The sequence below is a fragment of the Culex pipiens genome, chromosome 2, assembly GCF_016801865.2.
Source record: "Culex pipiens pallens isolate TS chromosome 2, TS_CPP_V2, whole genome shotgun sequence".
Taxonomy (NCBI): Eukaryota; Metazoa; Arthropoda; class Insecta; order Diptera; family Culicidae; genus Culex; species Culex pipiens.
The window spans coordinates 124,768,066-124,912,244 of record NC_068938.1 but is presented as its reverse complement, the minus strand read 5'-3'; the positions used below and the strand labels follow the sequence as shown (position 1 = coordinate 124,912,244).

General features: G+C 39.3%; 3 protein-coding genes across 10 annotated transcripts in view; 1 reads left to right on the top strand and 2 right to left on the bottom strand.

Moving 5' to 3' along the window:
* The window catches only part of LOC120415011 (sortilin-related receptor-like), a 53,833-nt gene extending 15,341 nt beyond the window's left edge, over positions 1 to 38,492 (bottom strand). Inside the window, exons 1-3 of the mRNA XM_039576376.2 lie at positions 37,639 to 38,492; positions 397 to 663; positions 173 to 334 (exon numbers count right to left, since the gene is read on the bottom strand). Coding sequence (XP_039432310.1) covers positions 173 to 334; positions 397 to 663; positions 37,639 to 37,950 — 741 coding nt within the window. The 5' untranslated portion in view covers positions 37,951 to 38,492. The remainder of the gene's footprint in view (positions 1 to 172; positions 335 to 396; positions 664 to 37,638) is intronic.
* Positions 38,493 to 53,091: 14,599 nt separating this feature from the next.
* Positions 53,092 to 123,629, bottom strand: LOC120414981 (spectrin beta chain). Of its 8 annotated transcripts, none has more exons than XM_039576325.2 (12): positions 123,341 to 123,629; positions 71,261 to 71,469; positions 70,868 to 71,193; positions 65,215 to 70,801; positions 64,955 to 65,151; positions 64,710 to 64,899; positions 63,387 to 63,476; positions 62,892 to 63,086; positions 62,326 to 62,435; positions 59,633 to 59,799; positions 59,375 to 59,557; positions 53,092 to 55,846 (listed from the first exon to the last, which is right to left on the bottom strand). In XM_039576325.2, exons 2-12 carry the CDS (start codon positions 71,394 to 71,396, stop codon positions 55,843 to 55,845), a joined length of 7,185 nt encoding a protein of 2,394 aa, XP_039432259.1. In that variant the 5' UTR covers positions 71,397 to 71,469; positions 123,341 to 123,629; the 3' UTR covers positions 53,092 to 55,842. The 8 variants fall into 8 exon arrangements, with proteins under 8 accessions (XP_039432259.1, XP_039432262.1, XP_039432260.1 ...); XM_039576328.2 differs by having other exon boundaries at positions 59,497 to 59,557; XM_039576326.2 differs by lacking the exon at positions 123,341 to 123,629 and adding an exon at positions 109,933 to 110,227.
* Positions 123,630 to 124,906: 1,277 nt separating this feature from the next.
* LOC120414985 (uncharacterized protein K02A2.6-like) lies at positions 124,907 to 129,191 on the top strand. Its single transcript, XM_039576338.2, has 4 exons — positions 124,907 to 126,187; positions 126,247 to 127,148; positions 127,204 to 128,872; positions 128,930 to 129,191. Exons 1-4 carry the CDS (start codon positions 124,907 to 124,909, stop codon positions 129,074 to 129,076), a joined length of 3,999 nt encoding a protein of 1,332 aa, XP_039432272.2. The 3' UTR covers positions 129,077 to 129,191.
* The last annotated feature ends 14,988 nt before the right edge of the window (positions 129,192 to 144,179 follow it).

Sequence of the window (144,179 nt, the reverse complement as noted above, 5' to 3'; positions counted from 1 at the left end):
ATTGCGGTTACGTTTAAAAACATTTTCTTATCACCATGATTTGCATTTCACATGAATCATCGAACGCAATCGCCTTCGTTCATAGAACTCTATCAACTCTAAGTTTATTATTTTCTTCCCCAAACATTCTTAGCAGTGAATGAATCAGCCGGCCAAGGGTCACCCCGCTTACCTTCCGCTCCGGATCCTTCTTGTCCAGAATCAGAATCATCTTGGTGTCCGCCTCGTAGAACGTCACATCCGAAGGGGTAAAGTTAAGCATCCGCACCTTAACCGTTGCGCCGTAATCTTCCGATGTGAAGATCGCCTTGTTTCGCGGGTCGGTAAAAACGATCTACAAAAAAGAATGAATTAGTTTTCGAACGGGTCAGTTCGAATTCAGCGGATCTCTCTCACCGTGTTAAACTTTGGATGGGTGAAGAACTGCTCGACCGTAGAGTTGATCTTGGTGCCGTTCACCTCCAGCTCGAACATGTTCGTCTGGTCGACGAACGTGTCGCCGTAGTCCTTGGACACGAAGATCCGCGAGGGCTGCGGCGGGGGCGCTTTCGCGACGGCATCGTTGTCGGCCGGCGGTTCCCGGGCCAGGCAGATCATGACGGAGGTGCCCTCGCCCAGCCAGTGCACGATCAGCTGTGCGTGCGAGTCGTTCAGCTTGTTGACCTGGAATGTTGGAGGAGAAGAAGTTTTTATTAGTTTTCAGTTTGATTGAAAATTTGACAATTTGTCAGCCGGAATAAATTTTTAGTAGATTTTTTTTACTGAGATTAAATACCTTCGGTAAAGTTATCATACGCAGATCATCGCATTTTGATTCAAACGCAAATATTTCTCCAGAGACCATACGATACTAATTTATGCAATGTCAATGACATAATAATTGCGATACCGTTACCAGACCTTCACATCTTTCTCCCCAGACGAGTAAATAAATCTCAAGTTAAACCATATGGTGAAGCCCCGTAAAAGTGTTGTCTTTCATGGTCACCCCGCAAACATACAGAAGATTAAAGAAAAAGCTGAGCAAAATCAAAAGGAAAAAAAGAGTTCGCAAAGATCTTCCAGAAGTGATACAAAAGTCGTCAACATCGAAAAAGAGAAGAGAAGAAAGGAGAAGGTAAGAAAGCGCCACTAATAAAGCCACCAGGCCAATCCGGTCATGTGGAAGGCAATGGGATTCCCCGGACCAGAGTAGTGCGGAGTGAATGAACGAAAAACTCACGCGACAACATTATATTATGATATCAAAGACACGTATCGTATCGTATGGCTGCGCTTTGGAAGAGAGTTTGGACGGGTTGTAGGTGGAAGCAGCATGTAAACAAGTTTTGTCGTCGTGTGGAGCAGCCAGCCACCTTTGCCAGCGTGGATATCATGTTCCTCCAGTGTGCAATGTAAACAAACGATAAAGTGTGTGTTTTATGTGGCCGATATAGCTACCGGCGTTGAGCTTGGGCTAATGGGATTGGTTTGTGGGACGTAAATTTACCTGTCTCATTATATTTAATTACTTAGGCGTTTAATTAAGAAACAAAAGTTATCAATTTCAATTAAAATACTATTAATTGAATGCATCCAGCGAACAAATTACCATGCGTCTCCATGGAATCATTCTATCAATATCGATTTGATGGAGCCGCATGGTAGTTCAATCTCTTTTTCAAACAGCTGTATTACTAGGTCAAAAGTGACTCGATTGAGAGCACGAAACAATCCAATTCAGCGAATCAACTGTCTTTGTTCAAGAAATCTCGCACTTGTTGCAGCGACGCTGGAGTTCAAGCCAAATATAGTTCGCTCAATAGGATAAGTACACCAAGTAAATGCATAATTTGCTACCCCATACAAACACTTTTGATGGCACTTATCTAATTGGATAGGGCGTGAGTCAGCTTGAAACAATCGCAGCAAGCCGTTAGTGCAATATCACATGTCCTTTGTTTGCTTAATTCAGAAACAGAACAAAAAATACCTCGACTCTTTGACCCAGTTTTGCTCAAATCAAAACTGAAATTGATTTTCCAAGCATGATTTCGTGTACCCACACACAAAAAAACAGACACGACATTGAACCAATCCATACCCAACCATTGACAGCGATTGGAGAATCATGTTTGCTGGTGAAGGTTGGTGTTCACCAAATGGCACAACAACAGTCGGCAAGAGGATTTTTCATTTTCCATTTTTATTTTTTGTTGTTGTCGTTTGTCGGTTCGTTTCATCCTGTTTGCCGCTGGTAGGGTTCAATTTTCCATTTCCTGGTGGGTGGAATGGATAAAAAAGAAATGACACAGCAAGGTCATGGCAATGATGAACCAAAAATATGAAACACGGTCACAGCACCGAAGGGGAATGAATTTTCGCAAATAAGGGACACTTTAATCATGATTTTTAAGTTTTGCAAACAAAGCGAATCTCTCCAAGATTTATAGAAAATCCATAAACTAGAAAGTACCTACGTATAAATTTAAGGCGTCTGTTTCATCAAAGCTTAGAGCATTTCTGGAGTTTTATTTAAAGGGTCCAATAAACCAAATTTCCAGTTGTTGCTTTTGAGTGTTTCTGAAACCGCCTTGAGTCAGGGGTATTGAAAAACACCCAAAAAGCATAAACTGAAAATTTGATTTTAGGACCTTTTAAAAAAAAACCTCCAGAATTGGTCTTTAACATTACATAAAAACAACTGGAAAAGCTATGTTCCATGACAGGGTTGCGAAATATTAATTTAATTAATTTGAAAAGTTTTCAAATTACTTGTCAACAATGCACAGTAGGGTGGTTCTAAACTTCTTTTTATGTACAGCTTATTAAAAACATTCAAACATTATTCAAAAATCAATACTCGATTGTGATAATTTATTACAGGGTTGCCAAATCAAACTATATGACTCATAAAATCATTAAATAGCTATCCAAAGATACACATTGACACGGTTCCAAAAAACATTTTCATTGAACATTTCAAGCTTGAATTTTGGAGAAAAGAGATTTTCAAGGACCACATAAAAACAAAACAATAGGTGAGCTACTCTCTACCAAAAATGGATTTTATTTATTTTCCAAAATACCTTTTAGGGGACAAAAAATCGCAACTTTTGAGCCATAGAGAAGTATGGTCAAAAAATCTGTCGTCGAGTTATGAATTTTTGAAAAAAAAAACAGTAATTTTTGGAAAAATAAATCGAAATCTTACACAAAAAAATCGACCTTATTTTTCTAAGTAAAATTAAATTTGCAATCGAAAAGTACTTTACAGATTTTTTGATTAAGGGCTTCGTTTTCAGAATATAACCACCGAAAGTTTGATTTTAGTGAAATATTTGCAGTGAATAATTCACTAAAATAAAACTTTCGGTGGTTATATTCTGAAAACGAAGCCCTTAATCAAAAAAATCTGTAAAGTACTTTTCGATTGCAAATTTAATTTTACTATGATTGATCATTTCTGAAAATGTTTTTTTCGAATAGTACAGAAAATTTGCTATAAAATTGGCTAAGCGACATTGAAGATTAGATATCTGGTTGCTGAGATCGGCCTAAAGAAAAAGAAACAGAAAAATTTAAGTTTTCTACATTTCAACAACTATTCGAAAAACAATATTTTCAGTAATGGTCACTATTTTTAATAGTCGGAAAACTGCAAATATTTCGCAAAAATCAAACTTTCGATTTCGTAGAGAATTGCTAAGGTTGACTTCGATTTTTATTTTTATTTTTAGTCATGTATTTATTTATTTATTTAAATAAATAACAGTACAAGTACAAGATTGTAAGACAAAAAGAGAAAAAGTCAAAATAATAAAATAAATGCATGGGACATTGTTGGGTACCTACACAGAAAAAAATATGTAAATTTACACAGCACGTAATTACTGTTTCTTATGTAAACTCACTCAATGTAATGTTGAAATATGATGTAAAGAGTAAAAAGTCATGGAAATCACTCCAATGTAAATCTAAATCTAATGTAAATCATGAATCTAATGGAAACGTTGAGCATGGAAACTCAAATCTGATGAATTTCTACTCGTGTTCGGCTTCCTGTAAATTCCTATTTAATGTAAATCATATATCCAATGTATTTCTGCCAAACGTTGACTTCAAAACTACCCGAACTAAGAATAGTTATATTTGGTTCTCTTTCTATCGCTCTCATATTTCGCTTGCCCACTGCCTGAGCCTCGACCTGAACAAGTTGATGCTTTAGCCGCTCGTTTATAAAATGCGAAGATGGCTCAGCCGGCAGCGGGTAGCAGCAGTAACACCGAACATCCTACCCGTCGTCCGTTCGATTCCAGTCCAGCGTTATTCCACTTGGCCGTCGACGAGAAAGCGTCCCCTACCTGTGAAACAACTTTTTAAAATCCGAATTTCCTTTTGCTGCCAGCTTCAATCATTTTAAAATAGAACATAGGCCACACCCTTTTCCTACTGCATTCCAAGTCGAGCTTCTCATTCACATTGACCAATCAGAATTAGTTGATTTGAACTAATGTAAATTCCAAAACTAATGTAAATTTTCAAAACTAATGTAAATTTCCAATGAATCTAATGTAAATTTCCAATGAACCTAATGTAAATATACATCATTTATCATGATACCTTTTGGTACATGATAAATAATGTAAATTTACAGGAATATTTTTTTCTGTGACTACGATGTAACAAAAATGACTTTTGGCGGGCATTCAGGGGCTGGTTCCAATGGCCGTACTGAGCCCAAATCCCAAATATAAGCTTCATTGAACGTAGCATGAGAACAGGGATTTGGGCTCAGTACGGCCATTGGAACCAGCCCCTGAATGCCCGCCAAAAAGTCATTTTTGTTCTACTCAAGTTTTTTTTTTATTTCTAGAAACCAAACCAAATGTTGTTGAATAAAAACAACATTATCATCAGATTTAGCTTAAAATTCAGATTTTGGTTCAGTTATTGATTTTGGCGTGATTATAAATCGAAAAAATACCAAACTAAACTTTTTTTTGATAGCCATTTCATCATAAATCATCTTCAAATTAGGGATATAAATCACAATACAGTCCAGACTCAATTATCCGAAGCCTCGATTATACGAAGTTTCAATTATCCGAAGTACGATTATCCGAAGGTTTGTATGGGACTTCGGATAATCGAATCACGAGAAGAAATTTTGTTTCGTGTTATTTTATTTTCTTATTTTTAACATCGAATGTTTGTTCTACGTTGATTAGTTGATTGCCTATTAAATTAAAAAAATTTTTTTTTCAATACTTTATTACCACCATTTTGGCCGCCATCTTGGATTTCAACTTAATAAATCATCACTCCAGCCGCCAGTGTTGCAAATGAGTGATAAAAAAGCTATCAATAGATTATCTCTGCACCAAAAATATTCGAGAGTATAGCGGCCGTCACGATAGCTTGTGAAATCTCTTCTTGTGTCTCGTGATTCCCAGCGATGTCATTCTCTCTCTATCACTCCTTCCCTTTTCCTCGACTATGCGCTCTCACCGCTGAGTCTCTCAATCTCTCCGAAAACTGCAATGAGAGAACGCGAGATGGCGATTAGCAGCCGACCACGCATGACGCCCCTTCAAACTGCGTTTGCAAAATTGGTTTTGTGGCGGCTTTTGTGGTTAAACGCTGTTGCGGTAGGATGTTCGTGGAAGCGAGAATGAGAGAGAAAAGGAAAATGTCAATCGCGAGTGGGTAAACACGAAAACGTGTTCGGCTATTGAGGTTTTGCAGCGCGACTGTGTTTCAAATGTACACAGAAAAAAATATGTAAATTTACACAGCACGTAATTACTGCTTCTTATGTAAACTCACTCAATGTAATGTTGAAATATGATGTAAAGAGTAAAAAGTCATGGAAATTACTTCAATGTAAATCTAAATCTAATGTAAATCATGAATCTAATGGAAACGTTGAGCATGGAAACTCAAATCTGATGAATTTCTACCCGTGTTCGGCTTCCTGTAAATTTCTATTTAATGTAAATCATATATCCAATGTATTTCTGCCAAACGTTGACTTCAAAACTACCCGAACTAAAAATAGTTATATTTGGTTCTCTTTCTATCGCTCTCATATTTCGCTTGCCCACTGCCTGAGCCTCGACCTGAACAAGTTGATGCTTTAGCCGCTCGATTATAAAATGCGAAGATGGCTCAGTCGGCAGCGGGTAGCAGCAGTAACACCGAACATATTCTACCCGTCGTCCGTTCGATTCCAGTTCAGCGTTATTCCACTTGGCCGTCGACGAGAAAGCGTCCCCTACCTGTGAAACAACTTTTTAAAATCATAATTTCCTTTTGCTGCCCGCTTCACTCATTTTAAAATGGAACATAGGCCACACCCTTTTCCTACTGCAATCCAAGTCGAGCTTCTCATTCCCATTGGCCAATCAGAATTTGTTGATTTGAACTAATGTAAATTTCAAAACTAATGTAAATTCCAAAACTAATGTAAATTTTCAAAACTAATGTAAATTTCCAATGAATCAAATGTAAATTTCCAATGAACCTAATGTAAATATACATCATTTATCATGATACCTTTTGGTACATGATAAATAATGTAAATTTACAGAAATATTTTTTTTCTGTGTAGGTGGCGCCAAAATGAGGTTACTTGCCAAAAATCGTATTCCTTTCTGCTGGATTGAAGAACAAAATCGCTTATTTCTCATGATTCCCTGCATCAATCTTAATGAAACTGGTTGCAAAAGACGAGAAAAATTTTTTGCTTTAGAATAATGAACATCAATTTTTGGGCGCGCAAAAATTTGTGAACTTTTTCTTTAAAAAACATGTTTCAGAACACGAAAAAATTAGTTTCCCCATATATATCAATGAAATAAACAGTGATATAGTTGATAACAGATGTGTTAACGAATATTCAACCATTTTTATTGATTTTTGACAGACTTTGTTGCCAAAAAGTTCGAATTACTGTCTTTTACTAAATTTACAATTTTCTCATAGAAAAATCAAACGAATATTGGAAAGTTGCACACCAAATTGTTGGAAATAATTTTTCTCATCCGAATCTGGCATAAGTTTGATAAAAATGTTGATTTTGAAGGTAAAAACAATTTTTTTCGAAAAATCTTAGGTTTACGCTATTTGTTCATAGGTGGCGACAAGTGTCTTTTAGCTTTGCTGCAAATTCTCTATGTTCGGCGCTGAGAGTTTCAATGAACAGAGAAGAGCAGTTATATTTGTGGCATGAATATTCAGGCGGGATAATTGTAGTTGCTGAGAGCTGATATTTTGATATTTTAACAACACTGCCAGCCGCACATCGTTCATGTCGAAACCTCTAAACTGGGCCCTCGTCCTGTCACGTCCGTCAGTAGTCTTGTCGTACATTACAACTAGGATCAGATCTGTCAATGAATTAGTACACTTCGACCAAATAAACACTGACGCTGTATGGATTTGACACTAGAATAAATGCACAGTTCTGTGTTATTCATAAGTCTAAAATGTTCAATTATTCATATCAGTCCAAATATTCATTTGCGGATAACTACCTAACTTGAATTGAATACAATATTTAAAGTAACCTATACTTTTTTCCCTCCTCTTCAAGCATTTCGATGAAACAGATTGGAGCAGTGCCCTGGCTGTTTGAACTGTCTTTTTTGCGTCAACAGAGCTGCTACACCAGTTCCATCAGAGTGTCAGAATCGGAAGTTAATCACTCTTTGATAATTGCACCCACATGCGGGGCTAAATTACCGAACAATACCGGCGACGTGGCGCAGTGTGGGATTTTTTCCCCACAATCCGCGCATTGTTCCGGCGAAATCATACCAGCAGTATGACGGATCAACGACGTTGTAAAATCAGTCACGAAACCACCATCACCATCAAACAATGCGACAGCAACGAATCGAAGGGCCTGGACGCGTAACGAGATGCATTCGTATACCAAACTCAAAGGATCCTTCATTGTCACCCCCATACGATACGAGAGGACAGGACACCGCCAAAACACACCCCACGGTGAGGCAGTGTCTTGCGAACCTTCGTGGTGAACGGACACTAGAGCTGCGGTATTTTTTACTACCTAAGCTCAGAGTTATTTCAAAACAAAATTCACAGTCTTTTTAAAGACTACCTGAGTTATTTTCCAAAATTCTAAACAGTCTTTTCAAGACTAACCCCGCCTGAAATTTTGTTGTATTTTACAAACGAAGCCATCTTTTTAAGAGAACTTTGCTTGCAAAATGCGTCAAAACAAAGGTAAACGCAAATCTTCTGAAGATTTGGTCGTTACGTCGGTGAAGCGTTTGAACGCTAAACCGGCTAACGGAAACAGAAAAAGAAAACAGCCTCTTCTGAGGTCTGATTCTGATTCTGAATGTGAGGTCAATCCTCCAATTCCATTGACAAACAGTTTCGGTGTTTTATCCGAAACTGATGACAAGGAACCTTCTCCTCGTACTGAGCCTTCTGCCGTCGAGAAACGAGTAAAGGCTCCGCCAATTGTAGTGACTTCCGTCTCCGATTTGGCCAGCTTTCGAACGCAACTGAAGAATTGCAAGGAAACTTGCAATTTGAAAGTTTCGTTCCAGCTTGGTCGAAGAGGAGAATGTCGCTTGTTGACGGAATCTTTACAAGATCACCAAACTTTTGTTGGTTATTTGAAAAACCACAAACACAATTTTTACACGTATGAGACCAAGAATGCTCGGCCATTCAAGGCGGTCTTGAAAGGTCTCTCCAACGACTTGTCGGTGGATGAGATCAAAAACGAACTTAAGGTGTTGCTTGGCTTTGCCCCATCCCAAGTAATACCGATGAAGAAAAAATCAAACGGGAATATTTCTCGCTTTGGTTTGACTTCACAATTTTATCTGATTCATTTCAACAGAAATGAAATCAACAATTTGAAACTTTTGGACAAAGTTCAGTTTTTGTTCCATGTACGGGTAAAGTGGGAGCATTTTAAGAAACATGGCGGTAATGGCCAGAATCTGACCCAGTGCCGGCGTTGCCAGGCATTCGGTCACGGTACTGATCATTGCGCCATGGTTCCAAAATGCATGGTTTGCGGGGATTCTTCTCACGACAAGGACAATTGTCCCGTGAAAGAAGTCACCCAATTTAAATGTGCAAATTGTGGTGGAAATCACAAATCAAATTTCTGGGATTGCCCCATCAGAAAAAAGGTTTTGGATTCTCGTGCTAAGCATCAGCCGAAATCCAAACCGAAATTTTCTCAAAGTCAGGTTGTACCTGCATCTTTAAATCAAACGTTCGTGCTGTCTCACTCGAACAATTCTAGAAATACCCCTACCGTGGAAAAGTTAGGTAACAACAATGGCATTTCTTATGCTAACGTCGTTTCGGGTTCATCCACGAATTTTAAATCCTCTACCAATCTTTCTGAAATTGGGCAGGTACCTCAAATCTCATTTGAAAATTTTTCTGCTGGCAACGCTTTGGGATCTTCTGATCTCGGCGATGTTACGTTTGAAAAAATGACTTTTTTGCAAAACTCACTGTTTGGTTTGATTCAAACAATGAGTAATGCAACATCCATGATGGAAGCAATCCAGATTGGATTAAAATTTGCGAATGATGTTGTTCTTACCCTGAAGTTTAATCATGGATCTAAGTAATTCCATCAATATTATGAATTTTAATGCTCGCTCTTTAAAAGCGAAAGAAAATGAATTTTTCAACTTTTTACGAGTTCATAACGTGCATGTTGCTGTTATAACCGAAACATTTTTAAAAACTGGCACTTATTTGAAAAGTGATCCAGATTATAAAGTTATAACTAATAACCGAATGAATCGAAATGGCGGTGGAGTTGCAATAGTTATCCACCGTAGTATGACTTATAGCACGTTACGTGACTTTAAGTTAAAAGTTATTGAAAGTTTGGGCATTGAACTTGAAACTTCTTTTGGGAAAATTATGATTGCAGCTGCATATTTGCCTTTCCAATGCACTGGGGAAAATAAAAATTATTTCAAAGGGGATTTGAATAAACTTACTCGGCATAGATCTCGATTTTTGATCATCGGTGATTTTAATGCCAAACACCAATCTTGGAATAATTCAAAAGTAAATTCCAATGGTAAAATTCTGTTCAGAGATTGCACTTCTGGTCTTTATTCGGTTTTATACCCGAATGGACCAACTTGCTTTTCTTCTGTTAGAAATCCATCAACAATTGATTTGGTGTTGACAAATCAAAGTCAGTATTGTGGTCCTTTAGTGACTCATGCTGATTTTGATTCTGATCATCTTCCAGTAACTTTTTCACTTTCTCATGAAGCAGTTACCAGACCCAATAGTTCTGTGTTTAATTACCACAAAGCTAATTGGGACAGGTATCAGCATCATATTGAGAATAATTTAAATCATGATTTTGTTTTAGAAACCAAAGCTGATATTGATTCAGCATTGGAATCTTTAACTAATGCAATTTCGGATGCTAGGAATATTGCTATTCCTAAAGTCCAAGTCAAATTTGATTCTCCCATTATTGATGACGATCTTCAGCTTCTGATTCGTCTGAAAAATGTTCGCCGAAGACAGTATCAACGTTCTCGTGATCCTGCACTGAAGCGAATTCAAAAAGATTTGCAAAAGGTTATTGACCACAGATTCACTCTCCTGCGAAATGAAAAGTTCGCAAGAGATGTCGAACAAATTAAACCTTATTCCAAACCTTTTTGGAAACTTTCAAAGGTTCTTAAGAAACCTCAAAAACCCATCCCTTCTTTAAAAGATGGTGATAATATTCTATTAACTAATGGGGAAAAAGCTCAAAAACTTGCTCAGCAGTTTGAGAGTGCTCATAATTTCAACTTGAATGTTTTGAGTCCTATTGAAAATCAAATTTCAATAGAATTTCAGAATATTGTTGAACAAGAATTTTCATCAGATGAAGTTTTTAATACGGATCTGAATGAAATAAAATCTATTATCAAAAAATTTAAAAATATGAAAGCCCCTGGTGAGGATGGCATTTTTTACATTTTAATTAAAAAATTACCAGAAGCAACTTTAAGTTGCTTGGTCAAAATTTTCAACAAATGTTTTGATTTGGCATATTTTCCCAGTAGTTGGAAAAATGCCAAAGTAATTCCGATTTTGAAACCGGATAAAAATCCTGCTGAAGCCTCAAGCTATCGGCCCATTAGTTTGCTTTCATCTATTAGTAAATTATTCGAAAGAATAATTCTTAATAGAATGATGACGCACATTAATGAAAATTCAATTTTCGCTGATGAGCAGTTTGGATTTCGCCTTGGGCATTCAACTACTCATCAGTTGTTGAGAGTTTCAAATTTAATTCGAAGCAACAAATCTGAGGGCTATTCTACTGGCGCTGCTCTTCTAGACATAGAAAAAGCATTTGACAGTGTTTGGCATAAAGGATTGATTGCGAAATTGAAAAGGTTTAATTTTCCGATTTATATCGTGAAAATTATTCAAAATTATTTGACGGATCGTACTCTGCAGGTATGTTATCAGAATAGCAAATCTGATCAACTACCTGTACGTGCTGGCGTCCCTCAAGGAAGCATTTTGGGTCCAATTTTATACAATATTTTTACTTCTGACTTGCCTGATTTGCCCCCAGGATGTCAGAAATCACTTTTTGCTGATGACACAAGCATCTCCGCCAAAGGCAGAAGCCTTCGTGTCATCACAAGAAGATTACAAAAAAGCTTGGATATTTTCAATTCTTATTTGAAAGAATGGAAAATTACTCCAAATGCTGCAAAAACTCAACTTATTATTTTCCCTCACAAACCAAGGGCTGATTTTCTTAAACCAAAAAGTCATCACATTATAAAGATGAATGAGGTTAATTTAAAGTGGGAGGATCAAGTGAAATATCTTGGACTTGGTTTTGACAAAAACCTTACTTACAAGGATCACATTGAAAGTATCCAGGTTAAATGTAACAAATATATTAAATGTTTGTATCCACTTATAAACAGGAATTCTAGACTTTGTCTCAAGAATAAACTGTTAATTTATAAACAAATTTTCAGACCTGCCATGCTTTATGCTGTGCCGATCTGGACAAGCTGTTGCTTAACCAGGAAGAAAAAACTTCAGAGGATTCAGAACAAAATTCTGAAAATGATTCTGAAACTTCCTCCCTGGTTCAGCACCAGTGAACTTCATCAATTAGCCGAAGTTGACACTTTGGATGTTATGTCCAATAAGATAATTGATGCATTTCGACAAAAATCATTGCAGTCTTCAGCTGCATTGATCCGCTCTTTATATAGTTTATAAGTTAGTTTTAAGGTATCCCTTTTCCCTTTTGTACATGTAGGACCTCCTACATTTGAAATCACTGAATAGCGAAAGCTACAATATTACATGAATAAATGAAAGTTGCTAGTATTTAAAATTGAGGTGAAAAGTCATCGTTTGTGATTGGACACTCAATAATATTTTAACTGAATGAATGTACATGGAAAAGAAATTTGAATAAATATAAATTAAAAAAAAAAAAAAAAAAAAAACCCCACGGTGAGGCGGGACACTTGGAAGTTCTTTTCAGCAGCTCGGTCAATTATCCTCAATTCTGGTTCCCTCATTATCACACGACAGAAAAGCAGGGAAAGAACCACCGCCAGTTTTCTGAATGGTGCGGAATGCCGGTTGGCCGACGACTATCAGAATGACATGTTACACTGTATGACGAAAATAAAATCGATGTTTGGACTCTGAAAATGGAAATGGAATGGATAGTTTTAGACTCAATTTTTAGAACTTCATTGAACTATTGAACAGAATCATAAAACTTCCAATTACACCGATTTTATTCTGTCGAGCAGTGTCATAATCGCCCATCGTCACCATCGGAAGACCAAAAGAAGACGCGACAATTTCGAGCAAGGGGCCACTCCAGAACACAGTATCATAATCAACAGCATATCTCGTACATGACGCGTTGTCGTCGTCATCTTCGTTGAGGAAGCTGGGCATTCTCTCATGAATCATGTATCATTTCAATGCCGTTGTTGTTGTTGTTGCTTCTGGTTGCATCCGTCGTTGCAAGATAAAATGAAAAGAGTGTGTTTTGAAGAGAGAGATGGTTGGGGTTCCCATACAGATTTCAATCAGAGCAGAATCGAATTGTTTCTCATTGTTAACAATTCCACCAACTGTTCATATTTATCAGAAAAAGGACCACCCTAAGTCAACCGACCATCCCTAAGCGACACAGACTAAATTATACACATGATGAGCGCAAAGATAGTTCTCGCGCTCCAGCTCCGACTCGGGAAAGTACCGTAATCGGGCGTAATTGAGGATGTGGTTGACGGACGGACACAAAATGCAACGCGACATGGAGAAATTATAAGGTTGCGCTGCAGCGTTACTACACACCTGATTTGAGATGGGCATTCTTTTTCGATATTGATTCTCGAAGCGAGCGAAGATGAGAAGTGGCGGTTACATTTTGACACGTATTAAATGTAGAGCAGTGTAAAATCTCTAATCAAAAAATGCAAAACAAAATAACGAGGAGAAGTACGTTTTTTGACATGAAATGGATTTGATCCTTTTTCTATTTAAGTTGTCAATTCCCGTCATATAATAGTAGTTTATGTAACAAGTTGCAAAAAGAGGATTTTTTCAGCACGAGTCGTACATTTATCCAACGAGGTTCACCGAGTTGGATAAATACGAAGAGTGCTGAAAATATCAAGTTTTGCAACGAGTTCCATACAACATTTTTTTGCAATTCCAAAAAACACACACTGAGTGAAATTTTATGTCAAATTTTCATGTATTTTGTCAATAAATCGTTTAAATCAAAAAAATGTTAAAAAGTGTTACTTTTCGAAACAAGTGCTGAAAAATTCAACTTTTAAGCACCCATTTCAGTGCTGGAAAGTAGAACTTTTCAGCATTTATTTTGAAAAGTGTTGCTATTCGATTCTGTTATTTTTGGTACAGAAAGGTAGGCTATTTCGTCGTTCAAGAATGACAGGAAAAGTAAGTAGTTTCACGACGGAATTGCAAAAAATAAATTATTTAGCAAAACTTTTGAAAGGAACTTATTTGCAGACTCGATTATCCGAAGATTCGATTATCCGAAGGTTTGTATGGGACTTCGGATAAAAGAAAGATGAAAAAAAAAATTTTCGTATTTTTTATTCTAGCTTTTAGGGATCGAAGTAATCTGGGAGCGTGAACGGACGTATTTTTTCCGCTGTCATATTTTTGGAACTTAAAAACGTTCGATTTCATTGTTTAAACCGGAGTTCCTGCACAATTTTAATTGTGGTAGCGGTTGAGGTAGTGTCAGTGGAATATCAAAACCCTGATTTCAACTTCCAGGGTTGTTACGGAAAAGTCGAAAAAAAATCCGCGCCAGATCCGCGCCGACCCCAACACCCAATCCGCGCGAAATCCGCGCCATGTAAAAAAATTCGCGACAAACATAGAAGAGAGTAACATAATGAATGAAATTTTAAACGAATAAAGAATAATACAGAAAGCATTTGGATCAGTACCGTTGATCAGTTGTGGAATCATATCCCACCTGCACCAAGTGGAACCTTTTTGGCCATTTCTGAAACAATATTAGGATTTTTTGTAACACTTTAAATAATTTAATAATTTAATAATTCAATTATTTAATTATTTAACAATTCAATGATATAATAATTTAATAAATTAATAATTTAATAAATTAATAATTTAACAAATTAATAGTTTAGAAATAAAGAACTTGAAAAAGAAAAAAAAAGAAAAATCAATTGTAATATTTTCGTAATTTTTCAATTTGATAATTCGTACTCTTTTACGTTTTTTGAGTCTGTTAGTTTTGGCAATTTTAAATAATAAATTCTATTTTTTTATTATTTCCGTATATAAATTCTGAAATTTCAAAGTGTTGAATTCCAGATTTCCTTTTTTTAATTTTAACATTACATTTCGCTTTTAGACGGAGATTTTAACAGATTGCTAAGTGGATTTCGTCATGTTGTGATAATTGGGAGTAGAATCAATTCTACCTGAATCAGAGTGGCAACAGAATTTTTATTTTTTTCAATAAACCAAAAATTTGAAAATTTCAAATTTTTTTTAGCTTCAAATTTTTAAAATTCTGTAATTTTTTGAATTTTGTTAACTTGATTTAATAAAATTGTTATTAATACGGGTTGTTAAGCAGATGTTTTAAAAATAATGAGTTGTAATGTTATGTTTGATTTATATAACAAATCTCCATCCGCGCCATCCGCGCGATCCGCGCCGTCCGTAACAACCCTGAACTTCTCGTCGGCGTGATGCTCTTCATGGGGGTGACGACTACTCAAACAAGAAGGCAGGATCAGCAACAGCTGGAGCACTTTATGAAGTGGTCATCATGTTCCTGTTCCAATCTACGAATCCGGCCAGCAGTAGCAGACTAAATTCATCGTGTGGTGATCAGTACCAACTTCCGGCGTCGTATGCCTTTGCTGCACGGATCGCTGCTGGAAGAACCGAAACCTTGATTGTTGCTGCCCGCTACTTTATTGTAGTCCTGTTTAAGTCTTAGAAGAATTACAATTCAAGTGGCATTTGATGATAAGTTCAAACCCTGCTGGAAGTGTTGAATCTTGATTTGGTGAGATCTATCCATTTTATCTATCATTATTTGATAGACGATTTTATTCCCTTATTTTATAAAAATATTCTATTGATCAAATGATATATCCATATTATCCCTTTCCCACCTTCCCTTTCTCCTATCCTCATTTCCTCCCCCTCCCCCTGCCCCTAAATATTATTATTTGCCAAATTTACACTTACACACCACACCACAACTGATTCGGAGCGTTTGGTACGGTATGTCCACGCATCCTTTCTCCCCTGATGATTCTGTGAAATGTGATCCGTTCACAGAATCTGTCTCTGCGGTCAATGCAACGCAGTAGGCCTGGCCGCTTTAATTTTTGCTATACATTTTCGGGGTAACTCGGATGTACTGTAATCATTAATATTGACAAGAAAGGACTTGAGGCGTAATCTTACCACAAGTTCTTCCAGGATGCTTTCTTCGGACTGGCTGCGCTTGTGGTCGATTAGATTAGATTAGATTAGTATTTTTTATTCTAGCTTTTAGCAGATTCAAGTCCTGCGACCCCGTTTTAGTCAAATTTGGTTGACATTAAAACATGCGTATCTTCATCACCGCCATTTTGGCCGCCATCTTGTATTTAAAATTCACAAATCACTTAAGAGTAGTTTTTTTTTAATTTATTTTTTTATCACCGAAATTGAACTCCAATAATATGTACTATTCAAATTTAGTATTTTTTGGAATGTTTCAAAGGATTAAAAGACTTCTTTTGCGGTTGAGTTTAAGATGGTGCAATTTTTTATATCGTAAAAATTAAAAAAAATATTTCTGAAAAAAATCAAAAATATTTTTTTATATTTTTCAAACAAAATCATATCAAATTTTCAATCGAAAATTACTTTTGAAAAATCACTCAGAGTTATTAATTTATAAACTATATTTTGAAAATGTTCAGTGTTTTTTTACGGTTTAAAAATATGTATTTCATGAAGGTCAAATACGAAAAATATTTACAAAAACCTGAGAAATGTCATTTCATTTTTCTTTCTAAACATGTTGATTGTTACAGCCACTTAAAGTACGAATTTTGCATGTAATTTCACCAAATTAGCTCTAATTTTGAACTGATGATATCTTGACAACAATTACCAATGAAAATATTTTGTAAATTTTGAGGTCATTAGGAAATATAAGGAAAGGACTAAATGAATTGATCAACAGAGAGAGTTTTCTGGTTTGCTTTTTTGTAATATTTGGCCAAAAATTTTTGCGTATCCATATATTTTTTTCTAAAACCAGCAGCTACGCAATTAAAAATCAGCAAAAAACAATGTATCGCCCGCTGAAAAATATCATTTTGACTTGTAAAATACCGATTTTTTTCAAATTTACACAGTTCCAGTACATTTTACCATGAAAAAGGTACGAAATTTGCAAAACAAAACTGCTGACCGTTGTGTGGAACAAGCGGCTACCAATATCAGCTGAAAAAGTGTTAATTTAGCGATTAAAATTGCTGATCCAGCAAAAACACCGCTTTGACGGCGGATTTCTGTCGAAACCAGCAGAAAAATCTTTCCTTGATCTTGGAATCATGCAGCTTTTGCCTTTCTTACAAAAGAAAGGTTTAAGGTTTGCTTTTGGAAAAAAACGTTTTTTTCAGAAATCTTTAAAAAATCGTGCACGGTGGGGAATCGTCACAGAAAAAAATCCTATTACTAATTTGAAGGTTTTGATGCGCTCTTTCGATTGAATTTTTGCCCGAAATCCGGAACTCAAAGCCTGATTTTTTAGTGCTCTTTTTCTGAAACACTTGGGCGATGTCTGTATCCGCTCTTAAAAATTGGTGTCTTCCATCATTGGAAAACCACTCGTAAAACCCACAATTTTTATATTTCAGATTTGTAGCCGGAGACAAACATTTTATTTTTCGATTCACAATTTTCGACCAGTAAATGTAGTCAAAGCCATTTTTAGAGGTATTTTTTGGACAATTTTACAGATAGCACTAACAAATTTAAAAAAAACAGTTTCAAACAAAAAGCCATTCGAAAACATGCGCCATAAACTGCTTGGGCCCAAAATTTGAAGCTTTTCCAAAATGTATTTCCAGAGATATAGCCATATTAGTGTTTTTCGTATTATTTTTTCCCATTAAATTTTTGGTTTTATACCAAATCATATACTGAGCATCAAATTCGAAGTCCCGGCTCGTTCTCGCTCGAAAGATCGACAATTCGTCAAGTCGAAACATATACGCCAGCAGATTTACGCTTGCGCGTGAAAGTGTTCTTTCTGGCTTCTCATAATAGATCGACAAAGTGCAATATCGATACATATTCTTTTAGTTAATCATAGACTAACATCAAAGAGTGAGCACCCTTTATTTTATTTTTTCTAATATATGAATCCAATAAGTTTTTCTAAATTAAGAGCGAGTCCACGAACAGGGCATACCCCTTTGTATGGGACGTCGTTTGGACCTCACCAATCTGCCTGAAATTTTCAGGGGTTGTTTGTACATATAAAACTAGCATCTGACCAAAATATAAGCACTCTAGGTCAACGGGAAATGGGGCAAATCGGGACACAAAGTTTGAAGGTTCAAAAACGTAAAAAATCTTTAAAAGGCTATAACTTAGGCAAAATTCAATTTAATTTCAAAATTCAAAATGCATCTTAAAGGGCTTCAAAAATGCAACAAAATGCAGGGTAGAGCATCCAAATTGGTTAATTCTAAAGGGAGTTATTGACATTTTAGTGAAAAAAATAGCATAATTTTCAAACTCAAATAAAAAAGTGTTCCATCCAGATATCAACTCGGTTCGACCTGCAGCTTTTAGGGGACATCTGGAACTACCATCTGAGACTGAGACCGCTTTGGGTAAGGCAGTTTTACATATTGAATAGACACTTTTAATTTTAGAGAATTTTTTGGTAGTAAATTTTTGCTCGGGGGGCCCTTTAGATCTCATTTTATGATGAAAATTTTATCATATTCGTGTTCCTGAGACAATTTCACAATAGAAACATACATAAAAATGTATATTATCATCCATTTTAATCCTTTAAAAAATGGCTGAAAAGTTATACTTTTTAGCAATAAAATGGGTGTGTTAAAAAAATATTTTTTCAGCACTTGTATCGAAAAGTAATACTTTTCAATATTTTTTAATTTGAATGGTGAATTGATTAAACACATCAATATTTGACTTAAAATTTCATTCAAACGGTGTTTTCGGAATTTTTAAAAAAGCTGTATGCAACACGTTGCAAAACCTGACTTTTTCAGCACTCGTTATATTTTTTTCCCCAATTCGGTAACCCTGCTTTTGCATCTTGTCCATAAACTATTAAGCTCTCAAATGTATCTTTAAAAGAATGAATTCATTTGCTACTGAATTTTCTCAGCACTAAACAGTGTTAAGTGCGCCCAAATACGGTAGCTTCTCCATAATATCCCTCTTGCCCGGTTAAACTTCCAATCCAAATTCCAGTCATTTCAATGTGAAAGAATGCATGCGTATAGTAGATACACAGCAACAGCAACAACAATGGAAAGCAATCACACTCCGACTGCCTGAACTCTAAATTCCACTTTTCTTTTACAGTTGTCTCACTGATTTGGAACACCGACAAATTTGGAACACTTTTTTTTTTTTTGCTTTTTTAACAATATTAGTTCAATCAATATTAGGGGTTTAGTTACGAATCCCAATTCCTTGTAAAGTTTAAAACGCTTAGCTGTTTCAAATTTGTAGAATGACTGTAACTCTGGATATCCACAGCCCTAGCAATGACATGACAGCCGGCGGATGCTGTGTTTACGTTCCAAAACGTCTCATCTGAAAGCATGAATGCTTTCTCCACACATACACACACACTCTGAGTCTCTGCACGATGGTGAACAACAACGGTTTGCGTTACATAATGGGTTGAGAACGACCTTCCCGGTCCCGGCCGGCACTTGGCCGCCATTCTTTTGAGAGTTGAAAGTGTTGGTTGGGAAGATACGTCCGCCGACAGGCCTCTTCTTAACAAACAACAATGCAATGCATTTGGAACAAGAAGAGAGGATGCTTTTCCAGATTTGTTTATTTATGCATTACAGTTTAATGCGTTGGACGTGTTATTTTTCAATTTGAATTAATCTTTCAAAGGGAGCAACGCTGAAGAAGTGAGATTGACTTTGACTTTGCTGTTTCGAGACGGACCCAACAAAGCCAAGTTAGATGAACCAATTTCGCCCTGCGGCACGGAATTTCGAGGTTGAAATTACAAACTAAAAAAGAACTCGAAAGCGTATCGAATTGTGGAAGCAAACAGCAGCGTTTGCACTGCCGTTCTAGGTCAGCAAAGAAACGCCAACGTCGTGACACACAGAACTAGCTAGCTAACCGTTGTTGGTTGGCCAAGCCTGAAAGGAAGAGCTGCACAAAGTCAAACTCGGTTGTTGGTGGGCGACGACGAGGACGAGGTGATTCATGGGTGGTTCTGGGTGCAAATTCGTTCTATTCGGTTGCAATCGCTCACAATGATTCTGCTTCTCTGGCTTTGTTTTGCAAAAGAGAAGCACTTTTGCATTGTCATCCATTTCGGTAATCGGATTTTGGCTTACGTACTGTACCTCCAGCAGGCACATACACACAGAGCGAAGAGAGCTAATGGGAATTATTGCAAGCTGATAATGCAGTTCAATTTACTGCTACTGAACTGTGAGTCATTTGGCAAGAGTGCACTGATCGTTGTGTTAGCGGCAGTTCATTTAGCTTGCCGATTGGAGCTTTGATTGATTGACTGACTGACTAATCGTTCAATTAGAAGGATTTTTCAAAAGCTAATCTTTATTCGATTTTGTGGTTCGATGCCATGTCGCAAACGGACTAGCGTTTGCTGCAATTCAATGGAAAGTTGAAATTTTAATTTAACCACATTTAAATAGAAGTTCCATTTTTGAATGTTGAATATTCAATTGAGTTTGACCCACTTAGCTCCTGACAAAAGCCTTTTGTTTTCTTTTGTGGTTTTTAGGTATTAGGCCGTTGCAAATATTTTTCAAAGTTTGTCCGAAAAATCAGGGGGCAAAAAATATTTTTTTCAAAAAACTACATTTTTTATGAAAATAGAGGTTAAATCAACTGAAAACAATCTAAAATACATTTTTTGCATTTATAATCATATTAAGCATGATTCGGCTGGATTAAAAATATTTTGAATTTTAATGAAATTCCAATGCACACCACTACAAAAACTTTTTTTTTCTCAAAAAAATAAAATTTTCGTCAATACTTAGATACTTTTAGAAACTAATTATTGCAAAACAATTGGACAGGTGTATTATGCATTTTAAAACACTTTTGTCATTAAAATGCTGCAACCATGGCTTGTAAATTCAATTTTTAAACTTTTTATTTTTTTGCCACCCGAGGGACATAAACTTCAAAAAATATTTGCAACGGCTTAACAAAAAAAACTATTCTAATCCACTTTTGTGGTTGGTTCTTATCTCACTATTATTTGTATTTATAAATTTTGAACTAATTATCGAAACTACTAACAATGCATTTATGCGATTTATCGGACTGTTTTTAACAACTAACTTAAAAAAGGTTGGTCTAAAAAACCATTACTTAATCCACCTTTGTGGTGCTTTCCTCACATTTAAATGGTAATGCTTTCCAAAATAGACACGAAATGATCTCTAATCTCTTGAACTCGTTGGAAAGGTCTATTCAATGCCTTTCTAAAAATGTATTTTCTTCCAAAAACCACATTTTTAACAATCCTCAGAACTATTGTTAAAATATTTTTTTTAGTAAAAAAATGGTAATACAGAAAATTTAATGAATCCACTAAAAAGATGATTTTCAATCACTTCTAAAAGTTTCATGAAAATATTTCGTGACTGAACTGAGTTAGAGACGATTCAAGTTAAAAAAATTGCCATGCGCAAAGCGAACTGTCAAACTTTGTGAACGAGTTTCTCTAAACACCGAGTTGATTTACGGGTGTCACGATATCTCGAGATGGGATGGACCAAATTGGCTGAAATTTGGGTTGAAGACGCTCAAGATATATTCCGTGTGCATGACGAAGCCCGATTTTGAAATTGTGCTTTTTTAAAAAATACAAAAATCAAAAACTGACTATTTTTCATATGAAAAACATAAAAAAAAATATCTTTTTGCCTTTCTTACTAAAGAAAGGTATAGGTTTTACTTAAATATGTCGATTCAGCATGAATTTTAATCCGAAAAATCGCCAAAAAATCACACTGCATCGATTTTCGACGCTCTATCGATTCATCTTGACAGATCTCGCCTATCTCGAACCCTCGAATTTTGAGAAAATAAATTCCGTGGAGGTCGAGTGATGTTCGTATGTGGCAAAATTTTACAAAATTTTGTGTCGCGCCGTTCTCAGCTCCCATAAATCCGATTTCGATTCTTCTAAATGCAGATGATAGCTAGTGTGCTGAACCTGGGCGAGTTGCCGCGCAAATTTCGAAATATCCATCTGTTTTCGGATGTGGCCAGACTTTTCTAGAAAATACACAGTTTTCAAATGAAAATATGGTCAAAATTTGTCATTTTCATTTCTTTTATTTATCTCAAAAAAATGCATTTTTCGAGCTCTACAACCTCCCAAATTTTCATCCCGATTCATAATTTGGTTCTCGAGTTAGAGCCGTTTGATTAACCTACCATAAACAAAAAAAAATCCCTAAAAAAAGGTAAAAGCCCACCTGGTGACCTTCGCCAACATTTTTCGTTTCTAATTTTATTCGAAATTTCTTTCTACATTCATAGTACAGACCATGAGTGAGCATCTGAAACAAATTCGACACCGATCGGCAATTCCGATCAATTTTTAGAACGATTTACTTTTTGCCTTTCTTACTAAAGAAAGGTATAGGTTTTACTTTAAGGCTGGACGTCATTTCAAGCTTCGTCGCCAAGTCGACAAGTTGTCAAGTTGAGCTTCGAATACTGGCGCTAGAATGCTGGCGCACATATGTTTTGGTTCGACTTATACTCGTTTGTAGTAGCTTGTCTACCGATGTTTGCTTTAACTTGTAAGATATCGTAGCTTTTCGGTTTCTTTTGCTCTGTCCGTTTTTGCATAACTGTCCAATGTTTATGCAAAATTTTTTTTGACTTAGGACATTCATCCCGCTACAAACAATTCGTTTCCCGTGTGCTCCTAAAATCGCCTTTAAGTAGGCTTCATTTGGTCGTGATTTCGTAAGTTTATTTTAACAGAGTTCATTGGATTCCAATAGGAGCTTTCTAAGCTTCGAAACTTTATATCGTTTTCAAAGTTTTCATTGTTTGCAACGCCAATCGCCGGCTATCTACCTAAGGTTCTCGCGGTTGAGTGTGTTGTGGTGCGATTGTAAAAATAGCTATCTCTGACTCTCTCACTTTCGTAGACGCTGAATGACAAGCTTCCCACTGTGCGGTTAACTCGGCTTTGCTTTGCGCCTGCTATGTTCGGTTTTTGGGCTCGTACCAAAACTAGAAAACCAAAACCGCGGTGTGTGTCGTCACGCATTGGAAGCTAGCTATGCTAGCGTTTGTCATAAACGCTTGTTTGATTAAGAATTTGTACGATTAAAAATATTCTATTGGTGAAAATTGCGTTTTCAATTTCTTTTAGAAAACTCATCATTAATAATACCTTGCTTTCATCATAAGATTTTTTGTATCAAGTCGATGTTGTGAATTGAAAGAAGTTATATTATTTAGTAAGAAAGGCTCTAGCTCACCCCTGGTGGGATTAAATCGGGTTTTTGAAATAAACTTTTTTGAAAATCGGCCTTCGTCATGCACACAGGACCGTTTTAACGAGTCTTCACCAAAATTTTAAGACGATTTGGTCAGCTGTATCTCGGCAATGATACAACTAAATGTCCTCAAACTTGTTTTATTAACAGATAAAAATGTATATGTTAATGCCCTGAAACAGATTTAAAAAAAAGTTTAAATGTATGCTCATACCAATCTCTGACATTTTAGCTGATTCATATGTATGTAACCCCTTAACCAAACTTCGAGTGATTTTATAGCCTTTCCTCAGTGAGGTGTTGAAGGTTAATATATGCCCTCTTTAGAAATATATAGAATAAATATTTACATGAAAAAAGTTTATTTTTATTTGACTTTTTATTACTAAATTTGGATTTTTAAAATACATATTTTTTAAATTTTCCGTAATTATATGCATATAAAAATGCATCTTGTGCGTAAGAGTTTACCAAGGATATATTTTATTTTATTTTTTCAAAAAGAATGCAATTACTTTCTGAAGAAAAAGCACCCCTGCAAAAAATATTTTAAAAAGTTGGGAAAATTTCCCACAATTTATTTTGTTAGACATTTATCAGACTTTTGGTAGCTGACAACGTCATGATTCTAATTCCCGGACGCTTCGGAACCCGGACACCTCATCTTGTTTTATCAATTATTTGGATATAAGTTCACATTATGTATGGCAAAACTGTGTTATTTGATAAATTCTAAAATCAACTTTCATTTAAAGTTTGTTTGAACACTGTAGTTAATGCCAAAACAATAAAATAAAATTATAAGTTTACCAAAAATGTGAAACATTTCACTGAAATATTTTGTAGGCATTTGAAGCATCGGGAAGGCAAAGCAGAAATTTATTTATGGTTTTGATTTCCTTAAATTCTAACAAATTTTTATATAAAATATCGATTGTTAAGATGTTAGCAGCTTGTATGAGGCATGAAGAATGCCATTCCCTAACATTTCAGTCCAAATTTGGGCGGTTGATAAGCAAAATCGAGTGTCCGGAATTCGAAACACTACAAGTCATTTTAATTTTAAAATCTGATAAAAACATGATAGAAAAGACATTGCCGGGACCGCTGTGTAGGGGTAAGCGTGGTTGTCTCTCATCCAGTCGGCCTGGGTTTGATCCCAGAAGGTCCCGGTGGCAAATCGTTAGCTCAGTCCAGGTGTACGAGTCGTCTCCCTGGGTCCTGCCTCAGTGGAGTCGCTGGTAGGCAGTTGGACTCACAATCCAAAGGTCGTCAGTTTGAATCCCGTGGTGGATGGAAGCTTAGGTGTAAAAAGAGGTTTGCAATTGCCTCAACAATCAAGCCTTCGGACACCTAGTTTCAAGGCAATGCTGTAGAGCGAATAATTTGATTTTTTTTTTAAACATACATTGCATGCATTCTCTTAAAACTAACTGTTTTCCTGATGACATTTCTACATTTCCAACTTATTAAATTTTTAATTTTGTGAAAACAAGTGTCTGCGCTGAAAAAACAAGATATATTTATGTTAGAAAAAATGAGTAATTTTACTGTGAAAATGCGTAACTTTACCACTTTACTGGTGTAATGTCACTTTTTCAGTCTGAATTTTATCATTAGATTATAATTCAAATTGTTTCAGGGTTGGGTCCATAAATACAGCAATTTTAAAAGTAGAAGACACAAAGTTCGCGGATTGATGTGTACCCTGAAAGAACAACCTAATTTTGCCACCTAAATCGTGCAATGACTTCTCGGAAGTCTGTCCAAGCCGTTCCAAGTGATGCACGTAACGCATAAATAGTAGTTGTTCCACAGCTGGCACGTACGCGGATGCACAATCGCGTTATACGCGCATCCTCATCAGTTTCAGTTCTGTAGTTTTATATCACTCCAATTTAAGACCATTGCCGCGCGCCGAACCGGTGTGTGGCACGTGCCAGGCTTATCTAAATATAAATAAGAGAAGACGTACAGAAATTGCGGTTGGCTCGAGTGGTTGGTAAGCATCCCATTTGGGGTTGGTTTTGTTTGTCATCGTTACTGATGATAACCAACTTACCAGAAATTACCCCGTTCTGGTCGTTACTTTTATTCAGTGCACGTTATCAACAATTGAAGGAAGTTTAAGTAAAAAATAGACGAAATGGGAAGTCCCATTACTGTTAAGCTAGCCTCGCCAAATTTGCTTGTTTGCAACACAATTTGATTGTGCGAACGCGAAATTCGCAAATCATTTGTCGCAGGTCGCACCGCTCAGGTCAAATTGGGAATAAAGTTGTGTGAGTAGGCCGTGAGTTTGCGTCAACACCAGCAGGCAACCATCAAAACATAAGCAGAACAGCTGAGCTGGTGGCACCATGCGAAAACAAAATAAAACAGAAAATCAGCCGGTTAGCCCGAGCTGGGAAGGTTTATTTTTGTTTTGATGGCTTGATTCTTGCAAGTCGTTAAATGTGCCGTATTTACGTTTGGAGTTTGTCACTCTCTGAGGAAAGGGAAAGATGAAAAAGCAGATAATGCGTGTTGGAATTGTTTTGAAACATTTTTTTTTGTACTTGTTTATGCTTGAAACTGAGAAAATAACAAAAAAAAAATACATGGAAGAAACTACAAACACTTCAATAATAACGTTACTTTGCCAGATTTACAAATGCCGTAAACGGATTTCCCTTCATACGTGTGAACTTGTAAAATATTTTGCAGTTCAACCCAGCAGCAAATACGTGTTGAAGAGGTATCACATGTCGACTGTCGAGTGCACTTATCAGCCACAAACGATTGTTGTTCGGTGTCGGCGGCAGCAGATTATCTGATAAGAAGGGGGTAGGTTCGAATTGTGTATGACTGGCGAATTCCACACATTCGTTTCAAAACAAACTTAATATCGGTCAATTAAATCTGATGCGTAAAAAGCGGTCGTATCATCAGCGTTATAAACATTGAGAATGGAGAATGGAGCTTTGAAATCAAAACAGCACCATAATGAGAGGTTTAAAAGCACAATTTTTTTTCAAGTATTTCCCGATTTTCTTGTATTAGAATCGATTTAAAAAAAAATATTTATTAGGTATCACGGTGTGTTTATTGAGTACTTCTGCATGTTTGACACCGGAAAAGAGGGGCTTTAGCGAATTAAATCGGTATTTTTTTGGGAAATCCAAAGCAATTTTTGCAGCAATCTCAGCAAATAATGGTCCGATTTTCAATTTTAATGCATGAAAAATTCGTGAAATTTTTCGATCTTTTCGAAAAAAATCAAGACTAGCATTTTAAATGGGCGTAATGTTCAATGTTTGGCCCTTTTAAAATGTTAGTCTTGATTTAAAAATTTTCAAAATATTTTTTTCGAAGAGATCGGAAAATTTCACGAATGTTTCATGTATGAACATTGATAATCGGACCATTAGTTGCTGAGATATCGTCATTAGAAAATGGTGGGTTATTTTGGTGAGATTAAGAAAACTTCAATTTTCGTGCTTCTTTTTCTTAAAGCGGATCTATCTCAGCAACCCGAGGTCCAATCTTCAATGTCTCTTGACCAATTTTATAGCAAATTTTCTGAACTTCTCAAAAAAAATATTTTTAGAAATGGTCACTTATGGTCACTATTTTTAAAAAATGAAAAACTGCAAATATTTCGCTAAAATCAAACTTTCGGTGGCTATATCTTGAAAACGGAGCCCTTTATCAAAAAATCTGTAAAGTACTTTTCGATTGCAAATTTAATTTTACTTAGAAAAATAAGGTCGATTTTTTTGTGTAAGATTTCGATTTTTTTGTTTTTCCAAAAATTACTGTTATTTTCAAAAATTCATAACTCGACGATAGATTTTTTGACCATAGCTCTCTATGGCTCAAAAGTTGCGGATTTTTGTCCCCTAAAACATATAAAAAAATCTCGAAAATCAAAAAATACGTATTTTGGGAAATTGAGTTTTAGTGAAAAAAAAGTTGAAAAAAAATCTTCCAATTTTTTTTCCGTGTACCTATTTTTTTCTCAAAAGTCCTCAACAATACCTACAACTTTGCCGAAGACACCACATTGATCAGAAAATTCGCTCAAAAGTTACAGCTGTTTGAATATTTACATACCATTTTTGTATGAATAGCAGCCAAAATTTTATGGAGACTTGTATGGGTGAACCAATGACGCAAAATAGCTTATTTGGTCATAGGGAAGGCCCCCACAAAGTTTGAGTCAAATCAAAAAATACAAAAAATAAAAATGGTCGAAATCAGCCGATTTCGTAGAGAGTTGCTCATTTATCACTTTTTTTTTATAAATTAATGGCACTATTGGCAAAGTAAAAAAAAACTTCCGGGTCCCGGAAATTCCCGGGAAATTGCTAAATTCAACTCTCGATTCCCGAGAAATTGAAAATCTCGAGAATCGTCACCCTCTTCAAGTACCTTAAGATATCTTAAGATACGGAAATTTAATTTTGCGATGCCATTTTTGTAGGGATAGCTGCCAAAATTGTATGAAAATTGGTATAAAGGAACTAATTTCGCCAAATGGCCTCTATGTACTCACAAATTTCAGTTATCAAAAAAAGACGTTTTTCAGTCAGTCTTTGTCATGAGTTAGTTTTTTTAACTCCACTAAACTTCAAAAGAGCGTTGCACAAATTATGCAAACAACCTCCATGTTCATGATTGATGCTAGAATTACTCTTCCCAGCATGAAGCGCTAATATCACCAAAGACCCAATCCAAAAAGTAAATTGCACTCGCCGTAGATCCCGAACTATTTTTGCACTTAAGAAGCTGAAAACGTGTCGAGCTCAGTTTGTGTTGACAGAAGCGCATTACTCAAAGTGTACACAAACTTGAATTTCCTTATCGCTGCAAGCCAGTTTACCTTATTCTTTCTATAAGTAAACAAGTACCCCTACAAACAAGTACCGCCGGTGTGTCGTTCGATCGTCTTTGGGGTGTTATCTTTTTCCGTTCATTTGTAACAGCTCGATGAGCATTGCCGATGCGATGCAGGCAGGCAGACAGGGCAAACGAAGAAGTTTTGCGATCCTTTTTCCTCTCGAGCATCGTCGTCGTGCATGACCAACTGGAGAAGGTACCTGCTGAGGTGCACCCAAATTGAAGGGGTGTTGCGAAAAGTGATAAAAGTGTTTATTTGAAAAATGCGTTTTTTTAGATTACTCCAAAAACACACATTTTTTTCAATAATATTTTTTGTAATTTTAGGATGTTTAACTATGAGTGCAACAAATTTATAGTCTTTCTTCCTTATATTTTTCCACTCAACTTAAACGCTCATGGTGTGGCATACTGATACAAATGTGTGTGTGCTACCAAATGGCCATAAACACGCCGAACCAGAATGCGGTCCGTACCGGCGTTGCCTCGGATGGGTGCGGGTGACCTTGACAGTGTGTACGCATCATTCAAGGTATCGCTTGAACGCATCACTACACTATACTATATGGACAAGTTTATGGTGCTGGTGACTAAAGGTTCTGCCTCCCTTTTGGATGGTTGGCAAACAATGCTTGGCATTTGACACTTTTGAACACAGAAATGACTTTGACGTGGAAGGAAAGTGCACGACGTCTCAAAAGGAAGGGAAGGTGTTATTACATCACGCCATGTCCGGAGAATGGAAAGAAAGTTTACTATAGAGCGGGAAGTTTTTTGTTTATGACAGGTTTGTCATGTGGATGAGGTGTGCAAAACACAGTTTTAAACTGTGTTTACTTTCACAGATCAATAATGTTATAGGTATACAAACGGTGATCACATTATTTTTCTACAAATCTGCATAAAAGTATAATAAAAAAGGCTATGAATGCAGAACATTGACTTGTTTACACACGGGCAAAGTTTATGTGCCAAAACTACGCAGATTCTAATATATTTCATCTCTAAGATAAAACGGTATCAATTGGTTCGGAATATTTAATGGTGTATTTTCAAAACGTGAAAAATTAAATGCTTGATCTATTGTTTTTGTAATTATTTCGCTTATTATAATTATTTAATTATTGAGTTATGAAGGCCATGTTGTGCAGCTATCAATGTTTCACTATTTAACCTTTTCCAAATTTCTGAAATTCGAAATGAAACCTGAGATATTTAACAAAAATCGAAAAAAAACTTGCAATGTCGTCATTTTTCATAAGAAAGTAGTTGCGATTTGACCGTACAATCTTGTCACCAGGGCTGCGGAGTCGGGTCATATTTCAAGCGACTCCGACTCCGACTCCGACTTATTTAAAAACTCTTTATGTGGAAAAAACGGAAAAAAGTTTCTAGTTTTACAAGTTTTAGACGTTATTGAAACAGAAATAAAAAAAACGCCAGTTTTGAAGGCATTTTCAGAAGAACAGTTTAGTAAGTAATTTGGATTTATTTACTCAAATTTTCATTAAATTGATTAAAAGCTAAAATATTAAATTGTTATTTTTGTAATGATCATTAAAAGAAAGCTGCCCTAATGATTGAATTAACATATAAATTCAATTTGCTCACATTTAAGTTGACATTTATAAGAAGCACAGTGACTATCATAGTAACCTTGTTTTTTTTTTGAATAACAATTTTAAACGAAACTATTTTCTAAAGCTCCATGGAATTTTTTAAGACGTACATGGACATCACGCCAAGGCTGAAGAAGTTTATTATTACAAATCAATGTATCTAAAAAAATCTTCGTGGTAAGAACGCTTAAGGGGTCCTTTTCAAATATCCGTGACCTAGAAAATATTTTACCTCGGAATTTTGGATTTATTTGATTTTTTAATTTTTTTATATATTTAAAAGGAGGCGCGCGATACTTCTTGCATCTTCACCTAAAACGAAGCTTTATGAATAGTCGTGCGTCTCCATAAAAATATACGAAAAAACTTAGAATTGGACAAACAAACAAAAATCCACAGTATAAATATTTTCTAGGTCACGGATATTTTTTTAATCTTGAAATCCTGTCCTATCCTGAAATCTTGAGATTTGTTCAACGATAATTTGCAACAATATCAAAATAGTTTGCCTAAGGATCAACATTCTCAGACACTTTTAATTTTTTGTACAAAGTTATAAACAAAATGCGCATGTTGAGTTCCAAGTAATAGATTGTTATAATCGTTGAATATTTGTTGGAAGAGTTATCCTGTCAGTGATTTTTTTGTTTTCGATTTCCATAAATAGTGATTATTATTTATATTTTTTGATGTACCTCGTAACTTTTTTCCTGAACATTGATTTACTTAAAACCACCAAGACATTCACTATCGGGGTATAAGATGACTGTGTGTGTACTTTTTCAGAAAGAACTAGACTAAATTTGGTCAAATTTGAGATTAAAGGTACATAAATATTGGCAAAATGATGCAGTCAAAAATCAAGTAAATATTTCTGACTACAAAGCCAATATTGTTTTTTTTTTAGTTATGATGATACTACATACTTGGGTAAGAGCTGATTAACAGGTTATCATTTAGTGATCTCTAAAAAAATAAAAATGGCAACGCAATGCAAGTTGAAAAAAAATTACAAATATAAGAAGTTTTGTAAATTTATCTGTTTTATAGCAAATACTAAAAAATAGAAAATAAACATAATTTTTGTTGAATTTAAGATAACTCCGACTCCGACTCCAGCTGTTCGAGTTTGTACGACTCCGACTCCGACTCCAGGCTTCCCAAAAAGACCCGACTCCACGGACTCCGACTCCACAGCCCTGCTTGGCACAGTGCCGGACTACGGTATACATTTTTGACTGGAGCTCGGGAAATCGGCAACCAACTTGTACCAAATTTGTTATTTCAAATTTGTGGAATTCAAAAGGGTATTCAATTCAATGCAAATTTATTTTACACTCAGATCTTTTTTTTCGTAGCTGGATTACTACTTTTTTGTTGTGTATTAACAGACATTCTACTGCTCCTATTCAAAGGACCTTTTCAAATATTCAGCCAGTTTGAAAGTAAAGTAAATCTTTCCCAGTTCCTGAGGGGAACACCCTTGAAGAGTATCGGGGCCGGCATTTACAAAGCGGATTCAGTGGCAGTTTCATTCTCAACTTAATGTTAACATGTTAAGGTTAATGTTAACATTCCTAAGGTGTCGTGATAAGGTCCAGTTTGTGACGATACACTACCTTCCCTTTACTAAGCAATCGATTCCAGAAGGAAAAAGCTCACCAGTTGTGTTGGTCCGAGCCGGGATTTGAACCCCGATCTACCGCTTACGAGGCGGAAGCGTTACCACTGGGCTACGTGGCTCGGTCACGTTTGAACCTCAACTTATTTTTCTCACAATCTGATAAAATCGACGAAAAATACAATTTTGACCACCCTATTTCGGGTAGGAACACCCTTATCGCCAACTTGGATGACTTGGATAGACATAATCAGATCACTTTGGACCATTTTTGGAGTCATATTTTAGGCCCACGTTCTTATAGGCATAGAAATGAAAATTTCACGACTCGAAATTTGAAATTTCAGCGAGAACTTCGGATAATTGAGTACGAGTTTTGTTAAAAATATTATAACTTCTAAGGTTGCATGGTGGAAAAAAACAAAAAAAATACAAATTATATGATAGCACATGTAACATGGACCACCTTTCGGCCCATGGGTCATTCACTATTTAAACCAAATTCCCCAAGCCATTGCAATGTTTAGAACCTGTACTGAAATTGATTGGAATCCCCACGAGCGCTCTCCCCAGCGAACATCTCCATAAATTCTCGCACCTTTCTGGCCCGCTTTCTCCCCAGATCCAGTGGGAGCAGAGGAGTGATGGGCACCCGGGATTAAAAGTACATTTTCGTCTCTCGACGTCAGAATTCCAGCCAGCAGAGACAGCAAACACATTGCACCCACCACCAGAGGAGAGATCAATGGCTGTGCCGTTCTGTCCATTGCACCCATCGCCGGTTAGGGGAAACAGTCAAGAGGAGGTGAGGACAGAGTTCAGGTATAATCCTCTCCATTCCATTTCCGTCTCTAAATGTTGCACGTGCCAAGAGACTGGAATCGTCTTATCTTACTCTTCCTTGTCGTCGTGCGTGCGTGTGTTCTGTACATTACTGTACATATTTAATTTGGTTAGATCGTCTTCTTGAGGGAGTTTGAGTTCGTTATTCTTGGATGACCCGTTTTGTGCAAACTCATCCCCCGAAAACGTCTTCCAGGAGTGGCTGTCGATGCGCAGAAGAAACTCCCCCCAAAAAGTAGAAAGTCGACGACCATTAAACAAAGGGCATTTTCCGACGACGACGACGTCTTTGGTTGCGTCTTATCCGGATCGAAACGACTGATTTTGTTGTGTGATGATGCAGTTTCCTTTGTGTGGCTTTGGAAGATGTTTTCGCGCGTTCCACAAATTGGCAAATACACGAAATCGATAAGAGGCCAGCACGGAGCACGGCTTTGTTATCAGTTTGGGACCATTCTTCTTTGTGTGATGCACGGGAAAGATATGCCACAGACGGCTTGGTCAATATTTGCACAGATGTTTATCACTTTTTCTGGGGTGGATTTGTTGGTGCTGTTGTAACACCTTTTTATTGGTGTAAAAATGAAAAATTATCGGCTTGGTTTTTCACAAACAAACTCTAGTATTTGGTTCAAAATTTCCTGACATATTGAAAAACTAGTTAAGGTATCCCATATCCCCGAAAATCATTTCCCCGAAATTTCCACTTCCCCGAAAATCATTTTCCCGGAAATTCCATATCCCCGAATGTCATTTACCTGAATGGCCATTTTACCGAACTGTCTTTTTCCCGAATTTACATATACCCGAATGGTTACTTCCCCAAAAATTAAATTGTCCCGAATAATAACCAAGGTATAAAAAATACATTGTTTTTAAGGGATATTTTAACAAATGCATGACCTTAATGTTAAATTCTCCTACGTGTGTTTTTAAGTATAAAAAAAAACAAATAATTTTTTTTATATGGGCAATTTTCAGCAAAAAACAATTTTACAAAACGGTATCCACGTGGTAAGGATTCCACAGCAACGGTATTGTTATGCGACGACTCGATGCGCAGGATTCAGTTTGTTCTAGATTTTGTTCAACTGAACTGATTTGTCTTTATTAATTTTGGCTAGGTTTATGAAGGCTTTGAACTACCGTAAAAAGGGGTGACTTTGATAGGTTTGAGATTTTTCCGCTAAATGAAGAGTACAAATCAATGGTTTGGAATCATACTGACCGTGGTAGAGAAGTACTCAAAGTACCTCAAGAAGAAATTTTTATTACATTTTGAAAAGTTTAAAAAGTTACTCCACTAGTAATAAGAAAATGATAATGAAAGGCATTATTCCAAACTTCCCAAAATGTCATGATTTTGAATCGGAAAATGGAATGCATTTTCGGATTCCTTGGACAATTTTTCACTAGGAGAAGGTAAAATAATCTTGTAAATATTAAGTAATATATGTTTTTGAAACATAATTCAAAAAAAATTTCCAAATTTATAGGCAATTTCATTTGAACAAAATTCATATCAAATGTGAAAACTTGTGATTCGTGCTTTGAATTCAGTTTAAAATGCAATATAAATCGATAATTTTATGAAAAATACTAGATTAAATTTCAGGCAAAATTTCGACTTTTTAACAATTTTACCAAAAATTTATAGAAATTTTGCTAAAAAGCTTATAAACTTAGTTAACTAAATATAAACATCGATTTTTTAAAAACTGTGTCAGCAATGATGGCCAGCACTGATGTGATGGTACATTTAACTTAAAAATAAACTCCTCTAATCTGATTTTAACAAGAAAAACTTTGACTATCAATCACAGTCACCCCGGAATTTAAAATGAGAATTTTTAACGTAATTATTATTCTAAACATTATAGAAAAAACTTATTTTCAGAAATAGTGCATGGACTTTGTGTGGCCTACCCCAGTACATGTTTTAAAAATAATAATCTTGAGAAAAACCTTTCCAGTTGGGAAATATTACAAAAATAAATTGAAATCCTATCAAAGTCACCCCAGTTTACTGTAATTTTGGTTTTTCTTTTTTTTTACGTCAAATTCGAATTTTGCGAGCAACCCTTTTTAGTCAAATCTAAATAGTTGATTATTGAATTACAAAATGCATATTCCATTACCGCCATTTTGGATTTGAATTACTTAACCACTTTAAAGTTGTTAAGGGGTTATGCCAAAAAAGACGACTCAAGAAATTGTTTGTTATTCGATTATCCGAATGGAACTTTTGACAAGGCTCTGGGAGTCTGGACTGTATTTTGATTTTCAACTAAATACATTTTTGCAAAATGATCAATGTATCAAATCAACGCTGTCGTGCTGTCTTGTCGTTTGACGCTTTTTGACGTTCCGAGAAAAAAACGCGTTTTAATGTTTTACTTCGAATAAACGAAAAATAGAGCAAGCAATGTAAACAATAACAAACACGTTTTGTTTGGTTGACGTTTGGTAATAATTCTGACCTTAAATCCCTTTGGCCAGTTGTCACACTTACATCCATTTCAGGCAGTGTCAAGTTAGCACGAGACGATATTTTTCGGGTTTTATTGAATATCTCAGGATTGAAATCGAATTTTGGGTAGGCTAGATGTTTATCTACATCATTTGTCATAGTCGGAAATTTTGTTGGATTCGGCGGTATCAGTTCTTTTTGAAAGGCAAGTGGAGTACCTAAATCTCAGAATCCGGAGTTCGAATCCTTTAACTCCGCAGACTTAGAAAATATTCAAAATTCAGGGGAAGCTCGGATTTTTTTAACGTTCAATTGTGGACCTGACCGGGTTCGGGGAAGTGGCGTTCGGGTCATTCGGGAAAATGATTTTCAGTGATGTGACCGTTCGGGTAAATGACATTTCGGGAAAGTGTCTTTTCGGAGAAGTGGCATTCGGGGAAATGTCTATTCAGGAATGTGGCTTTCGGGGAAATGTCATAGATTCTAATTTGACTTCATGATGATTTTTTTGATAGGAATATTTGCATTGATGAATTCATCATCATTGATAGGAATATTTTCTATTTTCTGGCATAGATTATGTATTAGCACAACTCCGTAATCGTTGTTGTTTTTTGTTCATTTATTTGAGGCAACTACAACATTAAAAATAATTTTGTATACTTTGGATAAATCAATGATTTATTCGAAACACGTTTTTATAGACACATTGGATATGATTAATACGACCAAACCCAGGCTATTTTTAACATTTTGATTGGCTTGAAAAGGCCTAGTGAAAAGTTCGGGGAGGTCCAATCTCCGTTCTCAATAGATATATATTAAATCCCACACTTAATTTCCCTTCATTTTAAAATGGCAATCAACCTCAGTCGAGGGCATCGACCGATTCCAAATCCATCGCGCTCTGTACAACACAGTATTACAAGTTGGTGCGATATGGATTACTACATGCAGATGGGGAGGGGACAATCCATAGATTACGGGAAACGCTGTAACCGGGGTGCTCATCCCCCTCATCGTTTTACAAGGACGATCCCCTCTCAACGTTAATAACATTAGCGCGCGCGGGTATAATCCAACAAAGTGCTGAACTGTACTCTGTGCTTGTGTTCAGTGCACCGACAGTGATAAAATTAAAATGTTGAAAACACAACGAGAGAAAGAGAATCTGTACGTGACGCGGCCATGATGGCAGAGAATGAATGGAAAATGGGATTTAAATATAAATAAAATGATTGATAATGTGTTTATTGGCCGCTTCCTGATTAACGGTGACGCCCTGGCTTATTACTATCTGGCTGGCGCACAAAAGAAGCGCAAAAAAGGTGTTGCACCGCCGAATGGCCCATGGAAATTAGGGGGAGGTCCACAATAGGGCGGCTAATCGCAATCGCAAAGAGTGGATCTTTATGAGTGTTTTTGTTTTTTTTTGCGATGTCACGGTGCGATATGGTGGGGATAAAAAGCACTGCACTATGGAATTTTTAATTGCATTCGATATCATGTCCATGCAACATACATTTTAAAATACTTTGTTGTTTTGTAGTAACTTCAAGGATAGTTGAAATAGGATTTAAGATTGTTTTCTATCGAAAATTTGCCTTTTATACATCGTTTCAGGGGAAAAAGACAGCCAAACGACATAGTTTTAAAGATTATTCTTGAGACTGCAGCATTCAGCTATCACAAGTCTGAATATAAATAAATTTAAATGAATTCAAAACTAATACTTTTTTAAGATCTCACAGGTAATTAGGTAGAACAATTTCACTGCCGCTCTAATCTAGTCCGTCCCATATGTAAAAAGTGAGTGCTGAGATATCGCCTTGAGAATCCCAAAAAAATATTCCACCATTTTTTACATTTCTAATCAAAAATTTTAAAATATTTTGTTCATCAATTATTTAAATATTAGTTCAAAGAATATCCCAACCCTAAATTTGATTCAAAAAATTTTAAATTAGGAGGTTAATTTGGTGATTTTTCGTGAAGAGACCGACATGACTTTATTTGTTCATCAATAAAGGCAAGTTTGTTATGTTATCAAAGTAGGCTTGAGCATTTACAACAGAAATTTACCTGTCAATGCTTGGTTTGTTTTAGTAGTTTTTCAAGTAATTTTAATTAAATGATCTAAAATTTTGTTTGTTGCAGGTTAATTGAATTTGACGGATCATTCTAGAAAATGAATTAGCTATGAAAATGTAACCAGCAACGAGACAAGCAATTTCTTTTGCTGCAACTAATTGAATGCATGTTTTAAGAATTGGACCCGTGAAATTGAGTAATCCACAATCTATGAAAACGGAAGTGGAACCTAATCCAGAACCATGACAGAGGCTATGCATTCAAGAAGGAAAAGAACTGATTTTATGGAATACTAGGCACAGTGGTATATCTTTTTTTACCGCGGTTGTCCTTTGCATGAGACAAAAAGGCAGATTATTTTTTCGACTATGACGCTTCAAAATTCAAAATGTATCTTCAATATGAACAACTTAAAACGTTTTTGTTTTTTTTTGTGTGCTTTAAGAGTTCATAGAGACATAGTTCGTGTAATTTATATATTTCAACAATTAATTAACCGAGTTGTGAGACATTTAAATACAAAGAACTGACTTGCCTTTATTTTGCATATAGGACAGCACAAAAGTGATTTTTATTTTGAAATTCGTAGAACAAACATTACTTTTTTTATCAAGTAGGTATAAAGTAGACGTAAAAACAAGACTTTTGTTGGGTTTATCTCAAAATCGACCAAAATACATATGGGACGGACTAGATTAGAGCGGCAGTTCAGCTAGTGTTGAAATAAAACCCAACATCTCACTTTACAGTTACTTCCCATCGAACGATACTCACTTTGGTCTCAATCACCTGCGGTGCCGAGCTCTTGCTATCTTTCATGCCGGCCACCGACAACGAGGCAGCAGCTGCCGGCGACGAACCGGGACCGGTTCCCACGCCATCCGCCGGACTCCGCTTAACCCGGCCGGCACCGTCCGCGGAGCCACCCCGGTTGATCACCATCGGGCGCCGCACGGACGGATCGTCCTCGTCGTAGTCCACGTGCAGAATGTCCGGCGGAAATCCGTGCCGGACTGCCTGGACCGACGAAACCCATCCGGTCAACATTGTCAAAAAGATGATAAAACACGTACGGCGACGCGCCATTTTGATTTCTTTTTCTCTTTTTTCGCTGCTGCCCAGGCGGAACCTGCAGGCAAAGAACGGGACGGAACAGAACCGCCGACAAGCCCGAAGATTCTTTTTCTTGTGTCACGTTCACTTAATTAAACGCTGGAATCTGCTTGCCAACGCAACAAACGTAATAAAACACTTTTTTTCTTGTTACATATAACAAGGTAAATTCACATCTAAACTTTTTTCTTCACCAAATTGAATTCACTCTTTTTTTTTTTTAGATTTTTTCACCACAACTTCATCACACGAATTCCACCTTAAAACACTCGAAATCAATCCAATTTCAAGCGGATTTCACTTCCCACCGTTTGCCATCGGGCCACGCAAGCTACAACTTTATAAAAGTGATGTTTTTTGGCAACACCAAAAACTAAAAAAAAATAAAAGTTGTGTCCACCTCTTTTTCTCCCAAGGGAGCCGCCGCGTCACACGCGCAATAGATAAAAACAGACACACCGCACTTGCCAAGCCGAAAGAAAACGGTCCACACGACGAAAACTCTCCGCGATGACTGATGGAAAATCTGCGCTGCCAGAATGCAACAAAGAACACAACGACGACGCGGCCGCAAAGAAAAACTACGCCCGCCCGAGTTGACAGATCGCCTGGCCGCGCAGGCAAAAACAACAACAACCAAGCCAAGTGGTGCCAGAAGTTTGGGTTTTGCGCGTGGGGATGTCTGTAGCGATCGAGAGAAAAACTGCACGACGAGTGCTGTTGATTTTGTTCTTTTCTGTTCAGATGTTGTTAGATTGATAGTCAAGGCTAAAAACCCAAAAATAGCATGTCTAACGGCAAATCGTGTAACAGGCCAGGTTTCGATGGATCTAGGCAAAATCGACCCCACTGAGTCCGAATATCGCGGCCACGAAGCCGGATTCCTTGAGGGCAGCGAGATATTCAAGATGGCGACCATCATGGCGGCTATATAGAGAAGTCAACAATATCACAGTATGAAGGTTGTCGAAGTATCCATTTTAACTAATTTGGGGTCGCTGAACCCGAATATGACCATGAAAATCGGTCTCGGTGACCCAGTAGCGTGTAATCCAAGATGGCGTCCAATATGGCGAAGAGAGAATCTTCAAGTATTTTTAAACAACATGTAACAGGCTTGTGACCGATCAAATTTAACTAATTTGGGGTCGCTGAACCCGAATATGACCATGAAAATCGGTCACGGCGACCCAGGAGCGTGTAATCCAAGATGGCGTCCAATATGGCGAAGAGAAAATCTTCAAGTATTTTTAAACAAGATGTAACAGGCTTGTGACCGATCAAATGTAACTAATTTGAGGTCGCTGAACTCGAATATGACCATGAAAATCGGTCACGGCGACCCAGGAGCGTGTAATCCAAGATTCTCTCTTCGCCATATTGGACGCCATCTTGGATTACACGCTCCTGGGTCACCGTGACCGATTTTCATGGTCATATTCGGGTTCAGCGACCCCAAATTAGTTAAAATCGACACGTCGACAACCTTCATACTGTGATATTGTTGACTTCTCTATATAGCCGCCATATTGGTCGCCATCTTGAATATCTCGCTTCCCTTAAGGAATCCGGCTTCGTGACCGCGATATTCGGACTCAGCGGGGTCGATTTAGTCTAGATCCATCAAAACCTGGCCTGTTACATGATTTGCCGTTAGACACAAGAAAATGAGCCCTTTTTCGATTTCGTGCCTTGACTATTATTGTGTGGCAAGGGCATTTCAGTGAGCAAAAGAGTTCCTCAATATTGCCATATTGCCCCAACTCTTATAGTTCCGCAAATGTCCCCTTATCGGAACATCCCCGGGGCCTCCGGCCGCTCCGGATTGGCCGGAGGCCCCGGGGATGTTTCGATAAGAGGACATTTGCGGAACCATAAGAGTTGGGGCAATATGGGTATCAAACTTTAGGGATTTTGATACTGGACATGAAATTTGATGTTTCGGCAGTAGTGACCACAATCCGGAGTGGCCGGAGGCCCCGGGGATGTTCCGATAAGGGGACATTTTCGGAACCATAAGAGTTGGGGCAATATGGGTATCAAACTTTAGGGATTTTGATACTGGACATGACATTTGACATTTTGGCAGTAATGGCCTCCACCTGGAGTGGCCGGAGGCCCCGGGGATGTTCCGATAAGAGGACATTTGCGGAACCATAAGAGTTGGGGCAATATGGGTATCAAACTTTAGGGATTTTGATACTGGACATGAAATTTGACATTTTGGCAGTAGTGGCCGGAGGCCCCGGGGATGTTCCGATGGGGGGACATTTGCGGAACTATAAGAGTTGGGGCAATATGGGTATCAAACTTTATGGTTTTTGATACTGGGCATGAAATTTGACATTTCGGCAGTAGCGGCCACAATCCGGAGCGGCCGGAGGCCCCGGGGATGTTCCGATAAGGGGACATTTGCGGAACTATAAGAGTTGGGGCAATATGGGTATCAAACTTTATGGTTTTTGATACTGGGCATGAAATTTGACATTTCGGCAGTAGCGGCCACAATCCGGAGCGGCCGGAGGCCCCGGGGATGTTCCGATTAGGGGACATTTGCGGAACTATAAGAGTTGGGGCAATATGGGTATCAAACTTTAGGGATTTTGATACTGGACATGAAATTTGACATTTTGGCAGTAGTGGCCACCACCTGGAGTGTCCGGAGGCCCCGGGGATGTTCCGATGGGGGGACATTTGCCGGACCGTAAGAGTTGGGGCAATATGGGTATCAAACTTTATGGTTTTTGATACTGGGCATGAAATTTGACATTTCGGCAGTAGCGGCCACAATCCGGAGCGGCCGGAGGCCCCGGGGATGTTCCGATAAGGGGACATTTGCGGAACTATAAGAGTTGGGGCAATATGGGTATCAAACTTTAGGGATTTTGATACTGGACATGAAATTTGACATTTCGGCAGTAGTGGCCGGAGGCCCCGCGGATGTTCCGATGGGGGGACATTTGCCGGACCGTAAGAGTTGGGGCAATATGGGTATCAAACTTTATGGTTTTTGATACCGGACATTAAATTTGACATTTTGGCAGTAGTGGCCACAATCCGGAGTGGCCGGAGACCCCGCGGATGTTCCGATGGGGGGACATTTGCCGAACCGTAAGAGTTGGGGGAATATGGGTATCAAACTTTATGGTTTTTGATACTGGGCATGAAATTTTACATTTCGGCTGTAGTGGCTACAATCCGGAGTGGCCGGAGGCCCCGCAGATGTTCCGATGGGGGGACATTTTCTGGACCGTAAGAGTTGGGGCAATATGGGTATGAAACTTTATGGTTTTTGATACCGGACATTAAATTTGACATTTTGAAAATATTTTTATCGGATTCCTCGGAAAATTTCACATAACATATCAAAAAATTGGCGATGTCGAACCGTACGTTTTGGAGATACGATTTTTTGAAAATAAAAACTGCGTTTTTCGACGCGCCACGCGCAAAAACGGGAAAATGACGAAATCGGCAAAAAATCAACTTTTTTCACTAAAACTGCGATAACTTTAAAATTTCAGCGATGACCTATACATGTCTGGGTACCAAAATTTTCGTAATTGAGAGACGCAACTTTTGGTACCATAACATCTATAGGTCATCGCTGAAATTTTAAAGTTATCGCAGTTTTAGTGGAAAAAGTTGATTTTTTGCCGATTTCGTCATTTTCCCGTTTTTGCGCGTGGCGCGTCGAAAAACGCAGTTTTTTTTTCAAAAAATCATATCTCGGAAACGTACGGTTCGACATCGCCAATTTTTTGATATGTTATGTGAAATTTTCCGAGGAATCCGATAAAAATATTTTCAGACATAGGCTCTTTGGTCCAGACACGGTCAAAACGCCATTTTAAGTTTTCATACGACTTTTTCAATAGTTAAGCTAGATTTTTGGAACTTTTTACTATTTTTCCCAAATAGCCAAACTCATCACCTTTCTTTTGCGTCTAAGACAGCTAAAATCGGATGAAATGGCGCGGAGATATGATTTTTAGAAAAAAGTGGTTTTTGCGAAAAATGACGAAAATTGCCATTTTTTGAACCACCCTAGCACGATGTAGGCCACCCTAATGGCCAAACAAAAAAATACGGGTCTAATTATTTTGGCCAAGGAACCCCCAGAAAAATTTTGAGCCCGATCGGAGAACTTTTTTTTTGGTTTAGGCTCTTTTCAAATGGAATTGCTGTATTCCTCCAGGTTGAGGTGGTATACTGGTTACTGCTGGCGGGACATATCTCACAGCGGACCTTTGCAACCGAGGCGTCATTTGTAGCTGCCGACGGTGAACTTGGTCACGCGGCGAGTTTACATAAAAGCATCTTGGACTGGAAAGCATCAGTTCCAGGACATTTCGACAACAGGATAAGGCCACACCACAGAGTAATCCAGAGGGAGCACTGGCATTTAATTTATGGTTGCGTTACGCGGTACATCGTGGTACATCGCCCCTTCAGTAAAATTTTGCTTATCGTAGGCCTCGGGGCAAATTGACGTTCAAGGCGTTACATTTGTTTCACAGCTACTAGATAACGTCATCAGTTTTCACATTCCCAATATCAACAAAGATTGTTTTCTGGTTACCATGCCTATCTCAAACAGTTGCATGTAATAAATACTGCGCCAAGGAAAAGTGTTCCGTATCGGGCGGATTACCAACCGCCGTAGAATCAAAGAATAAGTGCCGGGCGGCCAGCTCGGACAAGTGCAAGTGTGGCTTCTACATGACCTGCGCTCAGTGTCGGGTTGATCCTGTCTGTGTTGGATCGAGGAATCAGACTGGGCAAGCATGCAACTGGCGGCGAAAGCGGTGCTCAATTAATTTGAATGCCCAGCGACTGTTTAGTGTTAACCTTTCAAATCCCTCCGACGGCACTCCGGTGTTGGCACTCAGATTCAACACGACTTTATGACCTCGGTAACACCACGGCCTCCGTTAGAAACCGAGCTGCGTTCCTGTATTTTTTTTTCCTTACGATTCACAGCTGGAAAACCCTAGGAACCACTCAAAAATACGGATTGAGAGGTCTTTTCTATTTCGAATAAAAAGGTAAAAATTAATCTTTCATTAATGATTCGCAAAACATCACCTTATTAAAAAAACAAGCACGAATTATGTCAGAAGCAAACAATTAGTTTTTTCAAACTTTCGCTATCAAGGATTCGTCTGCCCAATCATTGCCCTTGCCCTCAACCGTATCTCCACTTCTTAATTTTTGAGGAGCAATGACCTCGGCAACGACTGAGAAAAGCTGGACACATGTAATTTCTGGCTGGATCCTAATTTTCAGTTAAAACCCCAACAGCATACTTTTGCTTCACTGCCATTTTAAAGTCAACGGCTCTGGGGGACACTGCTGTAAAAGATCAAAATTTTCCTGTTCTAAAATATATTTTTTAGATAAAATACCAAATTAGAACGACGAACTCATTTCCCATTCAAAAACTCAGTTGTCAAAACAAACAAATCATTGAAAAAAAGCTAAGTTTACTTAGATGAACATTTTTCTTCTGCAGACCCGTAACGCTGAAAACATAACGCCTAGAGCTGCTAGGATTCCAAAGGGTATAGAGTAACGGAGCCAACAATTTCAATGACTTTTGTTCGGACTGCGTCCTCTGGATTACTCTGTGGCCACACTCTGTGATACGGCCGCTGCAATTGCGACGCTCGCGAACTCCATTTTTTTCATTATTTTGGTAGAACTGCAAGGAAAAGGGTAAAACAAATCGCCATCAAAATATTGGTGGCACACTTGTGACAACCGCCATACAAATCGCCATCAAAATATTGGTGGCACATTTGTGACAACCGCCATACAAATCGCCATCAAAATATTGGTGGCACACTTGTGACAACCGCCATACAAATCGCCATCAAAATATTGGTGGCACACTTGTGACAACCGCCATACAAATCGCCATCAAAATATTGGTGGCACACTTGTGACAACCGCCATACAAATCGCCATCAAAATATTGGTGGCACACTTGTGACAACCGCCATACAAAACACCATCAAAATATTGGTAGCACATTTGTGACAACCGCCATACAAATCGCCATCAAAATATTGGTGGCACATTTGTGACAACCGCCATACAAATCGCCATCAAAATATTGGTGGCACACTTGTGACAACCGCCATACAAAACACCATCAAAATATTGGTAGCACATTTGTGACAACCGCCATACAAATCGCCATCAAAATATTGGTGGCACATTTGTGACAACCGCCATACAAATCGCCATCAAAATATTGGTGGCACACTTGTGACAACCGCCATACAAAACACCATCAAAATATTGGTAGCACATTTGTGACAACCGCCATACAAATCGCCATCAAAATATTGGTGGCACATTTGTGACAACCGCCATACAAATCGCCATCAAAATATTGGTGGCACACTTGTGACAACCGCCATACAAAACACCATCAAAATATTGGTAGCACATTTGTGACAACCGCCATACAAATCGCCATCAAAATATTGGTGGCACACTTGTAACAACCGCCATACAAATCGCCATCAAAATATTGGTGGCACACTTGTGACAACCGCCATACAAAACACCATCAAAATATTGGTAGCACATTTGTGACAACCGCCATACAAATCGCCATCAAAATATTGGTGGCACATTTGTGACAACCGCCATACAAATCGCCATCAAAATATTGGTGGCACACTTGTGACAACCGCCATACAAAACACCATCAAAATATTGGTAGCACATTTGTGACAACCGCCATACAAATCGCCATCAAAATATTGGTGGCACATTTGTGACAACCGCCATACAAATCGCCATCAAAATATTGGTGGCACACTTGTGACAACCGCCATACAAAACACCATCAAAATATTGGTAGCACATTTGTGACAACCGCCATACAAATCGCCATCAAAATATTGGTGGCACATTTGTGACAACCGCCATACAAATCGCCATCAAAATATTGGTGGCACACTTGTGACAACCGCCATACAAAACACCATCAAAATATTGGTAGCACATTTGTGACAACCGCCATACAAATCGCCATCAAAATATTGGTGGCACATTTGTGACAACCGCCATACAAATCGCCATCAAAATATTGGTGGCACACTTGTGACAACCGCCATACAAAACACCATCAAAATATTGGTAGCACATTTGTGACAACCGCCATACAAATCGCCATCAAAATATTGGTGGCACACTTGTGACAACCGCCATACAAATCGCCATCAAAATATTGGTGGCACACTTGTGACAACCGCCATACAAATCGCCATCAAAATATTGGTGGCACACTTGTGACAACCGCCATACAAATCGCCATCAAAATATTGGTGGCACACTTGTGACAACCGCCATACAAATCGCCATCAAAATATTGGTGGCACACTTGTGACAACCGCCATACAAATCGCCATCAAAATATTGGTGGCACACTTGTAACAACCGCCATACAAATCGCCATCAAAATATTGGTGGCACATTTGTGACAACCGCCATACAAATCGCCATCAAAATATTGGTGGCACACTTGTGACAACCGCCATACAAATCGCCATCAAAATATTGGTGGCACACTTGTGACAACCGCCATACAAATCGCCATCAAAATATTGGTGGCACACTTGTAACAACCGCCATACAAATCGCCATCAAAATATTGGTGGCACATTTGTGACAACCGCCATACAAATCGCCATCAAAATATTGGTGGCACACTTGTGACAACCGCCATACAAAACACCATCAAAATATTGGTAGCACATTTGTGACAACCGCCATACAAATCGCCATCAAAATATTGGTGGCACACTTGTGACAACCGCCATACAAAACACCATCAAAATATTGGTGGCACACTTGTGACAACCGCCATACAAATCGCCATCAAAATATTGGTGGCACACTTGTAACAACCGCCATACAAATCGCCATCAAAATATTGGTGGCACATTTGTGACAACCGCCATACAAATCGCCATCAAAATATTGGTGGCACACTTGTGACAACCGTCATACAAATCGCCATCAAAATATTGGTGGCACACTTGTGACAACCGCCATACAAATCGCCATCAAAATATTGGTGGCACACTTGTGACAACCGCCATACAAAACACCATCAAAATATTGGTAGCACATTTGTGACAACCGCCATACAAATCGCCATCAAAATATTGGTGGCACACTTGTGACAACCGCCATACAAAACACCATCAAAATATTGGTAGCACATTTGTGACAACCGCCATACAAATCGCCATCAAAATATTGGTGGCACACTTGTGACAACCGCCATACAAATCGCCATCAAAATATTGGTGGCACACTTGTGACAACCGCCATACAAAACACCATCAAAATATTGGTAGCACATTTGTGACAACCGCCATACAAATCGCCATCAAAATATTGGTGGCACACTTGTGACAACCGCCATACAAAACACCATCAAAATATTGGTGGCACACTTGTGACAACCGCCATACAAATCGCCATCAAAATATTGGTGGCACACTTGTAACAACCGCCATACAAATCGCCATCAAAATATTGGTGGCACATTTGTGACAACCGCCATACAAATCGCCATCAAAATATTGGTGGCACACTTGTGACAACCGTCATACAAATCGCCATCAAAATATTGGTGGCACACTTGTGACAACCGCCATACAAATCGCCATCAAAATATTGGTGGCACACTTGTGACAACCGCCATACAAAACACCATCAAAATATTGGTAGCACATTTGTGACAACCGCCATACAAATCGCCATCAAAATATTGGTGGCACACTTGTGACAACCGCCATACAAAACACCATCAAAATATTGGTAGCACATTTGTGACAACCGCCATACAAATCGCCATCAAAATATTGGTGGCACACTTGTGACAACCGCCATACAAATCGCCATCAAAATATTGGTGGCACATTTGTGACAACCGCCATACAAATCGCCATCAAAATATTGGTGGCACACTTGTGACAACCGCCATACAAATCGCCATCAAAATATTGGTGGCACACTTGTAACAACCGCCATACAAATCGCCATCAAAATATTGGTGGCACACTTGTGACAACCGCCATACAAATCGCCATCAAAATATTGGTGGCACATTTGTGACAACCGCCATACAAATCGCCATCAAAATATTGGTGGCACACTTGTGACAACCGCCATACAAATCGCCATCAAAATATTGGTGGCACACTTGTAACAACCGCCATACAAATCGCCATCAAAATATTGGTGGCACACTTGTGACAACCGCCATACAAATCGCCATCAAAATATTGGTGGCACACTTGTGACAACCGCCATACAAATCGCCATCAAAATATTGGTGGCACATTTGTGACAACCGCCATACAAATCGCCATCAAAATATTGGTGGCACACTTGTGACAACCGCCATACAAATCGCCATCAAAATATTGGTGGCACACTTGTGACAACCGCCATACAAATCGCCATCAAAATATTGGTGGCACACTTGTGACAACCGCCATACAAATCGCCATCAAAATATTGGTGGCACACTTGTGACAACCGCCATACAAAACACCATCAAAATATTGGTAGCACATTTGTGACAACCGCCATACAAATCGCCATCAAAATATTGGTGGCACATTTGTGACAACCGCCATACAAATCGCCATCAAAATATTGGTGGCACACTTGTGACAACCGCCATACAAAACACCATCAAAATATTGGTAGCACATTTGTGACAACCGCCATACAAATCGCCATCAAAATATTGGTGGCACATTTGTGACAACCGCCATACAAATCGCCATCAAAATATTGGTGGCACACTTGTGACAACCGCCATACAAAACACCATCAAAATATTGGTAGCACATTTGTGACAACCGCCATACAAATCGCCATCAAAATATTGGTGGCACATTTGTGACAACCGCCATACAAATCGCCATCAAAATATTGGTGGCACCAAGGGCAATTCAGTGAGAAACTCTGGGAGTAACTCTGAGTTTCTCAGCTTACTCCCGAGAAACTTTTATTCCCACCCATAGATTGATACCTTGGTATAACAAAATGTCAATGTCAGGCAAATGTCAACAAAAAAAAGTTCTCCCACAACGGACATGCCAGTTTTGGACGCGGTTTCGTCTTTTTTCCCCGAAAAACAGGAACTTTTGCTGCCGGACCTGGTTGAAATTAGTCAAACGTCGCCCGCCAGCGCAGCAGCATTAGGACAAACGGGGAGACTTGCCGTGGAGGTCGAAAGCAAGTCAACTTGAGGAAGGATTGATAAACGTTTGGCCTAGTCCTACACTTCTGTAGAATCCCCGATGTCCTTTCCAGAGTAATGGAACCATCTTTAGAGTGGCTCAGAGGATTTTCTCCGAAAAGGACTAAACGAGCCAACAACTTTGACACCAGCTGTATGGCCTCAACTGCCTCAAGAAACACACGGCTACCTCCACAGTGGTCTTTTTAAAATACAAAACGGAAATTCGATGTGTACTCGTTTGATTTCTTAATATGGCAAATTGAAACACATTGTTTTAAGATTTATTTATTTAAATATTTTCAAGATTTCACAATTGTATGGTTTGCATTCAGTGGGCCACAGTGTGGTTGCAAAGAAAGTGAACACTTTTTACCGACTGTGTAGGACGGTGGGTGCCGGATGTTGAACTGGTTGTTGTCTCGCTCGCCTCCAACAGTCATTGCTCTTCCAGGGACAGACCAAGTTCAGCTTAAACTGGTCAAAGAACTTGGCCTTTTCACGCACCTGTAACCTAATTTCGGAGAGTTTTTCCTATTCCTCCAGGTTGAGGTGGTATACTGGTTACTGCTGGCGGGACATATCTCACAGCGGACCTTTGCAACCGAGGCGTCATTTGTAGCTGCCGACGGTGAACTTGGTCACGCGGCGAGTTTACATAAAAGCATCTTGGACTGGAAAGCCCTTTCCGGCATCAGTTCCAGGACATTTCGACAACAGGATAAGGCCACACTCTGTGATACGGCCGCTGCAATTGCGACGCTCGCGAACTCCATTTTTTTTTTCATTATTTTGGGTAGAACTGCAAGGAAAAGGGTAAAACGAGATCAGGGATTCCTTCCAGATAGTAACGGAAGCGGCCTTTTCCGCCGGATTGCCGAGGAAGCTTACCTTCGGGTGTAATTTTTGTACATCGGATCCTGATTTGTTTTGACCACCATGTAAGTTTTGCATTCAAAACAAACAAACCCCTAGCAACGACACACACACTTTTCCAAACACAAGGTTGATCTATGTAGGTGGGATTGATGAAAAGCAACCGGAGTAACTCGGAGTAACATTGAGAAACTCTCGTTACTCTGGGCAATATTGAGGAACTCTTTTGCTCACTGAAATGCCCTTGATGAAAAACGTTGCTTTCATTGATACTTGATCATCCAAATTCAATAAAACATTATTTCCGTAATTTTATTTGAGAAAAACAAACATAACTTCTTTTGAAATCACCAACGTCGATATCACCTAGGGACCTACGCCTCTCCATATAGGCTCTCTAATATCACCCTGCTGTCACTGAGGGGGGCGCTTTGTTATGATTCGTTTTTCTTCGCCGAATGTACATGGCGCTTTTTTCATGTTGCTTGTTTTTCGTCACGAGGTTTATGTAGCCTTTTATTTGACAGGTTGACAGGGCTATATAAACAGGGACTGCTGATGGCAGATATTTTGTTTATGTTACTTTATTTAAAATCATGATTAAACAGACTTTACTGAAGTAACTTTTGCTCATTTTTGGTGGAGAGGTAGCTTATTAGAAGTACTTTCAGAATATACAATAACCCAGAAAGTGTCAAAATGTACATGATGCCTTTTGAAATGTTACCGTCGACTTGTCCGATCAAGCAATCGACTGGATTTTTATTAAACAGTTTATTAACAGTTACTTGTCTTACAGTTTCCCCGGTTGCTACGATCCTTCCTGGTTCAATATACGGTGGGCATTGTTCAACTGTCAACAAACGCCCAAGAAACGGTCAAGGAAAGGGTCACGAAAAGATTTCTAATACACTCAAACCCCGATGGTTTGACACCAACTGTTGTCAAACGAACGGGGTCACGTTTTAGTTTGACAAACCTTTTACACGGAGTTCACACACACTACCTAACGTTTGTTTTAGTAGTGTGCGTGAGCGCCGTGTAAAAAGTGACAGTTCGTCACTTTTTAGTTTGACTTTGACCAACCAACGGGGTACAAACTAAAAAAGTGTCAAACGAAAAAGTGACCAACCACCGGGGGTTGAGTGTAAAGCTAAGAACAAGATTGTCCGTTCGACGCAGTGGTGAACGCAGAACGCTGTGCCAGTTCGATTTTTCCATCAACTGTCAGTCGAATAATCTGCAGGGGTTGCTTTGTTCAATGGTCGATGACTGGCAGGCTATGATGACAGGCGCAAAATTTTGCGTTTGCGTCCAGGTCTGACGGACAATCTTGTTCTTAGCTTAATGCCGAACCTCAAAACGTAAAATATTAAAATTTAAGGACGGGTTTTGTTTTTTTTTTTACTTGAAATGAAGGGTAAAATCCAAATGATTATCAATGAATTTTCTAGCAGCAATATTCAAAAACAGGTGAGTCACAATTTCAAAGATCTGAAAACACATAAATTTAGAAATTCAGAAATTGTTAAAGAAATTCGGAATCAATTCAAAAAGAAACCACCATATTTTCAAATTTAAAAATTTCAACAAAAATAAATAAATTAGATATTCAGAAATTCCGTGTTTACTTTTCAATAGGGTGTCACGAGACCATCCATAAACCATGTGTTCACTTGTTGGAAATCTCAAAAATTAAAAATGACAGAATATAGCACTTTGAAAAATTATAAACAGTTCGAAATATATTGTCCTAAGTCCTCGTCAAAATTTCCAGTTTTTTTATTTGAGTTACTAACCTTTTCAGGTGACTCCAAAATTGTCTATTTTTCATAATCTGTGATAGCGAAAAGAAAGGTGGAATAGTAGTTTAAGAACATTCGAACATCACAATTTTACCTATAGAATTTTACATTTTTTTTTTCAAATTTCAGAGTTTTTACTTTTTGGATTTTTTTTGTATTTTTTCAATTGTCAAGTTCATCGATGGAATAATCATCATCAAAAGAAAATCTTTGGATGTTCATCATGAGAAAAAATCCATAGGGAGCATGGCTCTCCTCTCTCGCGCTCGAAAGATCGGTAAAAAGAATCTCAAAAAATCATCATCTTGATTATTCGGCGGATCATCTTTTTCACTACTACACTTGCAAGTGTAACGGCACACGTCGAAAATGACCTGTCACATTTTGTAGATGGACATTGTGTGTAAACAAAGTGAAATAAATATTTTTGAGTGGTGCTGACAAGGAAATTCACAAAAAATCATCAGCAGATTGATTTTCTTGGAGAATTTCGGGAGCGATTTTCTTTTGCGTGATTTGCCTCCTCTCTCTTTCGCGGGTGAAAAAAGATCGGAAGCGAAATTGTTTTTTTCGCGATTATTGCATCCCTGGTCAAGTTTTTGGTCTCCTTATTTTTTTTAATTTTTTATTTTTGTTCTCATTTTAGCATTTTTTTTTTCAAGAACCTCGAGCGCACTTTAAAACGGTGTGCGCACTTTGTAAGGAACCTGGGTCAAGGAAAATTTTAAATGGGCAGCTGCAGCATCGAAAGCAAGCCAACGAGCGTGAAGATAAGCCCAATGGAAAAGCTCCCTCTCTCTTTAGTTCTGCCATTCGTAAAGCTATTTCTTGACTGCTTTCCTTTTGGAGCTGCGTATTGCAAATAAGAAAAGAGCATGAGCATGAGAGACCACCCATGGTTGTCCTTCTCCGTTTCTGAACAGGACCGTAATATGCTATCAATACAACTGACCATACGCTTAAACGATCTAATGGTGTTTCCCTTATCAACAGCATGTATGAATGCGTTGAAAAGATAAAACATCAAGATCATTAAAACTAGATCTGAAGCAAATAGGTAACAGTCATTGGCCACCAACGGCGCCCGCCATGTCAGTTTGTAGATCTCGGGGGGATTGGGACGGGAATGTTAGTTAGCACAGGTTGCTACCAAGGGTGGTTTCTATACGATATCACATTGGTAGAACTTGAGATTCAAAAAGAGGGATTTGTACAGTGCAGCCTTTAGCGGTGGAAAGCTCCAACTTTTATAACAGATTTTATAATAGATTTAACCGAGGGGTTGATCAACAGCACGATTTTTTCTCTAGCCTGAGCAAATAACTCGAAACACAACTTAAGAACCCCTTGACTGATAGAAACTGGAATAAACTGTTAAACAAATAAAAGAAAACAACATCGTAGCTGGCCATGCAAAAAAAAAACAAATTTCTAGTGTTTAAAAATTTCCGTCCATCTCAAGGCAAACAGTCGGAGGATGCGGATGAGATTATTCCCAGTTATTTGGTGTTAAGTTTAGCATAAATGATTCAATCTTAGACAGCCGGCTGTGGAAAGATAAAACCAAATAAAACGCGAAACCGCACGGACCGAAAAACACACACAATCGGGGGGAAAACAAAGACGGAAACGGCAACGAAAATCCGGCTTGTTGACCGCGACGCGAACCGTTCAAATTTTCCAAAGCAACTGTCAAACATCGCGAAATCACCCGGGTCGAAATACACACACAATCGAGGAGAAAACAAAGACGGAAACGGCAACGAAAATCCGGCTTGTTGACCGCGACGCGAACCGTTCAAATTCTCCAAAGCAACTGTCCTGCAAATAAGAAAAGATTTAGAAAAGTCTCAAAAGACTAAAGTTGATGCATCCTAAACAAAGTCATTGTCCGCTAAAGAGGCCAAAAACTAACAACGGATTCTCAGATTAAACTGAAGGGTTTGTGATATCAAAAAGATAAGCTTTTCGGTTATATTTATATTTTTGTTTTATTTTGAAATTTCAAAGTAGCGTTTTTCGTTTGATCTTATTACTTTTGATAACAATTAAATATTGATTTTTTGTTAGCATTTCCATTTTTTAATATCAAGTGTACTTTTTTTCCTTGATTTCTTCAGATATACTTTTACACTTTTTTGTTGTTTCTTCTGTTTGCCTTAGCCATTGTTTTTTTTTATAAAATAAAGTTGAATTAATAGATGTAAATATCTCTTTAATCTTATCATTTAGTAATTTTTCTTGTTTCTTCTTTGTTTTCCTTTTCTTTCTTGCTGAATGCACGCGCCAAGAGAAACTGCAGATAAAGTGAAAATCGGATGTACTATTCGCGCAAGCGCCGCTTAACTTTAGCCCATCCTATTTTCTACCGGAAGTGCACTTTCGTCTCTTGTTTTGAGTTCTGCTGCGACAGCGCGCGCGTGTGTGTGTGTTCGAGTGTCACGATGCGTTTTGCGTGTGTGTTTGCTGATTTAATTGCATGATTTTTTGTGTTTCACGAATTTGATTTTGGGGGTGGCTGGCAGCAGCCGCTTTCTCCAATTTCTTTTGCGCTCAAGTAAAACAAGTTCGAATAATAGTTGAATATATCTTTATTTGTTGTTGTTGTTGTTCTCTTTACTCTCACAAGCTGGCAGTTTAAAAAATATACTTGATTGATTTTATGTATGCTTTTTGTTGTTGTTGTATAAAACAAACTTGCTTTTACAGAAGCGATCTAATATATATTAAATTTGCTTTTTTTATTTTTTTTTATCTTTAATTTTCTCTAACGCTGCGCATTTAGTACATACTAAATTAGACAATAATAAAATAAATAATGTACCATTGTAGGTTCTACAAATAAGCAAAACACTATGATTATTGTTGATTTATCCCTCTCAAAATAATTGTATCTCTTGTGTACCGAAACGACGACGGTTGAAAAGGTTTTTGCTTCATTTTGTATAATATATTGCAAATACATTTTTGTTGTTTTCTTCTTTATATATTATCATTTAATTTTCTTCTTTTTTCTCATTAATATTAACCAATAAGTGGCCGACGACCGTGCGTGCTCTCTTCATGACTCCGCGTTCAGTACTTCGTGCCTCGTTCGCCGCGCCACAATCTGCACATTCTTTCTGTCTCTTTCTCTCTTTCGAAGATCGTTGCGTCCCCGTCGTCGTCGTCGGCCAATCCACTAACGCTATAAGACAAATAGCTATCAACTATTTTCTGCTCCTCTTCTGCGCGCTGCTGTAATTCTCCTCCTTCTTACATGCTAGAGTCGAAATTAAAAAGGGGTTTTTGTGTGAAGACTGATAGAAAAAGAGGTGTAACTTGCACTTTACTGAAAATATTGGTTGGACTTGGAACCCAAAAAGAAGAGTGTTTTATCTCTCTCTGAATTAACTTTTGTGCTGCACATATTTGCTATTGCTATCATACTGGAAAGCGCGCGCGTTCACACACAATGTTGTAAGATCAACGTAGCCATGACTTAAGAAACCAACTATGAAAATTCCCGACAGGTGACAGCACTGGTTACTGCGATCGACGGATAGTCACAGGTTGCTTAGATCATGGCTATACCGATCTCTGCAGCACACAACTAGAGGCGTCGCCCTCAATCAAACACGCACACGACTATATAAAAAGGGGAAGCGAATTTTGCGGCAAGCATGACATTAGTTTCTGGCGTGAACACAACAAATTGGAGACCTTGAACACCACACCCTCTGCCCTTGCCCTTGGCCCATTTAAGCTTGCAATTTTTAAAACTTTCTTTCACATACCGAATACTAGGTAGAAGAACTTGCACTGCACAACTGTTTTTTGTTTTTCTTGAACTTTTTTTATTCGTTTGTAAAATAAAGAAATCAAGTTGTTCTCTACTACAAGCTGGTGGCGACCCATCGGCACTGGCCACATACTGGCCACATTTTGCGCGGACATCGTGTCGTGTCGTTTCGTGTGTGTTTGTTTGTGATATTTGCAATACCTTCCAGTTTCTTTTCTCGCGAAACGAAACCGAAGAACGTGCGCGTAATTAGATGCCGGTAGAAGAGTTGAATCTCGTTTGTTTGCCTTTTTTTCTCTTCGCTGCTGACTTTTGTGTTTGTGTTTTGTCTTCGATTAGGATAAAATAAATATTTTATTATTTAGATACTTTTCGACTTGCTTTTTTTTATACACAGATTGTTGTTAAAAATATTCTTCGTCAGGTGCTTACACATTAAGGTTTTCTTCCTCTATCCTTCGTGTCAAATTTGGTTCCAAATCAGCTTTAGCAGAGTGTTTTAACTGTGTGTCACTTATCTAAACATCATTTTTTTGCTGGTTCAAGGGGACTATTATTTGTGTTCTGCTCTGTCTGTCTGTGTGTGTATTCTAGGCTTTCTCTATATAATATGATTTGCGAAGACGCTACCACATAAAACATGTTTCTTTCTTTTTTGTTAATAATTTTCCGCTATAAGAGTTTTTTTGTGTGTGTGATTTGATGATGATGCGTGTACTGATGAAGGTCAAAAAGGAAAACCCTGAAAGCAGTTGCTTGCGCCCCAAACAGGTTTGGTGGCGGCCCTGTGTTTGTGTTACACAGTTATATAGTACAAAGAGTTTTGGAGAAAAAACGTAGACTGACTTTCGCTTTTTTGTTTTTGTTTTTTGTTAGGAAATCTGTTGCGCGCGCTTTTGCTTCGCTCTCTCTCACTTTTGCTATTTGTCGTTGCGCGGCGAAGGGTTTTACAAATAGTACGTACTTTCGACAATTTCACTAGCGCAATTTTAAGTTAAAACAGAAGAAGAAGGTCGTCCAATTGGGAGGGGCGTGTTGGTATTGTAGTACAGTTTTGCTGCTCATTCTTGCTTTTTACTTAGATGTGTCGTTAGCGGATCATGTATGTTTTTGTAAAGATTTTAACTGTAAATAAAATGAAAGGAAACGAAGAAGAGAAAACGGATAAAATGGAGATTAAAAATTTGGATATTTTTTTCGTTAAAACTAACTTATTTCTAAACATTTCGGAATTTTGTGTTTTGCAGCAAGCACAATTGTATGGGTGTAACTTAGTTTCTAGTAAAATAAAAGCTTTGCGATGTGCAAATAAATGAACAAAAAAATATTCAAAAGCTAAATAGAGTAGACGTACTAGTTTTGAGTCTACTAAACAAAGCTCCCAACAATTTAAGTTTTTTCTTAAGCTTCTTAAGTAATCTGCTTGCAAATTCTCTGCATTTTGAAAACATTCTAAAACATTTAATTTGTCGTCAGTAGAATAATTTTGCGGAAAGTTTGAAAGAAAATTGCTGAATAAATTTCGAATTGAATGGTTAAAAAATTAGACGGCACTGTCCATTGCATGCGGCGCGCTATTTTTTTAAAGTGGCACCCCAATACCTTCGAATAAGACGTTATTCAAAGTCAAAAAGACACAATTAACCTAATTATGCGCGTAAAACTCAGTTTTTATTTTCAAAAAATCATATCTTGGAAACGTACGGTTCGCCATCACCAATTTTTTGAAATGTTATGTGAAATTTTCCGAGGAATCCGATAAAAAATATTTTCAGACATAGGCTCTTTGGTCCAGACACGGTCAAAACGCCATTTTAAGTTTTCATACGACTTTTTTAAATATTAAGCTAGATTTTTTAAACTTCTTACTATTTTTCTCAAATAGCCAAACTAATCACCATTCTTTTGTACAGCTAAAATCGGATGAAATGGCACGGAGATATGATTTTTTTTTTTAGAAAAGTGGTTTTTGCGAAAAATGATGAAAATTGCCATTTTTCGAACCACCCTAGCACGATGTAGGTCACCCTAATTGCCAAACAAAAAAAAAAAAATTTCAAAAAAGTGTCCACGTGGTTTATGGATACAAACAAAATTATGACAGTGAACATATGAATCACTAGTTATTGAAGTTTTTAAATGCAGTTTTTTGCAAAAAAAAAAAACACTCCTTTTCTTTCAGATGCGGAATATAGTCAACCAAAAAAAAAAACAACAAAACCAAAAAGAAACCATATTTTCAGAGACGGTCAAGCTATGTCAAGACTTTTACTGGTAAAAAAGTCACGTTTTTAACAAAAAAAAAAATCATTTTAAGATGCTATAATTTGAAAACGTTACACGGTATCAAATTCTAAAAATAGAGTACAGTCATCCCACATATTCGGAACGGTTTCCAGATCGGCCAATGTTCAAAAAATCATAGCAAATCTATAATTGAACTTAATGATTCGCTTTTATTTTCATTTGAAAGCTTTTCTTGCAATCTTTCGAATGCTGTATCGAACATCTGCAAATTTAAACTTTTATATGAAGTTTTTGAAGAATTACTTTGACCCTTGAAATCCACAAATTCGAAACACTTTTTTCTTACGAATGTAAACAAACTTTGGATCTCTCCAGGAGTACATATTTATTACCAAATAATGACTTCACACACTGAAACCAATGAAACTCAAGCTTAGTGATGTTTTAAACATGGTTTGATAACTTTTTTTGTGAAAATATCAGTTAAATTCAGGTGTTCCACAATTGTGGGAGGCACAATAACATCCCACAATTATGAAACAGGCAATTTGGAGGCAGTGTTTTGCTGCTTTGGACAAAATAGTCTTGGAATGAAGTTTTTTGTTCAAAAAGTACTACTTTTACTATTGAAATAGAAAAATAATGTCCAAATGAAGGTTCTAAAAATAGTAAGGTCGACAGAAAAGCTACTTTTGGCATGCTATTGACAAATTATCATAAAAGTGTTCCGAATTTGTGGGTGTTCCGAATATGTAGGATGACTGTAAAAGTTTTTTTCCAACTTTTTTTTCACGTTTTCTTAAAAATTATGATTTTTTTGTTGAAAAATTGGCAACCCTGCGGAATTAATTTTAATCAACTTGGTCCTAAGTAATATCTACAACTGTCGAAGATACCAAATTGATCAGAAAATCTGTTCTCAAGACACAGATATTTCAAAAGCATGAATGAACATTAATAATAAAAAAAATCGACGTCAGGGATACCCTCTGATTCAATTCCTTAGTAAAATAAGTAGCTGTGAAAATTTTGAGCGAAATCGGTTAAGGTTCGCTTTTTATCGTTGAAGTTGGAAAAAAAACCTCTTCATACAAAAACGTTTTCTTTAAGCCGTTAATAACTCGTCAGGGTTAACTCGGATTGTTTTGCGGTCTTTGACAAAGCTGTTTTTCATACAATTTTACATAAGAAGTATGAGAATACTTGACAATGAAAAAAAAATGACTTGACAATAATAATCCGACACATTTAACGCCACCTTCAAGCGGAATTTTGAAATTTTTGCTTTTGCCTATACATTTTTTCGATTTTTCCCATAAAAACTTCAATGATAAAAAGCGACCATTAACCCTTTACCGATTTGGCTCAAAATTTGCACAGTTACTTATTTTTACCTAAAGAACCGAGCCAGGAAGTATTTCTTACGATTTTCCAAAATTTCATTTTCATTCATTTTCTTGTATGTTCTGACATAACGATGCCTGTGTGCTCTTTTGTACTAAGTTTTCTGAGATTAATATCTAGATAGAACAAGAGAGCACACGGGCATCGATAAGTGAATTTTACATGAAATTCATGTGTTTTTTGTTTCATGTTAATTCAATTGCCATAACTTTTATAAAATTAATGAGTCAAGTCAAATCAATAAACAAACATAACAAAACCAAATACCTAAAAAAAATAAAATAGCATTAAATTTTAAGCCCAGTTACCAATACAATTGTGCTGCTCTTGTGTTCGAATACATGTAATTTAGACTTATTAAATAATCACCAATGTCATACGAAAGCATTCATCAAACGAAAACAAAACAAGAACAAACCGAATCATAACATGCGTAACGCGTGAATAAAGATAGAGTGATGTGATGTGATCATGAAAAACAATCCCTAAAAAGAACGTGTGTGCTGTGCTGTGATGATGCGGTGGGTGACATAACCAAGTGTGGTGAATAAAAGATACTTGTTTTTTGTTGACAACAATAGAAACTTATAACGGAACAGATGAGCAAAACAAAACACAACTTAAAACTCTAAAACAAATAAAAAAAACGTTGTGATCTCTCACAGCAGAAGCCTCGAGGCGAGATGTCAAACAATATAAAATTAAATAACAAAAGACTTTTGAACGCACTAGGTGTGACAAGAGACAAGCACAAACACATTTGGTGAAAGATTCACGTGCGCGCGCGCGTCTGTCGTCGTTGGGGTGAAATGATGGTATTGACTATCATACGTGAGAATGCTTTCGGTCATTGTCGTGGTGAGATTTGTTTGTAAATTTTGACTTGTTTCAGTGTAGGTGTGTGACTGGGTGTGTGTGAGTGAGTGTAAGTGTATCTGTGTGTGTTTGTGTTCGTGTAAAGAAGGGAAAAAGGGGGAAGAAAAGGTGTAAAATCCAATTTACTTTTTCTTCAGTGTAAAGAATGACCGTCTCTTTTGTTCATCTTTCTGTGATGAGGCTGGCAACGTTAACGAACGGCCTTCACCGCTAGCGTCAAGCTCGCACTGGGCTTTCAAAGCAGTTACCCATTGGTTCATCTCGAGGTCGTCGTGACACTGCTGCAGGAATTCGGCGCCGTTCGACAGCCTAAAACGAGAACACAAAATTTCACATGCATTAATACATAGTTCCCAGCAGTCCTTCTTTCCAGTATTGCCATACTTTATTCTGAACACATGCTTCTTCTTGGTGTAGTCAGTGGCAATTTCGATGCGCGCTCCCTTCAGCTCTAGCGGCGGTTCCCCGCGGAACGTCTGCTCCGGGACGAGTTTGGCCGACTTCTGGTCCTTGAAGAACGTCAGGCGACCGTTACGGGCCACGCAGTAAACCTAAAAAGAAGGAAAGAGAAATGGGGTTAAAGTTTTGATGTATTTCCAATGAACGCTTGACGAGCTCTCTTGGCCAAAAGGCAAAACAAAAAAAAAAGAGAAAACACTTCCTCCTTAGCAATACTCCTCGGAAGGCACAAAACGGGTATAAAGGCATTGAAAACAGAATCCTGACAACAACAAAATCATGAGATTCTGCAGGGGCGCCGACTAGTCCAAAATGTTGGGGGGGCACGGTTGTTTTCCGAAATCGATAGGTAAAAGTGGCGATTAGATGTTAAAGTTTCTTGTGTATCACGAATTTTAATAATTTTTTTACGATGTGATACGGATTTTTTCATCCGGAATCATTTTTTTTTTTAGAAATAGATGGTTTATTAAAACGTGATTGAGATAATTGGGGGAATTTTTTATATGTTCTGAGGCGAATTCATTCCCATTAGCATATTTTCAGTTATTTCCTAGAAGTAACAGTCAATAATAAAAATAATCAGATATTTAGAAATTCAACAATACCAATATTCTAAAAATAAAAACAAAAGTAAAAAGGAAAAAATTTAGAACTTCAGAAATTTAAGAATACAAAAACACATTAAAATAAACATCCATTTTTCAAATCTGCAGTTTAGATAAAAAAAAAAACAGATACACCAAATTCAATATTCTAAAATTAAAAAAAAAATTAATACAGAGAAACCTCTGTAGCGTTACGCTTTTTGTTTCGTAGATTACTCTTAAACCCTACAATATTTTTGGAAGCTTCAAAAAGCGATTTGTAGATCTGAACAAAACCTAAAAATTGCTTCCAAAAGATTTGAAAAATGTTGCATCGTTCCAGCGAAATTTACAAATTAGAAAAACGTAACGCATCGCATAAAAACAGGTTTCACTGTAGTATAAAAAAAATTCTAGGGTTGAAAAACTAATGGCTTGAAAATGTTAAGAAATCAAAAGCAGAAATTTAAACAATCAGAAAATTAGAAATAACAATTAAATTCAATGTTTAAAAAAATTGAAAATTTCTAAATTCTGATACATCAATAGATTTTTTAAGAATTTAAGAATTTAAGAATTTAAAAATTTAAGAATTTAACAATTTAACAATTTAAGAATTCAAGAATTTAAGAATTTAAGAATTTAAGAATTTAAGAATTTAAGAATTTAAGAATTTAAGAATTTAAGAATTTAAGAATTTAAGAATTTAAGAATTTAAGAATTTAAGAATTTAAGAATTTAAGAATTTAAGAATTTAAGAATTTAAGAATTTAAGAATTTAAGAATTTAAGAATTTAAGAATTTAAGAATTTAAGAATTTAAGAATTTAAGAATTTAAGAATTTAAGAATTTAATTTTCTATTTATATTATTATTTTCTACTCCCTGATTTTTTTGGCATATTTTTTGAGGGTGCAGGTTAAAATTTCTATAGCCTTTTTATTTTTTTAAATCGATCATAAATAAATTATAATGTGGAATTGTCTCAGTAAAGCGGTGCGCTAGTTTTCAAAAATTTACTTTTTTTGAAACAATTGTGTTTTTCGGCTAAAATTGGTATAGAACGGTTAAGAAATGTATTTTTAATCTTTTCAAATCCTTTCTAAAATTACCCAAAAAATAATTGAATTTATCAGCTTTTTTGTAAATGTAAAGCAGTCAAGAAATGTTTCGTTTGAAAACTTGATGATTGTTTTCGCAAGAGTTTGCGTAAGTTTTATTGTAGATAAGGTGCTATGGAAAAAGTACATTGGTTTTGTTTTTGGAACAACATGCACAGATAGAAATCTTATGAGCAAATCCGTAAAATCTATGTTGACGACATCTCTCAAATCATATACCGATGCCTCTGTGCTCTTGTACTAAGCTTACTGATTTTCCTAGAGAGCACAGTGGTATAGATAAAACGTTGTCGATTTAGAAAAAAATGCATCTAAATCCAGAAAATTGTAAACAATTTTGTTCAAAAAATTTGAGCGATTTCGAAAACAACAAATGTTTTTGAGCTTTTTTACGGATTCGCTTACAAGAATTCTATCCGTGTGTACAAACAATGTTCCATTTAAGTTTTAGATATTATTTTCAATCATTTCTGTATTTTTTTTAATATTTGAAATAGAAATATTTTTCTTCCAAAATTTCTGGGGGGCACAATGTATGGGCTGCCCCCCCAGCCAAATTTTAGGGGGGGGGGGGCAAAAAGTACCGTGCCCCCCCAGAGTCGGCGCCCCTGGTTCAAGGTTTTTTTTTCTTCTAAATATTGTTCTTCTCTATGGACTGGAATTTTCAGGGCAGTGGGACTAAGTTAGCTAAGATATTTTTTTTCCTGATGGATTTTTCAAGGCTGTAAAGTCGGATACTTTTCGAGGATTTGGAGTTGAAGTCTCTCAACATTTAGATGCCGGATTCGGAGTCCGCTAATTTCAAATTACTTTACAAGGAAGTTTTGGTGGAGTCGGATCTTTTTAGAGAGCTGAAGTTGGAGTGGGCGACTTCTCCAATAACAAAATAAATAAATCTTTGCATATCTTACCTTATCCCATGACCGGTTCGATGCCTTCTTCGTCGTAGACTCCCACTCGTGCTTCCGGGTGAGGATACCTTCCTGGGCGCCCTCATCGGTTCCTCCGGGGCTGGGACGATCTGTTTGCGAGTCGCGCGAGGGAAAGATGAACAATGTATTAGTTTTTCTGCGTTCAAAACCTTTTCCTGATGTTCAGCAGCAACTAACTTCTGGCCAATACAAATCGCTAATAGAGAGAACTGATAAATTTTGAATTTGGAAAATATTCTGGTAAACATTTCATTCTAAAGAAACTGCTGGAAAGTTCGTGGGGTGTTTATCTACTTTCGCTGTTTCATGGGCAAACACGATCGGTCGGTCTCGGTCTCTATCACATAGTTAGGGGGGTTGGCACTACTTGACACTATATTTAGGTTTGCACTAAATAGAGGGAAAGAAACAGTTCACGAAACAACAAACAGATCATGCACAAGAGACACAGTGAGAGATGGTTCTACACTACCGTAGTTCGATGAGAATTTAGGGATAATATGAGATAAAGAATAAAAGCACAGATTTTTGTTTGTTTTCGATACCTCCTTCGTCGTCGGATACTTCGGCCTTGGAGGTGCCCCGCTTCCAGCGGAAACTCCGGAACGGGCTCTTGGAGCGAGATCTTCGGCTGACTTTGGACGCGCTGGCACTGGCGCTGCTGGCGGAGCGCTCTTTCGGCGTGCCCGAGTGCCTCCGCGGGGTGGTGGCGGTGCTGGTGCTGGGTGCGTCGGTGCCAGCTACTTGCGAGGTTTTTTGTTTTTCAAATGAGCGACAAATGTAAACGCAAACAAACGTGTGACACAAAATACACAAACACAAGTAAAAATGATAAAATGTAGATTTTTTTCTGGTTGACAATTTTTTCAATTTTGTTGGGTTGATTTAGCCGATTTGTGCGCTCCCAGCACCGAGTGCGATTTTTTTTTTGTTTCCAAGTGATTAGCGTCCATCCCGGATTGGTCTCTCAAATCAGTTGAGCGTTACGTTACACACAAAAACAAAAGATAAAAGCCAAAACCACAAACGAGAATACTTACTGGAAGGGTATTTGGGCAGCGTGCCAGTTCGCGAGCTCGCAGGTCTCGGAATCTGCTTTGCTTCCCGACCCGGTTTAGTTTCGGCATGCACTGTACAAAGGTGTTAAGTCACGTGTAAAAGAAACAATAATCATGCCTTATAATAAATCAGGTTAAAAAAGATAAGTAAAAAGCCCTAACTGTGTTGTAAAGTGTCATTATTTACTACTGATAATACCAACAAGTTAGTCCTTAACTAGCTTACCTTAAGCACCACCACCAAAACCAAACATTAATCATTACCAACTACACCGAAAAAAGTCGACACTTAGATTCTATACAAATACCCTACAGACGAAGAGAAAGAGACAAGCGTTTCCCAAATGTAGAGCAGAAAGTAGACAAACACCGCATTTTTTTTTTCTTGAAAGACAGAGGGATAAAGATTCGTTTGCGTTGTTTTACCCAAGAAAAATAAAAGCGATTTAAAAAACCCAAAATTAAGCACTGGTTCAAATAAGCACGATACATTCAAGCACTGGCTAGCGGGTAAAATTTAGAACGTTTCTCGAATGAGGGTTAGTAAGGTCAGTTGATAAGTACCTGGCTGGGAAATAGGTCTTTCTTTTTCTACAGGTGAAGTTGCGCGCATAGTGACTGATTAAAACAGTGTGTTTGTGTTAGAAATTTAGTCAGATACAGTTTCGATTAGTTGGTTGTTGTTATTTTCGTTGGCAGCGTGTAAGAGTGTGAGCGGGTAAGAGAATTAAGAGTGTTAGTGTGAGTGTGTGATTGTAAAACGGCTGCATTCGATCAAAAGGTTATTTTTTAAACCAGCCATGGCATCGTCGGAACACTTGGTTTTGTTTAAAGTCCAATCTAGCACGGAGCTTTGGTGGCATCGACGGAAGTCATTGAGTGGACTTAAGCACACACATTCCAGATTATTTTTTATCATTTTTTTAAACTAGTTGATCGAATGCAGTCGTTTTGTGTACTTTTGGTTTGTTTAGCATTTTGGAGCAGCGGTGAAAGAGTGGGACTCAATATTAAAGGTACAGGGATCTTTTACTGATGTACAGTTCAAATAGCTTTAGCACGCGTGACTCGTGGCGTCTCTGGACAGAGTTGTTACGTTTCAACGGGACAGGACTTGGGGAAGACAAATTCTATACGTGATAGCGGTTCAATGTGATTAGCAATAGCTAGGTTGGGTACCAAGTATATTCATGTTGAGAGTTAGTGGATGTAGTTTAGATATTAGTAGTAGTAGTTGTAATAACCGGCGTTTGGGCGGGGGTCAGTGAACCTGGTACCAAAACATTAGAAGTAGTCTCAATTTACCTGATTCCAGCTCCTTCGTGGAATGTGGCGATCCGGGCGCATCGGCCTGGTCTCGCGCGGCCGCTTCCGCTTGCCGTGCCGCCTCTGCTTCGGCTTCCGCCGCGGCCTTTGCCTCCGCTTCCGCCTGCAAACGCTGACGTTCAGCCTCTTCCGCTGCCTCCTGGCGACGTTTCATTTCTTTGAGCTCAAACTGCAAACAAGAAGCCATTTAAAATTCCAAGTCTTCAAAGTCTTCCAAGTCTCACCGTTGTCAATCGCTCCAAAGCGCTGAAACGTTCCTCTTGTGCTGCGGCGGACTTCTCGAACGCCTCGTGCTTCTTGATCAGGTTCTCGACCTCGTCGATCGTGTGGCCGAGCTCCGTAGACATCAGGTACGGCTCCTGCGCGATCAACCAAGCCTCGGCGACGGCGGCGTCACGGGCAAACTGATACACTTCCAGAACTGCAATGAAAACAAACGTCAGCAACTCCATCGCACTCTCAAACAGTTAAAAAAAACACTTACTCAGTTGCAGATTCTCCCAGCGTTCCTCCCACCGGTGCAGCAGCGCGTTTCTGCTGTTGGTCAGCTGGAGCAGGCGTTCCTTAATGTCTGCCGAAGCGTAGTGATTCCGGGCGAGCAGTTCCTTACCGAGGGCGAGACACGCGGAGAAGTTGTCCTCGCGGGTGTCGATTTCGGCCTTCAAGCTCTGGTGGTTGTTCATCAGCAGCTCGACGCCGGAAACGTCGCGTGGCTTCTCCGAGGTGTTCATCTGCCGGACGACGTCCTCCATCCACAGCATCAGCGTGCGAACCATGTTGAAGAACTTGAACAGGTCTCCGGTGTCGGCGAGTTTGTTTTTCCGTGCGTCACACATGCCCTGCAGGTTGGCCCACGCGGCGAGCACTTCGTGTTCGCGGTTCGTGATTTCCCGAGCCTTCTCGCCGGCGTAAGCGGCCTGAAGCTTCGATGATTCTTCCTGAATCTGTTGCACTTGCGAATGGAGCGTCATAAGGTCCTGGATAAAGTTCTGGTGTTTACGCTGAAGTGTCGACACCGATCCGGCATCGCGACCCAGCTCATCCGAGACTCCATGCTGCTTCTCGATGATGCGTCCCAGAACGTCCTTGCAGTCGTGGAAGAATTTGTGCAGTTCGCGCGAGGCAGCCAGCATCGCCTTCCTGGTTTCAATCAGCTCCAGCAGGTCTTGCCACGACTCGTTCAATCCGTCCTTCCATTCCGCTATCGTTGCACTGTCCGAGTGTCCGGCGTGAATCAGATCGTCAGCAATGCCGTTGGCCTTGGCCACACGCTCGCTTCCGACGGCAGCCGTGTCCTGGGCAAACTCGTTGAACCGTTCCCAGAGCAGCGTAATGTGGTCGTAGTCCTGGCCCAGCTCGTGCGATCCAGCGACCAACTCACGCTCGGCAATCCATTGCTCCAGGTCGTCAACTTCACGGTTCAGCATAAACAGCTGCAGAGCTTCATCCAGACGGGCACGACGTTCTCCCGCGAGGTCCTTCAATCCAGCGTACAATTTGTCCAGCTGAGACTGTTTCACCGAGACCTGATCGCTGTAAGCATGCTGTTCCGTAGTCAACTGACGGGCAGTTTCTCCCAACTGCCGGATAGTATCGGCGTAGTCCTCAACAGACTGCTCCAACGTTTCGTGCTTCTTCATCAAGTTCTGGGCGGAAATTTCGTCCTTTCCACGATCCTCCACCATCATGTACAACTCTTGTTCGCTCATCCACGATTCCGCTTCGGCCGCATCGAAGAAGTACTGCTGCACCTTCTCCGACTGATCCAGCTGCTTGTGACGGTTGTCGATAGAGTCCTTCAGCTCCTGCCACTTTTGCGTCAACTGACTGATCAAGTCAGCAAACTGGGAAGCATCCTCGTGTCCTTCGTCGATCAGCTTCTGTCCGTTGTTGCAAATCGTCATAATCCTCGGCTCGTGGTTATCGATCTCGGTGTTCAGCGACTGGTGCTTCTTCTTCAACACGTGCACGTTGAACAGCGAGTTGCCGTTCTCCTCCGAGTTTGCCAGCGGCATCTTCTCGTCGATCCACAACTTTTCTTCCTCGACGTCACGACGGAACTGGAAGGCTTCCTTCTTCTTCTCCAACTGACGCTGGCGTTCAAGCAGCGGTGCCTTGATCTTTTCAAACCGAGCGTTCACGGCTGTCTTCTTCTCCACGATCGGTTCCAGCACGTCCTGCGGGGCGGTCTTGGTCAGCACTTCGGTCTGCTTCTCCAGTTCCTCCACTTGGCGTGCCTTGACGGCCATCTGGGTCTGGATGACCTGTTGCTTCTGCATCAAGATGTTCACCGAGGTCAAATCATTACCCGTGTCCGTGTTGATGATCTGCTTCTCAAGGTCGTCCATCCAGGAGTCAATGTCGTCGGCGCTCTGTTGAACGATAACTTCACGCTTGGCGTCGAACAGCAGCTCTCCCTTCTCCTTGGTGCTCGTCTCCAGCTCGTCAAAGTTCTTGGCCAAATCTGTCAACTTGGGTTCGATGATTTCCTTGAACTCTGGCTTCTCAACCATGAGCTCTTGGGCGGCCTTCTGGGCTTCGTGCAGACGCTCCTTGTTGGCGGCAATTTCGGCCTCGAAGGCCTGGTGGCGAGTCCATTTGCTGTGGACGGTTTTGGCGCTGCGGTAGGTATCATCCTGGGCGGTAATGTACTTCTCCTGGACCCATTCGGTCAGCTCTTCAATGTCCTGCAGGAACTCGTGCAACTTGACCTGGTTCTTTAGCTTCTCGTGCAGTTCAATCGCGCGGTTGCGGTTGTCGTCACGACGATGAGCGATACTTTCGGCACGCTTTCCAATCTTGTCGGAGTCAAAGTGCTGCTTCTCGGCCAGCTGATCCGACACCTGGACGATCGTGTTGATCTTTTCGTCGTTGGCTTCCATCGTGGTGAGGAACGCTTCGTGACGCTTCAGCTGATTCTCGGCCTGCTCCAGGTTAACCGGAGTATCGTCCTTGCTGAGAACGTGTTCTTGCTGGCTAAGCAGAACCTCGGCCTGGCGGGCATCGCGGTTGAACAGCTGCTGATCGAGGCTTTGCGACAGGAGCACCTGGCGGTTCTCCCACATCTGGTGCAGCTCCTCCCAGCCGTCCTTCAGAGCACGGAGACGCTCACGCAGGAACATGTACTGCGGATCTTCGGTCTGAGTGGGCTCCGAAGTGAGTCCCTCGCCGTACTCCATCATCTTGGTGTAATCCTCGGTGTAGTTGTCAATTTCCTCGCGGATGCTCTGGTGTTGGTTCAGCAGCTTCTCAGCCTCCGGCAGCGACGTCGGCGTGTCCTCGGAAGCGACATCCGTCTGTGTCTTGGTCAACCAGGCCTGGAAGTGGTCCAGATCGCGCAGGAAACGGTGCAGATCGCCGGCTTCCTCCAGCTTTGAGTCGCGTTCCTTCAGCATCTGCGTCAACTGTTCCCAGATGACCTGGATTTGGGCAACACGCTCGCGGATCAGGGCGGCTTCTTCCGGATGATCACCCTCGATGGCATCGGCCTCGCTTTCCAGAGCGGTCAGCTTGGCCTGGATGGCGGCGAGATCGCGTTCCATTCCGCTCAGACGACGCTGCAGGGTCATGACACCCGTAAGGTCCATCTGGAGGCTGTCGGTTTCGGTGAGGATTCGCTTCTTGTCCTCGATCCAGGAGATTGTCTCGCGGCACTCAATGTAGAAGGTCTGCACGCCGTGGGCAGATTTAAGGTCATCGCGTTTGCCCTCAGCCTGCTCGCGCAGCTTCGACCAGGCCTGGTTCAGATGGTTCTGCTTCTCGATGATTTCCTCCGAGTTCGGGTGTTCAACATGCAGCAGCTGGCGAGCAAGTTGGTTGACGACGGCAACACGCGACGCGTTGGCGTTCATCTCCTTGTCGAAGCCATCGTATCGGTGCTTCATAATTTCCACATCCTCGATGTCCTTGCCAGGAACCATGGTTTGGAGCATGCGTTCCTTTTCGCCGATCCATTGCTCGACGCCGTCGCTCTCGGAAATGAGCTTGTACAAGCTGAGCGCATCGAGCAGACGCTGCTTGCGCAGTTTGGCCAGTTCCATGAGTTCCTTGTAGCGGGCATCGATGGCGGCGAGACGTTCCTGGACCTTTTGCTGTTCCGGTTCGGTCAGGGTTAGGTTCTGGGCTTGCGTGTGCAGCTGTTCGATTGTTTCGGCATAATTCTTCAGCTCATCGGCAACGTCCTTGTGCTTCTTCAGCAGACTCTGCACGTTAGCCTCGTCACGGCCAACGTCCTCGGAAGACACGAGACGCAGCGCGTCCAGCATCCAGTTGTCGATATCGTCAGCATCGGCAAACAGTTGGAAGTAGTCGACGGCGTTCTCCAAACGCTTACGGCGGGAAACGTTGAGGTCAAGCAGGTTGTTCCACATGACCAGGATTTCCTTGAGTCGCTCGTCGATGCGATCGGCACCGAAGTGACCCTGGCGGACCAGCTCGTCACCGACGGTGCTAACCGCCATCAGTTGCTGCTCGTGCGAGTTGATCTCCTTCTCGAGGGCCTTGTGCTTGGACAGCAGCAGATTGACGGTGGTCAAGTCGTGACCAATCTCGTCGGTTGAAACAATCTGTTCCTTCTCCTTGATCCAGTTCTCCTCGTCGGCCATGTCCCAGTAGAACTGCCACAGCTTGCGGCTCTCTTCCAGCCGGGAACGACGCTCGACGGCCAGTTTGCACAGTTCGGCGTAAGCATCCTCCAGACGCTGGACGCGATCAACGATGATAGCCGGATCGCACGGTTTGTAGCCTCCTTCTTCGTCTCCGAGGAATTTCTGCGAGTTCTGGACGACCTGCTTGACGCGTTCGCCCAGCACGTTGATGTCGGCCTCAACCAGCGAGTGCTTCTGAAGTAGGTCTTCGACACCCATCAAATGCTTGCCGTAATCGTCGGTCAGCAGACGCTGCTTGATCTCCTCCATCGAGTCCAGAATGTAGATCATCTCCTGGAAGTTTTGCTGCAACTGGATGGAGAACTCCAAGCGCATTCGTCGGGCTCGTAGCAGTTCTAGCAGATAGTTCCACAGGCGCAGGACGTTCTCCTTGCGAGCGGCGATTCTCTCAATGTCGTGGTACTTTTCAGCTTCGAGCTCGTTGCAAACGGCAACCACGGCCTGGACACGTTCCTCGTACGCGAAGATGTCGGTCTCAATGGCTTCGTGCTTCTTGGCGGCGGCTTCCACGGCGGCCAAATCGAACCCAAAGTTGTCCGTGCTGACCAGACGCTGGTTCTCCGACAGCCATGTCTCTCGCATGGTAGCCTTGCGGTTGAACCGAGCGGCAAGCTGTTCGAGCTTCTCCTGGCGGATGAGTTCCTCGCGGAGGGCGAGTTCACGCTCGTGTTCGGATTTTTCGAGGCGTTCCCACGCCTTGTTGATGTCGGAAATCATCTTGCCCTCCTTCGGCGTGTACGGCTTCTGGTTGTTGGCCCGCATCTTGGACTGGAGTGTGAACAGCAGAACCTCGAGGTTTCCCTTCTCGACAAACTTGGGCGGTTTCTCGACGGTGCGGTAGTTGGAGAACTGCGCCAGCTGCTGCTGAACGCCGACCAGCGAGTTGGCAAACTGTCGGTCTCCGAGCTGCACGATCGTCACTTCGATCCACTTGAGCAGCTCGCTCGTCAGCGATTCGTACTCGTTGATCATGCGGTCGTTGTCCATCGCGATGCCGACCACCTTGCCGATACGCTTGCCCTGCACCGTCTCCTGCTTCAGCTTGCTAAAGTAGTGATAGTACGTGACGACGTAGGTGATGATGGACTTTTCGTCCGGATGCTCGACGAACACGTCCTCCGCGTCGAGCAGCTTCGTCAGACCGAGCTTCTCCTCGGCCACGTTGAACGCGTTGTTCAGGTTCTGGATTGGGTTGTTCTTGGTCAGCTTGTCGAACTGGATCAGATCCGGACGATGCTTGTGGATGATGGCGTTGAAGGCCAACCCGTCCCGCCACGAGGTCGTGAAGTTGCGCACGTTCACGTTGTGGTAGCCGGCGGTCTTCATCTGACACCACAGCAGCAGCGCATCCTTGGCGGACTTGGTCTCCTTGTTGTCGGTCTCCTCGATGGTGATATCTTGGATCTGAGGGGGGAGAAAATGACTAATTAGAATCCAATCTGATGGGTTTTGTTAGCAGGGGCAACTCACCTGGAATCGCAGGATGATGGTCCAGATGAGACCGAGGTTAAGGCTCGCGTTGCCGTCCACGATGTCGTGTGAGCCAATGTTCTCCAGATGGACCCGCTGGTCGCGTAGGAACTGCAGCGCCTTATCTACGTTCTCGAGGCAGTGAATTCGCATCTTGCCCTTGGTCGGGCGGGGCAAACGCTCGCCGGATAATACTTCCAACAGTTTGATGAGGTTTTTGCCGTCCCGCATGTCGACGTACAGGTCGCCTATTCGGCTGTTGACCCGCACCAGGTGCGAGTTGACCCATTTTGTGAACGTCTTTTTCTGGACACTTTCACGCTCCTCTGTGGAATGAGACAAATGGTTGATTAGTTTCGAGAAGAAAAGCAAAGAGCCGTTGATTGAACTCACCCGCTAAAGCTTTGATTCGTGATCGCTCGAAAAGGCGTGAACTGGAGTTGCCTCCGTCGTATTCGAATTCGTCAATGTACTCCTGGCCGGGACCCTGACTAGGATCCCACCGTACCACCGAGATGTCGGTCGTCATGGCTAGAAGCTACTAGCTCTGTGTGTCCTACAGGGTGTTGTGTGAGCTTCTAGCGCGTCTTGCCGAGGAAAATCTGCGAGAAAAGACAAAAGGGCAAACATTAAATTTAACCCACTTTGGAAGGCACAGTGGCCGGGTACACAGGTGGCACAAACGAGAGAGAGAGAGACTTAGAGATATTCCCACAGTGATGACGACAACGACGAAGAAATACCACAACTCGACCGTTTGAATGTAGGTAAGTTGCGATGATAATTGCGGTGCCGGTGCCGTCGCCAAGTCTGTGACTGCAGCACAACCACCGCTGCCAGGAATCGGCGACGACTGCAGCAAAAGAGGAAGAGTGAGAGAAACAAGCATAAAAGCCGGCCGAGTGCGAGGACGACCAACATCATGCTGCTTGGCAAATAATAATGACGACCAAAACGGCGCTAGGGCAGACTACGTCGACGGTGTAGAATGGAGAACGCGAAAGCAGTACCGTCCAAAAAGGGGAGAAAGGAAATGAACGGTACTGCAATACCTTCAATGCACCACCATCCATACCACAGACACACAATCGTATGCAGTGTACGTCTTAATTACTAGGCGCTTGGTTTGCCGTGGCAAGACTTGCGCGAGGTATGGGAAGAGGATCCTGCTCGTATGCTTTTTGTAAAGTCGTTTCAATTCCAGCAATTGCGTAAGTTGGGAGAATATCAGCAGAGCGAAACGGTTAGAACAAAAGTTTTCCTCTAAACTTGGCAGTTTGTTTTATGACAGAATAGAAGTTTGAGAGCAAAATTTTGAAATATGAAACTGTAGACCAAGGTCACCTTCGAAAACTGTATAGATCTCGGGTTACAATATCCATTGTGTTACAATTGTAGTACAAGTTGAGAAACAATGGAAAGGTTCTGGTTTCTTGATTTGTATCTAAATGGATCAGTTTCAGATACTTTTTGCTTTGTCAAATAAGGATAATTTTATGTTCTGAAGATCACTCAGTATTTGAATTATTGAATCTTTTTTGAACAATATTTCGATAAATTTTAAATATAACAAACATTTCCCAACGAATCATGACTGACGATTGCCAAACCTATTTTATGACTTCGTCACCGTCGTGCTAACTTGTCGTACGAGCATTTGGAGCTAAATTGAGTTAAGAACACCATTTTGTGCAGCTCACAATGTTTGACCTTCACAGATCCCCAAAATTCGACTTCATTCCTGAGATATTCAATAAAAACCGAAAAAACTCCGTGCATTTTTGACTCTTTTCATATGAAAGAAGTTTCAATATTGCCATGCTATCTTGACACAGCCTAAAATTTATGTATGTGCGACAATTGACCAAAGGGATTTCAGGATAGAACGCGTTTGACACAGGTGCAAGTCGAGTAAACATTTTCTCGTTTTTGTTTATTCAAGGTCAAACATTAATAAGCGTTTTTCTCGGAGCGACAAAAAGCAACGTACGACAAGATAGCACGACAGCGTCGGCTTAAGGTTAACTCTGGAGTTTTTTTTTAAAAGGACCAATAAACCAAATTTTCATTTTTTGCTTTTTGGGTGTTTTTTAATACCCCTGACTCAAGGCGGCTCTAAAAACACCCAAAAAGCAAAAACTGGAAATTTGGTTTATTGGACCTTTTCAAAAAAAACTCTAGAACTTATCTTTTCACCTTTTTAGTATTTTTAACACTGCCGTATTTTTCGCAAAAAAAATTGTTTCTCGTGTTCAGGAGGTCACTTTTAACAACTTTTGATCTATAAAAACTTAACTTGTGTTGTTTAATTTTTTCTTCTTTCTCAATATTTTTAGATTCATTAATCTTTTTAGCCTATTCTACAACCTTATAATTTTTGCCTTTTTAGTAATTTTCATAGCAATTCAACAACTTTTCAAATTTATAGTTTTTTTTTCTTTTTAGCCCTTAGCCGAATTCACAACATTGGGCAAGTCACATTAAACAAGTAAAATCATGATTTGAATGTCAAAGGTTCGATGATTCGAAGATTGGGAGTTTCGAATCTTCGAATCAACGTATTTTCAAATCATCTAATCTTCGAATCATCAAATCATAGAATCTTCAAAACTTCAAAACTCTGATGGGACCATCCATAAACCACGTGGACACTTTTTTTGGGTTTCTCACCCCCCCCCCCCCCCCCCTCGTGGACAATTGTCAATACAAAAAAAACTTTTTTGTATGGAGCGTGGACAATCGCCATACCCCCCCCCCCCACCTTAAGTGTCCACGTGGTTTATGGATGGTCCCGATTCATAGAATATTCAAATCTTCAAAACATCAATGCTTTGGATATTCGGATCTTCTACAGATTGAATAAAGTGGGTTTTAAGTAATAAATAAGAAATCTTAAATTGTTGTTGAAAGCTGTGATTAGGGGAAATATACCCATTTTAAGCCTAATAAGCGGTCGTGTTTGAATGATGCTGGATAATCTAGAGTGTTCCTTGAAATTTACTAAAACCACGTACACCAACGAGAAGAGCAACTTTTTGTGAACATTCCTGTTTAGTGAAAACTCTTACTAAAAGTTATTCTACTCCTTTTACAAGCATTTAAAAAAAATATTTCCAAAATGTATTTTAAGCAATCGAAACTGCATTGGATCACGCCCATTTTCTTATTTTCAGCTTAGTTATGTTTTCTTCCAGCGCTCTTTTGGGTCTGCTTAGTGCTGCCAAAATTGATGAAATTTTAAGCGAATACTCACGAAAAGTAGCATTTATAGCGAAAGTTTCCTGGCATCACTCCAACAGGCGCTGCTGGTGGTGTTGGTGGCCACCCTTTGTTCTTTTTTTGCCTTCGCTTCTCGCTCGTTTTTCTTCAGCCTTCGATTGGAATGGGTCGTCAAAATTCAAACGTCAAAAGACTTGGCGCGTTTGTTTTCTTTTATGGTGCTTGCTAATTATTTACATGTTTCGGGATTTTTTTTCAAGTCTGGAGTTTTTTTTTTAAAAGGTCCTATAAACCAAATTTTATTTTTTTGTTTTTTGGGTGTTTTTAGAACCGCATTGAGTCAGGGGTATTCAAAAACACCCAAAAAGCAAAAAATGAAAATTTGGTTTATAGGACCTTTTCAAAAAAAAACTCCAGAAGTGAGTGACTAAAGCTAAGAACAAGATTGTCCGTTCGACGCAGTGGTGAACGCAGAACGCTGTGCCAGTTAGATTTTTCTATCAACTGTCAGTCGAACAATCTAAAGGGGTTGCTTTGTTCAATGGTCGATGACTGGCAGGCTATGATGACAGGCGCAAAATTTTGCGTTTGCGTCCAGGTCTGACGGACAATCTTGTTCTTACCTTAACTAATGTGCAAAAGAACATGTTGCCGGTAGTTGGAAGCAATTTCATATCTTAAGCACTTTGAAAACGTTATTGATGGCGACATTCGTTAAGCTCTCATCTTGCGTGTGGATGTGTGTGTCAACAAAATGATGAGAAATGGTCTCACAAAAAAGAAATTATAAAAGTGCATTAAATTTGTATTTTTTTTGGCCAGTAAATGGCATAAATTTGCGTATTTACCCGAGGCGGTGCTGTTGCTGGTAAGTTTATAGCCGAAATAGTATTTTTGGAGCTTTAATCGAGCATCAAACTCTCCATATGACGAAGATAGGTTTTTTGATTAGAAAGGGCATATTTCCCCTTCTATCAATAAGTGTCAGTTGTACTGATAGGGTAGATAAGAATTAATTTATTCAAATATGCAGCAACTTGAACGATACCTACATCCCGAGCCCTAATTGCTGTCCCATCACGCCGTGTGATCACAGTCATCAACCCATTACAGTAAAAAAATCGTCTGTGGCTGCGCTTCCCGGGCCCGGGCATCATCGCCGTAATTTGATTGATTTCGAACCCATTTCGCGGCCGTGATTATAGCAGGAGAACAACAGCGGCGGCAGCAGCAGTTTTTGAGGCGCGAACGACGAACAACAGTCGCCGTTTAGCCCGGTGCAGCTAATCAGTCTGTCATGATTTTGTAGAACCCCAGCCCCATCGCAGATGGCGGTCCAAAGTGGAGTTTTATTTTTAGGGCATGACAAGACACCGCGAGTTTGTCTGTGTGTGCGACGTTTAAATATTTATCTTTCGCCGATGCTCCTCTCTCCTCGGTGGAGTTTTTCCTTGCTCACTGTGTCACTTGTGTTAGTAGGTCTCTGCTCCAACTGCATCATCATCCGGTGTCCTTCCCGCTCTCTCTCGCTCTGTTTTCCATCATTTTATTTGTTTACTTAATTCGCTTCCTCGCGCCAGAGCAGCAGTCACTCCCTCGCGCGTCTGGTTCTTCTGCTGGCTTGTCGTGGTGGCCTCGAGGTTTGTTGGATGAGACTGATGATGATCATTTCCTCTTTGCTCGCTTGATGTGCAAATCATCCAATCGTTTAAGCACTCTTCTCTGTGCATAAGAGTTTATACGGTTGGTGGCTAGTGATGAGATATGTTTTTTTTTCTTGTGACGCTTTCTGAGGAGTGTTTTGTAACATGTGCTTCTGTTATTGATTGCAGTCGATTATCTTATTTATGTTCAAGTTTAAACACTTACAAAATAACCCATATGATTTCAATTCAGTTAACATTAGGCCGTTGCAAATAATTTTCAAAGTTTATGTTAATGGAAACCCCCAATGGCTTATTGTAGAAATTTTCCGTTGGTAGTACGTTGATAATAAGTATTTCAAGAGAAATTTTTCAAAAAAATAATAAGTCATGGGTTGCAAATTTAATCTACATTTCTAAAAATAAATTGAAATTACCAGCCATAGTATTATTTGCATAGAAAAGTGTTTTAAAATGCATTTTACACTAGTTCTACTGCTCCTGATCGCATAAATGTCCCATATGCATTTTCATCGTTTTTGAGTTATTGATGCAGTTTTGTTCAAAATCGTGAGATCTTTCAGAAAAGCATATGACATCCAATACTTTGTTCTAGAAATCAGGAGGAAATCCAGTTTTTTCGCGAAAACTTAACACGTAACCTTATGTGTGGGACAAACTTCAAATGCGTTTTTCTCAGCTTGCTGTTTTTGCATATGAGACATTTATGTGAATATGGGCAGTTCAGTTGTTTTGCAATCTTAAATTTTCAAAAAATGAAAGATTTGACGAAAACAAAAATTTTAACAAAAAAAAAAACTTTAATATCGAAAATTTTCAAAAATTTAAAAGGTTTTTAAATTAACCCAAACATGCTAAAATGATTCTAAACGCAGGGAAATGCATTTTAAATTAATTTCAGCTGATTGTACTTGAATTTACATTGAATCTTTGAAGTTTTTTTTGACAAAGAACTTTGTCCTAAGGTTTCTATACGGGGTGTCAATCCAAAATTTTCGCGAAGCGAAAACGTTACGTGACGAATTCCCCTCTCGGCAAATTTCCCCTCTTTTTGGTGCACGCTGGTTGGATGAACAAACGTTTCCAAATCAGTCAATCGAGAGACGTGAGATTGATGTATCTAAAATCACCCCCACTCCACTCCACCTCATAATTTTCGAATCGTTGACGAGGCAACAAAACGAGGCTCAGTCGGTCCCGAGAATTCATTCTATTGCTGGACGTCGACGAGAACACATCAGAAGCCTGGCCTGGTGGCCCGGTAGCAGACGGCCTGGAGGTCCGAGAGCAGATGGCTTGGAGGCAAAGACCAGCTAAGACATGCCAGTCGCGGGAGTCGATCATTAGAACTGGCCACCACCTGGACTGGAGTGGCCGGAGGCCCCGCGGATGTTCCGATGGGGGAACATTTGCCGAACCGTAAGAGTTGGGGCAATATGGGTATCAAACTTTATGGATTTCGACACTGGACAGGAAATTTGACATTTTGACAGTAGTGGCCACAATCTGGAGTGGCCGGAGGCCCCGCGGATGTTCCGACGGGGGGACATTTGCCGAACCGTAAGAGTTGTGACAATATGGGTATCAAACTTGGTAACTTTCGAGTGGTGAAGGAAAGTCAATTGATTTCACTTCGATTTCTATTTCAGCTCCACTTGCAATTTCCGTCCCCCTAGTTTGATAGGACGGTAATTATAAGGGGGAAACATTCTAATCGAAAATTTCAAAAATCATCTTGCAAAGTTCTTTGTCATACTGGTCATGTGTAACATAACCACCTGCACCTTTTTTTTGCCAACTTTAAATAAAATTTGTACCAACCTTAACCAGTCCGGGAGCATGTTGACAGCTCCCATACAATTTGAGCGTGCTCCGTTTTGTGGGCCCAGTGGGCCTAAGATGGCGGCCTTCAATATTATATAGCCAAACTTTTGAAAATGGTGAATAGTTTAAATATATATAGTTTTTGCCTTGTTTTGGTATAAAACGACAAAATAAGCATTCTGGAATCATTTTCTTTAAAAACTTGTTTAGAGATACGCCACGTTCAAATATTAGTCTAGAACAGTTGAAGTGAGCGTGCCGCGAAAGCCGTTTTGAGTTGCGTATTTGATGGGCGGACTCCGACGAGGCCCACTTGCCATCTGTCGGTGAATACGCGCAACTCACGAAAACTGTCATTTTAGGGTCCGGTTGACCTTAACAAATTTAAAAATATCAAATAAAAAAAAAAACAAAAAAAAAATAACAAATTAAAAAGTCCAAAAACGTCCAAAGTTCTAAGATTCAAAAACATGAAACTTCACAAATTCTAAACAATTTGAAAATTCGAAGACAAAAATTCAAATTTCAAAATTACCAAAAAAAAAAGTTAAAGCTAAAAAACTAACTTAAATTATTAGTTTTTGAGCTTTAACTTTTTAACTCAAAATAATAAAAAATCAAACCAAAATAATAAAAAAAAATCCAAAATTAACAAAAAAAAAACTAATTTCAATTTCAAAAATTCTAAAATCTAAAAAATCTGAGATACAAAAACATAAATTTAAAATGTAAAAAAATAAAATCTCTTGACAATTTTTATTAAATTTGAAGACAAAAATTCAAAACTTCAAAGAATCGAAATCTAAAAAAATTCAAGCCAAAAAATTAAAAAAATACAACTAAAAAAGTTAAAAATCTGAAACTCTGAAATTTCAAACAAAAAAAACTACGTGGCTCGGCCAAATTAAAAAAAAAGTACTCAAAAAATCAACAATTCAAAAAATTCAAAATAAAAAACAAAAAATTAAAATCTCAAAGATTAAAAAAAGTATAAAAATTGTAATTACCAGCTATGGTTTCAACATTTCAATGCAAAAAGTGTTCTAAAATGCATTTTACACCTGTCCAGTTGTTTTGCCATCATTAGTTTCCAAAATGTCTAAGTATTGACGAAAATTTTATTTATTCGAATTTTTTTTTTGCTTTTCTGTACACCCAACTGGCAGTCGCATGATTGTGATGCATGGCGGCATGAAAGTATATCAGAATCTGCATGAAATCTGTCCTCATGCATTTTTTGCGATATAGGAGTATGACATTTTTGCCCGTTACCGACAATTATCGACATTACCGACGGCTTTTTGGTTGTATTTCACAAAAAAAAAACTTAGTAGAACGAGGATTGAATCACCAACTTCTTGGTTACTGATCCGACACGCTACCACCGCGCCATGGACGCTTGATGAAAAGTGAGTGAAAGAGCACCAACATATGCTTCTCTTTGGAGTGTTGCTTGGGGACGGGCCAGCATTATATGTGTTGGTAAGAACTGCAGATCGCTGAACTTTTTACACGCGGGCAAAAATGATCTACGGGCTTGCTGCAAAAAATGTTATAAAATATGACATTTTCTGCAGCAAATCCAATGTTGCAGATTTTGAGATATATTTTTCCTTTGGGTGTACATTGGAATTTTATAAAAAATCAAAACATTTTTAAACAAGCCCAAACATGCTAAATATGGTTATCAATGCAGAAAAATGCATTTTAGATTGTTTTCAGGTAATTAGACTTCAATTTTCATTGAAATTTTGAAGTTTTTTGGAAAAATATTGTTTTTGCCCCCTGATTTTTCAGACCAATTTTGAAAGGGAGGGAGGGGGCGACATAAACTTTGAAAAATATTTGCAACGGCCTAAACAAATTCGAAAATAAATTCAATTTTAATGCAAAACTGAACATAAAACAAGAGAAGTAAAGTGGCAAAATGACGTCAGTATTTTATGCACAACCCCGCCTGAAAAAAAAAACTTCCAGGTAAACTTTAACAAGCACGAACCGCCGTCCGAATCCAGCAACTAATGAATAGAATGACGACGCCCGTCAAAGGCCACGACTGATGGGGCTTAGTCCCGTCCAGCGCTGATGATGATGCTGGCTGCTGATGTGTTCGCGCTCTATCGCCTCACCGCGACCGGAACGGAATATATCTCTACATAGTAGCGGACGGACCAACCGCCACCGGTGTGTACGCGGAATGGGGATTTAATATTGATTGAAAGCACCCGGGCCACGACTACGCGACAGGGATGATGACATCAGAGAGTGGCACGTTTGTTAAAGTTTTAAGTGTGGAGATGGTCATTTTAGGGGAGGACGGGACTGATTTCATCAAACAAGTCCCATTCTTAGTGCTGGATTTTGATAACGGCCGAGATTATCGGGCGATATTTTATAAATTCATGCAACTCGGCGAGACTTTTGCTCGCGTAAGCACAGTACAAATGTGCCCAAAAGAATCCGCTTACGTAATCACACTCTTAAGCAAAGTGTCATAAAGTTCACGCTTTATGACATCATCATCATCGCATCGCATCGTTGGGGTACAGAATACGAAGGGAGGTCATATTATTTAACAAGACGTGATGTTGTTTGTGCTGCTGCTGCTGCTTCTGGACTGGATGTTCTCCAGCTGGACAAACAGCTTATGTTGTGTGGTGTTTGTGTGTGACCTGGAATGTAGGTCTTCAGCAAAACTTTAGTAACGAATTTATTTCCTCCAATCTCGCAAACCCATCCCATAATCAAACGTCAAACCGAGGCAAACACTCGATGCAGTGAACTTATCAGCAGGCCACACGAGCTTATAATAGGTTCCACACAGCCGGAGACAATGCTGGCGCGGGACTTATCAGTTTCGAAGGAAAAAAAAAACAGTACCAAAAACGGTGATACCGTGTGTTGTGTCACACACATGGGTGACCGTGCCCGGGTTGAACACTTCACCGGGCCCGCGATATGGAGGCATGTATAGAAAACAAATCAAGTGTATGCTTTACTGCTGAGGTAAAAGAACACTTAACAGGGTAGGGTAAATGGTCAGTTCTTATGACTTAAAAATTTTAAAGCAAAAACATTATTGTTTTTAATATAGACAAAATTAAAAACGATGAGAATACAAAATATTATTAATTCTAGCAAGTATATAAGCTTCTTCAGCTAATAATTGCAGATTTCTCATGGTTTTAAAACTGTAAAATAATTCAGAATATGAAACGTAATGAAAATATTTTGAATTTTTGGATTAATCATTAAACAAATAAAAAAAGCTTAAATCCTTATTATGCGATATTTTGTTGATTAAACTCAGAATAATTACTATTTTGTGCATTTCAGATTTGGTTGAAACTTTAAGGCCATTCGACATCATTAGTTTATTCATACAATTTTGTTGTTTCGTGTATCTTTAGAATATTAATGTCATTTTTAATGAAACATCAAATTTGCAATCGAAAAGAACGTTCCAGATTTTTTGATGAAGTGCACCGGTTTCAAGATACATTTAAAGTATTTTTTAAAATAGTGTCAAACATTTGTCCATTCCTAAAACTATGTTTTTTCGAAAAATTTAAAAAAATGCAATAAAATTGCTTAAGAGACGTTGAAGATTGGACCTTTGGTTGCTGAAAAACCGCGAATAAAAGAAAAAGAAACAAGAAAACTTAATTTTGAATGTTTCCTCCAAACAGCATATTATTTTCTATGGAACCAATATCTCAAAAGCAAATGGTCCTTTTTTTAATGTCAAAAAATTAAACTTTTATAACATTTTCTAATCTCTCCGAAAAAAAAATATTTTTACAAATGTTGTAATCAACTCTAACATTTTAAAAGAGCTCAAAAATTGCAAATTTCATAATCCCCTTATTTCAAAGCATTAAATTTCACGGAACGTGAAATTTGATAAAATATCTCTGAAAATCTTATGCTATAATTACAGAAACTACTTTTTAAGCTTTATTTATTTTGAGCAAAATTTGGTCTATTAAAAATGATAAAAATAACATGAATTTTTGCGACATTTTTCACAGTCAAAATTTTTTTTAGGGTTTTCTCAAAAGCTAAATTGAAAATGAATAGGCAAAAATAATTTAATCTGTAACGATATCTTCAAAATGTTATTCAAAATCTTAGCAGAAACCAAAAAAAAAGTGGTATTTTTTTACTTCCACGGGAACTATCCACCTAAATATTCAAGTTTCGTGAAAATTTTACAGGACTCAGATATACTCTTAAATGTTCTTAAAATGTGATTCTAATTTTAAAAATACTATTCTATTCTATTTAACCTTGAAAAAAACAAGCTTTCTTTAAAAATTATACCTTACAAAAATAGAAGTCAAGAAAAACGAAATCATTCTTTTGATAACTTGATGATTCCGAGAATATGATTATAACTTAGATTAAATTTGTTTAACGTCATTAAACTGCCGCTCTGTTATGATGTTTATTTCAATGACTTGATTTAAGAAAATTGATAAACTTCACGGGATTTCACGGAAATCTTCAAATATCACGAATTTCAAACTGTCCGCAAAATCGTGCAAATTCACTATCCCTAGTTATCACATCAAATCGATTTAAATTTCTATTTTCCAAAAAAAAACACATTTTGAAAAAATAGCTTAGCTACATTTTTTCCCATACTTTTCTATGGCTCAAAAGTTACGCTTTTATCCTTCTAAAACATCGAAAAAACTGTAAACTGTGTACCATTTTTTTCTTAGTAGTCTTAATCAATATCTACAACTTTGCCGAAAACAATATACCAATCCGATCAGAAAATCCCTTCCAAAGATACAGATGTTCGAATATTTACGTACCACAGCTGCCAAAATAGTATGGAGCTTTGTATGGGTATACCAATGACACAAAATGACTTCTTTAGTCACAGGAAAGGCCCCCAAAACGTTTGAGCCTAACCAAAAAATACTTTGACAGGACGTGAATCTAACACTTGCGAAACCCGTAACCTCACGGCTACGAGTAGAAAATTTTATAAATAAACCAAAACAGGATTGTTACAATAGTTTAAAAAAAAAACTTAGATTTGACATTTTTTTTTTGCGGGAAAAAATATTTTCAATTGCAAAATTTTAAAAAAATGCTCCAAACAAGCCAAGTGAATTTCTCGAGAGTGACAAGAGTGACAACGATTTTCAAAAAAAGTAAATTTAGTAAATCGTCTTAAAAGCAAAGTTTTTTTTTTTTAATGTGTGAACCAATGACAGTTTTATAATATATTTCCGATATCAAACATTTCATCAAACCAACCAGGTTCAACCACTCTCACTTTACCCCAAACCCACTAACCGACTGAGCAGTTCCACCAGCCGATAGCGGCCGGCAAACTGAGCACCGCCGAGCTGGTGTCAGTGTCAGTGAAGCCAAACGACGATCAACGACAAAGTCATCGTCGTCGGGGTGGTGTGTCTTTTTCGCTGGACGTCCGTCCGGACGCTGCCGGTGTTATTTACTTTCGCTTGCACTCGCGCACTCACTTGACTTTGCTTGCTATAGTGTATAGTAAATATGAGTCTTTTTTTTTTGTGCTGTCTTTGCCGTTTTTTTCTTGTACCGGCCAACGCCCAACTCATCTTTAGCCGGCAGTTACTCAATACTTAATCAGTTGACACACTCACTCACGCTGAACGGGTTTGGGTTTTGTGCAACGCGATGCACTATCGCGATGATGGTGGAGAGGAATTCATTCAGAAAAAAGGGGTTCGAAATGGTGGGGGTAATTGTTCACCCCCATGCATGACTATTATTAGCTGTGCGGTTTTTCTGAATGGAACCAAGATCACGGTGGTCATTAGTTTATTTATTCTGTTAACGTTCCCAGACAGATGGCCAAGAGCGAGGGTGAAACAAGTTATGCTGAGAGTCCAATAAGGTCAACAATGCGAACTGGTTAATTAACCTCGAAATATTGGTGAGTTAGACGTTCAATAGAGTCTTTCGTAAGGCTTCACGATCTACCGGGAATCGATAAACTCTGATGTTATCGAGCGCTTCAGGAAAGCACTTGAAGTTTTTTTTATGTTCATAAAGATGTCATCAATAAAGCGCGGGCATGCCATCATCGCTGAATCGACTCAATTGTCCATTGTCCGTCAACTATCAACCATCAACCAAACACATCCAACAGACGATAGTCATGATCGTGCCATTGAAACGCGCCCGAAATAAACATAACAAAACAAACTGAGCAGTGTTGATGTTGTGTGTTAGTGCCACGACCACCAACACGCACATAATACGAAAAGCAGCGAAATGAAAAAAAAAACAATGAAAACGAATTTCCACTGAATAACCCACAATAGAGCAGCAGCAAAGAAAACAAAAAAAAAGTGGGAATAACGGGATCGCGCAAAGGAAACTTGAACTCAAAATACACAAAACTAAATTAAAGCTGCGCGAACTGAACTGCAAATGAAACAAACACCTCTCTACAACACATCTTTTCTCTTCCGTCCGTGTTGTGGCGTGATGGTGATGTTTTGGTGGCCGTCCCACCACAATACGTCATTGAAGCGTCGGGAAAGAGCAGCATTTTTTTTGTTAAGTGGAAACGTTTTTCACACGAGGTGTAAAAGTGTCGCGGACGAAAACGTGGGGATATTGACTTACCAAAACAGTGACAGAATCAACTTAAAAGTTTTTTTACAATTTGATTTGCAAATCAAATTGTTTAAAAACATTTTGACAATACAGATTTCTTAAAATTTAGCTTGGGATTTAACCCTCTACAGTCCAATTTTTTTTCGAAAATTTTATTTTTCCCCGTGTTTAAGGAGCTCATTTTGAGCAACTTTTGTTCTACGAAAAACTTGACTTCTTTTATTTTATATTTGCTTGTTTTATTTTTAGTATTTTAATTTGCATTTATCTTGTTTAGTTTATGTATGTTTCTGATAGGGTTTGGCTTATTTAATCACACCCTATCATTACCTTTTGCCGATCTAGTTTTTTCATGTTTTTACAGTAACTTTTTAAATTTTTTGCTTGTTTTGCACATATTGATACTTATCATTTAAATTGTAAAAAAAATGCTTAAGGGCATTTATTCACATAATATAGAGAAAATGTTAGTAAGAAACACAGCCAAAGTTGATTCCAAAAATAATGACTTTTTAAAAAAACATTGGCAAAGTCAAATAAATCAAATTACACTTCCAACCTTAGAATTTTCTTAATTTTTAAGAGTTCTTCTTTCCAGTGCTTTTTAAAAATCAAAAATTGGTTGAAAAATGGATTTTTGGCGAATTTTTAGATCGAAGCCCGCCTAGAAGTACACACCAAACCAAACTGGAGTGTTTGGTACGGTATGTCATCGCTTCCTTCCTTCCCTGTTGATTCTGTGGAATGCGACCCGTTCACAAAATGTTCTCTACGGCTTTTATGCAACGCAATAGGCCTGGCCACTTTATGCCTGGAGCCTGATTATCCGTCGAACGCAACGTTATTACGGTTGCGTCTTCTGTCTCACAAGCAGAAGGTTTAGGGATCAAATCCCGGTCGGTCTCCTTGGAATTTGGACTTAGGAATTGACTATAGCATGTAAACAAAAAATCCACTTTCTCACAATTCCTCTGTCGGAATGCGAGTATTCCTGGATTGCTTATTCTCAAACAGTTTTGGAGAATTGTAGGTCATCATTTTTGCGGTACACTCTATACAGTTGGCCTGGCCGGTTTATCGTTTTGATGCTTTGTAATTTAAGGGGTTACATACATGTAAATCGCCAAAAATGTCAGAGGTTGGTTTTAGCACACATTTAATTTTTTTAAATCGATTTGAAGGGCATCAAAGTAAACATTTTCATCTATTAAAAAACAAATTTGAAGACATTTGGTTGTATCGTTGCAGAGATATAGCTATCAAATAAGTTAGCAGTTTTTTAAAAAAATGGTGCCACGATATCTCAACACTGCTTCGACCAAATCGGCTCAAAATTTTGGTGAAGATTTGTTAAACCGGTCCCGTGTGCATGACGAAGGCCGATTTTCAAAGGTTTATTTAAAAAAAAGATAAAAATATTTTTATGTTATTCATACAAAAAATCGCCAGCTCTTGATTTTTGTAAATTTTTTTTTAAACTCAAAATTTCAAATTCGAGCTTCGTCATGCACACGGGATATGCTTTAATCAATGCTTGAAAAGGGATCTATCACTGAATGGGACTGCTCGATATTCGATAGAACTTCCCAAGGAACTTTCTGTCAGCGATCATTTCCCAAAACGATATTTGATCGCTGACACAAAACGCCTATCATGTCATTGCTTGGCGACTGTCGCTGAACGTAAACACGAAGACGAAACGAACGAAAAATGAGCACCACTCAAGCAGCCGCCCGAACGAGACAACGTGCTCTTTCTCTTTCTCTCGTTTTTGTCTCTCTCTTCCTAGTGTATGCTGCGTGGTGAAAGAAGTCATATGATTGTTATATGAAATTACTGCGAAAATAAGCCGGTGGCTTTAATCCACTCAAATGTTGTCATTGTTCAAGTAGGCAACCGCGTTTATACGTCGCATTTGGGTCGAGGTGTTCAGTATTCACCCAATGACCCTAATGAACAACGACACAAATGCTTCTAAAAATATACTTGATCCACAAGGATCTCGGAGAGCCACTGGAAAGAGAGAGAAATTGACATAATAGAAGAGCGAAAGAATTGGTGTTATGGTTGCGTCGGAGACATGGAACAATTGTCATACGATTACCCAGTAGAAACAGATCACGTTCTAAGAGGTCGCCTCTCAGCACGGTGGTTTGGTTCCGTTGGCAGATCGGTGATGCGTTCTCACGGTATGAGATAGAACGGGGTTCAATTCCCCGGCGGAATACAGTGCACAATTTTTTCGCTAATCAACTTCTTTATTCAATGTTTATCACTTTCCAATGTTTCTCACCATGAGACATGTGTTGCTCTAATTGGAGAGATGATCGGAATCTCGGTAGAATGTCAAACGACCGCTCTCTAAGCGATTTTTTTTTCCTGAAGGGAAGACAATGATTGTGGCAGTGACTTTGCGTAGCACTCAGTCCTTTGTGTGTGAAACGAACGAAAGTAAAATTTAAAAATCAGGTTGTCGTAGTGAGGACGATTGGAGTGTTCTGTCAGCTCCGTTTAATCATGAAATATCTTTATGAAACTTTCAGGAGTGATTGAAAGTTATCGCTTAAGTGGATTTAATAATTTTTCTGTAATATGAAATTTTGTGATTTTCTACATGTATGTAACCCCTTACAAAATCCAAAGAAAAGTGCACGGTTTGTTTACTTTGAAGAAATGTGTCCTAGGGGAAATCCTTGGCTGACTTTGTATGATTTGTGTTTTTACTACCGATTCAACATTAAATTCTAAACATTATTTTAGGAAACAAAAGAGAAGGCGAGCAAAAAGGCAATGTTTTGATAATAAACGTAATTAAGCGGTTCATCTCTCATTTTTCTGCCCATTTTTCTTCAACAAAAGAGAAGACAACAACAAACAAAGAGAGATTAAGAAAACTCGCCAAAAACCAGATATTTGAGACAGAATAAATTCGATCCAATCTGTTGCGCCGCAGATTAACGCGCGAAAGTTTGCCGATTATGTCGGTCACTCTCGTTTTTTGACATTAACGAGCGCGAGGGGGTCATTTGGTGTCTGTTTGTTTGTGTCTGTGTGTGAGTACGATTTTGAGGAAATCAACAAAAAGAGAGAAAAGGAAAGTTATCAGCACACAACATGAGGAGTAATGAAAAACTTTTAATTTCGCAACTCTGCCGGGTTTGGCATTTTGGCGAGGAAAAGCTGCGCTTGCCAATTAATGCTGGATAAAGGAGACCATAAGCGAAAGTAATTGGGTAGATTTGAAATGAGGAAGTGAATCTTTTCCAACGATTACTGTTTTGAAAAACAAACAGTAATATAAGGTTAAAATCCCAATTGGAGATTAGTATTATGAAGTTCAACTTGGACCTAAGTTGGAGGTCAAACAAAGTTAAATCTACAAATATTGAGTATTGATTTTGGGCTACCAATCCTGTGGATTTGACGAATAGATGCAGGAATGTTTCCAACGAAATTCAATGCCACACAAATGTTACAATTTTGACAAACTAGCAGAAAACAAATCCACCATATCATGAACAATGAAGTGCGTGCAGCATAGAAATGAAAAAAAGGGGACAGTAACACGTCTAGCACGGAAATGCGAACTCCCCCCTCAAACTCTAACGACTGTCAGGACTCGAAAGCAGGACGTTGAGGCAAGTTCATTGTTCGGTCGCAATGGCTGCTTGCTGAATGCCAAATGTGGGCATGCGCACTGCCTACCTTCAACCGTACGCGGTTATCCTGGCTGTTCCAATTTTATGTCCCTTTCCCCCGGTTTCTTCCCTCCCTCTTCCTGGAATGCCACCTCCTGGCAACATTGTCAGGGGCTTTTAACCTGGAGCCAATTTTTTTTCCTCCATAAGGGTAGGGGATGGGACACGGCCAGACGGTGCCACGGATCTGTGCTACAATCGCGACGACTTTTTCCCCCTCCTCGTTTGGCACTTTATTGACTTTTGGGCAAGTGTCGCAAGAGATGCAACAGACAATGCAACGTTTAAAGGGGCTTGTTCGTGGCTGGGATGCACTTGTAACAGACGTGATAAAGTGTTAATTCTTGATTTGAAACACTTGCCTGCACGTTCGACAAATTGTTGCAAGTGATAGCACATCGAGCAACAAGTTTGGAAGGCATTCTAAACGCACAACCCGAGCGACGGAAACGTCCATCACCAAAACAAGTTATGCAATCAGCACCGAAGTGTGCAAACATTAGCGTATCGCGGCAAATAAATAAAATAAATACCTGCCGGACTACGGGAGGAACGGAACGGAGGTGATAAAATGGAAATACACACAACAGAATAAAATCACCACCGTCAAACTCAAATTGTTTGACTCAATCCGTTTCTAGTGTTCTATGAATCAAATTAAAAATTAAAGCAGAAAACGTAATCTTATCCAAATGTATTAAATAAATCCTTCCAATATCATCGCTGATTGGAAGGCACGTCGCCGATTCAATGTATTTTTGGGGACAAGAAACCAAAACATTCTTCCGAACACAACATGTATGACGATGACGTGATCCAGCACTGAAGCGGCAGTTGGTGAGACCATCAGACTGGCGGTGGCCCCAGCAGTGTCAGGGACAAACCGACGGACACTTCCATCAACTTCCCTCATTGACAGCCGGGCGCGCGCGAGTTTGGTCGCGCGCATAATTGGAAAAATATGCTAATGATGCTTCGGCGGCACTGTCACCCCCTTCTGAGGAGGTGCTGTTGGTTGTTGTTTTTCTCCGCTCATTCGTTTTCACCGATGAATTAGCACGTCCAGCACAGCAGAAGATAGGTTGCGATTATGTCGGTCAGTGGGTATCACACGCCGAAGAATTTGTCTTTGACGGAAGAGTGGAAAGCGAACGGAACTCTGCAAGCCACTTGTTGGGTCATGGAGGGTTTTGCACTCGATGGAAATGTTAATGCTCGTCATTGGAGCTGGTAATAGTCATGCATTAGGCGGTTAATACTTGTCATATTAGATAGTTGGTGTGTTTCGATTGCAATGAAGTGGCAATAACCACTATTTATTGAATTAGAATAATCGATTGAAAAGGCCTTGGAAAATTTCACTTTGGATAATCAAATCTTCGAATAATCAAAACTTCGGATAATTGAGTCCGGACTACATATCATTTAATGTAAGCTCTCAGATCTCTGTTTAACCGTTTAAAAATATCTCGAAGATCTGCCAGATTCTTGTTCTATTTTAAGAATGAGTCAGACTGCTGTATCAGCATTAATTATGAGTATGATACCGGTTGTATTTTCTGATAACTTCATTGCCGGCTTATGGTTTATGGATTGGTTGTTAAACATAACACAAACACGCACTGATTGTATGCAGCGATGGTAGATTCTTCATTAGAAGAGTGTCACTGAGCACTCACTAAGATAGAACTAGAATTTTTTTAGAGATTTTTTAGTGTAGGGGAAATATACCATTTCTAATCAAACACCTATCTTTGTCATATGGAGACTTTTATGCCCGATTAAAGCATCAAAATATAATTTAGGCTATAAACTTACCAGCAACAGCACCGCCTCAAGTAAGCACACAAATTTATGCCATTTATTGGCCAAAAAGATCAAATTTAATGCACTTTTGATCATAACTTCTATTTTGCGAGACCAATTCTCATCATTTTGGTGGCACACACATCCACATGCAAGATGAGAGCTTAACGAAAGTCGCTATCAATATCTTTTCACTTGCGCTAACGTTTTCAAAGAGCTTAGAATATGAAATTGCTTCCAACTACCGGCAACATGTTCTTTTGCACATTTGTTAGTCACTTACTTGAAAAAATAATCCCGAAACATGTAAATAATTAGCAAGCGCCATCAAAAAAACAAACGCGCCAAGTCTTTTGACGTTTGATATTTGACGACCCATTCCAATCGAAGGCTGAAGAAACCCGAGCGAAGGCAAATAAAAAACGTTACTTAATCCACCTTTAGGTGGTTGGTGCCTTCCTCGCATATTTTTATCAAAATATCTGAGATCCGGCCTCAAAAAAAGTTTATTAAAAACACTAAAGTACTTATAACTTTTGATAGGGTTGTCAGATCTTCAATCTTTTGGGCTTGTTGGAAAGGTCTTTTGATTACCTATCCAACGATGGGTCGCATGATAGATCCGGACAACTTTTTCATCAAAATATTTGAGATCCGGCCTCAAAAAAGTGTATAAATAACACTTAAGTGCTCATAACTTTTGATGGGGTTGTCAGATCTTCAATCTTTTGAACGCGTTGGAAAGGTCTTTCAAATACCTTTCTAACATTATATAGCAAGATGGGTTTTCTTACAAAAACCACCCTTTTTATAATATTTCAAACTCTAGCCAAATTGTTTTTTTAGCATAACTTTTAAAGTACTTTTCTAAACTTTATAATAGTAACTAGGGTCTTGTGGGACCCCAAAACGGTCCAAATCGGTCCAGCCAGTCCGGAGATAATCGTGTGCATATTTTGCGGTGCAAGGACTCACATCCAGACACACGCACAGACATTTGTTCAGAAGTTGATTCTGAGTTGATAGGTTTACGAGGTCAAATAAAGAAGTTCATTTTTCGAGTGATTTTATAGCCTTTCCTCATAGAGTTTTCTACGTGCGCTTGTATTGCGTACGCTTGTTGCGTACACGAAAAAGATTGAGGTTAAATTTTGTACCGGCCAGCAAAACAAATGGTGCGCTAGTGTGCGTGAGATCGGCCTTAGATAACTCTATTGAGGTTAGGAAGGCAAAACAGAGGGTGGCCACCAACACCACCAGCAGCGCCTGTTGGAGTGACCCAGTGATGCCAGGAAATTTTCTCTAAAAATGCTACTTTTCGTGAGTGTTCGCTTAAATTTCATCACGATTGGCAGCACTAAGCAGACCCAAAAGAGCGCTGGAAGAATAAAGAACTATGCTGAAAATAACAAAATGGGCGTGGCCCAATGCATTCTCGTCTGATTGGAATACATTTGGGAAATATTTTTTTCAAATGCTTGTAAAAGGAATAGAATAACTTTTAGTAAAAGAGAAAATAAACAGAAATGTTCACAAAAAGTTACTCTACTCGTTAGTGTACTTGGTTTTAGTACATTTCAATGAACACTCCAGATTATCCAACATCATTCCAACACGATCGCTTATTAGGCTTAAAATGGGTATATTTCCCCTAAACAGTGTAAAAATGTGTTCTGGCAAATAATTTGTAACAGTATCGTTTTTTTAGGGTTTGGGAATGATTAATGCCATCGTGTTTCTCCTCGCTGAGAGGACTGAATATTCAGCTGTAGCTTACAAAAATATGAGCACATCAGCTCTAATTTGGAAGTCATATTGAATGTCTTGAATGTCACCTCGCCCGTGTGGATCAATCGGACTGCGAACTGGACTCACAATCCAGAGGTTGCTGGTTCGAATCCCGCGGCGGCTAAAGACTAGTATGCAGACCGGAAGGAAAGGGGTCAAGAAACAGCTTTACGAACAGCAGAACAAAGGAGAGGGAGCGATTTTCTTGACCGGTTCCTTCCGAAGTGCGTATACCGCTTAAGTGTAAATATGGGTATCCGGCGCCGTCACTCCGTGCCGTACTCAAACACTTGGAAGCCCAGGGCGACGAAGTCCTTGTAGTTAAAAGGAAGACACTAGTGGTTGGTACTAGCAACACAGCTATAAAGTCAACTTTGTTCGAATGTCTTGTTTGGTTGTAGGATTGCATCATATTGCCTCTCCATAACATTCAATCTCGGCTGGCACATCGACAATTTTCAATACTCACCTTAATATCAGTTTGTGAGTGTTTCTTTTCTGCAAGGTCACCAACTCATTACCTCATCCAATGTGCAGCTTGTTGGCTAGTCGTTATCAGTTGACCGTGCTAATTTCTGCCGGTAAATATGTTCGCACAGAGTGTGGTTTACCTCGGGCAAACACGCCCGGTGGTTCTCGTTTGATCCCAAAAGCTTCATCTGCTGCCACAACTAGCGGTGGCTCCAGCACAGAGTCCACAGCGTTTTTATGGAAAAATCAATACACCACCTCGAGATTCTTCACGCGAGATTGTGCGTTTTGTCGAAATTGAGTTCATCTCCAAAAAGACTAAATTTCGAGAAGTAAAGGTTCTTCCTTAACAATTCCGGTTTGCCGCAGCAGTTGTACGGATTCGCACACCGCCGGGGGGTGGGGTGCGGTTGCTCCGTCCAAAGTGACATGCCGCTTTGTGTGTGGATGACGGAAGAAAGCGCAACAACAGACCCGTAGAAGAGAGCAGTACATAATGGCTGGATGTGGCAACTCATCATCGGTCAAATCTCCGACCCTACCTTCCTCGCTGACATCGGACGCGCGCACTGACCTACATAACCGCCGACTCTTTGCTTTCCTTTCGCGCTGCTGATGTTACACATATTTCGGGCAGGGTGGGGGTTCTCACACTAACACAACAGGCGCAGTACAAATTTTGCTAGCTTTTCCCATGTTGAACGACGGCGGCGACATCAAGTGAGGGAGAAGGAGTGGGGGGTTGGGAAGCAGATTTCGCCCATGTTTCATGGCTTCGGGGGTTGCCAAAAATCGTTCTGGGTGATTGTATTGGTGCCAGCAGGGACGCGTTCCCTTGAGAATAAGTATGATTTACGAATTTTCTTGTAGTTTGCTCTCGACGTCGTCGTCGTCTTAGTAGCAGACTAACCGAATTTCACACAGATCTATGGTTGCGTGAAATCGGCACAAGTTCACGTTCACACTCACTCACGGGCTGTATCTTGTTGGTTCTTAGAAGGATCGTTGTGTGAACTGAATAATCGTGAGAACTTTTTTATCTCTAATAAATTGGTTTGTTTTTATTTAATGATTTTCAGTGTATTTTGAATCATGAAAATATCATTTATTATTTATCAAGCACAAATTCGACTTTCCGTGTATCCTTTTAGCGTTTATTGCGTTTTTTCGGTGGTAGCATGAATCATCGATGCGTGACCGGAATGTTTTATCAAATCAGTCGGTCTCGGGTGGGTTCCTTTCCCGAAAATTGAAACGCTCACATTAGTTGAATGGAATTGAAATTTGGAAAGGTATGTTTTCCCATGCGTGAAAATATGATTTTGAAGTATAAGAATAGAATTATAAGAATTTACTGAAATTCCACAAATTTTGCCGTTACTGGACTTAAATATTATCGAATAAATTCACTTCTCGGAACAAATTCACTTTTGATAATCGAATCATCGGAAAATCGAATCAAGATTTTTTTTGCGTTGACTTATTTTTTATTGTCGAGCTCAAGTATGACTCCTGAACTACGCTAAAAAGATTCAAAAAGTTTAAATCAAAGACGGCGGCCAAATAACAGCGAAGAAATATTGATAAAAAAAATGAATTTTAATATTTAAAAGGCAATCCACTACAGTTCAGACTCGATTATCCGACAGCCTTGTAAAAATTTAACCTCGGATAATCGAATCACGACAAAAAATATTTTTCGCTGTCTTATTTTTGATTGCTGAGCTCAAGTACCACCTATGACCCCTAAACTACTCTAAAGTGGTTTAAAATTCTAAAATCCAAGATGGCGGTCAAAAGGGCGGTGATGAAATATAAAAAAAATCTTATTGAAAAGGCATTCAATAATCAAAATTTGACTAAAATGGGGTTGTAGAACTCGAATTGGATGTTAAATGCAAGAAATTAAAAAAAAAATACAAAAAATATACTGAGAAAATGTATTTGGTATGCAACTCAAATTTGACTAACTTGGGGCACATAACTAGAATTAAATGTTTAAATCTAATCTAATCTAACACAAACGCAGCCAGTCCGATGAAAGCATGCTGGAAAGTCTTGTGATTAGATTACGCCCCAAGCACTTTTCTTGCCATTATTAATAATTGCAGTACACCCGAGAACACCCAAAAAAGTATCACTACAATTAAAGCGGCCAGCCCTACTGCGTTGTGTTTACCGCAGAGAGGATTCTGAGAACGGATCACATTTCACAGAATCTGCAGGGGAGGAAGAATGCGTGGACATACCGTATCAAACGCTCCACAATTTGTTTGTCATTCGATAACCAAAGTGCTATACAAACTGGACTGTAAATGAGCAGTTCTCTCAGATTTCGGTCATTCGATTTTTTTTTTTGTGTTTTTTAATCCGACTGAAACCTTTTGTGGTACCTTAGGTATGCTCAAAGAAGCCATTTTGCATCATTAGTTATGGACAAACAAATTTGGCAGCTGGCCATACAAATGATGTATGAAAATTCAAAAATCTGTATCCTTTGAAGGAATTTTTTGATCGATCTGGTGTCTTCGGCAAAGTTGTAGATATGAATATAGACTACACTGAAAAAAAAATACGCGGTAAAATTTTTTGGTGATTTTTTATTTTATTTTATTTTTTGTAACTAAAACTTTTGCAAAAAACACTATTTTTAATTTTACAAAAAAACACTATATTTAATTTTTTTTCATTTTTTGATATGTTAAAGAGGACATTAAAATTTAATGATTAAATGCCAACTTTTCAGAAATTTCCAGGTTGTGCAAAAAATCTTTGACCGAGTAATGCATTTTTTAATCTATACTGATTAAAAAAAATCGAAATGCTTGTCGCAAATTTTTTTTTACTTCCTTTTTCGATGTAAAATCAAATTTGCAATCAAAAAGTACTCTAGTGAAATTTTGATAAAGTGCACCGTTTTCAAGTTAAGGCCATTTTAAGGTAACCTTTTTTGAAAATAGTCACAGTTTTTCATTTTTTTTAAATTAGTGCATATGTTTGCCCACTTTCGAAAAAAATATTTTTGAAAAGCTGAGAAAATTTTCTATATTTTGCTTTTTTGAACTTTGTTGACGACCCTTAGTTGCTGAGATATTGCCATGCAAGTGTTTAAAACAAGAAAATTGATGTGATGTTTTACTCAAACAACCCACCGTTTTCTAACGTCGATATCTAAGCAACTAATGGTCCGATTTACAATGTTAAAATATGAAACATTCGTAAATTTTTCCGATCTTTTCGAAAAAAATATTTTCAAAATGTTTTAAACCAAGACTAACATTTCAAAAGGGCGTAATATTGAATGTTTGGCCCTTTTTAAATGCTAGTCTGGATTAAAAAAAATTGAAAATATTTTTTTCGAAAAGATTGGAAAATTTCACGAATGTTTCATATTTTAACATTGTAAATCAGACCATTAGTTGCTGAGATATCGACGTTAGAAAATGGTGGGTTGTTTGGGTGAGACTTGGAAAACATCAATTTTCATGTTTTTAAACATTTGCATGGCAATATCTCAGCAACTAAGGGTCGTATTAACAAAATTCAAAAAAGCAAAATATAGAGAATTTTATCAGCTTTTCAAAAGTGGGCAAACAAGAGCACTTATTTAAAAAAATGAAAAACTGTGACTATTTTCAAAAAAGTTAAATTAAAATGGTCTTAACTTGAAAACGGTGCACTTTATCAAAATTTCACTAAGGCCGATGCAAATATTAAAAAAAGTTTTTGTCCCTCGGCCCTGGCCGAGGGCAAGGGGGGGGCAAAAAAAAAAATAAATAAATAACAAGCCATAGTCTTCACATTTAAATGAAAAAAGTGTTTTAAAATGCATTTTGCACTAGTTCAGTTGTTTTGCAATCATTAGTTTTCAAAAAATCTAAGATCTGACAAAAACAAAAATTGTATCGGAAAAAAAAGGTTTTGCATCGAAAATTTTCAAAAAATCTTAAGATTTTTTAATAAGCCCAAACATGCTAAAAATGATTTTAAACGCAGAAGAATGTATTTTAATTTGTTTTCAGCTGGTTGCACTTGAATTTTCATTGAAATTTTGAAGTTTATTGTAAAAATATTTTTTTTTGCCCCCTGATTTTTCGGGCCAATTTTGAAGGGGGGGTTGACAAAAACTTTTAAAAATATTTGTACCAGCCTAAAGTACTTTTTGATTGCAAATTCAATTTTACATCGAAAAATGAAGTTCAAAAATTTTTGCGACCAATATTTCGGGTGTACCCCATTTGGCATAATGGACATTTGGCATAACGGGTTTTCAAGATGGACGTTTGGCATAATGGACGTTTGGCATAATAGGTCCAAGACATCAGGGACGTTTGGCATAATGGACATTTGGCATAATGGACGTTTGGCATAATTCGTTCAAAACCCATCAAGGACGTTTGGCATAATTTTTGCTTGCTTTTTTTTTGTTCAATTTGTATTTATTTTTTTAGTAAAGAATAATAATTCATAGGTTTTTTTTCCTTTTTTTCTAAGCAGATAACCTTACTTTAAAAATGATTTTTGTTTTCAAGAAATCTAGTATCTTTGTCATTTTCTCCCAATAGATGTATTTTTTTTTCAACATAAAGCTTTAAAATGCAATTTTTCATAAATATAAAATGCATTTTTTCATAAATATATAACAATGAGATTTGTCTTCTTTTGAAATATTTTGCAGCTAATTTTTTGTTTTCAATTATTCCTTCTTTTATTTTAAATTCAACCTAACAAAGTGATGTAAGTTTTGCCAGTCTTTGAAATTTAGCAATAAAGATTTTATACTGTTTAACCTTTTCCCTCCTTTTTTAAATTCAACCTAAAGAATGTATGTACATTTTGCTCTTCTTAAACGAAATGCATTTAAATTTTTTAAAGCAATTTGATCTTCTTTTATTTTAAAGCTCAAATAAGGTAAAATCTCTCAAAAAATGTGCAGTTTGTTTTTTTTTTCTTCAAAATTTTGCAATTATTGTTTTTATGCAATTTTTCTCTTTAATATTCATCCTTAATAAGGGATGTACATTTTTTCTTTCTTTAAATATTTGACAAATGAGTTATGAAATTTTCCCTTCTTTTATTTTAAATTCAACTTTTAGAAGGGAAAATCTCTAAAAAGAATACTTTTCGAATATTTGACAATTAACTTCGATTATGAAATTTTTTATAAAATTTATATTTATTTATATAAAATTCAACTTATGGAAGGAAAAGTAAATTTAAAGATTCACATTTTGACACTCTTAAAATGTTTGACTATCGCAATATTTTTATGTTTTTCGCCTACCTCTCTTAAAAATAAAATTTAATCAGCGTTTATTTTTTTGGGCAGCTGTCCCTTCTTTAAGATTAGTATTGAATAAATAAAAGAAGGGAAAATTCCATAAACAACTTTATTGCAAAAATTAAACCAACAGAGAAAAAATGTGCAGAAATTATATAAATGTTTAAAGACAACATCTATAAGAGAATTTCCCTTCTTCAAGTTAAATATAAAAAATGATGGGAAAATTGAATAAAAAAACTTAATTGCAAGATATTTAAAGAAAAGCAACATCGACATCCATTCACCCAAAATACAGGATCGAGAGTATAATTCCATCAAAATTTATAGAGAGCCCAATGCTAAACTCGATAGAATAATGGTACCAACTCACACCTGCAAAACAATTAATTTAATTAATTAATTGAAACAGTAAACCTGCAACAAAATCTGACTACTCTTGTGTCACCAAGCTGCTGTGGCCAAAGCAGTTTAGTCATTGAGTTAGTCTATTAAAGGTCTCTGGTTCAGTTCCCGTAGAGAACACTTTTTGTTTTGAAGGATGAACTTTTTCTTGAAAATGGACTCGAGGGCATAATTCTCTCGGTCATCTAGAACTGTGTTCTCTGTGTCTGTGAATCTTTCCGCTAGTCTCGTGTCGGATGAGTGCTGCCCAGTTCTGTGGTTTCTTTAAATTAAATTCGAAAAAAAGGGAAAATGTAAATTCATTTAGAGATTTCCTTCTTCAAGTAAAATTTTGATCAAAAGAAGGGAAAATTGAATTATAAAAGCTCAATTGTCGAAGATTTGAAGAGATTTTCTCATCAGGAATTTCATATAAAAGGGAAAATTTCATTTAAAAAATTACTGCTAATTATATTGAAAGGGGAAAAATCTTAAGCTAACAAGAGATATTTTCTTCTTTATACTAATTATTTAATAAAAATATCAAAATTTCATTGAAAAGACTTATTCTGAATTATTCAAAAAGGAAAGAATTTACTATTGGGGAAAAAATATTGAGATACTTAATTTTTTATAGAAAAAAATGATAATCTCTTAAAAAAATATACATTAAAAAATATACATTTTCATTCGTGAAAATGACAAATACTTAACAAAAAAAAAAAAAAACAAGCTAGTAATAGTTATGCCAAACGTCCTTGATGGTTTTTGAACGAATTATGCCAAACGTCCATTATGCCAAATGTCCATTATGCCAAACGTCCCTGATGTCTTGGACCAATTATGCCAAACGTCCATTATGCCAAACGTCCATCTTGAAAATCCGTTATGCCAAATGTCCATTATGCCAAATGGGGTACACCCAATATTTCGTTTTTTTTTAAATCAGTATTGATCAAAAAATTTATAACTCGGTCAAAGATTTTTTGCACAACCTGGAAATTTCTGAAAAGTTGGCATTTGATGTCCTCTATAACATATCAAAAAACGAAAAAAAAAAATAAAAATAGTGTTTTTTAGGAAATCAGGTTTTAGTGACAAAAAGTAAAATAAAAAATCACAAAAAAATTACCGTGTATCATTTTTTTTCAGTGTAGTCTATATTCATACCTACAATTTTGCCGAAGACACCAAATCGATAAAAAAAATCCTTCAAAAGATACAGATGAATTTTCATATATCTTTTTTGTATGGACAGCTGCCAAATTTGTATGGAAAATTATATGGACAAACTAATGATGCAAAATGGCTTCTTTGAGCATAACGAAGGCACCAAAAAAGTTTCAGTCGAATTAAAAAATACAAAAATTAAAATTTTAATAAAAAGACCGATTTCGTAGAGAATTAAATGTAAAGATTTCAACAAATTAATTGATAATTGAAATCTAGCTTCGAAAAAGTACATAAATAACTTCTGGACACTTATCCAACATCCGAATTTATGTGAAAACACATTCTTGTACAAACAATTCGTATGAGACCCTAATCCAAGTCGAATGCGACCTGATTGAACAAAATCGGTTCAGCCAGTTCTGAGAAAACTGAGCGATAATTTGGTCACAAAAATACACTAAGACAGGTATAGCAAAATTAAAGTTCTTTTTGAAGATCAAAATTTGTATTTGGAATTATAAAAATTGGATCAAAATGGATGAATGGGTTGGGTAATAAAGGGCAAAAATTGCCATGAAATACTCTGATTTTTAAATACACAAAACTTGAAAATACAAATGAGTAACTGGCTTGGCTAAAGTAAAACAAAACCGCCGCAGTCAACGAGGGGTAGGCCCAAAGCGCTCAGCAGCAGCTCTGTAAGCAAAACATGCCGACATCTAACAGCATGAGAAATGTTTGTTTGGGTGGCGTGTGGCTCAAGGGAGGGGGCTGACTTTAAAAGAGTTGACGATGACGACTGCCAGTGCTGCGGTAGTGGTGTTGGACTCTAGTTGTACGGTTGTTGGTAGAAAATCTATCTCCACATCCACACACATACCCAGAATGCCGCTATAAAGTGCTACATTATTAAGCAGAGCGTTGAGAGAATCCAAAAGGGAAGAAGAACGGCGAACAGTACACGACGACGTCGTCTCCAACGGTAGTTCCGAGGTCTATCAACAACACCGGCCAGAACCCCTAAGAGCTTGGAGCTGTTTGGTAGTTGTGTGGTACTTCTTCACGAGGTATATCTGCATGATTCACGTGGGGGAGAAGCAGCGCTGAAGAAGTCGGTGGCTCCCCTCCGGGTCTTTTTTTTTTCCCTTTTACAACGAACGAACGCTATGAGCCATGAATTCTCAAAGTTTTGCATATATACATTAAGGTTCTGTGAAAATGCACCCGGCAACGATTGAAAGGGCAACCGTGCTGCTGACTGTTTGTCAGCAGTATGGGAGGACCCACATTATAGTCCGTTGGCACGCCAGAGGTGGTGCCAGTGTTGACATATCGGCCGTGCCTAGAAAATGAGTGATTTGAACGTCACGGAGGTGGTCGATTTTTCGCTTCGAGTCACCTGCGCACTAATCACATGCTATTGAACACAAAGTGACACATTTTCAACGAGTGATAAAAATAATTCTTATCAGCTGGAGCTTATCAAAGTTCAGACATCAAGCGTCTACACTGCAACTGGATACAGTAGCTGCTTTTGCTACTACTTCTTGCATAACGTAACATTGTATCAAAAACTGTTGCCGTTTGCACAAACTTTTTGGCAAGGGTTCAAGGATCTCCGAACCGGTTCCGTTCAATCTCGCTAGATATGGACTTGCATAACATCGACGTCTCACGGACGAATTGCTCACGATGGAATGTCTGATTGATTTGCCTCCTCGTCTCCAATACCTCCAAACAAACTCCAAACACATCTCACCAAGACCAGATAGCGCGCGCACCTGCCCCTGTGATGAATGCTGTTTCCCGCGTGTTTATTTTCATTTCTTTTCTGCAAACATTGCGGGCAACGAAAGTCGAATCGAACGAAGCCGGCCGGAGCGTAACTTGCGCGAACTACTTGTTTTTGTTTGGTCGCGCCTCGACTCGATAAACTATACGTACTGCCGGCACAAGTTGCCGGTTGCGCGCACATGTTCCCGCAAAGTGATCGTAAATCGGTTCCCCCCCCCTTGATCGTCTGTCGAACGTGATCGGCGAGTCCGTGGCGAAGGCCTGGGGAAACGGAGAAATTGGCACGCCCCAATGTTTGCCGGGATGTCAAGCTTTTTGTTTATGGGCGCAATTTTAGATAAAGAAGCACGTTACTTACTTTTTGAAGCGAAAATATTGAAAATTGTGAGCACTTCAGTGCTGTTTACTTCTACAAGTCAGGTCTATTGGGAAGTTGTAGCCAATTACTATAGTTGCAATTACAAAATTGAAGATCGAATAACCCTATATCGCAACAAATTCACTAGAGGGGTATTCAAGATTACTGGTTCGAATCTCGCGGTCGATACAAAAAAAAAATCTGATTGGGGACCCTGAAGTTGAAGTCCTGTAGCATGAAATAAGTATGCTAGCCATTTAGTACTAGCAACACTGGCCTAAATAACGGAGCATGACCATGAGCCGCAAAGTTTGTAGGGTCCTAACAGGCAATAACTTCAATTCATATATCTTTTTATATCTCATATAAAAACTAAATAAAATTAAATCAGCTGAATAATAAATTGTTGACTATTTATTATAATCAATGTTGATTGGAGCAAGCGGGATACACTCAATGTTTATATTTATTTGTAAGACCTCATAATAGAATCTAGAATTCAACTGACGGAAATTCTTCAAAATTTCTCAAGATTAATCCAATACTCCTTTTTTCAAATAAATAATTTGTGTCAGGGGGTTTTATTTCGTATCTAGAATTACTGCTAACTTTTTAGACTCTTTGGTAATAATTCCTGGATGGGGGCGATCGTTCGCCAGCGTGTTCGCTGCCGGTAGCGGCGATGCGGCCCAGCAAAAAGTAACCGGGGAAGATCTCTTCACCTTGCCGGAGTTTTTTGCTCTCGCAGGGGAGATGATGACGCGGTTTAGGACCTGCCGTAACAAGGCTGAGCAATTTCTGGCCCTCGGGGAGCTTATGATTAAGCACATCTACAATAGATAAAAAACACTGTGATCTAGGTTAAGCTTTTTCTATTTCTATCCCCTTTCCTTGCAATTTCAGTAAGTTTTTTTTCCAATTTTTTTCTTACTCTTGGTAATCTCTTAGTGATAAGTAATAATCGTTCCAAAATGGATTGAGATTTAACACACAGGTGAAATGAACTCCAAAACTCTATTATGTACTGCGAATGAACAAATTGTAACATGATTATTCACTAATAAAACCGAATTGAATTGAAAACACGAAATAACGTAATATTCTTAAGATAAAAAAATATTTACAGCGACCTGTAGATGACGAATAGGGGAGCGTTCTTTTATTACGTAACGCGAAAAATCAGATTTGAGCAATTCCAGCCCAAAACAGGAATTTTTTATGTATTTTTTCTCGACCCTCTCCGATTTCAATGAAACTTTGTAGACATGTTATCCTACGCTTATATAAGCCATTTTTGTGTATATGAAACCAGTTTTACTCGATAATGACATTTGAGAAGGGCGTAAGTGTTTGAAATATTTTTTGAATTTAAATATTGCTGTATCTCAAAAATAGCCTAAGATGTTACAAAAAGACTCTCGAAAAATGCAGGATGGATGGAATTAAAACCGCTGTCACTTCACAAGCATCGGGCTTAGGACAATGGTCAATATGGAGACTTTTATGTAAAATTATCTGGAGAATCGACTCTCGTATTCGGTTTTTGAAAATTTTGTTGTTGTGAGCACTTTTGAAAAAAAAAAACAGTTTATGTAAATGATTTTTGTATTTTTTTAGGTAAATTTTGCATTTTTCGTGAGTCTTTTTGTAACATTTTAGGCTGTTTTCTAAAATTTTTTGAACAAAAACAAATCGTGGGCTCATCTTTAAATTTGAATTTTAAGCTTAAAAGTCAAAAAATCACATAAAAGTGGAGAGCAGTTCTCTAGGATTTCGGTCATTCGATTATTTTTTTTGTATTTTTTAATCCAACTGAAACTTTTTAGGTGCCTTCGGTATGTCCAAAAAAGCCATTTTGCATCATTAGTTTGTCCATATAATTTTCCATACAAATTTGGCAGCTGTCCATACAAAAATGATATGTGAAAATTCAAAAATCTGTATCTTTTGAAGGAATTTTTCGATCGATTTGGTGTCTTCGGCAAAGTTGTAGTTATGGATACGGACTACACTGGAAAAAATGATACACGGTAAAAAAATGGTGATTTTTTATTTAACTTTTTATCACTCAAACTTGATTTGCAAAAAAACACTATTTTTATTTTTTTTATTTTTTGATATGTTTTAGAGGACATAAAATGCCAACTTTTCAGAAATTTCCAGGTTGTGCAAAAAATTATTGACCGAGTTATAAATTTTTTTATCAATACTATTTTTTTCAAAAAATCGAAATATTGGTCGCAAATTTTTTTCAACTTCATTTTTCGATGGTAAATCAAATTTGCAATCAAAAAGTACTTTTGCGACCAATATTTCGATTTTTTGAAAAATCAGTATTGATTAACAAATTAATAACTCAGTCAATGATTTTTTGCACAACCTGGAAATTTCTGAAAAGTTGGCATTTTATGTCCTTTAAAACATATCAAAAAATAAAAAATAAATTAAAAATAGTGTTTTTTTGCAAATCAAGTTTTAGTGAAAAAAGTTAAATAAAAAATCACCATTTTTTTACCATGTATCATTTTTTTCCAGTGTAGTCCGTATCCATACCTACAACTTTGCCAAAGACACCAAATCGATCAAAAAATTCTTTCAAAAGATACAGATTTTTGAATTTTCATACATCATTTTTGTATGGACAGCTGCCAAATTTGTATGGAAATTCTATGGACAAACTAATGATGCAAAATGGCTTCTTTGGGCATACCGAAGGCACCAAAAAAGTTTCAGTCGGATTAAAAAATACAAAAATTCAAATTGAAAAAAAAGACCGATTTCGTAGAAGATTCTGGAGTGATTTCTTATTTCAGTGTATTTTTTTCGGAAAGCCCGTCAAATTTCCTACAAGTTTGTCTGCGTTACGTTATAAAAGAACGCTGCCTAGATATTGAATCATTCGCAGGATTCGCACTCGGATAAATTTTTACACTGCAAAACAAAATTTAGTTATCCAATTGCGTGTTGAAATCTTAGGTGTAAAATAAAAATGTAAAAATGTAAACACCCAGAAAAAATTTAGCCCATTGGTATGCCGGTATGCGAAACCTACTTGATCGAAATGTCAAGCTTTATAGGCGTTTATCTATCCCACACTTCACCGGTCTGATAGCCGAGCGGGCTAAGGCGCCAGTCCTCTCTGAAAGTAGTGGGCTGGAATTTCGTCGGTGGCAACTTTTTTGTGTGTGTAGAAAAACTTTACATGCAGCGTGTTATATTTAGTGATTTTTCTCTCAAAGGTGATGTGCAATCTTGCTAATGTAGCTTTCAATAGATTTAGAATTATTTATTTTTTCTTCAAAAATCAAATATTTTAGCAACGTTATGTGCTTAGTCATGTGATTCAAGTCCAAAAATCATCTTCCTAATATAGCACAAAATATTCTCAAAACAGCTGCTGACATCAGTAGCCGTAGTAATAGGACAAAAAGAGAGCAAAACGATGCACCACACCACTTACTGTTTAGTCCGTGTGTAGTGAACTTCAGTCGCAAAGAGCAAGTGCAGCAGCGCCTCTCAAAACATCGACACCATCACAAACGGCGACTCTACGACGGGCGTGAGTTCAGAGTTTAAAAATATAGAATTACTCATCCATTCAGCTTTTTTTGTTCTTCTCGTTCTCCCTCGTTTCCCATCTCTCGTTAATGCTCTGAGACATGTCCGCAGAGGAGAGATCGGAATCGATGCTGTTGTTAAATGCCGCAGCATCCGCGAGAATGACGTTTTGCTGTCTTGTTTTCTTGGCCAAATATGCTGGAATCTTGAATTGACCAGTTCCGGTCATTGTTTTTTGCACAAATTAAATTTGTCAATTTGGCAGTACAATAACCACTGGAATTATTGGATGAAAATGACATTTTGAAAAAGTAAAGCATTGGATTATTTCCTCATTTTGGTGCCAGTTTAAGCGGTATTAACATATGTCACACCTCTCAAGGCTTATATTACGCAAACGTACATATCATCGGTGTAATCAATACCCGGCCTGTTTTCACACACAAAATTTTCCTTCGCTGGACACACAGCAATAAGTGGCTCGAGGTGGAAAAAGGAGGTAGCTCGCTCGCAAAAGGAAATTGGAGTCGATCCAATTAGATTCGGCAAGATGGAAAGCCAGTGTGAAAAGTGATTTTCTTTCTTTTCTTTTTTGCTTTCCACCTATCTCTCTCTCCCTCTGCTGCCAAACTTGAAACCCACCCCGAAGAAAGAGACAGCAACAACACGGGGCCCGAACGTGACCTAGATTCTAAATGGCCGAGGAAAGCCCATTTGGTTTTGTTATTTCGATAATTTTTGGGAAGGAAATTGCGAGTCAAACCAAAAAAAAGTGCATTTCAAACACTGTGATGGAAGAGGTAAAATTGGCGTACCAGATGATTCACAACACACACACGTACGGTAATGTCGTTTTGCAGATGAGCTGAAAAGTGTCAACGTGAGACAGCAGGGATTTATGGTGTTGAGCAGGCCTGGAAAAATGCCAAAATGGAAAACTTTTCGTTGCTCTCACGAAAAATCAGCAGATTGCAAAAGTTATGGCTACCAATTTGGGTAAGCACTTTTTCTTACTGCTGCTGGACACTTAAACGCATTTTGGATCAATAGTAATTTTATTCGCCGAAAAGATACCTTATGTATTAGTCAATAACGGCGCCTGCCAAAGAAGACTGAAGTTCAGCAAAGCTAGGAAAATTCTTGAATTTGCAGACTCATCAGACATGGAGTTTGTCGCTCCATTCCTGACGACACCGCATGAGACCGTTGAATCCACAGCATCTCATCCAAGCATGTAGTGAATGATTTATTTTGAAATTTTGTTGGAGAATTTCCGTCAGTAAAATTTATGATTCAGCAAATTTAATGTAATTTCATTGAGATAAGAAGTAGTAAAACAATTGTTTTAAAACTAACATTATTTGTTTTCCTAGGTTCAACAATAGAGGAATTCGAGTATTTCAATAAATTTTAGGCAAAACTCATGAAAGCATATGATAATTGCAGAACAACAAATAACTTTTTTTGTGTTTTCTTTCATTGTAGTGTTTAATAATGTTCTATTACATTTTTTTTGGAATTTTGAGGAGTAAACAAATTTTGCTGGAAATGTAGAACCAATGTCTGCGTTTCATGAAATATTTCAATGAACAATATCTTTAAAAAATAGTTCTAAATCTAACAAGCAATATTTGTTTAGTTTGGAAACAACATCCGAAATGCTTGTTAAAAATGTTGTAAATTATTTGAAATAAGATAAATAATGCTTAAATGTACTGAGAAGCGATTTATCAATGAAATATTTAAAATTTCGCGGCATTTCACGGTGCTTACACAATTTCACGGACAGGGGCAAATTTCACGGATTACGCGGCTTCCGCGAAATCGCGAAAAATCATTTCTTTCTGTTAGTAGGATAAGGTATTGGTATTGGTACTGAGGTAGTTCATTACAATGTTCTACGAAATAAAGATAATTGATTTTAAATTTACAGCGAAATTTGCTTTGGTTTTGGCAAGCATGTTGTTATGAACATTTCTAGACTTTCTCCGATGGGCATTCCCAAGTAACATTTTTTTCCAGGAGTTCTACAAGAGCTCTTCAAGATAGCTACAGCATAGCAGTTTTGACCGCGGTAGGATAAAATTCTCTTCAAAACTTCTTCAGGAGTTTGCAAGAGTACTTGAAGAGAGTTTTATCCTACCGCGTTCAAAACTGCTATGCTGTAGCTATGTTGAAGAGCTCTTGTAGAACTCCTGGAAAAAATGTTACTTGGGTTGACATAAGGTGTGAAAAGTATACAATCGATGTACTGCCCATGTTCGCATAAATGTCCCATATGCAAAAACAGCAAGCTGAGAAAAACGCATTTGAAGTTTGTCCCATACATAAGGCTACGTGTTAAATTTTCGCGAAAAAACTGGATTTCCTCCTGATTCCTGGAACAAAGTACTGGATGTTATAGGCTCTTTTGAAAGAGCACACAATTTTGAACCAAACTGCATCAATAACTCGAAATTGAGGAAAATGCATATGGGACATTTATGCGATCAGGGGCAGTGTATACATTTGTTGACCTTATAAAAAAGTCGAGATTTTGAATGTTGAATAAAGTTGTTCGTTACTTCAATCAAGGTCACGTAGAACAGTTTGAGCTAATTAATTTTTAAATCTCCGGTTAATTCATTAAAATAAAGATGAACTAATGTTATCTATGGTAACTTTAGAATTCGACGTAACTTTATGTAAAATTACCTTCAAAATTGTTTATATAAACATGGTGAAAATTAGAAAAAAAATGTTTATGTTTTTGTTGTAATAATGAATAATTTTATAAAACATTTTGCAAAATATAGTCCAGACTCGATTATCCGAAGTTTCGATTATCCAAAGTTCGATTATCCGAAGGTTTGTATGGGACGACTTTGGGTAGTCGAATCACGGACAAAAAAATTCTTTTTTTTCGTTTTTCTTTTTCTTGTTTTAAAAATCAAATTCGAGTTCTGCGACCCCATTTTAGTCAAATTTGAATAGTTGAGCTTATCAAATAATAAAATGCATTTTTTTGAATATTTCGTCACCTCCACATTGGCCGCCATGTTGGATTAAAAAATGTAAATCACTTAAGAGTAGTTGAGGGTCATACTTATACTCGACAATCAAAAATAAGACAGCGAAATTTTTTTTTGAATCATCAAAAAAATATGAAAAATGGCAAAAAAATGAAATTTTGACTAAACTTTTCCGATACACTTAAATATCCCTTTAGCTGTAAATCATGTAAAAAAAATCAAATATTTTGGTCAATATGTCGTTTGGTTTGTGCTCCGTTTTAATGATATTTTAGCAGATTAAATTTCGAAAATCTCAGTAAAATTAGCATATCTGAAACGATAATAATTCTTCTAAATTTCACAGAATTGAGCTGATATTCTGCTAAATGTTATAAAATTGAGCTCAAAAATTATTTGCAATGATAATTTGTGTATGGGAAGTTGCCCCGACTCCTTTTAGTTTTCCTTGAAACTTGAAACTTTGCTCTAAGGTCTAAGGGATAATTTCCCCCCCCCTCCTCCCCCCTGCTGTTCATAACAATTTTTTGCCCACTTATTCTAGCAAATGCAAATTCCACAACAGTGTTATTCTTTCGTAAAATTTGCTGAAATTTCCGAAAAAAATACTTTTAGAGCACAAGTTTTAGTTTAAAGGGTTAAAACTTTAAAATACTGCTTAAAAATGTTCAAAATCATCACTTAATAAAAAAAAACAAAAAAAAAAAAACAAAACAAAATATAATCCTATTTAAAATTTTATCTGGCTTTTCAATTATCTAACGAATATTTTCATGTCATGTGAAAAGTTAACAAATCGAATGTTATGTTTTTTGAGGACCGTATTCCGTATTCCATGATTATTATCTGTGTATCATGAATCTGCTGGACATAACCTAACTCTTCCCAACTGTAGTGTTAGTAGGTAATTGTGGAAACTCTTAAACTGGATACGTTAGGAGTGGCAGCGAATGACCGAAAGGATAAAGCTGCCGGAAATAAATTAATTAACAACAACAACAACCCCAAACTGGATCGAATGACATAAAAAGTATTGTATCCTATATAATGGAGCGAACATTTTCTGTTGATTCCAGGACATGTCTATTTTTTTCTGCTTGATGAACTCAAAATTTTCAAAATATCAGCACAAGCAAACCAAATATTCACTTATTCACTTCACCGAGGTCCGATCCAACTCGGAATTCCAACTAACCACCTTTAGATTGCGAGTCCAAACCCTCTGAGCCACCGAGGTAGGCACAAAATTAGCAGTTATTAGTAAGTCTGAGGTCGTTATACTAAAATCGTTACTACCACCAGACTCATAGCTTGAAATCTGTCTTTCAAATTATTCACTATATGTATTTTTCACAAACCCCACACTTTTAATATTATTTAAACACTTATTTTTTCTGAATCAGAAAGATATTCTCTCACTTATCACTTTCAGTTCAGCAAATGTCCCGCAGTTGCTTCTTCCACCCAAAACCCCGATTCTCCCAAATCAATACGCTCCGCGTCACGTTGAATCAATGCGCTGCACCACTTTTACGACCTCCTCCTAATCGACCAATAGTCTCTTCTTTGCAAACTTTTTCTCTCGGCCCCGTCACGACACCACGACTTGATGCGGCGACAACAGACGGGGCGCGATATTTCTTACGGCGCTGCTGCTTTTTCGCACAGGCCTGCCAACAAGAAGAGCCCAAGTCAGAGCCCCGTCGTCAACTGGCGATGTCGTCCGGGGGGGGAGACCCCAGCGGAAAATCGATATCTGGCGTCCTCCGAAAGGAAGAGAAAAAAAAACGAAGCGAGTCAGCAGTGCCAAAAAACACACTTTAATCATAACTTTTTCGGTGTAGTTCTGCTGCGTGTTCAAGTGGCCACAGTTGTAATGACCGTTCCACTCGAGATGTTTGAAGAATTGCGAAATGCTGCTTAGGAAGAAGTTGGTTTTGGAAGAATTTTTTTGAACACACGCAGCCCAAGTATTGGCAGGTGCCTCAGCGCTGCTCTCGCGTCTCGAAGGTCTGAGAGTTGGACGAACGATGATGTTCTGTGTGTCGATGAGGGGGGAGCGCGACTGGTACAGATTATGTCCAAAAATAGATCTTTCCACACTCCACACTGCTGGGATTGCCTTCCACCATACGGCGATTGTTGGGGATTGGGATCGATAGATCTATCATCATCTTCAAGGCAGGGGGAAACAGCCAAAACTTGGACAGTCACTATTTTGACGGCGACTTTCTTTCCTTTCACCGCAGCAGCACCATTTCAGTCGTAGATTGATGAGCTGCTGATGTTCATCGGAGGCAGAGAAGCCATGTTCAGCAGATGAGAGAGCGTTAATTTATCGGAAATGGCACTTCCTCCTGCTTGCTGCAAACTGGCCGTAGATTGGTTGGCCTGTTCCGTCCCGGTACTTACGGTCGTATTGTGAGCACAAGTTCTGCCCAGCACGGCTGCCAAGTCGAAAGTCCAATTAGCTGGCGACAGGTTTCCGCACAGGTTTGTCGCAGGAAAAACTCTACACTGCCGTCGCTGCTGTTTTTGCCCACTTTCACACCACGAACGGAAAATCTGCTCGACAAACGTTTTTCTTCACGCTCGATAATTGAGTCACTCACACACACACACACTCTCTCTAAAATGCTGATTTTTCCTGGTTTTGGTACTGCTGAAAATCGCCAATCTCTCACGCGCGCGGTCCGTATTCCTCTGGTGACCGTGTGACATGGAAGCAGCAGCAGAACAGAACCAACACGACCGCCGTCACCGTAGCCGTCTCGTACAAACACACACACAGAACATCACATCGGAGAGAATCGCCGTCGGAGAGAGGCGTCGCGGTGGCGATTGCGCAATCGATGCGTCGTCGTCTCATGTGAAACGCTTCTCCGTTCCGATGGATGCTCCTCTGGCTGTGGCCGGTTCTGGTGGATGAGTTTCAACTCTTTGGCGGCTCCAGCGGGCTGTGGCGCTCTCTGGAAGTGAACGTCTTTGACGGTGGTGCAAATAGACAACAGCACACTCTCTAAATTGGAAGTCTCGAATAACGACCGGCCCGATAAGATTATCAACGACGGTCAAATGTTAGGTGGTGAAATTAAGTTGAAGAAATGCGGGGTGATTTCAAATTAAACCATTTGCCAGTTAATGCCCAGTGCATTACAAGGAATGATTGGTTGGCATTCAGAAGATTGTGAGTTCATGTATCGAACAGGCTAATAGTTTCGATTGATTTAAATTGTGTAATTAGCTGATTTTCATTATTTAAACAACTAATTTCGCAAAACTTTTAATAGAAACTTGCTTGCTCACTTCTTATTGAGCTATTTATCACTCGATTTCAGTTGAAAACGCTTTTAATTAGCTTTAATTGAATGTCAAAGTTCTGACCTGCCAACATTAGAGGCACGCTGGAATTAGATGCTGTTCCCCTAGTTGATCAAATCCATTTTTAAACTCATTCAATCAATCAATTTGTCAGGACGAGTGTTGGATTTCGCTTTGCTTGCCTTTCGGTGGAATCTAACAGATTTCCAACCCAGAGAGGATCCTGTCCAGGTTGCTGAAACAAATAAACACTTAGGATAGCTAAGTGTTTCAGGAAAAATACAATTGTTCCAATTTTGGCGATTATGTTAATCCTTCTCATATCATTGCCACTCGGAAGGCACACCGGCGAGCAATAAGGAATTCAGTTAAATTAATGGATACATGTGTTCAACGGTCTCTTCCGGTTTTTTTTTTTTCAACTATCTTCCATCATTGGCATGAGTTTTCGTTTATTTTTCGGTAACGATTTTCCTATTCCTTGTAAAATTATTAAAATCATCATACCTACAATCATTTTCTCCCCGGAGGTCAATGATTGCATCACAAAATTATATAAATTTCGAAACAAAAATTTCTTCAGTAATTTTAAGAAAGAATATGCTGATTGTTTTTGGGGCAAAATGTTTATTCAATACACAGCATTTAAGAGTGATGATCAAATCGCTAGTGTTTTTTAAAGAACGTAACCTTTCTTGGAAAATCCGGGTTCGGTGGTGTAGTGGTTAGCTTGATAGCCTCTCACCCCAGTAAAGCCTGGGTTCAATCACAGACGGACTCGGTGGCTTTTTTCGAGACGATATTTGCCTAATCATGCCTTCTATCGGGTGGGGAAGTAAAACCACCGACACCGACGTAACACTCCATGAAAAAAATCTCCTGAAATGTGTCCCAGCACGACTCACCCCAACCTTCGGACGCCTAGAAATGAGCAGAAACTTGCAACAAAGACCACAAAAGACCCGGGGGTCGTCAAAGTGGGTTGCTTTGCTTTTTTAACCTTTCTTGGAAACGCTCAAAATTACGTCCTTTTGTAAAGTTACCTTAGAATCTTTCTTGAAAATGATGGACGGCTTCACATTTTTTTAAATTATGAAGTAATATTCAACATGACCGAATATCTAAAACTAAGCTTTTGCAAAATAGAGATCTGGAGTCGGAGTCACCTAATCTCCGCAAGCTAGAGTATATTTTGGAGTCGCATTTTTTAGAAGTCAAAGTCAGAGTTGCTTCAACATTTTCAAAATGAATACGACATTAAATTGTGTTTTAATGTTATCCCACTGGTATACCAGCAGCCCGGAGAATGTGTCCTATTCAATTACAAGGCTAAATATTGTTACTGAAACAACTATTTTATTATTTTCCTCATTTTATAAGAAAATAAATGTTTTGGAAAAAAAATCTAAGAAATCTGGAAACAAAAGATTATCATAATTTCTTTACTTAAGAACCATTGCATAGTGGTCCAGATCGCACAATTAAGTGGAAAATTGATTTTTCGAAAAATAGTGAAATTTTTGAGCTTTGGTGTCTTCAGAAGAGTTTTTTTTTGGAGCGGCTGACTGGTTACGGTGTTCGCTTTGTAAGCGAATGGTTCTGGGTTTGATTCCCATCTGCTCCCAACGAGAATGTTAACCCGGGCATGGTCTTCGGGTCTATATGACCCAAGAGCATGATAAAAGTTATCGTAACTTTTGACCTTTGGCACTTACAGAGCTGAAATTTTATGACTTTGTGCATCTTACCAAGACACACATTTGAGCCAAAAATGGACTTCCGGTGGCCACCGGAAGTGCCCCCCAGAAAAAAAGTCACACTTATGGTACTCGGGTCTATATGACCCAGAAATGTATTTGGCTGCCAAAATTCGGAATCTTGACCGATTTTGGATGTCTTGGCCGCAAATGAAAGGTTAGAATGTCTACTTTGCGATTCCGACTGGCAGAACCGGTTTTGGGCACTGTGGCCACCGGGAACCTGCTACAACCGAAAAAAGTCCTTTTTGAGGCCCCGACTTTGAGGATCTGTATCTCCGGAACGATAACACATAGCGGGTTGCTTCCAGTTGCATTTGACGGGTAATAACCTCAACTTTAAGCTCCCGTAGAGATGATTTGTCAAAAGTGGACACCGGTTCCGTTAACCCGGAACATCCGAAAAACATGATTTTTTCAGCTTTTGTTATAAAATCAACACATTAGTCAATTTTTTCAACCGGATTTTTTGTAAATCATTACATACGCACACTACATACTACCTCTGACTGTTTGGGATCGTTCCGGCCAACTGTGGCCAATCCGGAACCGGTTCCAGGGTACCACCAAAACGGTTCCAATAATGGTATCGCTAGAAACCCGTCATGTTGCATATCAAACTTCATGAAATTGAAAATTATGACCATCTGAGGTCATGCCGATATCCTCTGACCCAACCTGGTCACTCCGGAACCAGTTACCGATGGCCACTGGGGGACACTTCCGGAGTATGCAGGAAAGCATATCATGCGACATATCAAACGTCATGAAATTGAAAATTATGACCATCTGAAGTCATTCCGATATCCTCTGACTCACCCTGGTCACTCCGGAACCGGTTACCGGTGGCCACTGGGGGACACTTCCGGAGTATGCAGGAAAGCATATCATGCGACATATCAAACTTCATGAAATTGAAAATTATGACCATCTGAGGTCATGCCGATATCCTCTGACCCAACCTGGTCACTCCGGAACCGGTTACCGGTGGCCACTGGGGAACACTGCCGGAGTATGCAAAGAACCCTACCATGCGACGTATCAAACTTCATGAAATATAAAATTATGACCATCTAAGGTCATGCCAATATCCTATGACCCAACCTGGTCACGCTGGAACCGGTTACCGGAGGCCACTGGGGGACACTGCCGGAGTATGCAGGGAAGCATACCATGCGACGTATCAAACTTCATGAAATAGAAAATTATGACCATCTGAGGTCATTCCGATATCCTCTGACTCACCCTGGTCACGCCGGAACCGGTTACCGGTGGCCACTGGGGAACACTACCGGAGTATGCAAAGAACCCTACCATGCGACGTATCAAACTTCATGAAATATAAAATTATGACCATCTAAGGTCATGCCAATATCCTATGACCCAACCTGGTCACGCCGGAATCGGTTACCGGTGGACACGGGGGGACACTTACGGAGTATGCAAGGAAGCATATCATGCGACATATCAAACTTCATGAAATATAAAATTATGACCATCTAAGGTCATGCCAATATCCTATGACCCAACCTGGTCACGCCGGAACCGGTTACCGGTGGCCACTGGGGGACACTTCCGGAGTATGCAGGGAAGCATATCATGCGACATATCAAACTTCATGAAATAGAAAATTATGACCATCTGAGGTCATGCCAATATCCTCTGACTCACCCTGGTCACGCCGGAACCGGTTACCGGTGGCCACTGGGGGACAATTCCGGAGTATGCAAGGAAGCATATCATGAGACATATCAAACCTCATGAAATTGCAAATTATGACCACCAAAGGTCTTGCCCACGTTTTTTAATCCAACCTGGCCACTGGGAGACAATTTCTGGTGGCGATGTCCTCCGGCCCATCCTGATTAATTTGGAACCGAAAATGGGTTGGGAATGGAGGAAATTTGTGAAACATGCAAAGAACCAAGTTTGAAGTTTCTTCTCGAACCTAAGATTTAAAAGGTTTTAATGGGGAGAGCACCAAATCATTTTCATTTTCCAAGGAACCTTCCATCCCAGAGTTCGGACTGACGACCTTTGGATTGGGAGTCCAACCGCCGCCAGCGACTCCACCGGAGCAGGCTTGGTTTGGAGTGTTGATTGTAATTATAGCAGGGAGAAAACTGGAATGATCAAATGACCGTACAACAACTGAGGCTGGAACCGACGTTCTACTTCCCCATCCGATAGAAGGCGTGATGACACATTACTCGTCACAAGAAATGTGGACGCAATCACACTAGCAGCTACACAACCGAGCCCGATTACCATTCCGGAACCATTTAATTGATGGTGGTTTTAATTTTCTGTAGTAGATAAATTTAGTTGAACCTTCAAAAATTACCTAACTTACAGACCCTCCGGAAGTGTCCCCCAGTGGCAACCCGTATACGGTTCCGGAGTGACCAAGTTGGGTCATAGGTAGGCTCAGTGATTTTTCACTCTCGAAAATTACAAATTTCACGGGGACCTCAATTCCAAAACACCAAATTTCACGCAAATTTCGCGGAACGTGAAAAATGTCAAAATAACTCTGAAAATTTTATGATTCAATCACAGAAACTACTTTTCATGCTTTATTATATACTAATCTTCAATCTTTCAGAAATTTGAACGTGACAAAAAAGAATCCCAATTTTCAGAAAAGATTCCACCTAGTTTATGGATGAGCAGTACATATATTTGGAAATAAAATGAAGGGCATGCGTATTCTTATTTATTGAACAGATATTTTTTAATATTCGACTTACCAAGTGAAAAAGTTTTTGCTGATTAGCTTCATTTTATTGAGTTTCATATTAAAGCAAGATTTAACCATTTGTCCAGCAAAAATGAGTGAAATAATTTGATTTTTTGCGACATTCAGCACATTAACTTTTTTTAAAGTTTTCATCTCCCTTTTCAAAATTTCAATTTAAATCAAAAGTAAAAAAAAATAGTTCGTAAGAAATTTTTTATTCAAAATCAAAACAAAAACAAAAAAATAGTATTTTTTAAACTTTCACAGGAATTATCCACTCAAATAATCAAATATCGTTAAAATTAAACAGGACTCAGAAAAAGCCGTTAAGTTTTAAAAAGTTGAATAAAACAAAGCATGATTCTTTTAATTTCTTTTGAAACAATACCCTTCAAATAAAATAGAAGTCAAATTGTTATTATAGCGAATGAAAATGTCACTTAACTAAGGCCGATGCAAATATTTAAAAAAGTTTTTGTCCCTCGGCCCTGGCCGAGGTCAAGGGGGGGCAAAAAAATAAAAAAAAAAATAAAAAATTAAATAACAAGCCATAGTCTTCACATTTAAATGAAAAAAGTGTTTTAAAATGCATTTTACACTAGTTCAGTTGTTTTGCAATCATTAGTTTTCAAAAAATTTGAGATCTGACAAAAACAAAAATTGTATCGAAAAAAAAGCTTTTGCATCGAAAATTTTCAAAAAAACATTAAGACTTTTTCATAAACCCAAACATGCTAAAAATGATTTTAAACGCAGGAGAATGTATTTTAATTTGATTTCAGCTGGTTGCACTTGAATTTTCATTAAAATTTTGAAGTTTATTGTAAAAATATTTTTTTTGCCCCCTGATTTTTCGGGCCAATTTTGAAGGGGGGGGGGGGGGGGGTGACAAAAACTTTTAAAAATATTTGTACCAACCTAAGTAAGTTTCTAAAAACACTGCAAAATCTGAACCATTCTTTAAATGGTTCATATCAAGCATTTCAATTGAAAAGTAATAAATTTTACTTAAATAGTCCGTACGGATGAAATATTTAGTATGTTGTTATTTTGAAAAACAAACATGATTTGAGAAAATTGATAAATTTCACGAATTTCACGCCGTCCACGAAATCGTCAAAAATCACTAACCGTATGTTAGTAATTGAACAAGATTTTGTTTATTAATATTTGTGTTAGATAAATCATTTTGAGAAAAATCATTATAGTTTCACACAAACATAAAATTTCACGGGATTTCTCGGAAAAAGCCAAATTTCACGGATTTCACGCTGTCCGCGAAATCGTGAAATTTCACTAACCCTAGTCATAGGATATCGGCATGACCTTAGATGATGATAATTTTTAATTTCATGATGTTTGATACGTCGCGTGATATGTTTCCTTGAATTCTCCGGAAGTGTCCCCCACTGGCACCGGTAACCGGTTACGATGTGACCAGGTTGGGTCAGAGGATATCGGCATCATCGCGGGCTTATTTGTAAATTTGCCCCAGAGTCGTGGGCAACATGTAAAATATAAATAAAAAATAAGTTGTAGAGTAGAATAGTTTGAAATTGAAATTTTGACAAACAACTAAATTTTTGACAACTTAGAAATTGTCACCAATTATACATAAATCAATTGAAAAAAAATCAACATTCTTCATAATTTTCAATTTCATGAAGTTTGATATGTCGCATGATATGCTTCCCTGCATACTCCGGAAGTGTCCCCCAGTGGCCACCGGTAACCGGTTCCGGCGTGACCAGGTTGGGTCATAGGATATTGGCATGACCTTAGATGGTCATAATTTTATATTTCATGAAGTTTGATATGTCGCATGATATGCTTCCCTGCATACTCCGGAAGTGTCCCCCAGTGGCCACCGGTAACCGATTCCGGCGTGACCAGGTTGGGTCATAGGATATTGGCATGACCTTAGATGGTCATAATTTTATATTTCATGAAGTTTGATACGTCGCATGGTAGGGTTCTTTGCATACTCCGGTAGTGTTCCCCAGTGGCCACCGGTAACCGGTTCCGGCGTGACCAGGGTGAGTCAGAGGATATCGGAATGACCTCAGATGGTCATAATTTTCTATTTCATGAAGTTTGATACGTCGCATGGTATGCTTCCCTGCATACTCCGGCAGTGTCCCCCAGTGGCCTCCGGTAACCGGTTCCGGCGTGACCAGGTTGGGTCATAGGATATTGGCATGACCTTAGATGGTCATAATTTTCTATTTCATGAAGTTTGATACGTCGCATGGTAGGGTTCTTTGCATACTCTGAAAGTGTCCCCCAGTGGCCACCGGTAACCGGTTCCGGCGTGACCAGGGTGAGTCAGAGGATATCGGAATGACCTCAGATGGTCATAATTTTTAATTTCATGACGTTTGATATGTCGCATGATATGCTTTCCTGCATACTCCGGAAGTGTCCCCCAGTGGCCACCGGTAACCGGTTCCGGAGTGACCAGGGTGAGTCAGAGGATATCGGAATGACTTCAGATGGTCATAATTTTCAATTTCATGACGTTTGATATGTCGCATGATATGCTTTCCTGCATACTCCGGAAGTGTCCCCCAGTGGCCATCGGTAACTGGTTCCGGAGTGACCAGGTTGGGTCAGAGGATATCGGCATGACCTCAGATGGTCATAATTTTCAATTTCATGAAGTTTGATATGCAACATGACGGGTTTCTAGCGATACCATTATTGGAACCGTTTTGGTGGTACCCTGGAACCGGTTCCGGATTGGCCACAGTTGGCCGGAACGATCCCAAACAGTCAGAGGTAGTATGTAGTGTGCGTATGTAATGATTTACAAAAAATCCGGTTGAAAAAATTGACTAATGTGTTGATTTTATAACAAAAGCTGAAAAAATCATGTTTTTCGGATGTTCCGGGTTAACGGAACCGGTGTCCACTTTTGACAAATCATCTCTACGGGAGCTTAAAGTTGAGGTTATTACCCGTCAAATGCAACTGGAAGCAACCCGCTATGTGTTATCGTTCCGGAGATACAGGTCCTCAAAGTCGGGGCCTCAAAAAGGACTTTTTTCGGTTGTAGCAGGTTCCCGGTGGCCACAGTGCCCAAAACCGGTTCTGCCAGTCGGAATCGCAAAGTAGACATTCTAACCTTTCATTTGCGGCCAAGACATCCAAAATCGGTCAAGATTCCGAATTTTGGCAGCCAAATACATTTCTGGGTCATATAGACCCGAGTACCATAAGTGTATGTACGAAACGAAGACCATGGCCAGGTTAAGAACACATAAATTTGAAATGAAGAATATGAACGAAAAATCAAAGTCGCTCGAGGCGGGGTTCGATCCTCCGTCCTTTAGATTGGTAAGCAAAAATGCTAACTACTAGGCCATGACGACTTAGTAAGCGTGGACTGGAATTAGAAATACTGTTAACAGAGAGCGAGTTGTGGCGCTATAACCACGGCAAATAGTGTCCAGGGCATTCGTAGAAATACAATGTTCCATCCCAGAGGGTCCCAGAGTACCAAACCTTCTTAGCATGGTGCTTCCAACGAATACAACCAGAAATCTCGGAGCGTATGGTGGTGTGTCCCAGGCTTCTTCCTCCCCTGTCGATTCAGAATTGTGTTGTTGTTCGAACACTCAGTGCTCAAACTCAACCCAATTACGAATCATCTCTGCGATACGGCTTTACGCAGTAGGCCTGGCCGCTTTAACGCTTATGATGTTTCAATGCATTCTAATGCAATGGCGCACTACAAATGTTAATAAATGACAAGAAGAGTGCTAGGCGTCATCTAACCTAAGGCACTCTCCAGGATCCCTTCGAAAGATTGGCTGCGCTAGGGTCTGATTAGATTAGATTAGATTTGGTGTCTTCAGAAGAGTTTTTTATGAAAGTCTAACTTTTCAGGAATATTTTTAGGATTTTCTTTTTGTCTTCTAGAAAGTTTTTGGGCTCGCCAATCTAAGCAACTTTTTTGAGGACACCAAAATTTTATCTCGCAATCTACGCCTTCTATGACAAAATTTAGAGAAAGAATCTGAGCAAACCTTTTAAAATCAGTTTTTTTTACGTAGCAATTCAGGGTTAAGTTCTAGAGAAATGTGATGTTGGAGGCACTTTTAGAGCTCTAAAAAACAACATTTTTATTTTTTTGACAAGTCATTTTGGACTTAAGGGTCAAAAGTTACAACCATTTTAAAGATAAAAAGATGCAAATTCAAAACTCAAATATCTTTAAAAGGCGCAGGCCAAATTTTAAGCGCCAGGTTGCATTCGAAAGAGGAGATCTAGAACTATAAACGCTGAAGTGTATGGGACCAACCAAACGAAATTCGAAAATTGTCCAACTATCGATTATCTGAAATTTCGATTATTCAAAGGTTTGTATGGGCTTCGGATAATCGAATCATGACCAAAACAAAAAAAAATCATATTTTTTTCTTGATTTTAACATCAAATTCGAGTTCTGCGAATATTTGATTGCCTTTTAAATTAAAAAAATGCAGTTTGTTCAATATTTCATCTCCGCTATTTTTGGCTGCCATCTTGGATTTAAAAATTCTAAATCATTTTAGAGTAGTTTTTGGGTCATACTTAAGCTCGACAATCAAAAATTGAACAACGAAAAGACATTGGCAAAGTCTTATAAAACAAGTCAAACTTATTAAAAATTTCTTCAATCTTAAGAGTTCTTCTTTCAAATGCTTTTTGAAGATCAAAAATTGGTTATAGAATAGATTTTTGGCGAATTTTTAGATCGAAGCCTGCCTACAGGCGGAATTGGGTTGTAGAGCGTTAAAATCGATGCCAACATTTCAAAAAGCATCATGTACAAACCATGCGTTTTGAGAAAAACGCATTTGAATGTTGAGCATCCATTTTCAATTACCATTTTTATATAAAAGCAAAATAAGATGTTCTAATGATAGCAAATGATGAAAAACGTTGCTTTTGTTGATACTTGATCATCCATATTCAATAAAACATTATTTCCGTAAATTTATTTGAGAAAAACAAACATAACTTCTTTTGAAATCACCAACGTCTATATCACCCTGCTGTCACTGAGGGGGACGCTTTGTTATGATTCGTTTTTCTTCGCCGAATGTACATGGCGCTTTTTTCATGTTGCTTTTTTTTCGTCACGAGGTTTATGTAGCCTTTTGTTTGACAGGTTGACAGGGCTATATAAACAGAGACTGCTTATGGCAGGGATTTTGTTTATGTTACTTTATTTAAAATTATGATTAAACAGACTTTACTAAAGTAACTTTTGCTCATTTTTGGTGGAGAGGTAGCTTATTAGAAGTACTTTCAGAATATACAATAACCCAGAAAGTGTCAAAATGTACATGATGCCTTTTGAAATGTTACCGTCGAAATGGTTTCTTATTCGTGATTATACATCCAGCAGCATGGTGTCAAATGTGTTCCACGAAAGAGGAACGATGATTTGAGGTACTTACGACTTTCCGCTGACGATTGGACGACATCCACCTTACACGTTTTGCAATTTCACCATCAATCGAAAAAAAAACAACAACAACCCAGCAGAAAACCAAATCCAACCGAAAACGACAAAACGACAACCTTTACTTTTTTTTTGCTGTAATTCTTCACCGCGAGCAGTGTAGTGTTATTCTATCGCGCGCTCCCCATCATGAAACGACGACGAGCGGTTTTTATGACTTCTTTACTTGACCAGATATATGTGTGTGTGCGTGCGTGCGTGCATGATGCGAAGCATATTATGCTGCCCTGCTCTGCTAGATTGCGTTTTCATGTAGACTGGGAGGAAGCATAAACCCACAGAGTGCTGAGTCAAGTTGGAAAAAAGAGAGAAAAGTGGGCAAGAGTGTATTTGTGGCAACATCACTCACTCGTTCCGTTCGCATGTATGGCGCTCAGAGAAAGCCGATGTGCCCTCGTTCCACAGAGCCACACACATATTCAAAAGTGCAAAGCGGTGAGGTCAAATTAATAAAAACAGACTGAACAGAATTTGGGCGAAAAAGTTTCGGCTAAGGTGACAAACAACAGGCGTTTATTGGATTCATCTCATGCAATAATCTCAAAAATGCACACAATGATTCATTCATATTTCGACTGAATTAAATGCCCCCAGATCAGGCAAAATGAGAAAAAATAAAAGTCCAATGTGATGTTAGTCGATGATGTCATCGATTCAATTAAAGGCACTCTCTTGCTCACTCGCTCTCGCGATACTCCCTTACTCTCTGTCCTGCTTTGGCAGCCGCGCCGGCCGATGCCGACGAATACACATTCTGCACTGTGCAGATGGGTGCCCATCGAGGACGTTCAAATGCATAAGGTTGGGGACTTTTAATTGATTAATGTTGTTCATATTTGGCTAAATGAACATAACTGGAGTTTTTTTAAAGGTCCAACAAACCAAATTTTCAGTTTTTGCTTTTTGGGTGTTTTTTAATACCCCTGACTCAAGGCAGTTTTTCTTTGTTTTTGGTAGTTTTTAGCCTATTGTACCACCTCCTGTCATTATATTTTGCCTATCTAATTTTTTCATGTTTTTTCAGTCACTTTTTCATTTTTATGCTTGGTTTTCAAATTTTCTGCTATAAAATGGTACCATTATCATTTAAATTGTAAAAAAAAAGCATAGAGGCATAGTCTGGGACACAACAAAAATTATTGCATACTTCTTTTTACTTAAAATATTGGAAATGTTAGTAAAAAAAAACAGCCAAAGTTGTACAATAAAAATGACATTTTTTAAAAAATTGGCAAAGTCACATAAAACATGTTAAACTTACAACCCTTAAATTGTCTAAAATTTTAAGAGTTGTTCTTTCCAATGCATTTGAAAATCAAAAATTGGTTGGAAAATGGATTTTTGGCGATTTTTTAAATCGAAGCCCGTCTAAAGGCGGGGTTGGATTGTAGAGGGTTAATCCATTTCAACGAATAATTTTAGCTGTTAACATTATACAATAGGCCTGGCCATGTTAAAAGTATTTGATCAAGCATTATTCTTGATGCATCTATTGGCTGCGGTAAAGTCAGATCAAAGTATGTTTATCCACTATACATAATGTTATTGACTTTGAATAACGTCTTACAAGGTACTGGGGGCCAAACGGCACCATTCAACATTGGCAAAATAGTTTTACCATCAAAACAATTCAATGTATTGATTATGCAGAGAATTGTCGGGCAAAATAACAACAACCAAGGTCAATTGACTAGAATGCATAAAATAGGCCATCGAAAAGCTTCCCTAACACGGATGTGAACTTCAAGTACCTAGAATGCAGAAAATTTTGAAGGAAACGTTGATCAAATCTAAACTAACTTGAACTTCGTTATCCAACGCCATTCCGGTTATGTCACGGCCTTACTAACTTTTTTTTTTATTTATTTATTTATTAGTTTTGTAAATTTTAGAATTTTTCTTAACATCAGAGGCAATCCTAATTTTTCAAAAACTAAACCTGAATAACGATTGTAATACAAATCTTGTGATCTTATTCAATTAGTTTAGTTTGGTTGAGTCAACATGTCTGAATGTTGCTAGATTATTTTTTTTGAATTTGTTTATTTTTTCAATAACATTATTTTAAAACGTACTGAAAAAACAAAACCATATTTACAATCAGTACCTCTAAAAGTTTATACCAGAAAAATAAGCCGATTGTTTACAACTTTTATTCAGTCCAAAAGCCGGTCCAACCTTACGCACTCCAGTTCCTTGATGGGCGTTGTCGTCGAACTGCACACAAACACGCACACACACTCACACCGGGGCCGAAATTTTCTTTTCCTCTCTCCCACAACTCTCTCCTCTCCCGCTAGCCTATATACAGTAGAGGCCTCCGAAGGCACAAAACCACGATCCACTTTTTCTTCCCCAAAAAATCACTCTCCCTCTCTCGCTCTGCCACCCTTGCGCAAGGCTCTCCGCTCTCCCGAGCCAAAGCGGGACGGGGCGACTTTTTTCACCGACGTCGATTTTTTTTTCGGGGTGGAGAAAAAAAATACTCACTTCCAATCAATCGATTTCGTGAATTAAACTGTACTTTTTCACCGTCTACGCGATCGCAAACTGCGGCCACACTGTCGCTCTCCACCTGGGCACACTTTTCCGGCCGGGAAATGCACTTTTCCGCGCGGCAAATGCAATTTTCACCAAACGCACCAAGTTTCACACACACGGCACTTTGACTAACTTTTTTTTCCACTTCTCTCTGGCTTTTTTTCTTTTTTTCACTTCACAGCGCGACTGCGACGACGGACATCCTCACTCGGCAACGCTCAAACATCAACTGAACCTCCGAATGGCAACCCTGCCGGGTTGGACCCTTTCTCGGAGAGCCACGGGGGCCGGAGAGAGATGGCATGAACCTTTTTGCGCTATGTACTTTCTCGTTCTACGGCGATGGCTCAAAAGATGGCGCCATGAGCATGGCACAGCCCTATAATTACACACCAAGAAAAAAGCACTCTGGGATTAAAAATTTCGTTGGATGAATTTCCTCAAGCAAAACAAATGCAAAAAGGGCATTGTGGGCTTGATTGTAGGTTTGAAAACAAGAGTGTGTCCTGCTTACACTAGGCTAGAATGTATTTTCATCGGGCATGAAAATATATTTCTAACACATAAATCAAGCAAAACAATGAAGATGGTCCAATGTGCGTTAGTTTATTTACACTGAGCAAAACTTACACAGCTCAACGAAGTGTTCTACACATGATCTGGCCCTGCTGTACAGAGCACTCAAATATCAATCGCAAAACACTTGAAATTTCGGTGATTGGTCATGAAATAATGTCAATAGCCAAACACTCGAATTTTAAATGGTGTTGAAAAATAAAAGTACGTACAAGCTGTGGTACCCTGTGCGGGTTCAGGAGTGCGCTACGTGCAGGTGCACCCTGTGGACGAGCTGTCAGTCGAGGAGTTAAGGAAAATCAAATAACACGTGTGCTACTAACTACTGTATACTAAAGTTCGAATAATTAACGATTGCAACCGAGATTGCAACATTGGCGACGAGGCGGGCGCTCTAGAACCCAGGGTAAGAAAGAATTTGTTCGTTATTCATAAAAGGAAAAGACGTAAACATAAAAATTAATCTTGCTTTTTAAAGCAGCCGGACGAAGGCATCCGCCGCTCAAAGGCATCCGCCGGTCGAAGGCATCCGCCGATCAAAGGCATCCGCCGATCAAAGGCATCCGCCGATCAAAGGCATCCGCCGATCAAAGGCATCCGCCGATCAAAGGCATCCGCCGATCAAAGGCATCCGCCGATCAAAGGCATCCGCCGATCAAAGGCATCCGCCGATCAAAGGCATCCGCCGATCAAAGGCATCCGCCGCGCAAAGGCATCTGGCCGGTCGAAGGCATTCGCTAGACGGAACATCCACCGCACGGAGTAGGAAAGCTAGAAGCAGTACCAGCTGCGCCGGAAGAGGCAGGACGTACGAAGGTCGTCCACCACAAACATGTTTTCTCGGAACTGATTCGGCAAGACGATTCAGGAAACCAGCAAGGTAAAAGTTTTAGTTTCAAATGCTAAGTGAAATTTTCTGAGTATTTTCATTCTATTAGGATGGAAAGGTTCGAAATTCCCCCGTTCACATTCAAGACGCTGCCGGCGAACGAAGTTCGTGACCAATGGGTCCGCTGGAAGCGAAATTTCCAGTATGCAGTTTTTGCCAGTGGAGAAACGAACAAAACAAAACTGAAGTACATTCTTCTGGCACGGGCCGGTCCTGACCTTCAGGATGTTTTCCAAACAATCCCCGGAGCCGACGTGGAAGCGGACGATACGAATGGAGTGGATCCGTACAAAGTTGCCGTTGAAAAGCTCGACGCTTACTTTGCTCCAAAGCACCACGAATCGATGGAGCGGAATATCTTCTGGACGATGAAACCAGACCAAGGAGAGTCCATCGAAAAGTTCCTGTTCAGAGCTCAAGAGCAAGCCAACAAATGCAACTTTGGCAAGACACAGCAAGAATGCCGCGAAATATGCGTGATTGACAAGATCACATTGTTTGCCCCGCCGGACTTGAAGGAGAAGATACTTCAAACGGACAAGAACAGCCTGGATGATGTCCTCAAGATTGTCTCAACGCACGAATCCGTGAAGTATCAGGCCAGCCAGATGGTAGCAGCAGGACCGTCCGGTAGTCGTCAACCATGCCTGGTCCCGGTGGAAGTGAACCGAATGCACACACATCCACCAAAGAACCACGCTGTTGAGTGTTCAAGGTGCGGCAAACGCGGGCACTTGGGAAATGACCCAAGTTGTCCAGCGCTCAACATCCAGTGTAACCGTTGCCAGAGAATTGGACACTACGAGCAAAAATGTCGAACAGTCATGGCGAAGGGCGCAGTGAGCCGAGCTACGAACTCAACCCCAAAACCAAAGCGCAGTTTTCAACGAGTACGACCAGTAGATGATGAGAACATCGTTGACGAGGGGGGAGACAAAAGTTTCATATTCTCCATCGGAGATGGTGACGAATTTCTGTGGATCAAGATTGGAGGCATCATGACGCAAGTGCTGATTGATTCTGGAAGCAACAAGAACATAATTGACGATACGACTTGGAAGCGTATGAAGGTACAAGGAATCGAAATTCGAAATGCTACCAAGCAGGTCGACAAGCAGTTCAGGGGATATGGCAAAGACGCACAACCACTCAGCGTCATTGGAATGTTTGATTCTACAGTCGAAATCCAGAATGAGAATCAACAGATGCAGGCTGAAGCACGATTCTACGTCGTCGCAAATGGAAACCAGCCGCTGCTCGGGAAGGAAACCGCCCAGGAGCTCAACGTACTAAGGCTTGGGCTGCCGGGTCAAGATGACCGGACCTGGATGGTAAGTTTGATTTTAATACTGCTAGGTCATTTCTTTCATCAACTTAAATATGTTTCAAGATTGAGAACAATAGCCCGTTCCCCAAACTGAAGGGAATTAAGCTCCGCATTTCGGTTGATGGCTCGGTAACTCCCGTCGCTCAGCCAGCAAGACGACCACCCCTTGCTCTGCTGAGTCGCATTGAGGAGAAGCTGAACCAACTGGAATCTACGGACATAATCGAGAAGGTAGAGCAGTACAGCGACTGGGTTTCACCCTTGGTGGTGGTGGTTAAAGATAATGGCGACTTGAGACTGTGTGTTGATATGCGCCAGGCGAACCGTGCGATCAAGCGGGAACACTTTGTCATGCCGACAGTTGACGATATCTTGCCTCGGATGAACGCAGCAAATTTTTTCACCCGGCTGGACGTCAAGGACGCGTTCCACCAGATTGAGCTGGAGGAAACGTCACGCTCGATTACTACCTTTATTACGCACCGCGGCATGTACCGATACAAACGACTAATGTTCGGGATCAGCTGTGCCCCGGAACAATACCAGAAAATCATGGGACAGCTACTGGCGGGGTGCGACAACTGTGTGCATTACATCGATGACATCATTGTGTTTGGACGCACAGAAGAAGAACACGATCGTTGTGTGGAAAAGGTGCTAACCGTACTAAAGAGCCGTAACGTTCTGCTGAATCTCAAGAAATGTTTGTTCAAAGTGACTGAGCTCGATTTCCTTGGTCATCACATTTCGGACAAAGGCATACGACCAGCTGACGATAAGGTGCGAGCGATTCGAGCCTTCAGATCTCCGCGAAATGTCGAAGAACTTAGGAGTTTCCTGGGACTAGTCACTTACGTCGGAAGATTCTTGCCGGGTCTTGGGACAATTTCGGCTCCGCTGCGAAAGCTTACTCAACGAGACGTTAGCTTCAGCTGGGAAAATCAGCACGAGCAGGCTTTCTTGAGGTGGATTTTCATATTTTTCATGTATTTCTTGGCATGCTTAAAATTTCAATTACAGGTTGAAAACGATGATTTCGGACGTCAAGAACTTGAGTTTTTTTGACAACTCCCTTCGTACAAGAGTCGTCGCGGATGCATCTCCGGTAGCACTGGGCGCTGTTTTGTTGCAATTTGAATCCTCAACCGACGACAGCCCAAAATTTATTTGCTACGCAAGCAAAAGTTTGACATCTACCGAGCAGCGATACTGCCAGACCGAGAAAGAGTCCTTGGCGTTGGTTTGGGCGGTCGAACGATTTGCGCATTATCTCATCGGTCGGACGTTTGAATTAGAGACTGACCACAAACCCCTCGAAGCAATTTTCTCACCAACATCACGCCCATGCTTGAGGATCGAACGATGGATTCTTCGTCTACAATCGTTCAGGTTCCGAGTTGTCTACCGGAAAGGGTCATCTAACATTGCTGACTCTTTGTCGAGGCTAACCGTGCATTCCAATGACAACGAAGATATCGATCCTGATGAGAAGTTCCTGATTCTGACCGTGTTGGAATCAACGGCGATCGATATTAGTGAGATTGAGGACGCGACCATTCACGATCAAGAGCTGACCCTCGTGAAGGATAGCTTGCGCTCAGGAATTTGGAAGTACCCGGAGATCAAAGTGTACGAAACCTTCCAAAACGAACTTGGATTGGTCGGAGAGCTCGTTGTCAGGGGCAACAAGATGATCGTTCCGTCAAGTTTGCGCAGGAGATTCCTTGAACTGGGACATGAGGGACATCCAGGAGAATCCGGAATGAAGCGGAGGTTGAGAGACAGAGTATGGTGGCCAGGAATGGACAAGGTCATCAAGAAATGGATTACTGATTGTGAGGGCTGCCGACTAACAGGACTTCCGCAGAAACCAGAAGCGATGCAACGAAGACCACTGCCCCTGGAAGCTTGGGTGGATGTTGCCATCGATTTCCTTGGCCCGCTTCCTTCTGGGGAGTACCTCTTCGTAATCGTTGACTACTTCAGCCGCTATAAGGAAATCGAAATAATGACCAAAATCACAGCGAAGGATACCGTTGATCGACTTCGTGCCATTTTCAAGCGGCTGGGGTTCCCGAGGACAATCAGTCTCGACAATGCGAAGCAGTTCTTGAGTTCGGAGTTCCGGGACTATTGTAGGGAATGCGGTATAACCCTGAACTACACAACACCGTACTTCCCGCAGCAAAATGGAGAGGTCGAAAGGCAAAACAGATCATTGCTGAAGCGGCTGCAGATCAGCAACGCCTTGAAACGAGACTGGAAGCAGGACCTTGACGAGTACTTGACGATGTACTACTCTACGCCGCATTCCATAACCGGAAAGACACCGTCGGAGTTGATGCTGGGACGCACGATTAGAACCAAACTTCCGTTCTTGAGGGAAATTGAAACCGCTCCGCCAAACGAAGAGTTCTGTGATCGCGATGCTATTGCGAAGAAACATGCTTGTGACCGTGAGAACATCAAGCGGAACGCGAGACCTTCGTCGATTCAAGAAGGGGATAAAGTGTTGATGCAAAATTTACTACCCGGAAACAAGCTCACGACAACCTACTCTCCGGTCGAGTATACTGTTGTACGGAAATCTGGTACACGTTGCACAGTACAGAGCGAGGATAGTGGAACAACCTATGAGCGAAACTCTTCGCATCTGAAAAAGATTCCAACTTCAGTGCCAGCGGAATCTGTAGATCTAACATCAACTCGCTCATCAACATCTCCATCTAACTGTTCTATTTCACAGGAACCACTCCGGGAAGATTCTCCACCAGCACCATTGGATACCTCACCGAAGCCTGCTGATATCCCTAATATTCCGTCAAGGCCAAAGCGAGTTTGCAAACGTCCGCTGAAGTTTGATGATTACGTTGATGTTCCGCTCGATCAATAAAGGAAGGGAGATGTGGTACCCTGTGCGGGTTCAGGAGTGCGCTACGTGCAGGTGCACCCTGTGGACGAGCTGTCAGTCGAGGAGTTAAGGAAAATCAAATAACACGTGTGCTACTAACTACTGTATACTAAAGTTCGAATAATTAACGATTGCAACCGAGATTGCAACACAAGCGATATACAGGTTCTCGCTAGCTAGTCGTGCACGCTACCACTGCGCCGGCCGGCCAGTTGAAGACGGGAGAGTTTTTTGTGCTATTCGTTCTAGCCTCGCTTCTAGCCTTCGATGAAAGTCGCGCTAAAATCAATCAGTGAAACACATTAAATTCATATGGATAATCACGTTGACTTTGAATAGTGCCTGTTTTGGGTAGATCTTAAGATCAATTTCAAGTGTTTTCCCGCATAGTCAACAACCATACAGTCACCATTTGTCGAATGATTTTTCCTAAATGATCTTAATAATACACCAAATAGGGTGCAACCGTACATTTTCCATTCCCCAAACAATCCTACAATTTATTAAATAGGTCGTTAGGTAATGTTACAATACATTTTTACAAGGGATTTTTTTCGTGGATCATAGTCATACCCTACCCCAAACTGTTCAATTCTTATTTTATGTGAACCGTACCACAAATTAATAAAATATGATTTTAAATGGTGAACTGCTTTACCGACACTTACCGACACCATTTGAAAAGGGAGGAGCCAAAAAATAAACATTACAAATGTTCTGGGAACTATGGATTTAACGGGAATGGTAAGTATATGATTATTAATGGTGAGCGTTTTTTTTTTTTGTAATGTCCGGGATTTGTTACCGCTTGATGATGATGTCTCCTGTTGATTCTTCCGTGGTGCTGCCGCCTTATCTAATTGAGCTATCTCAGTTACATTACGTTTGGCGGTTTAAAATGCATTTTATTATGAAATGTGGCCTCAAAATTTATCATAAATATATCGTAACATGTATGGTAGAACCATACAAATAAATTATAGACCAATCACATGGCGAACAGTTATCGTTCTGATAATGGTCAATCAATTGATCAAATTATTTGGACTTATAAAAATTATCACGAAAATAAATTAGCTTTACATACAAACTATATGGCAAACAGGTATATCGTTCCATGAATTGTTGAACAATGGTTTGAGTTGTTGGGACTTAGGAAAATTTTCGCTGAATTCAGGTATATCGTTCCATGAATTGTTGAACAATGGTTTGAATTGTTGGGACTTAGGAAAATTTTCGCTGAATTCAGGTATATCGTTCCATGAATAGTTGAACAATGGTTTGAATTGTTGGGACTTAGGAAAATTTTCGCTGAATTCAGGTATATCGTTCCATGAATTGTTGAACAATGGTTTGAATTGTTGGGACTTAGGAAAATTTTCGCTGAATTCAGGTATATCGTTCCATGAATTGTTGAACAATGGTTTGAATTGTTGGGACTTAGGAAAATTTTCGCTGAATTCAGGGTCTCGTGGCGCAGGGGTAGCGGCTTCGGCTGCCGATCCCGATGATGCTATGAGACGCGGGTTCGATTCCCGCCTTATCCACTGAGCTTCTATCGGATGGTGAAGTAAAACGTCGGTCCCGGTTTCTCCTGTCTCGTCAGAGGCGCTGGAGCAGAAATCCCACGTTAGAGGAAGGCCATGCCCCGGGGGGCGTAGTGCCAATAGTTTCGTTCCATGAATTGTTAAAGTATTATTTGAATTATTCGGACTTATGATTTTTTTTGCTGTAGTTCAATTGGCTCAATCATACAATACCTGTTTCAAATAATCCTAAGCGTTTGGCGAACAATTATATCGTTCCATGAATTGTTGTACAATTGTTTGGATTATTGGGACTTAAGAGTTTTTCGCTGAGCTTCAAGTTGGAAATACTACGTCGGCTATGGTACCCTTATGTTTTAACAATAGCTGTTCCGAAAAATCCTTACCATATGGCGAAAAGTTATATTTCTCCATGAATTGTTGAACAATTGTTTGAATCATCGGGACTTAAGAAAATTTTCGCTAAAATTCATTTTTGGCTCAATCATACAAAAACTGTTTGAAATAATACCAAACATATGAGGAATAATTATATCGTACCATTAATTGTTGTGCAATTGTTTCAATTATTAGGACTTAGGAAATTTAGGAAATTTTCCGCTTAGGTTTCTTTGACTAAATCATACCGAGTATCATAACTTTTATCATACCGGCTACAGTACTATTATGTTCTAACAATAGCTGTTTCGAACCATCCTAATCGTATGACGAATAGATACCGTTCATTAAATTGTAGGAAAAAAAATCAACCATTCGAATATGTCGATAAGTGTAACAATTCGGGAAATAGTACCATTTTAATTTTGTTATATGGTTGTGACATTATATCAACAATATCACAAATGGTAACCATACCAGAAATAATTTTCTTATGATTTCGACAGTTTCACCTTTGGTATTTGATTATGCGGGTTGCTCATCACTTTGAATAGTTCAAAACGGTTCAACGGGAAAAGGGGCAAAATGGACATGTTCCCGTGGTCTCCGGTGTACTGGGTTATCACCATTCGATTCATCAGGTTTTTTTACGTATAGAACACTATTTTTGAGGTCAAAAAACCTGCGGCCTTCTTCTGTACGGATAAAATAATATAATAAAATTGAAATTTAGCGGAAAATGGGCAAAATGGACATGTTCCCGTGGTCTCCGGTGGATGGGGTCATCACCATTCGATTCATCAGGCTTTTTTACGTATAGATCACTATTTTTGAGGTCAAAAAACCTGCGGCCTTTTTCTGTACAGATCAAATAGTATAAGAAAATTGATTTTTTAGGGGAAAAGGGGCAAAATGGACATGTTCCCGTAGCTTCCGGTGTACTGGGTTATCACCATTCGATTCATCAGGTTTTTTTACGTATAGAACACTATTTTTGAGGTCAAAAAACCTGCGGCCTTCTTCTGTACAGATCAAATAGTATAAGAAAATTGATTTTTAGGGGAAAAGGGGCAAAATGGACCTGTTCCCGCGGTCTCCGGTGGATGGGGTCATCGCCATTCGATTTATCAGGTTTTTGCCTTCCTCACCTTACTGAGGAAAGGCTATAAAATCACTCGAAAAATGAACTTCTTAATTTGACCTCGTAGACCCACCTTCACGTATACCTATCGACTCAGAATCAAATTCTGAGCAAATGTCTGTGTGTGTGTGTGTGTGTAGGGATGTGGGTCTGTGCACCAAAAAATATGCACTCGATTATCTCAGCACTGGCTTAACCGATTTGGACCGTTTTGGTCTCATTCGATTCGTCTTGGGGTCTCATAAGTCCCTATTGAAAATTATGAAGTTTAGTAAAGTACTTCAAAAGTTATGCTAAAAAAACGATTTTGGCGTATGTCCGGAAGATTGTAAAAAGGGTGGTTTTTGTAAGAAACCCTGTCATGTTATACATTTTCAGAAAGGTATTAAAAAGACCTTTCCAATGAGCCTAAAACATCAAGGATCTGACAATCCTATCAAAAGTTATTAGCACTTAAGTGTTATTTATACACTTTTTGGAGGCCGGATCTCAGATATTTCAATGACAATGATGTCCGGGTCCATCATGCGACCCATCGTTAGTTAGATAATCGAAAGACCTTTCAAATGAGCCTAAAACATCAAGGATCTGACAATCCTATCAAAAGTTATTGACACTTAAGTGTTATTTATACACTTTTTGGAGGCCGGATCTCAGATATTTCAGTAAAAATGATGTCCGGGTCCATCATGCGACCCATCGTTAGTTAGATAATCGAAAGACCTTTCAAATGAGCCTAAAACATCAAGGATCTGACAATCCTATCAAAAGTTATTGGCACTTAAGTGTTATTTATACACTTTTTGGAGGCCGGATCTCAGATATTTCAGTAAAAATGATGTCCGGGTCTATCATGCGACCCATCGTTAGTTAGATAATCGAAAGACCTTTCAAATGAGCCTAAAACATCAAGGATCTGACAACCCTATTAAAAGTTATTGGCACTTAAGTGTTATTTATACACTTTTTGGAGGCCGGATCTCAGATATTTCAGTAAAAATGATGTCCGGGTCCATCATGCGACCCATCGTTAGTTAGATAATCGAAAGACCTTTCAAATGAGCCTAAAACATCAAGGATCTGACAACCCTATTAAAAGTTATTGGCACTTAAGTGTTATTTATACACTTTTTGGAGGCCGGATCTCAGATATTTCAGTAAAAATGATGTCCGGGTCCATCATGCGACCCATCGTTAGTTAGATAATCGAAAGACCTTTCAAATGAGCCTAAAACATCAAGGATCTGACAATCCTATCAAAAGTTATTAGCACTTAAGTGTTATTTATACACTTTTTGGAGGCCGGATCTCAGATATTTCAATGAAAATGATGTCCGGGTACATCATGCGACCCATCGTTAGTTAGATAATCGAAAGACCTTTCAAATGAGCCTAAAACATCAAGGATCTGACAAACCTATCAAAAGTTATTGACACTTAAGTGTTATTTATACACTTTTTGGAGGCCGGATCTCAGATATTTCAGTAAAAATGATGTCCGGTTCCATCATGCGACCCATCGTTAGTTAGATAATCGAAAGACCTTTCAAATGAGCCTAAAACATCAAGGATCTGACAACCCTATTAAAAGTTATTGGCACTTAAGTGTTATTTATACACTTTTTAGAGGTTTGATTTCAGATATTGTGATAAAAATATTGTCTGAATCTTCCATGCGAACTATCGTTGGATAGGTATTTTTTATCAGACCTTGCCGATGAGCCAGAAATATTGATGGTCTGCGAACCATATCAAAAGAAATGAGTAATAAAGTTGATTTGTTAAACATGTTAAGGGGGAATGTTGCTATTTTTACTGAATGTATTGACTTTATGAATATGAGGAAGGCACCAACCACCTAAAGGTGGATTAAGTAACGTTTTTTACATAAAGATCACTTTTTTTGGGATCGAAAAACCTGCGGCCTTTTTCGTAATCAATTTCATGGGATTAGCAGCGGGTTTGGCCCCACTGTGCACCGCTATAGAATGAATTTTCGGGACCGACCGAGCCGAGTTTTGTTGGCTCGTCCCCAGTCACGACGTTCTAGCAGGATCAGCCCTCTGTCACGACGGCCATGTTTATGAAACCTAAATGTTCGACGCGAACATGAAGACAACAAAGAAGATGAAGAACGCATTTGCTGTCAAAATTTGAAAATAAACAAACCGCGTGGTAAACAAAGGTACTATTTCATAATGTTGAAATGATTTCCATGAAAAAGGAACCCTACCCGCCAGAGACTATGGATAAATCAAGCAAAACATTGTAAAAGGACCTAAGTCAAAAATGTAAACAAACCGGTTTTTTAATGCAATCGATGCTTTTAGACATAAACTATCACTGCATGTCGAGAAAAGTATTAAAAAATGATTTTTATGAGAAAAAAACATAATTTTACAAAAGACCAAAGTTTATGACACCTTATTTGTTTTCAATATCCACTTAGACCCTTTGCATCAAAGGACCAATGTGGAAACTGCTTTGTTTTGTTTTGAAATCGTGATAGCTCCAGGGACAAACCAGTATGGATTCAAAACAAAAATCAAAACAGAGTATGGCCCTTTGTTTCCAACTAATATAACGGGCAGTCCGCGCAGCTCGTTTGGAAGTCCAGGCAGTCCTGGCGGTAATAACATGGCTCGTTCCATTTTATCCACCTGCGGAAGTAGCAGGGAAGTTGAAAATGGTAGCGGTGAAAGGTGACGGCCGGATGGTGGTCGCGGCAGAAGAATGAACGCTTCGTCTCGGTACGGACAGCAACAAAAAATCTTCGGCCGCGCGCTGGTCGCATGCCGCCGGTGAACATCTACCCAGCCCCGCTTCAGCAGCAACGACGTGTACCAGTTGAACCTGCCCCAGCCAACGACTACGCTCAAGATCAGCTCAGGTGACGACACCCGGAACAACCCGACAATAGTGGTCACCTTCAGTGACCATGGTGATAGTAGATTCACGAGCGGGGCCAACGACATGAATCCGTTTTGTCGCCGAAGAATTGATCCGGAACGACGGATGCGTCAGTGTACGAATTGAAAATATGCAGGCTGTGGATGCGATCCAAGAAACGATAAAGGCAGCTTAAAAGGAGAATATGCTACCGGAAGCAGCGTCACCCACCAACCGGTGCCATGTTCCGACGCCGTCATCGACGTTTCCAATAATCGAATTCACTCTTCCACAAATGTCGATTTACCAAAAATAAAAATTAGAGATTTTTTCTGGCAAATTCCTCCCCAGACGTGCGTCATTATGATTTTATTTATTTTTTAAACACAAAAATAACAAAAATGCATCAATTTATTTGGTAAAAACCATCACTTGAAATCTTTGCTTATGAGAGGTGATTCATTTCTCCAGTTTGCTATTCCGTGTCGTACTGTTCGGCCGTAGCAAGATCCAAGCTATTTTGTTCCGATGGAACCTCCCGTTGAATACGCTCTTTAGAACAGAAAGAACTCAATCACTTCCTTTTTCCTCGGGTGATAGCCGGTAAAGAAGGATCGAAAAAAAAAACATACAGGATCGACGGAGATGTCCAAGCTATTTTGCGGCATCTGTGTTGGCACCAGGGAAGACTACTCTGAGTGGTTCACTGTGTTGTCCGCACACTTTGTTCTCGTCACAGATGATGAGGAGGTACGTTTGTTTCCTTTTGGCTTAGGCGCGGTTTCATCCCAGTCCAGACCGAACCTGCTGGTGCCGGTTTTCTTCGGAGCGAGGTCCAGCGAGCACAGATCGATTCTGCTGCCGGTTCCGGATAATCCCCGCCATCCGACTCGTCACGTAGTCTGTCATGTTTATCACCGTAACCGGGTTGATACTCCATGGCGGCTCAGCAGCAGCAGCTCCTCCGAAAAAACTGCGAACGAAAACTTTCTCCTCTCCTCGACCTCTGCCGCCACCTGCTTTGCACTTCCCTGTAAAATAAAAACTTTATTAGGTACTTTAAAACACTAAAACATGGATCTTACCTTTAAGAATGAAGAAAACTCGATACATAATATAAATTTTATGAAAAAAAAAACTAAGAATTAACTGTTCATTTAACGTAAAACGAGAAAAAATTGTTTTTGGTGCAAAAGTCCTAACACGATATCATAATTTGTTTTGGTTTGGCCTGCGAGCCTAAAAACAAAAGAACAACAAAAACAAATCCTGACGTCGTGTTTGGCCGTTTGACATAGGGCCAGATGGAAAATGAAACACACTAATGTTTACAAAGGCGCTAAAACGCAAAGGGCTTAACCGGTCCCGCATGTTGTTAACTTTTTTAAAAGGCCAATGTAATTTTATCATCAATTTTACAGCAATAATGAAATGTTTTCATAAAATTGAATACGGGGAAGCATAACAATACTAGTTTTACGTTTTTTATTCGAATAATATCCACAGTCAGCCAAATAAGTTCGAAATAGGAATTGAAAAACTAACCGCAGATTTCATCCTCGTTTTTCTCAATGTTCTGAAAAATGACAACGGCCGTTTTACAATGTTTTGCTTGAAATGCCCCGCGAAGTAGCGATGAAGACGGTTTTGCAAGTTCAAAGTTCAGATTTATTCGGACCACTTCGCGATGAACTTCTTGTGAGTCCATTTCTTCGATTCCCTGTGCGAGTCGACAGCGGGAGTGGGAAGGATGCTCGGAAAGACCAGCTCCGCCACAATCACCGGAATCACGGATGTTTCTGCACTTGGTCGGTTACTCCCTGCCGGAGATTGCCGCGAATTGTTCGGAAGAATCAACAGCGGGACTTGGCCAGTCCCGGGTCCAGAGTACTACCCAGCAAATCTTACCGGTCAATCGACAGCAACAGTTTTCATCTTTTTGCCTTCCTCACTTTACTGAGGAAAGGCTATAAAATCACTCGGAAAATGAACTTTTTAAATAGACCTCCTAGACCTACCTTCATTTGTACATATCGACTCAGAATCACCAGCTGAGCAAATGTCTGTGTGTTTGGCTGTATGTAGACATGTGTACCAAACAAGGTACCAAATCAATGTCACTGGAATATCTCGTCACAGACTCAACCGATTTTGGCCGGAAAGGTTTTAATCGAGCCGTCTTAACGTCCCCTACCTTGCTATTTAAATTCATACAGTGTTATCATGTATTTAAAAAGTTATGATAAAAAAACCGTTTCATACTAAATTAAAATTATGGTAAAAAGGGTGGTTTTTTCATGAAACCCTCACATGTTATATATTTTTAGAAAGCATATGAGAAGACCTTTCAGGTGGATCAAAAAAAAAAGTGATCGGACTTACCTATCCAAAGTTATGAACATTTAAATTGACTGAGAAGAATAACGTAACCTCACTTTTTTTTTCAATTTTTTTTTCTAGTTTTGTTTTGGTTTTTAAATTTGGATGCACAGGGTGATCCAACTGAAAAATAGAGTTATCTAAGCCCGAGCTCACGCACACTAGCACCCCATTTGTTTTGCTGGCGGGTACAAAATTTAACCTCAATCTTTTTCGTGTACGTACACGCAATACATGCGCACGTAGATAACTCTATTGTCGATGACAGTCGATGATCGACAAATACAGCTACCCCAAAAAAGACTACTTTTTAATCAAACTCAAATGGGGAATAGTAATTTTTCTATTACGTAACGCACTCGACGATTTTTTTGTCAAATCCTTCTCCTTGCGATTGCGATTGTGGCGATATAGGCGTTCTAGTCAGAAATTTTTGGGTAGGTAGAACTATTCCTTTAAAATGCAACATTATATCAAGAAAACTGTTATTATGATCCTAACGAGGTCCCGGTAAATGGACCCAATAAAAAACTTTTATCAAAAAATCATAGAGTTATCTACGTGCGCATGTATTGCGTGTACGTACACGAAAAAGATTGAGGTTAAATTTTGTACCGGCCAGCAAAACAAATGGCGTGCTAGTGTGCGTGAGAGCGGGCTTAGATAACTCTATTACAGTTTATTCCAGAACGATTGGAATTGGGGAAAGTTCTTTTATTGCGTAACGCAGTTAGGGGGGAGGAGGGGGTGTCGGTGTCTGTTACGAAATGTTACAAAAATTGGGGGAGGGGGGGTGTGATGAAAAATTATGTTACGTAACGCGAAATTTTCATATAAGCACTCATACAAATTTGCAAAAAGACCTTGTGTTACGCGTTACAGGGGTGGTAGGGGGGATCGCTCATCTGTTACGAAGGGAGAGGAGGGGGGTCAAAAATCGCAAATTTTGCGTTACTTAATAAAAGAACGCTCCCTTATGGAATGTTTTGCTCTATATTTTTCAGATAAGCGTGTAAACGTCAACACAAAATGTTTTCATCCCATGTTTGTTTTCGATTGTCTGATCGTTCCGTCATCGTTTGTGGCAAGTGAAAGCCCCTGCTAAAGTGCTCCCCAAACTAGGAACCCAGAAGTGGACCTCGGGAATCTAGCCGGTGAAAAAGGACGTTTTGAAAAACAAGCCAGAGACAAGCTGGTCGGAGGAGGTATAATCAGCCACTATAGCAGCCATTTCCATCACGATTATCGTCTCCACCAGGAGACGGCCGTTGCGGAAGACTGTCTGGTGGTGAACCAATCCGTCGAGGTCCGTCCCGGACCCGGAATTCGAACGAGTAGCATGATGCGTTGGACACGATTCCGACCGAGCTGGACAAGCCTTACTGAATTTACTTCAAGGCATCAAGCGTGTCGAAGGTGGTTTCGATCCGGAAGGTAGAGGCGGAGAGCATCGGCAAGTTGGTCACGGTTCGAGGAATTGTTTCCCGTTGCACCGAGATGAAGCCCATGATGACGGTGGACACGTGTCGAGTGGTTTCTTCGATAGATTGGTTCACTACGAGACGATCTTTCACAACGGCAGTATTTTGGTGGGACCGATAGTGGCTGGTTATACCTTCTCCACCCATCTTGACTCTGGATTGTATTTTAAAACGGCTTTTCCATCAGCAAGGGCTTGGTTCCGGGACTGCTGAGTGAGACTTTTCTGGAAGCACACCAGATCGTCTGTCTGAACAAGTCCGAGGATGGCGAGACGACTTACAAGCTGACTATCACGAGCTACCACGAAAAGCAGCCGCTATCACGAATCAAAACACTGGACATGTAGCTGATCCGCCGGCACATCTCACTGTGCAAGCGCAAAATTCCGGTCATCAGGCCGGATTGGTCTAAATACATCGTCAACGCGTACGTCGTACGCACCGCGAGACACGCGAATCGGCTCGAAACTTGCTGAGAATTTTGCGCCTTTCGACCGCCCTTGTCCGGCTCCGTCTTGCCGATGAGCTCTACACGGTTGTCATGCAGGGAGCCCTCCGTCTGCTAGAAATGTTCAAGGGCTTGCTGAACCAAACCAAGTAGAGGAGATGAGCAATTCTCTACGAAATCGTTATTTTTTTTTAAATTTAAATTTTTGATTTTTTTTTATTCGGTTAAAATTTTTTGGTGCTTTTGGTATGCCCAAAGTAGCCAGTTATTTTAGGTAATTTAGAGTTTCATTGATTGGCCTCGTGGCGCGGTGGTTAGCGGCTTCGGTTGCCGATCCCTAAGTTGCTATGGGGCGCGGGTTCGATTTCCGCCTTATCCTTCTTGCCTTCTATCGGATGGGAAAGTAAAACGTCGGTCCATTTGCGTAAAAGAGGTTTGGGTGACTCACCACACATAACCTTCGGACGCCTAGAAATGAGCAGAAACTTGCAACAGAGATCACAAAAGACCCGGGGGTAGTTAAAATGGATTGTTCGCTTTTTTTGATTTTCACAATACATGATCCAGGTTGTGTAAGTAATTGGTAGTTTGGAATCGGAAGAATTATTAGTTAGAAAATAAAAGAATAATTCGATCGTTAGCTCAGTCCAGGTGTAGGAGTCGTCTCCCTGGGTCATGTCTCGGTGGTGTCGCTTGTAGGCAGTTGGGCCAACAATCCAAAGGTTGTCAGTTCGAATCCCGGGGTGAATGGAAGCTAAGGTGTAAAAAGAGGTTTGCAATTGCCTCAACAATCAAGCCTTCGGACACCTAGTTTCGAGTAGGAATCTCGCAATCGAAAACGCCAAGGCAATGCTGTAGAGCGAAAAATTTGATTTGATTTTGATTTGTTTTAAATTTGTTTATTGCTTGGCATTATTTCTTAAAATTATATTTTTCCTAAAAATGTTTACACTCAACCCCCGGTGGTTGATTACTTTTTCGTTTGACACTTTTTGCCTTCCTCACCTTACTGAAGAAAGGCTATAAAATCACTCGAAAAATGAACTTCTTAATTTGACCTTCTAGACCCACCTTCGTGTATACATATCGACTCAGAATCACGAGCTGAGCAAATGTCTGTGTGTTTGGCTGTATGTAGACATGTGTACCAAATCAATGTCACTGAAATATCTCTGCACTGACTGAACCGATTTTAGCCGGAGTGGTTTTAATAGATCTGTCTAAACGTCCCATAAGGCCCTATTAAAAACAATGGAGTTTAATAAAGTATTCCAAAAGTTATGTTAAAAAAAACTATTCCATATAAAATTAAAATTATGCTGTGGGTGTTTTTTCATAGAACCCTTACTTATTACATATTTTTGGAAAGCTCATGAGAAGGCCTACTATGTGGATTGAAAAAAAAGTTATCAGACCAAAGTTATGAGCACTTAAAAAAATATTAGAGAAAAGTAACATAACCTCACTTGCTTTTTGTTTTGGTTTTCAAATTCGGATGCACAGGGTGATCCAAGGGAGCGTTCTTTTATTAGGGGGAGAGGGGGTGTCAGCGTCTTTTACGAAATGTTACGGAAATTGGGGGAGGGGGAGTGTGATGAAAAATTATGTTACGTAACGCAAAATTTTCATATAAGCACTCATAAAAATTAGCAAAAAAGACCTTGTGGAGGGGGAGGGGGGGTCAAAAATCTCGAATTTAGCGTTACGTAATAAAAGAACGCTCCCCAACTAAACAATTGTGAAATGACAGTCGATGATCGACGAATAGAGCTATTCTAATTTATGTTAAGCGTGTAACTGTCAAATTGTTTTCAGTAAATAAACCGCCATGTTTGTCAACATCAGCGACACGAGATTCTGTTCCTTCAAAAAAATAGAGTTGCCCGGTATCCTCCCGGAATTTGATTGCGGGTGTTGGGAAGTGGCTTCTTTCGGGACCTGGGGCAGCTGGTTTTAGAAGCCCGTCGGAGTGCGAATGATTTGTTTGGTCGCTAAAGTTGGGCGATGATTACCGGAGACTGCATCGGTCTAGTTTTCTCCTCGCGAGAAAAGGACTGGCCGGAGCCGTAAGAATATTTTCAGTTTAGTTTCAAGTTACGCGCGAAACCGGGCACAAAACGAGAACTGCAGTGGATGCCGGCGCTTCTGGAACGTCAGATGGTCCCACTGCAGTGGAAGTGCATCCGTTCGCCAGAGGAGGTGGCCTGCGGGATGATCTCCTCGCGGCCGCGATTTTCCGCTATCAGCTTCATCATTCAGCTTTGCGCTTGCAGGCGCTCGATGGCGTTTTCATCGACCTGGACTGGTCACCCAGGACCCTGTTCCGTAGGAGGAGGACGATGTAGTTGGCTGCTGCGGTGGTGGGGGGAGGGGGGTTTAGTGTGATTTGATTGATTATAGCTTCACGAAAGAATTTATCTTGTGCAAATTATCACAACCGGCCATTCCATAGCCTCAACAATTCGGTTCTGTTAGGCCTGCTGCTGATTCCCCTGCGTCTCCATCGGTTCTGTATCTGCGGGATCGGATAGGCTTGCAGACTCTGACTGGCGGCTTTTGCTGTTGCCGTTTGGCCCTCTCCCTTCTTGGCCAGTTTTTCTTCCTCCATCAGCTGATCCACCGTTATAGTACAATTACTTCGTCGCACCACGCCGTTATCCTCTTCCTCGATGCCACGGGTTCCTCCTCCTATTCCGGTTTCGACAACCTGAACTGGTCATACCGGGAAGTGTCCTTGCGTAGAATCAGCATATTATGGCCGGTGGCGCAAGTATCGTTTGTGTCGCACTCGTTGGTGCTGTCGGTGCCCCGGACGGGCATTGCTCACACCAAGACATGCCGCGATTGGCATTCGCAGCAGCATCGGAATCAGCACCGAGTTTTTCAGGACGACCGGCGCCGGTGTGGCGAAAACCGGCGGCGATTCCCCGTCGGGCACCGAAGACAGGTGCTCCTGGGAGCAGTCCCTCGATTTCCGTTTCTTGAATGCAACGAACGGTACTGGCTGGTCGCTGCGGCCGGTCGGCTTGCTGCGTGGGTTCAAACGTGCTTCCGGAGATCTGCTTGGGTTGTTTCGGTACCCGCGACTTCCCAGTCAACTCAATCGGTATTCTGAAACGGAATTCAATTAGAACCGTTTAAGAATTCCATTCCAAATGCAGCAACTGGTTCCATGTACGTGCCGGTTGTTGCGTTTGAAACGGAATTTGTAAACGATTCGAATTGAATTCCGTTTTAGAATTCCGATTGAGTTGACTGGCGCTTGTGGTTTGGTAATTTGTTGTTTTATTGGATACGCTAACTTGGTACTTACTAAAAGTGTTGACTAGCTTTTTTAAATTCAAAAATCGACCAGAAATGCTACATGACCACATCATGGGTAGTAACAGTAAGTAAATTGTTTGTGAATTTGAAAGATTCAAAGTTTTTTGTACAAATTAATTGCAGGAAACCGAAGAAGTGGCCTTCATACTGCTCTATACGACCAGCTAAACCTGATAAAAAAGGAGGCCGTGCTGCATCAACTCCTAGTGAATATCTGTACCGTCATCCGACCGCTCATGTTCCCTACAGCACCTGTGGGCGAGGTCAATTTCAACCTGGAACGCTCTATTTGTGTCCTCCCCTGTCATTCTTCATCGCCCTTTTTGAGAAGAATATAAAGCTGCCCTGCCGGAAGTGGAACCATCAGAAGCAGCCGCTGAAGGACCCAAGGCGAAGTAAAAATATGCGATACGGAACCACCCCAAAAGAACCTTCAACCCGCTCATCCTCCTGACCTGTAAGGCGAAAAAAAAAAGAACAAAACCAAGTTCATCAACCTGGGAGTCAAAACTGTCGCTCGATGTGATAACTGCAAAATGGTGTGTGACTTCCGCCTGGCTCAGTAGGGTCTCGAGAGCCTCAACGGATTTACCGGCGTGGGGTTTGCACTCCTTCATATTCCTATGCGTGTCCTCGTCCAGCCCTTCGATTTTCGATGGCTTCTTCGAATCGTTGTTGGGCAGCAGCTTGATCAGGTCATTCTTGATGATGTGCGCCCATAGCTCCACGCCGGTAAATCCGTTGCCAGGCAGATGTCGCACCGAACGAAAGTTTTGACGCTCAGGTTGATGAACTTGATTTTGTTCTTCTTTTTGCCTCACAGCACCGGGTCAAGAAGAAACGCAAACAATAATTTGAGGAAGGCTCTATTCACCTTATAGGTGGATTAAGTAACGTTTTTCGTAACAGATTTGCACACACAAAAAGTGATGTTTCTTGAAGATTTGGTGTAAACAAACAGACAACACCAATACTGCTACACTCACAGAGCCCACGCAGTAGTATTAGTGAAGAGCCCACGATAAACAACGTGGGCTCTTCACTAATACTACTACGTGGGCTCTTCGAGGTTTTGGTGACTGTCAAACGTTCTAGCCATTTACAGTGGTGCCAGAGGGTTGAGCAGGATTCTAACAGAGTTCTTACAGAGCTGGATATTCTTACAGCATTCTAGCAGAAATGTTCCACCGTTCTAGCAGGATTCTGACAGAACCAGCTCTGCTAGAATATTTCGTGACTGGGTCGACGATCCAAAAATTATTAGGTGGAGTGGGAGTGATTTTAGATACATCAATCTCACGTCTCTCGACAACTGTCTCTCGATTGACTGATTGGGAAACGTTCGTTCATCCAACCAGCGTGCACCAAAAAGAGGGGAAATTTGCCGAGAGGGGAATTCGTCACGTAACGTTTTCGCTTCGCGAAAATTTTGGATTGACACCACGTATAGAAACCTTAGGACAAAGTTCTTTGTCAAAAAAATCATTTGCTGCAGAAA

What these genes read in the sequence shown, in the direction of transcription:
- LOC120414985 (XM_039576338.2), top strand. Translation starts at nt 124,907, where the DNA reads ATGGAAAGGTTCGAAATTCCCCCGTTCACATTCAAGACGCTGCCGGCG. An exon ending in CACGAGCAGGCTTTCTTGAG is followed by an intron (nt 127,149 to 127,203) that starts GTGGATTTTCAT and finishes TTTCAATTACAG; the next exon opens with GTTGAAAACGATGATTTCGG. An exon ending in CTTCAGTGCCAGCGGAATCT is followed by an intron (nt 128,873 to 128,929) that starts GTAGATCTAACA and finishes TCTATTTCACAG; the next exon opens with GAACCACTCCGGGAAGATTC.
- LOC120414981 (XM_039576325.2), bottom strand. Translation starts at nt 71,396, where the DNA reads ATGACGACCGACATCTCGGTGGTACGGTGGGATCCTAGTCAGGGTCCC. An exon ending in CCATCATCCTGCGATTCCAG is followed by an intron (nt 70,802 to 70,867) that starts GTGAGTTGCCCC and finishes CTCCCCCCTCAG; the next exon opens with ATCCAAGATATCACCATCGA. An exon ending in AAGCATGTGTTCAGAATAAA is followed by an intron (nt 59,558 to 59,632) that starts GTATGGCAATAC and finishes TTCTCGTTTTAG; the next exon opens with GCTGTCGAACGGCGCCGAAT.